Raw genomic sequence first — 144,179 nt, 5'->3', positions numbered from 1 at the left:
CTCTAAATTTGGAAACCTATTTAGAACGACAAAAGTTTTTTTTTTGAAATCTCAAAGCAGAACTGGATTCTTAACTAATATTTGATTCCGCAACTTCTTCATCTCTAGAGACTCGAAGATCCACATCCAATAGTGACAACCTGAGGGTTTTCTAAATTCAACACTATCAGCATCCCCATCTTTACAAATTGATTCTGTTGCCTTATGTTTTAGAAATATTATTAGGTTTTCTTTTGGTTTATTATGTTTTTATGCATTTTAAATTAATAGAATATAATTCCTTGTGAATTAACATACTTATAAACTATTGGGCATTCAATCTGATAAGATGAACTTATTGAGCATTGAATCTGATAATAAGAACATGCATAATTTTGAATATGTTAAATCTGATTAAGTCAAATGATTAAGGGTGCATGTTAGATATGTTCTTTATGTATTTTTTTATTAAAGTTGGTTTTAAGGTTCCGTGATCAAAATCTAAAAAATTACTGTTTCCATTTACTATTAATCCTATTTCCTCTTAGATTTTATTTTATTAAATATAACCTTTTTTATCTCTTTTAATTTTTTTTTGGATCCTAATCATTTTTTTGATCTTCTGTGCATGTAAAACTGACTCTGGGATGTCAAAATGCTCAACAAATCGAAGGACCACCATGGAAAATTTCCAAAGCTGATTGGCTCAGTGCAGACTCGATTCGGCTCTGCGTTAAGCCGATCGGCTGTACACCTTCCAGTCCTAATTTCTCCAATCTTTTATGTTTGTTTGAGATGTTTACATACTGTACTTAGTTTTAGGTGTTTTCTTTTGAATTTTCTTAGTTGTAGGTGGGTTAAAATAACTAGATTTACTTTCTGCACTTTATTTTTTTGTTTTATTTCGATGCATGCCAAATATATGATTGTAAGATTGTCTAATTAAAACTGGACATATAGACAGTAGACTTTAAATTTTGATCTGACATGAAAATTGTAGTCCATTAGGTAAATTAATGGTAATTGGGCTTAAACTCTAAAATCAATATAAACCTAGTGGGTTTTGCCATGTTTTAGTTAGGTTAATTAGGTCATATCAGATTTAAGATCACCTAATTGGGCCTCATTATAAAAAATAATCAATTTAGGTTTAAAGGACTGTAATTCAAAGTGTAATTTATAAACTGGGCTAGACTAGGAAGCTATGTACATAATTAACTAGTAAATTATATTAATAATTTTGAATATATGGGCTGGGATCAATAAAATTGGCTAGACTTAGATGGACCTCACATGCTGTAGTACTTGACGTGTAGAAATATAACTATTATATTTATAGGGAATAGCCCGTTAAGAATAAAATTAAAGACAAAGATACACAACTAAGGAAGTTGGCATCTAGATCCATCTCTAGATTTATGGTGTAAGCTTCCTTATAGAATCGAGAAACGTCACTCATTAGTAAAAGTGTCTCGGTGAATTACCTAGGTGGCGACTCTCATCTCCGTACTAGTCTTTGTAATTAGTTAGTATGTTCCTTATTAGGTTGAAAAGTCTTGCAGTGCCATGTTAAAGACACTTGGGTGCATGCATGAAACCGCCATCCATACATTTTAAATATTATTTTAAATTTTTTAATTATTTTTTATATTCAAGAGAGAGTGACTCTCACTCTCTTATTTTTTTTAAATAGAATTAATTTGAGCTAAATATATAAAGATTGGAGCTAAAAAATCTATAAATTTTAAAAGAATTAAATTGAGCCCGTGTGACAAGATTAGTTACTAAATTGAACTTTATTCCTAAATTTAAAAGAGGTTGATGGAGATGAGGTGGGGGAGCTGCAGTTACTATACAAAAATCAAAATGTTAAAAGAAAAATATTTTTTGAATTTCGATTTATTTAGTTAATATAAAAGTACAGTTTGTTGAACACGCACATAACATAGTAAGATTTGGATTTAAATGAACTGAAAATGACAAGTTTAAAAGTACATTTATTGAAAAAGTTATAATTCGACCTATCTTATTAGTGATACAAGTTAAGGGGCTAAAATGACTCTTTGTTGGTTTTGCATTACTGATAGATTTTATTACTGTTATTCTAAAAAATACCGATTAGAAAATAAATTTACTTGTTTAGTATTTAAATAAGATTTAATGCTGAGTAAAAGATTAGTTTATTATTTTTTATTAAAATAATTATCTAAAGTGTTATTACAATTAAAATGATTTAAAAAGAAAATGTTATAAAAGTGAAAATTTTTAGTCACTTTTCTTATAAATAATTGATAATTTTCTATAGTAATTTAATTTTCAATAATTAATATTATTAACTATATAAGATTAATTTTAAATCTAATTTAAAATTATTAATGTGGTAAATATTAATAAAAATAATTCATTAAATATAATATTTTATTATATAATTTAAGATATGAGTTACTTATATATTTAATTCCGGTATGACTTTAAACTATAAGCAAATTGATCACCGAAAAACTATTCTTTTGGTACTATTCCTTATTGACTTTCATTTGGAATATTATTAGCATCAATTATGTATTAACGGCTAAGCTACTATTTTTGTTTATATTTTGAAAGCATATGCGACCATATGATCCAAAAAATGCCATCTACTCTTTTAAATCCCAAATTTCTTTTCAATTACACTTGGCAATGAAGAGTAAGTGCAGTTAAAGATTTCATATCAGCCAGACGGCCATTGCTTGTCCCTAAATTTGGATAGAAAATATCTCGCTCCTTTATAAAATGTTAAGATAATCTTTCATTTTAGATAATCAGCATCTACTAAATAATGTTTTTTATAATTAAACTAGAATATCACATAGATAAAATGCATTAAAAAAGTATTTAATTATTAAATTATTCCAATAAATTACATTCACGTAGCTTTGGAGATTTAAAATTTAAATAATTGATAGCTGAAAAAGAATTAGTGTATCATATGTTCATCATTTCCATCCCATACAAATGTAAATTGTATATTAAAACTATAAGTGGCCATTCTATTTTTTGTTAGAATTTTCTTTCTTCCAATATATGGAATTTATTTCTTCAAAAGTTATAGTTGCACATACATGTTTACCATATGTTGACTTAAAGCATCAATTGATCTTTATTTTAATCTTTAACACTAAAATTGAGTATTACTAATTGCTTCTTTTGAGTGTATTTGGCTTAGTGCTATGGGAGTTCAAGGATTGAATAAAAAGGCGTTGAAATATTTTATAGTAATCAAAAGAGAGTGAACTGGTTGTTTACAAAAATTAATTTTAATTAAAAAAATTTACTTTGAAAAATTTGGATATTAAAACCAATATTAGCGGAAGCAATTAATCAAAACAATTGAAAAACTCTCAATATAGAATGCAAGAATAAATTACAGTATATATAGCAAGCATAAATATAACAAATATAAAAGTGTAGGAAAGAGAGATTCAAACACAAGATTAATAGTGGTTTGGCCAACTCTTTGCCTACATTCACTCTGAAGTTTCACTTGAGATTTCCACTATCAATGATCTTTTTATTGGTGCAAGATCAAACCCAAGTATTTTCAAGCTCACAGTCAAACTTCTTACAAGTGTTTTGATGACTAACACTTAAACCCAAATGTTTTTCTATAGCTAATACTCAAATTTTCAAACCCAAGTATTTTACTATAGCTAACACTCAATCCGAGTGTTTTTCAATAGCTAACACTCAAACCTTCAAACCCAAGTGTTTTATGACTCACACTCAAACCCAAGTATTTTTCGATGACTAACACTCAAACCTTCAAACTCGAGTATTTTATGGATCACACTCAAACTCTTACAATAGGATGATTTAGAGAAAAATAACTCAATAGTAAAAGGTAGAGTAAACTTACAACCCACACACAAAAGTGTTTCAATCTTACAAATGAGGAACATGAGGATTTGATAATGAATTCTATACTCAAAGATGTATGAATGTGTTTCTCACTTGTATTTGATCTTTGAAGAGCTTAACAACATTCAATTTCATGTTTCAAGTGAGTATTTATAATGTCTTTCCTCTATATAACCGTTACAAAAGTTAGTTAGGTTAAATCTTCTCTAACAGCTATAAAATCATCATTGAATGCATTGTCAGTGTGAATTTTGCATTCAAGAAATTCTTATTACGGTCGTACCAAATATGACCGTTGGAGAGTCGCAGTTGTGATCTAGGTCGTGATCTCTACTAGACTGTTTTTACTATTTCCATGGTCGTGATTTTCATATCGTGAGCACGATTAATTAAAAATTCAATATCATGAGCTCTATAACTCCAAATAATGAACCATTTTTTTTGAAACTTTCATGAGTCTATTACAACTTCTTAGTTTTGACCAACGTAAAAAACAATCGTCTTTATACTCCAACAAATTAAAACATTTTATTTCTCATCTTAGCATGAAACTTCAGACATGCTTCAATATTTTAGTTGTTGTGTCTTCCATATACCTCGGATTAATGTAAAATATTTTTTATATAAAACTAGACTTCCATAGCTATAAATTTTAAGCAATGTTAAAAATCCTCTTATAGCAATAGTACCACTAATTCAAATTGACCTCTTAAGCTGTAATCTAATCTAATAGCTTGAGCATAATTCACTCAAATTTAAAACTTATTTTTCTAGCTCTAAAAATTATTTCAATTTTTGTTCCTGAAACTAAAATGATATTGTTATCCATCCATGTATGGTTTTCCCTTATAAACTCTTCCAAGTTGTACAGTTTATTTTTCAAACTTCAGCTAGCTGATTTTATTCTATAGAGATCATGCTTGTTCACTTGAGTTTCTTTACTCCACATGCTCTTTGCACTGCCCTTATATATTTTATCACTCTTCCTATCTTTATTACATTATAATTTTATCTTGATGTTTATATTGACTCAAGTCTTCAAGTTTTTAACTCTTGAATCAATATTCATGCTTATGTCTTCATCTTCATCTTGCATACTCCAAACATTGACATATATTTGCTTCATTGCATCAATGGCAATTAAAGAATAGCTAATAACAACAACAATACTAAACAAGATTGTTAGTAATAATAATATTTTGCATCATCAAAAGCACATATGAAATCTTAAGGTCAACAGCCCTTAAGCTTTTCAAGATAGGTTTCTAAGAACCTTAAAAGTGCGAGGACACCCCAAAAGAGCGAGTGCACTTTTCATCTAGTCCAGTTGATCATCCACGTGTAAAGGATACATGGAAGCCTCATAATCTCATCAAGACACCTGGAAATCAAAGAGGCTTTTCTTTAAAAAGCACGAGGGCACTTTTGAAGTGTAAGGGAAGATCAACTTTTAAAAGAGAGTTACGTGATTGTGCTTCTAAGCACGGACAAGACAAGCATAATAGAGGTTCCAGAGCATGAGGGCAGCGTTCACATTTAATGCCAAGTCAGTGATCATTGAGCCACCATCTCATAAAGTTATGCCACGTGTCCAAAGCTATTGGAGATCTAACGACTAGAATCATAAAGCGCGAGAATGCTTTTTAGGCAGAAAGACACTTTTTGCCAAGTCATCTTATTTGCAATTAATGAGCTAAAGGCTATTAGTAACGACTAAAAAGGAGTTGGTATTGTATAAATACTTCTAATAAATTCATAGAACAAAGAGGATGTGAATTTTTTTAATGCCCAAACTCTTACAAATTTATTTCTCAACTTTCTACATTTAATTTCTTCTTTGTAAAGTGTATTGAGTTGAACTCCTTCATTCAACTAAACTTGTAAAGGGTTATTGTATTAAAGGATAAGATTAAAACACAAGGAATTAGTTATTGAGTTTCTATTAAAACTCAAGGGTTAAGGGACTTAGTGTGAGATTAAATCACTGAGGGAAAGGTTTAGTGTTAGCCTATTAAAACAACAAGTTATTGGGTGATCTTGCTAAAACCCAAGGGTCGTAATCAAAGTATTAATTATAGTAAAACACTTAAGTGTGGTCTTGAAGAGTGGACGTAGGGAGGATTATTCCCGCACCACTATAAATCTCTTGTGTCGATCTCTTTATCCCTTATACTCTAATTCTTATCTTATTATTATGTTCTAATTTAGTGCTTGATAACTTCATCTTATTTCATCGATTTGAAGTCATCAATTCAACCTGCCTTCTTGGTTCTAAGGGACAACAAGTGGTATCCAAGCTTTGTCACTCATTCTTAACCTTAATTATGAGTATAAAGATCAAATGGCAACCAATGAAGGAACTCAACACCTCAAACCATACTTTGAGGGATCTGATTATGCTTTTTAAAAATTCCAATATGGAAATATATTTCGATTCATATGGTATTGAGGTTTGAGATTATGTTGTTAAGGAATGAAAGCCTCCCACTAAAATGGGTAGAAGCTCACAAGAAAAAACATCATAAGAACAAGCAAGCGATGGCTATACTTGTGAGTTGTCTATCTAGAGAAGAATGTGAGAGAGTACAACATTGTACAATGGCACATTAAAAATTTGGCTACCTTGGAGAACTACCATGAAGGTACTAAGTAAGTTAAGTCAATGAAGATGTAAATGTATATCACCGAATATGAGATGTTCAAGATGAAGCCAACCAATTCATCACTAACAAAGCAAATAAGCTTCTCACCATCATCAACATTTGAGAAAACTTGGCAAGCATTATGAGCTTATAGATATCAACAACAAGATTCTTTAGAGAGGCTAATGTACTAGAGAGGCTAATATTGAAGAAGCTAATGAAGACATTAAAAATATTCCAATGGATGTTCTTATAGGTAAACTTCTCACCCATGAAATGTCTCTAGTTAAAGAGATTTTGATAAGGATGGAGGAAAAAGAAGGCTCTGGTACTCAAAGCCAACACAAGAGCTCAAGAGGGAAATGTTATCCTAAGTGATTATAATGACGAAGAGGGAGCTCAAAATGAAGAAGATGATGTGGTCTTGATCACCAAGCATGTAAAGAGGATTCTAAAGGCAAAGAAAAGAAGAAGCAACAAGTATTTCACCAACAAGAAACCTTCTTCTAAGTTTAGGCCAAGCAAGGACAAGAAGATGATGCTACTTGCTATAAACGTAATACGCAAGGACATATTAAACTAGATTGTCCTAAATATTTAAAGAGGAAGAAAGAAGATAAAGAGAAGAAAAAAGGCTTGAAGGCTACTTGTAGTGATGTATTCTCAACCTCCAAATGAAGAGTGATAGAGATAAGGAGGCCAATCTTTGCTTTATATGGCCAATCTTGAGGACTCGCATGAGGTATATTCCACTTCCTACTATTGTCATTCAACTTCATCTTGTTCTTCTAGTCATTCATTTAGTGATGGTCTATTGGATGATGAGGATGATCTTTTGTAAGAAATGCTTTCAAAATTGAATTTTATAAAAGCAAATGATCCAACCTTGAAAATGAACTTTAACTTTTGAATAGGGAAGTTATTTCTCTTAAAATGACCTAAGAAAATCATTAGAAGATGTCTAAGAAGAGAAATTTATTAAAGAGAATAACTCTTTAAAAAATGAAGGAACTTAGGAACTCAATCTTCAAGTTTCATAAAGAAAAATAATTTCTAGATACACTAGTTGCATCCCAAAGACCACCTCGAGTGAGACATGGACTTGGGTTCAATAGAGAATCCTCATCCACATCTTTAATTAGTAACATAACCACATTTGTGAAGGCCATTCAACATCCAAAGGATGAAAAAACTGTAAAATGAGCTACAAAGGTCAAAGCTCACACTAGATCCCTCACTCCAAAATAAAAGGGAAGGCATCACAAGTTTCTAAGGCTAAGCCAAAAGGAACCAAGCATGCAAACATGCATAGGCAAAAGAATGTTAAAGAATCTTGCTCTTATATGTGAGAAAATATGGAAAAAGTGATAATGTATAAACCTCAAGCAAAAGTGGTAAAAAAGATTAACTCTCCTCCTTTTCTTAATCCCTTTGCCACTATTGCATGAAGGTTGGCCACATAAATGTCAAATGCAAGATTAGGATGATGCATTTCTTTATAAATGACATTTTCAAGGCTAACCTCCAAGGACAAAATCTTATTTGGGTACCTAAAACCAAGTGATTTGACTTTCTTTTGTAGGTGTGTCTTAAATCCATAAGCATGAATCTTTGGCATGTTGATAGTGGATGTTCAAGGCACATGACAAAAGATAAAAGCCTTTTTATGAATGTCAAGAAATATGATAGAGGCAAAATCACATTTGGTAATGAAGCCAAGGGTAAGGTAATTAGCATTGGTTCTATTAGTAAGGATGAATGTGCTTCCATTGATGATATTTTCCTAGTTGATGGTTCAAAGCATAATTTGTTCACTATAAGTCAATTATGTGATAAAGGTAATAAAGTCATTTTTAACTCTAATAGATGCTATGTTAATACCCTAGTGGATGACAAAATAGTGTTCAAAGGAGAAAGAAGTGGTAATACCTACTCGATTTACCTACACAAAGTTGCTAATCAATCTTTCAAGTGTTTTGTCTCTATTAGTGATGAATCTTGGCTATGGCATAGAAGGCTTGGACATGCAAGCATGGAACTTCTTCAAAAATTAGCTAAAGAGGAGCTAGTAAGTGGGCTTCCTAAAGTGAAGTTCATTAAGACCTTGTGAGCCATATCAAATGGAAAAACAAGTTATCATCATCAAATCTAAGAACATTAGTACTTCTAGACCATTCCAACTACTACATATGGACTTGTTTAGACCTACTATAATAGCTACTTTGGGTGGAAAATCATTTGCATTTATTATTATTGATGACTACTCTATATTTACTTAGGTTAATTTCTTAGCTCATAAGAATGATACTTTTGATGTTTTAAAGAATTTTGCAAAAAGTGTTCAAAATGAAAAAGGCTATTTAATTTTCTCTATTACAAGTGATCATGGAAAAAAGTTTGAAAACAATCTTTTCGAATCACTTTATGATGAAATTGGTATTTCTCATCTCCAACGACACAATAACAAAATCAAGTTATAGAGAGAAAAATAGAGCACTAGTAAAAATGGCTATAACAATACTCTATAAGTATAAGCTTTCTTCTTACTTTTTGGTAGAAGTTGTTAACTCTAGTTGTTATGTTGCTAATCGCATTTTCAAAAGACCTTTTTTGAACAAAACATCTTATGAGCTTTGGAATTGAAGAAAGCTTAAGGTTTCATATTATATAGTATTTGGACGCAAATGCTACATTTGAACACCAAGGAAAATCTTAAGAAATTTGACTTCAAACCAACATATGCATTTTCTTAGGCTATTTCACATCAAATAAAGCTTATAGAGTCTCAACAAGCATACCTTAGTAGTTGATGAGTCTATGAATATTGTATTTAATAAATCAAGCAAGTTGATATTAGGAAAGGTGTTTATGTGAATGATCTTATAGGTGCATTTGTGTCAACACCCATTTTTCGAATCCATATATCGAGAGAATTATGAAAAATCCTATGATGAAAGTTACTGCATTTCTCGAGTCTCGGGAGATTGAGGATAGGCAAATCCAGGTTAGGGTTGCGAATAATTAGGCTTAAAATTACTTTTTAAGAATCAATTTGGATTCATTTGTTAAAAAAAATTAACTTTGAGGGATGAAATGACAGTTTTTACAAGTTTAGGGACCAAAGTATAAATTTGTTAATCATTTTGCTCATTAGAGCCAATCGGTTCTGCATATATCTGAATTAGCTCTACATAGAGCCAATTAGCTTAGTATAGAGCCAAATCGGATCTATAGTGCCAATTGGCTAATATTTAAAATCTGATGTCGTTTTGAGCGTATTTTGACTTTAAAATGCCAATAATTATTAAAGAGAAGGTTCTATAAGGTGTGTAATGATAATTGATAAATTTAATTGATATTTTGTTTAATTTATTCGATATTAATAACTGATAAATTTTTTTCTTCTTTTGAATTAAAAATTGATGAGTTTGTCTATTCCTTTAAGATTTTCTAAAAACTATATAAGTATCATTATAACCTAATTCTAGGGTTAACAATTCTTATTAACTTTTAGCAAATATCACTTATTAGTAAAAACACTAAAAAACCCTACGTTCTCAAATAGAGTATTTTTCGTAACTTTAGTCAGAGCTTATTAAGAAAGAACTAAGATTAGGAAAGATTTTTATTAAATGACAAAAGCTTTTCCAAATCCCAAACAACGGTGGATTCTCATATGCTCTTTAATTCAACAACCTCATCGTCTTTAGAGACTCGCATATCAGCAATCTACGGTGACAACTTGAGGGTTCCCCCACATCTAGCATCATCAACCAATCTTTCCCTTACTGGTTATTTTATGTTAATTTTATGATTTTAAAAATATGTTTAGGCTGATCTTTAAATGATTCACATAATTATATTAGGACTTCTCTTGAATTAGCATGTTTATGATTTTAGTGGATTTTAAATATGATAATATAATTTTATTGGATTCACATAAAATATTTTGTGTTTGCTAACCCTTTATTTTTCTTGTCTTTGTGCATATCACATGCACCATGCATCTCATACATTGCATGCATCATACTAATACCTTATTTAATAGCCATTTAGACTCTCCTTTGGGTTAGAAGATACAAGACGGTGAAAGGTTGGAGAGAATACCCATCTCACCAAGAATCCGCTAGAGCTTCTCGAAAGATAAAGGCATCAAGCTTCTACAACCGAGATCGAAGCTACATTTGAAATGGCCAAGAAAGAGCTAATGAGCAGGGTGTTATGATCCTCAAGAATGATGTTATAGATGATTTGAGAGGTGTGATCTAGAAGGAGCTCTAACAACTATTAGCGGGAATGGCTGCGAATCAAGCCCTGCCTATTGCCCTAGTTGCACCGGTAGCTCTTGCGGTAGCTAATCCTCCTATTGCTATCGACTTGATTGTAATAATTATTGAAATCACAACCGTTCCTAATGCTAATGCTGAAGACCCTCCTAGAAGAGGAGTGCCTCGAAACTTCTAGGATTTTGATGAATTTATATTAGACTAGACAAAAGGGGGACAACCTTACCACTAATGAAGTTGTGAGTGGCTTAAGTGTTAAGCTTGACAAGATAGATGCAAGGCATGCTAGAAATCAAAGGGTTGAACCTGACCTATGATTTGGAAGAGCTCATTTTGACGGGTAAAGACAAGCTACCTACGAAATCCAGGATGCCTAAAATGAACAAGTTTAATGGGATTAGTGATCCGAAAGTTCATCAAAAGCAATATATCACCATCATAGGAACTACCTAGCTAAGTAGGACCCAATTTGTCAAGCTATTTGTATTATCCCTAGAAGGACATGCTATATACTAGTATCATGGACTAGAAAAATTCGCCAAAGCTGAATGGCATGATTTATATAACTCTTTTATTAAGTAATAAGATTACAACACTCATTTAAAAGTGTCAATCAGGGATCTTGAGTGCACCAAGTAGAAGCCAAATGAATCCTTATCTGATTTCTTGACTAATTGAAAAAATAAGGCTGGATTGATGAAGAATAAGCCCTAAAAAATGACCAAGTACGTATAGTGGTCTGAAATGTTCTTCTAGGATGGGTCGCAAGGCTCTAAATGATGAACTTGAAGACTTTCATGGACTTATGATGATGGGCTTCAAGTCGAAGAAATAGAGAATGACAAAAGAAAGACTGTGTGAACTAGCGGAAGACCAAATTACCAGGATGGGGGGAGCAGAACCCTAGATGTGAATGCTGTCTAACAACTGAGGAAGTTCTCCAACTTCAGGCAACCTCTCTCAAAGATCTTTGAGAGGTAGTTACAAAATGGCATATGCTCCACCTAACCACCCTCAAGAACCCACTTAACCCTAATGCACTCGGTTATGAACCCAATACCTACTACAAATTCTACTAAGCACCAGGTCACCACACACATAATTGCATCCAACTCAAGCATGAAATTCAAGACCCCATTGACGCCAAAAAATTGACCCACCCAGACCAACCCAGCACTAGAGGAAACCTTTAACAAACTACAACAATACACCACCCCTGAACCAAGTGTCCATGATCACTCCTGACTTTAGTGAAGAGGAGGTTATGAAATCTTTTCAAGACATATCCCAACCCAAGCCAAAGCTAGAGCTTGAGCCAAAAAGCCCATAAAGAACCTTCATCGAACTAGGGGCACCATTGTTTGTGGTCTTCCAAGATCTAAAAAGGAGCAGAATATTCAAGCCTCAATCTCCAAAAAATGGTCCCAACCCCTATAATGACCTGTATTATGAGTATCACCAGGTTTTTGGGCATGTGACTGATCAATACTTAATAGACTGCGGGGAATGGCGAGTGGAGAAACTTTCTTAGTATGAATGTGAAAACTTACTAAGGCAGCCCTCAGGCAAGTTTGATTACAAAGTCCATTACTTCAGGCCTCCTTCAACTGACAATTAAATTAAGGATATTATGCTTAGTGGTTGGGGATCAAATGATGATGATCAAGCAACTAGGTGATTCTTGCCTTCTAGAGGTATGGAAAGAGGGTGAGAAGAAGTCAGCTATGGCTGTAGACATCTAGTACAACTTTGGGGATGAGTATGAGGTTCAAGTAGGACAAGACATCAAATCCGACAAAGAAGTTGAGCCAATGGGTAAAGGTGAATAAACTAGGGTACAAGAGCTGAAGTAATCGAAAAAGTGCCCGAAGAAGGGGACAAAGGGTTGTTAGAGCAGCTGAGAAAAGATAAGAAGATGGCCAACATATAGGAGTTGCTGATGCACTAATTAGATCACAGGAAAGGTCTAATTCAGGCCTTGTCTAGCATCATCATAAGTACAATAGCTACCCATGACGAAATGATTAAAACATAACTAATAAAACCATCGGCATGATCACTTCCTTGGATGAAGAATTACCACTAAAGGGAAGAGACCACAATAAGGCTCTCTACATTGCAGCAGAGTTAAAAAGAGAAGAGAACCTCATGTGTGATGGTGGATGACGGGTCAGCCATCAGTGTGAGTCCTTCTGGCATACTCCCTAAGCTAGAGATGACTGCGAAAGACCTAAAACCATCAGACGTGGTTATAAGAGCTTATGACGAGACAAATGAACGTCTGCCTCTATTTTGCTTTTTCTTTCTATTTCTTCTCGCTCTTTTTCAGTCAAATCAGGAAACTTTTCTGAATCATCTGATTTTTCTTCCTCATTATCGGATTTCTCATCAGTGCTAAACGTATGACTTTTGGTTCCCTCAACTGATTCCTCTTGGGTATTTAATGATTGCTTATCAGTCTCCTCTTTAACCTTTTTAAGCATTTAATTTTCCTTCCAAGTCCTGCTACTCTAGCCTGCCTAAAAAGTCCCCGTTCAAGTCAATTTAATTCTTCATCTCTCTTTTATTCAGATGTCTCAACCTTTTCTTCAGATTTCTTCTTTTCATCAATATACCCTTTTTTCTCTGGCTCCTTATTATCTTTTACTATTATTATCATATATGGTTTTCCTCTTTCTTACCTCATATGTTCCTCCAAAATTTTTCTGTTGTGTTTCAATCAACTCAACCTCATCATTTTCGTTGTCCTTACTTTTGTTAATGGTAAAAGATTTCCAAAGACATCACTTGATCTTAATTATGTTCCACCTTTAAGAGGAACACCAAAATGCTTAAACAATAGAGTAAAATACATGCTATATGGCATTCCACTAGTAAAGTTTAGATTTCATGCATCCAATAGCAAATGCGGAAGGTTTGAATTTTGTTTCTAGCTATGCGCCACATGATCTTTACATTTACTTTAGTGAAATAATTTAAGCTACCCATTCTTGGAATAAAATATTGAGCTAAATGAACTTGTGCAACATTCTACCATGAAGACCATAGTTAATAAAAAATTCCTTACCATGGGTTGGTTGATTGGCCTTCAGTTCTTGAATAAATCTCTTCTTGATATTTTTTTCGCTGGTGTGTGCAAAGATTTTTGCTCCTTCCACTGGTAAACCTAGAACATTCCCTAATAGAGTTGGAGTGATTTCCTTTGGCTTTCCATTTATGCTCACCATACTAGTTCATTTGTCACTTTTGTGATTGATTTGTAGAACTTTAATGTAAGCTAATCATAGAATATCTCCTCAGTCTGAATAAATGAAACCCAGCCTCGAAACTTAGACCATTCCTTAAACTTTTTAGCTTTATCATTAAAAATCTTCTAATAAAAAATCCTAGGTTACACCATTTTATACTTGTTTGTACATATGGAGATCTCAAGAACTTAATATTTCTTTTCTGTTTTGATTTGTCTCGTTGAGGTAGTGGAGGTGCTGGAGTTTTTTGCTTTTCTAGCCATGTGTTTGAGATGAGTGAAGAAGAAGGGGAATGGATTTTCTTACTTTAGTATCAAGTAAGTTCGAAGGATTTACTGTTATGTGAAAGATAGTGAAGTAGGGATTTTGAAATATAAGGCTTGAAAGAGAGAGAAATCAAGATAAATGAAAAGATGAGGATCTTCTTTTCCTTTTTGAAATGGAGATGGAGATAGAAGTCTCAAATACCCAACAGTTACTCCTTTTTCAAATTCAAACCTTGATAACCGTGCCTCTTTTATCATGCACTCCCTTTCCTTTTCTCTGTCTTCCCTAGTCCTTATCAAGTCTTTTTCTTCGCTTTTTTACTGAACCATCAAATCATACTCCCTTTCCTTTTCTTCATGCTTTATAACTGAAAAATCTTTTCTTTATTTGTAAAACAGATTTTCAAACTTTATTTTAAGCAAAAAAAAAACTAAATTTTAATTTCGTTAAAATAATTTATCAATGGCACATCAAAATAAATGCACAACAAGGATAATGTGAGGGGTATTCACATTAATATGATAATTAAAAATAAAGCAATTGTGCATCTAAAAGTATATGACACATGGCCCAATTAAATTATCGTTAGAGCAAATTAAATATAACTTAGCTAAATTGAGTGCTTATACCAATTGATCTTCTAATTTTGCGAAATTGATCTTCACCAAGAGGCTTAGATAAGATGTCTAACAGTTGCTCATTTGATGGGACAAATTCTAGTTGGATATCTCCTTTTTGAACATGGCCTCTGATGAAATGATGTCCAACTTTAATGTGTTTGGTTCTTGAATGTGGTATATGATTTTTTCAGAGGTTGATAGCACTGTTGTTGTCACATAGAATTGGTATTTATTTATAAATCAGTCCATAATATCTTAATTGATGCCTCATCCATAAGATTTGTGCAACATAGCTACTAAGATATATTCCACCTATATTGTGGATAGAGCAATAAACTTTTGTTTCTTACTGAACAAAGAAATCAGGCAGTGTCTTAGGAATTGACAGGTGCATGATATGCTCTTTCTATTAACTCTACTACATATATAGTCAATATCACTATATCTAACAAGATCAAAGAATTCGTATTTGAGATACTATAGACCTAGATTAATGCTTCCAATCATGTATCTGAATATTCTCTTCATATCAGTTAGATGTGATTCCTTAGGGTCTGTTTGGAACCTTGCACACAGACATACACTAAGATGAATGTCTGGTCTACTTACAATTAAGTACAACAAAGATATAATCATTCCTCTGTAAAGCTTCATGTCAAAAGATATCTTGTCCTCATCCATTTCAAGTTTGGTTAAGGGGCTTATAGGTGATCCAATGGACTTGAGTCCTTCTAGCTTGAATTTCTTAATCAGTTCCTTGGTGTATTTCATTTAGCAAATGGAAACGCCTTCATCTGATTGCTTTATTTATAGTCTTAAGAAAAAGTTAAGCTCACCCATGAGCCTCATCTCAAACTCACCCTGCATGTCCTTAGAAAATTACTCACAAAGAAAGTTAATAGTAGAACCAAAGACAATATCATCTATATATATTTGAACAATGAGCAAATCATTTGACTTTAATTCTATAAACAAGGTGGTGTCAATCTTTCCTCTAGAAAAGCCCTTTTTAATAAAAACTTACTTAGTCTTTCATACCAAACCCTTGGAGCTTGTTTTAAGCCACTTAGAGCCTTTGTAAGTCTAAAAACATGATTAGGCATCTCACAGTTTTCAAAACCAGGTGGTTGTTCAAGATAGACTTTTCCATTTAGATATCCATTTAGAAATTTGCTCTTTACGCCCATTTAGTAAAGTTCAAAGCCTTTAAACCAAGCAATAACACATAGAAGTCTAGTAGCTTTAAGTCTAGCTACAAGAACCAAAGTTTCATTAAAAATGATACCTTCTTGGTTGTACCCTTGGGCGAATAACCTCATTTTATTTCTGATAGCATTACCTTGCTTATCTAATTTATTTCTGAATACCACTAAGTTCCAATAATAGATCGCTTCTTGGGTTTAGGTACCAACTTCCAAAGTTGATTTTGTTCAAACTAATCTAGCCCTTCTTGCATAGTAGATTTCCTATTTTTATCAGTTTGAGGTTCTTCGCAGGATTTTGGTTCAATTTGTGAAACGAATACCACATTTTCATATAGGCGTCTGTATTTTGCTCTAGTCATTCTTCTATATGATGGAATGTCTAATATATTGTCATTTTGATTATATCGGTAATACTTCCAATCTCTTAGAAGATCTGATGTCTGTTGTACGAAGATAACTGCAAGAGTTGGATTGAATGTCTCAGTTTCATCATTAGATATCTCCTCATCACTGCAGACATCATCTTCTTCTCCTTCTTCTTTTTTCTTCTTCTTCTTCTTTTGCTTTTTCTACTTGGACATTTGCTTCTCTTTCACCATCTTTTCTTTCTTCCTCATCTGAGTTTGTATCGTTATAGTTTCTTTCAATAACATGGTTAGACTCATAAAAAATAACATGCATGGATTCTTCAACAATTAGAGTACGTTTGTTAAATACTCTACATGCTTTGCTTGATATTGAATACCCAAGAAATGTTTCCTTATCTGATTTTGAGTCAAACTTTCTGAGGTAATCCTTTACATTATATAGTATGAAACATTTGCAATAAAATGCATAAGAATATGACAAATTTGGCTTCTTTCATTTCCATAGCTCATAAGGTGTATTATTCATAATAGGTTTGATTAGGACTGTATTTAGTATGTAGCAAGCTATGTTTGTGGCCTCTGCCTATAATATTTAGGAAGGTTTTTCTCATGCAACATGGTTTTGGCCATTTCATCTAAGGTTCTATTCTTATGTTCTACCATACTATTTTGTTGTGGGGTTATTGGGGCTGAGAAATTATGATATATCCTATGGTCTTTGTAATATGTATTAAACATTTCATTCTCAAACTCCCCCTCATGATCAGTTATAATGGATGTGATGGAATAACCTTTTTTCATTCTGATTTTTTTTGTAGAAATGTATAAATACATAGTAGGTATATACTTTTGATGCAATGAACAGAACCCGTGTGAACTGTGAGTAGTCATCTACTATCACAAATGTATATTTACTGCCATTTTGATTTTGAGGAGTTATGGCTCCAAACAAATCACAATGCAACACTTCCAAAGGTCTATATGTGGAGAAAATGGATTTTGACTTAGAGGCAGACTTTGTTTGATTCCTCTTTTGACATGCATCATATAAATGATCTATTTTATATTTCAGCTTGGGTAGACCTCTAACAAGATCTTTTTAACTTAGTTTTGATATCAAATGCATGTTGACATACCCTGGACACCTATGCCATAACCAACTACTACCCTCAACAGTGATTAGGCATTTGTCTTTGACACTAAAGAATTCAGATTGAAAACATATATGTTACCCATGCGAGGACCAATGAATAAGGTCTGATTATCAATGTTTGACTGCACCTCACAGTGAGACGTTTCAAATATGGCTCGTTTGTTCTTATCACATACCTGACTAACACTCAGTAAATTATACTTCAGCCTTCTACAAGTGAAACACTTTAATTTAAGGATTTGATTTAATAACTCCTTTTCCTATGATCCTCCTTTTGCTTTTATCTCCATATTTCACATACTACTACTAGTTTTATCTAGCTTTAAGAACTTGGATGAGTCCTCTATCATAAGTCTCGAGCAGCCGTTGTCAATGTACCAGTCATCTAATTTTTTCATACTGCTCAGACATACCTGTATATAACTATTCAGATTTAGATCTCCAATCTATGTTGGGTCTTGATTTGTTAGCAGGTTTTTGCTTTTTACCAGTGCCCAAAATAGAAACTTCCTAAAGCATGTTATAAATAGATTCCCATTACAATGACAGTGAGTACAATGCTCTTAGATATCTATCTTACTGGCAGAGATGGTCTTAGTAGGCTTAGATGAAGAAGCAGTAGATACATGTGAAGATCTTTTTACTCATTTTGATTTGTAACCTTTACTAAGCCATTTTTTTCTTTTCATAATTTATGGAACTTAAGGAAGGATACTTGATTTCCTTTTCTTTGATCAATCGATCAAGATCATATTTCTATCTCTTCATGACTTTTATGAAACTTTCTCTTTCACCTATTAACTTAGTCATGAGAGAAGTATCTAAGCTCAACATTTCCTGTAACTTGTCATCCTCATTAGTTGTTTGTTCAAGGAACATGATAGATCATTGCTTAGTTTCTCAAGTTTCACTAGTAGAAATTCATTCTTCACGACATCAACATGCAACAAATTATTTAGTTCAAGAGTGATGGAATTCTGAACATGTAATTTTATGAATTTTGTCAGTAGAGCATTGTACTTCCTCTTAAGTTTCTATATTCTTTGAACAATTCATTGAATACATTTTTAGAACTATCTAAATCAGAATTAGATACCTTATTGTCTCATAAAGATTGGTCATTTGCATCTACCATGAGACATAAGTTGGCTTTCTCTTCTTTATCAAACGTCTCATCATCGTTTGATAGATCATCACTTGTCACTCCATGTCACCAAGATTTTCTTTTATTTGTCCTTCTTTGGTTTTTCTTTTCTTGAGTTTAGGATAGTTAGGTATGTGACCACGCTTGTTGCATTCATAACAAATGACATCAAAAGTCTCCTTCTTTCTAGTGTCCGGCTTGGCAAGGTTATATTTTTGAAAAACTCTTATGTTCCTTAGACTTCCTTTTTTCAAGAACCTCTTAATTCTTCTAGTGAAATTGCCATCTCCTCAATTGAGGAGTCTATATTAGTGTTCTTTCAGCTTGTTGCTAGTGTTATTCCTTTCTTGTTTCTCTCTTCTTTGGATGTCTCATCATCTTGCTTATTCAATAGCATTTCATAAGTCATTAAGGATCCAATGAGTTCACCATAGGTATAGACATCTAAATTCTTAGACCCTATTAATACAATCACTTCAGAATCCCAGGATTTAGACAAAGATCTTAAAAGCTTTTTCACTTGTTCTTGTTCTAAGATATTTTTCCTAAGAGAATTCAATTGATTTACTATAGTTGTAAATCTCATATTCATTTCTGCAATACTTTCAGTTGCAGTCATTTGGAACATTTCATAATCTCTTCTTAGAAGGTTGATTTTTTATTCCTTCACTTGGTTTGTTCTTTCATAAGTTACTTCTGACTTATCCCATATTTATTTAGTTGTTTTACAGCCAGACACCCAATTGCACTTAGTGGGTGTTAGAGCACCATGTAGGATTATAGCTTTTTCATTACAAGCTATTTATTACCAGTCAATTTCTGTATATTCTAATTCCTCTTTGGAAACCTATTTTGTATCAACTCTTTTGACTAGAATTTTGGTCTATATCTGATATTGGTCCAGGTGACTGTATCAGTAGCCTGAATGAAATCATTATATATTTCAATAGGAGTAACGTGTCCTATTGAATAAAGGAGGCCTTGTAACAAATTGCCCTTCAGTAGTAGTGCATTAGTTTGAGATGTACTAGCCATCTTGGATCTTTACTCAAGGATGTTAAGCCTTATATTACAGAGACCTACTCTACTACCAAATGAAAATGCGGAATACACGTCCAAGAGGTGGGTGAAGTGGACTTCTCAAATAAATTTTGGCTTAGGTGCCTTACTTGTTAATTAACTATTTATGAGATAGATTTGCAGGAGTTCTATTATGATCTTGAAGCTCACTGCACAAATATCTAACTGAGCTTGGAGAGCTCACTATTAGATACCTATAGCAATAAGCCAATTATTTCAACTGATACCTCAATTGCAGTAACTTGTAAACTGTTATAGATTATATGAGTGAGAGGACATAAGGTGAATGTTGTCTAATGCTTCTTTTGGAAAATAGTTAGATGTTTAAGTAAACGGTCTTTGTATTTAAGATGTAATAGACAACTAATTGAGCATGTTCAAAAATAGATATCTTATGAATTGTAAGTTAATAAAGATCAACACAAGGATTTATCCTAGTTCACTACTAAGACCTACATCCAGTCCTTAAGGATTTCACCTTAAGATTATCTCCACTCTTTAACTTTATTAACGGCTAGAGATCAAGCCTTACAAGGTTCTAAAGCTAAGACACCTTATACAGTCTAAGATATAGGTTTCTATCAACCTCTCACTTGCTTTCTTAGGTGCAAATGGATCTCTCGCAGACTTTTAGAAGGGAGGTTGTGTCACCCTACAAACCACAAGCTTTATCACAAGCTGCTTGAAAATCTTACAAGAGGTTTTCTCCTTTGAAAGCAATAAATATAACTAAACAGAATTTCTATATGGATTAGATATAATTTTAGTGCAAGAAAAACTAATTTTGGAAGATCATAGATGCAAACACTCAAGAAAAGAAGATGAAGATAATGAGTAATAATGCTTTTCCATTCTTATGATATTTTTAGAAGTAAATGCTATCATTCCTTATTGGTTTGGTAGGTGAAAGCTTTTTTTATAGAGCAAAGGAAAAACTAATTGTTAGAGACATTTTATGAAGGGAGTAGATATATACATAAAGAAACCTTTTCAAAATTTGCTTTAAAGAACTTTACAGCTGCTGATTTAGACACCTGACACGCTCTATAGCTTTCTGTCAACAATTGGCAGAAAGCTATCAAAAAAGCATGTCACTATGGCAGACAACTAAAGTTGGCGGTGTGGGGTTGCCTCTACTTTACGCAATCTAAACTAGCCGTTTGGACACATATAAGAAATATGTGAGTGTGTGGAAAATGATTTGTTAGACTAGATAAAAGATAAATACCTTAAAGATATCAAAAAGATGTCTGATCCAAAATAGATATCTCAAAAATGTGACCAGAAGATCATTGTCAATAAGGCGTGACCACGCCATACAATTTATGAGCTGCTGGAACCTGCAAAAAGAGCTTCTAATTTTTCAAGATAGATTCATAGTGGACCCATTTTTAGTTAATTTCCTCTATTTTTGGAAGTATTGGATAAAAAGAACTTTCTCTCATGAATTTAGGATTTTAATTAGGGTTAGATTAGTCTTTATCTTATCCTTCCTTATAGGGATAAGATTAGCCTCATATTAGGAGTCTTTTAGGGTTTGATTTTTATTCCTTATCTCTTAGTCCTTTTTAGGGTTAGAATCATTTCAAAACCCTATAAATAGAGCTATGTATTTCGGCCAAAAGGGCATTAGATCAATATATCATTTTGAATGAAGTTTATTTCCCTTGAGTTGTTAACTCTTGAATTTCTTGAGATTAAATTAACTTATTTAGTTTAGTTTCACATCTACATGTTTGATCAATCAATTAACTTTTTATTAGTTTCTTGGGTTGTTTGAACATTCTTCATCTATTTATAACTAAAGGGCTTAGTAGTTCTATTGATAAGTTTGTTAGTTCCATAATCAATTACAAACTTTCAAGTTAGATCTTAGCATGACAATTCGAACTTATTGGTAAGAGTGCTTCCTCTTAAATAGGGAGAATATTTATCAGTTTGAGTTTCTCAGCATTGCTTATCTTGGTGTTTGAACTATTCGGTTCGAGTTCGTATCATTTGGTATCAGAGCCAAACTTGTAAGTTTGGTTTACTTTCTTTTCAATTAAGGGTCTATCTTCTATTTCATCTCAATTTCTGTTCGCATCATTATAAAAAAAAGTATACTATTTTCATTGCTGCCCGTATACCAAAGCAGATTTCCAAAAAAAAAAAGGAAAGGAACGGAAGACTAACCCTAATCGTTTGTGTTGGGTGGTTCTTGAATAATTGATTCTTGATTGATTCATTCCACAATTCTTTTTAATTGATTGGAGCTAGTCTTCATTCTTGAAATTTTGATTTGGGTAATTTTTTTGTTTTCTCTTAAATAGCTTTTCCTTTGGGTTAATTGAGTCTTGTTCGATTAGTTGTAAGCTTGTTTTGTTCACACGCTTATAATTCATTTTATTGATTCACGAGTGTTCTATTGAACTTCAGAATTAATAAAGGTTAAGAGGTTGTGAAAAAGTTGTTTTTGTGATTACTAGAACAATTTGATTTAATTTCTATAAGGAATTTAATTCTTTGTGAGTGAAACACGTAAGGGAGTGATCTTTTTTTGTTTTGCCTTTAACTATAAGAAGCCTCTAAAGTATAACACTTGATCACGTCTTTTCTTTTTTTATTTTATTTTCTAGTCTTTTGGGTTAACCATGTCATCCGGACAGCCATTGACTTTAGAAAATTTAGCTTCTATATTGAGAGATATAGTAGAACATATGCAAAGACAATTTCAAAAATAAGATGACAAATTAACTAGGTTATTGAATGATATGCCTAAAACGTCTAAGGGGATGGTTTTGATAATGACCTAGAAAGTGAGTCTAAAGGGTCTAGACATAGTCTCCAACACAAAATTGACACCAATTTGGGTAGTATTAAGATCAAAATACCATCTTTTCATGGTAAGAGTGACCTTGAAGCTTATTTGGAGTGGAAAAAGAAGGTCGAAAGGGTTTTTGAATGTCATAACTATAGTGAGTCTAAGAAGGTTAAACTTGCAATAGTTGAATTTTGTGATTATGCTGCCATTTGGTGGGATCAATTGGTGAGTGGTCATAGGCGTTATGGGGAACCTGAAGTTAGTTCATGGGATGAGGTTAAACAAATTATGCGTAAAAGGTTTATGCCATCGCACTACCAAAGGGATTTGTACAACAAGTTACAAAATATAGTACAAGGTAGTAAGAGTGTTGAGAAGTATTGGCAATCTATGGAGATAGCTATGATTAGAGCCAATATATAAAAGGATATGGAAGCCACAATGGCAAGATTTCTGCATGGTTTGAATCGTGATATTGCTAACATAATTAAATTGCAGTATTATGTAAAGATGGAGGACATGTTGCACATGGCCGTAAAGGTGGAAAAGTAATTGAAAACTAAGAGCAAAAGTGCTGCTCCTAGCTCAAGATGGAGTAACACATACAAAAGGAGCAACCAGCCCCTAACAAGGGTCGTGAGGCATCAAAGGACATCAAGGCAGCCCCTAAATTTGATGTTAACACTAAGCCAACGATGCAAGTTGACCTCAAATTAAAGAAAGTGCAATGCTTCAAGTGTTTGGGGTATGTCATATATCTTCCCAATGTCCAAACAAGCGAACCATGGCAATTCGAGGTGGTGAAGTGGTCTTTGAGAGTGATGAAGAATCTGAACCTGGTGAGGAGGATTACCTAGACATGCCTGAGTTGGAGGACTATGATGATGTGTAATTGGGTGAGGTTAGTAACGTACTTGTAACCTTTAGAGCTTTTAATTTACAACCAGTTGATGATAATGCTCAAAGGGAAAACATGTTCCATACTACATGTAAAGTACAAAACCATGATGCTAATTGTAGTTTAATCATTGATGGGGGTAGTTGAACTAATGGAGCAAGTGCGATGATGGTTGATAAACTTAAGCTTCCAACTATTAAGCACCCTAAGCCATGCACCTTACAATGGCTCAATGATCAAAGTGGAATTAGAGTTACTAAGCAAGTACATGTTATATTTAGTATAAAGAAGTATCATGATGAGGTACTATGTGATGTTGTTCCTATGCATGCATGTCATATGTTGCTAGGTAGACTATGGTTATATGACAGGTCTGTAATTCATAATGGTCGAACCAATGCTTATTCTCTTGTAATGGATGGAAAACCATATGTTTTGGTACCATTAAGTCCTAAAGAAGTTTGTGAATTACAAAAAGTTATAAAGAACCGAATGGAAGCATATGAGAAAGAAAAAAGAAAACAAGCAAAAGGGGAGTTGTGTGGAAAATAATGAGGGGCGAGAGCGAAGAGTGGTAAAAGGAGAGTTTAGTGAAGGTTTGTGCAAGAATGTGAGCAAAAGAATGAGTAAGGCGCAAGAAAAAAGGGAGGCAAGTGAGAAAAAAGTGAGTTTCTTAGTGAGAGAGCGAGATATGAGAAAGGCTTTGAGTGAAAATAGGCAAGTTCTTATACTTATGTACAAGGAAACTTTATTTAACACTAATAATCTTAACTCTTCTCTTCCTAGTGTGTTTGTAAGTGTTTTGCAAGAGTTTGATGATGTGTTTCCTGAGGAGTTACCTAGTAGGTTACCACCACTAAGGGGAATAGAGCACCAAATTGACTTCGTGTCTGGGTCATCCATTCCAAATAGACCAGCCTATATAGTCAATTCCGAGGAGACCAAAGAGTTGCAATGCTAAGTTGAGGAATTACTAAGTAAAGGTTATGTTAGGGAAAGTCTTAGCCCATGTGTTGTTCCTGTTTTGTTAGTCCCTAAGAAAGATGGGTCTTGGCATATGTGTGTTGATTGTTGAGCAATTAACAAGATTACCATTAAATATCATCATACTATTCCTAGATTAGATGATATATTAGATGAATTGCATGGTAGTGTTATCTTTACTAAAATTGATTTGAGAAGTGGCTATCACCAAATTAGAATAAATATAGGTGATGAGTGGAAAACAACATTCAAAACTAAATTTGGTTTGTATGAGTGGTTGGTCATGCCTTTTGGCTTAACTAATGCACCAAGTACTTTTATGAGACTAATGAACCATGTTTTACGTGCGTATATTGGAAAATTTATGGTAGTATACTTTGATGATATTCTGATTTATAGTAAGAGCTTGAATGAGCATGTTGAACATGTTCGAATGGTGTTGATGGTTTTGCGTGAGAATTCTTCATATGCTAACCTTGCTAAGTGTGATTTTTGCACAAACAAACTTGTGTTTCTTGGTTTTGTTGTTAGTGCAAATGGAATTCAGGTTGATGAAGACAAGGTGAAAGCAATTAAGGAGTGGCCAACACCAAAGAATGTTAGTGACGTGAGGAGCTTTCATGGGCTTGCAAGCTTCTATAGGAGGTTTGTCAAGGACTTCAGTACCTTTACCGCACCACTCAACAAGCTTGCAAAGAAGAACGTAAAGTTTCATTGAGGAGAATAACAAGAAAAAGCATTTAATATGCTAAAGGACAAACTTACTTCATCTCCCATTCTTTCACTTCTGGATTTTTTCAAAACTTTTGAAATTGATTGTGATGCTTTTGGTGTAGGTATTGGAGCTGTTTTAATGCAAGATGGGAAGCCAATAGCCTATTTTAGTGAAAAGTTGAATGGAGTTAGCTTAAAGTATCCAACTTATGACAAGGAATTGTATGCTCTTGTGCGTGCACTCAATGTTTGGCAGCATTATTTGCTACCTAAGAAGTTTGTGATTCACACAGATCATGAAGCATTGAAGCACTTGAAGGGACAGAACAAGTTGAATAAACGTCATGCTAAGTGGAGTGAATTTATTGAAGCGTTTCCCTATGTCATTAAGTATAAGCAAGGTAAAGAAAATGTAGTTACCGATGCACTATCTAGAAGGTATGCTTTACTTGCTTCTTTAGAAACAAAATTGCTTGGTTTTGAGTATATCAAAGACTTTTATGTTGATGACCATGATTTTGGTTCTATTTTTCATGCTTGTGAACATGGTGCTATTGATAAATTTAATAGACATGATGGATTTCTATTCAAAGAAAAACGTCTATGCATTCCTATGTGTTCTATGCGTGAATTGTTTGTGAGAGAATCACATGAAGGTGGCTTGATGGGACACTTTGGTGTTCAAAAGACTTTAGATGTTTTGCATGATCATTTCTATTGGCCTAAGATGAAATCTTATGTGAATAGATTATGTGCTAACTGTATTGTATGCAAGCAAGCAAAGTCTAAATCACAACCTAATGGGTTCTGCATGCCTTTGCCCATACCTAATTCTCCTTGGATTGACATATCTATGGATCTTGTGCTTGGATTACCGAGGTCTAAGCATAGGCATGATAGTATTTTTGTTGTGGTGGATAGGTTTTCAAAGATGTCACAATTTATTGCATGTAGGAAAACAGATGATGCACAACATGTTGCTAAATTGTTCTTTAGAGAAATTGTACGTTTACATGGTATGCCTAGAACTATTGTTAGTGATAGGGACACCAAGTTTTTGAGCTATTTTTGGAAGACCTTATGGGGTAAATGGGAACTAAATTGCTTTTTTCTACTACATGTCATCCCCAAACCGATGGTCAAACCGAGGTAGTGAATAGAACTTTGTCACAATTACTTAGGACCATGGTTAAACGAAACTTGAGAATATGGGAAGATTGTTTGCCGCATGTTGAATTCGCATATAATCGTAGTATGCATTCTTCTACTCAATTTTGCCCATTTGAGATTGTCTATGGCTTTATTCCTTTAAGTCCTTTAGATTTGATGATGCAACCAAGGATGAATCTAAGTCAACTAGCATGGATCCACTAGCCTATAGAGGACCAATGGCACGAGCAAGGAGTAAGAAGTTCAAGCAAGTCTTAAATTCTTACTTGGAGCATGTTTTGAAGATGGTTAATGATGGTGCTTTTGATGATGATAACAATGCCTTGAAGATAGTGACAGTAATTGCTATTAATGAAAATTGAGGTAGAAGCTCATCTTCAATAAGGCATGACCACGCCTTACAACCTGTGAGCTACGTAAAATGGGGGCAGAAGATCATTGTCAATAAGGCGTGACCACGCCTTACAATTTATGAGATGCTGGAACCTGCAAAAAGAGCTTTGAATTTTTCAAGATAAATTCGTAGTGGACTTATTTTTAGTTAATTTTCTCTATTTTTAGAAGTATTGGATAAAGAGAACTTTCTTCCATGAATTTAGGATTTTAATTAGGGTTAGATTACTCTTTATCTTATCCTTCCTTATAGGGATAAGATTAGCCTCATATTATGAGTCTTTTAAGGTTTGATTTTTATTCCTTATCTTTTAGTCCTTTTAGGGTTAAAATCATTTCAAAACCCTATAAATAGAGCTATTTATTTCGGCCAAAAGGGCATTAGATCAATATATCATTTTGAATGAAGTTTATTTCCTTTGAGTTGTTAACTCTTGAATTTCTTGAGATTAAATTAACTTGTTTAGTTTAGTTTCACATTTACATGTTTGATCAATCAATTAAGTTTTTATTAGTTTCTTGGGTTGTTTGAACATTCTTCATCTATTTATAACTAAAGGGCTTAGTAGTTCTATTGCTAAATTTGTTAGTTCCATAATCAATTACAAACTTTCAAGTTAGATCTTAGGGCGACAATTCGAACTTATTGGTAAGGGTGCTTCCTCTTAAATAGGGAGAGCATTTATCAGTTTGAGTTTCTCACCATTGCTTATCTTGGTGTTTGAACATATCTGGTTCGAGTTCGTATTCCCTGGAGGGGATGCACATCAGTATACTGAGGCCACCTGTTGCAGCGAATAATTTTGAAATTAAGCTAAATGTCATTCAGATAGTGCAGTAGAGTGTATAGTTTGGGGGCTTGCCTAGTGAAGATCCTAACGCCCACATCGTGAACTTCTTAGAGATTTGTGATACCTTCAAGATAAATGGAACTATCGATGATGCCATTCGGCTTAGGCTATTTCCATTTTCCTTGAGGGATAAAGAAAAAGAGATGGCTACAGTCCCTACCAGCCAACACCATCACCACCTAGAGTTCTGTGGTTGAGAAATTTCTTTATAAGTACTCTCCTCCTACTAAGACAGCAAACATGCATAATAATATTTCTTCTTTTTTCCAGTTTGATGATGAGAGCATGTATGATGTGTGGGGAGGTACAAGGACTCGCTAAGATGTTGCCCATACCATAGTTTGCCATTATGGATACAGGTGCAGACTTTTTACAATGGCTTGAACTCAGCTACGAGGCAGATGATAGATGCAGCTGCAGGTGGGGCCATTAATAGTAAGATGCCAGAGCAGGCCCAGTTAATTGAGGAGATGGCTATGAACACATATCAGTGGCAGTCTTCTAGGAGTAGGCCAGGACAACAATGGGTGGTGAACTAGGTAGATTCTATATCAGCCTTGGCAGCTCAGGTGGAGCTTTTGGCCAAGAAGATCAACCAGCTCCAGATGCCAGTCCAAGCAGCACAGCTTGGCTGTGAGTTTTATGGTGGCCCGCACTACAATGCAAATTATAATACGGGAGGTGTGTTTGCTTCTTCTTCATCTTCTTCTGTTGACCATGAACAAGTTGATTATATGGGAAATGCGCCCAAGCAGCAGAATAACCCGTACAAGAACACATACAAGCCAGGGTGGTGAAACCATTCCAACTTTGGGTGGTGAAATAATAACATCAAGGGTCCACTAGGATTTCAGCGGTTGCACCAGTAGCAGCCCCAACAGCAGACTGTTCTCCCTCAACTCCTTCAAAATTAGAAGGAGAAGCCCAATTTAGAGGAGTTGATGATGAAGTTTGTGTCCACTTCAAAGAACAAGTTTCAGCAGACGGACACAGCTTTTAGAAATCAGCAGGCCTCCATACAGAATTTGGAGAATCAAATAGGCCAGATTTCTAAGATGCTGGCTGAGAGGCAGCCAAGGACTCTACTTGGCAATATATAGTCCAACCCGAGAGAGCATGTGAACGCAATTACGTTGCGATTAGGTAAGTATAATCCTGGTTCTTCTCCTATTTCTAATAATGATATTAATGCGTAGGTAGATTCAAGCAGGAAAGTTGAAGCTACCAAGGCGAAGGAACCAGAGAAGGAAAAGGCAAAGGAGATTCCACTGAGGGAATACCAGCCCAAAAATTTTTGTACCCTGATAGGTTGAAGCAGGCGCAAGTCGACAACAGTTTGGTAAATTTCTAGATATATTTAAACAACTGCACATAAACTTACCTTTTGTTGAACCTATTTCGCAGATGCCTAGGTATGCGAAATTCTTAAAGAAGATTCTTAGCAACAAAAGGAAGTTTGAGGACTTGGCATGCGTAACACTAAATGAGGAATGTTCAATAATTTTTCAAATAAGTTTCCAGAAAAGAGACATTATCGAGGGAGTTTTACTATTCCTTGTGTTATCGGTAACTTAACTATTAATGATGCTTTAGCTGATTTAGGAGCTAGCATTAATGTAATGTCGTACAGCCTGTTTGCAAAGTTGGGGCTAGGAGAGACTAAACCCACTAGGATGAGCATACAGTTAGCTGATAGGTCTATTAAGTATCCTAGGGGTATTGTAAAGAATGTGCTTGTAAAAGTAAATAAATTTATATTTCCTATTGATTTTGTGATCTTAGACATGGACGGTGAGAGTAGTGTACCTTTGATTCTAGGTAGACCTTTTGGCAATTATAGATGTTTATGATGGAAAGCTAAAATTTAGGGTACGAGATGAGACTTCACTTTTGACTTGAATAATTCTATGAGACAGTCTTTAGATCATAATGTGTGTATGCTATTAATGTACTTGATGATGCTATTGAGACACAGTTGCAGGAAATATTAGTTGAAGACCCTTTACAAGTTACTTTGCCAATGGGAGATGAGCATGAGCTGTCAAATGAGGAAGTGTTAGCGTAACTTGAGTTTCTGTTAGCAAATGAGCCAAGCAACAATACTGATAAGTTTTCTATGATTGACAGGGTAGGTGTGTAGAAGTTGATGCTATCACTTGAGCAGCCACCAGTCCTTGAGTTGAAAGAGCTCCCACAACATCTCGACTATGCATATCTATATGAGGATAACAGGTTGCCTGTCATTCTAGCTGCTGACTTGACATCCGAGCTAAGGGAGATGACATTGCCTTCTTTAAGGCACTACCAAAAAGTGTTTGCTTGGAGGATTACTGACATTCCAAGGATTAGCCGCACTTATTGCTCATCTAAGATTCTTATGGACAACATCAATAACCTGGCGATTGGACCGCAGCACAAGTTAAACCCGCACATGCAAGGAGTGGTCAACGAGTCCAACTAAATGACTCGAGGGAAAAAGAAGCGCTTTTGGGAGGCACCCTAAATTTTATTTTATGTTTTTCACACTTTGATCTTTGGTGTTGGAACATTTTCTTAGTTTTAGTTTTCATTTTTCATTTAATTTTCATTTTCATTTTCTGTTATTTCTGTATTTTCCAATTTCAGCTCTTGTAAAGGATGCACCGATTTTCACTCCACTAGCCTCGGTGGATGATCAGGGTAGTCTTCCCTAGATCTTCTTTCATTTTCTACTTTTCTTTATTTTATTTTTCATACATGTTATGTACTTGGATATTATTGATTTTGCTTTCTTTATTTGTACTTCCCATTCGGGGTACCCACTTCATTTTACACTGAGGACAGTGTGTTCCTCAAGTGTGTGGTGGGTAAACCATATGTTCCTTTCTTTTTGTTGCGATTTTCTTTTAACTGTATCTGAAATTGCTATCGCTAATTATATATATTGTTAGGATGTTAGGATACTATGTCTTTATGCACTTAAGTATGCTATTTTTGAGCTGATTGACAATTTGATTTATAGAATTTCAGTTACTTTTCTTTATTGTTCATTGTCCTTGGAAAACAATTAATGGTGTTTAATACATCAACTCTGCCGGGTTAAACCGGTGTTACTTAATTGTTTCTCGAGTCGTCAAATTTTAACTTAGAAGGTTTATTGTATCATATATATGTGTTTCTTAAGTGATAATTCAATTAATGATATTGAGAACCAATTGCAACTGATGTCACACTTTAAATGTGAGATTTTAAGCCAGTTGATCATTCATTATACATATGTTTTTTATATTTATTGTTTGAGTGTGCATTGTACTTGGCTTTGCTTCTAGAACTTGCTCTGTAATGCTTTATTGAGGTTACATGAATTTGTGAATACCATGAGATGATTTGGGCAACTTAGAATTCACCACACTTGGCCAAAAGCCTACCCCTTTGTGTTTTCATTAGTTAGCCATGGTTGAGCCTTTACCCTTTTCTTCATTTTACACCATTTCACACTTTACAACTTAGCCTCTTCATTTTATTTTTCCTTTATCTTCAAGCTGTAATTTTTATGATTTGCTCTCTTATTTGGGATTAAAATGCCATTTGCTATGTTGGTGAATTCACTAAATTATTTTGATATTTTAGATGCTCCCTTCAATCCAAACTATATTTTTGCTCTTTACTTTATTCAATTGTATGCAGCAGTTCTCTTATAAGCTGCTAGTCTAGTTTTTCGAAAAAAAACAAACAAACAACAAATCTTTATTTCTTATTCTCTTTATTGGATTAATAGTATTTTCAAGCATTATTCTACAAATTGAGGATTAGTGAATATGTTTTGTATTTTTTGGCATTTAATCCTTTGGGAATACATTATTGTTTATTGCAAGAATTTCCAGCATTTTCACACTTCTTTCCTAAATCTTCATACCTTTACCTTAGCCCCATTACAACCCTCGTAAAGACCCTTTGATTTTGATATTCATTTATTCACAGTAGCATAGATAGGATTTATGAGCAAGCTTATGGTAAGTGGGTTTTGTTCATTTACGTTGAGGGATTTATTTCTCACCTTATTCACACTTTGAGTGACTTGAGTGATCCTTGTGAGGCATTGGTTCTTGATGTCTGTTATTGAGTTGTTGTTTAAATTATTCATGCACTGATATTATTTCCACTCTCTGCTAATAATTTACAACTTGACTTACAATTAGGTCTCTTTTTAAGATGTGTTGAATGCTATTTGTTGTGGCCTAGGGGCATGAACTTTGAGGACTTGCTGACTGTGATTTTATGAGGTTGAGTTATTAATTGCTTGAGGACAAGCAAAAGCTTAAGTGTCGGGTGATTTGATATGCACAGTTTTGCACATATTTGCTAGCAAATTATTGCGCATTTTCTTAGCATTTATTGTATTTTTATTCCAAGATCACCCTTGTTTTGTGTCCTTTTGTGTTCTAAGAGATTTTATAGGTCCATCATCAGTGCTTTAGCAATTTTAAATCAATTTCGGGCGAAAATGGACAGAATGGAAGCTTTTGACCTTGGGTTGACGTTTAGGAAGTCAACACTGCTCGTGCTGAAAATCCAGGCCATGCAGCTTAAGCACTTTGAAGCAGCACATTTTCCGAGGGTACCACGCCCCAGAGCACGGCCCGTGTTGGCTAATACAAGCAAGAACATGACTCGTGTTGACTAACACAGGCAAGAACACAGCCATGCTCGATTCAGTTCATTTCTGTGTTGGAACACGCCCGTATTTGTGCAATGTATAAAAGGAATGAGCCAAAAAAAGAGAAAGGTAGTTCTGGATCGGCAATTTTGACTCTTTATATTCCTTTGTAATTTTGCTAAACGTGTTTCAAGCATTTCAGGGCAGTTTCCAAGAGACTGATTTCACCTTGGAACATCAGATTTGTGATACTGGATTTTGGATTGAAGATTGAGGGGGAGTTTTGGAGCAAATCAAGAAGCAATTTTAGAGACCAACTGCAATGTAGATCAAGGCTTTTTGTTGTTCATCCAATTCTAGGAAAATGGTGTATATGTTTCAATTTCTTTATTCTTTCATTGTAATTGAATTTTTATTTGCTTTAGACATGAACATGTATAGCTAGATTGGTTGAACCCATTGGGGTTCTTTGCTATGTTGTCTTCATATTAAATTGTTGAGATTGGTTGAGTTCCCTTTCTTATCTTCTTTTTTGCAATTAATAATATAAATCCAGTTCTCATTACATTGATTGTATTGATTATTATTCATAAAACTCTTTTAGTAGTTGAAATTCTAATTGAGTTTGGAAATTTAATTGCAAAAACGGGTTGATTTTCACTTCTAGGTAAAGTTAATTAATTTGCCGGATTAAGAATTAACAAAGCTTAATGGAGGTGGATTAAAGCTTAAGGCTAACTTAATAATCAATCATTAGGAAGAGATTCCAACTTTAGGTTTTTAAGTTTAGGAATTCGGTTATCTTGAGAGGGAAACCGAATTCAATTTAGAATCCATCCACGGGTAACATAATCGGACTCAACAATCCGTTATTTTTTGTTTGATAGCCAACTCGTCTAGGTCCTCTTTGAGTTTGCTTTCTTGTCTTGATTATTCTCTTTGCTCATTCATTCTCGCATTACACTTAGAATTTAGTTTTTAGTAAATCTAGAACCCTCCGTTATTAATTTTAGGCTAGATAACAAGGACCAAAGTAGTAATTCTAGGATTTTGCTTTCCTGAGGGATACGATATTTTTAATACTTCCCGTTGTGCTAGGCTGCATCAAAAGGTTCACTGCCTTAGTTGTAGTTGCATAAGTACTGCCTATCAGTTTGAATCTATAACCAACTACAAAAAGATATAGAATAAAATGATTAGAAAATATATTCAATTCCTAAAACTAAAATGAAAGATCAAACTTGCATTAAAAAGAGAAATAAAAGAAGAAAAAGAGTAAAAAGAGCACCTTGTTAAGATGTTGGAGAAAAAGAATCAGCCAAGTTCTTGGTTTTTGCTTCAAATGAATAACATAAACTGACAAATTAATACCTTTTCTAAAAGAAGATGATGAACAAAGACAAGAAAGCAAACCCAAAGAGAACCTTAACTAGTTGGCAATCAAACAAAAGATAAAGGATTGGTGAGTCTAATTATGGTACCCGTGGACGAATTTCTTAGCAAGAATTCGGTTTCTCTCGAGATAACCGAATTCTAAACCTAATAACCTAAAGTTGGAATCTCTTCCTAGCAGTTGTGTCACGACCCACCTGTGGGCCGTAATGACACAAACTAGGAATGGGTAGGCTTAAGGCCACCGAAACCCGTAGTAAGCCCCGACACTCATTTGATTTAAACAAATCTCATCTCAAATTAATATTATTAAAACCACAAATTATCTTAATAGCTACATTCTACATAAATACTTGATTACGCGGTAAAAACTAGCGAGACTCAAACTCGAAAATTTACAATCGATACATCTACTATTACTCATGGAGAATCTAAGATTTACCAATTTACATACCAAATCAAATACATCACCCGAATGATGAAGGAGTCGGATTCTTGAATAAGAGTCAGCGGGAGAACTAACGATCACGAATCCGAAAAAAACATAAATGGGTATGGGTCTAGAGTGAGTTAAAATCAAATAATCTAGGGACTATTGCTTCTTCCTGGAAAACATAGATTATTCAAATCGGTATATCAAACCATACTATAATCATACCCTACTATTTCCTTCACATAAAATATTAATCATTCGAATCAAAATATCAACCATGCACGTAAATACAATCCATATTATAATCATACCACAATAAATTAATAAATGAATAAATAAAAATATATTTTTACTTTTACGGGACGAGTGGCTCGGTAGAACCCTAAACCCCAAAATCTAGTAGCCATTCGGCTCTCTTAATCCAATAAGACTGCCCAGAGCAATGCTCGACTGGGACCTTACCTCCAGTCTGGTCACTTAAATATCCAAATAAGAAATCTAGTAGCCATTCGGCTCTCTTAATCCAATAAGATCGGCGCCCCGAGAGCAATGCTCGACTAGGACCTTACCTCGGCGGAATTTACACAAATTAGCCCAGAGCCATGCTCGACCAGGGCAAACCCATGAAAATCTTATTACATGTCCATGATCATTACCGGTCGCGCCTTGATCACGATGTAACCCGTCGGCGGCATGTTCTACAAGCCACGTTTTCCAAGACACAATCATCACATATAATAAATATCATTATTTGATGAACTCAACCAACACATATCGGAAATAAAGATTAAAGATTTAAGGTAAAACAACGTGCAATTTGTGAGGGAAAAATAATAACGTTTATCTTATTATAACATACTAATAATAATATTTATATTATTTCAAATATTAATAATCAAGTGAAATCATTTATTTTGCAATACTAATAATCATATTAAGCACAAATTCTAAATAGCATATTAAAATCGGACTAGCAGTAGCAGTGCCAAAGATTAAATGACTTTAACTCGCGGGTTTGGCGACCTCACAGCTCGCTCGGTGCCTCGGTAGGAGGGAGCGAACAAATGATGATCATCTAATCACGGAAAATAATTTATCAATACCGAGACAATCGATCATTAATCCTAGGTCTAGACTCTAGGGTGACTGTCCTAAGAATCTCGACTCGGAAAATTCTACCGAAAATCCGTGAACCTCCCCTAAAACACGAACACTACCCCGTAAAAGCAGGTCAGGGCCTGCCGGAGAACACTTCAAATACTTAACGATTCAAACAATAGGAGTCGGGTCCCCAGAACTTCACTATTTTAGACTCATACGCGGCTAAAATCGACTATGGCGGGCCAGCGGACAAATATTTTTGACTCACAAAATCATCAAATACTCAATATAATCCAATAGACCTGATTAAACCAAGAATTTCTAAAATTAACGGGCCAAAGAAAATTCGCGAGACCTCGGTCGCTCGGTCGACTCGGCTCCGTACCGGTCCGTCGGCCCATCACACCATCGGACTCCTGGCAATGACGTGTGATCCCTTCCGATTTTTGATCGACACCCGATCTCGGCCGTCGATTTGCAAGCGGGCACGATCGCCTGGCCGGTGCCATCGCGAAGCTTGAGGCGAGGAGAGTCGGGATACGTCCTCCGATTGTCCATCCTCTGCGGAGCTCGCCGGAAAAAGCCTAAAAAGCGGCTGCCACTCTAAGTTTCACTTTCGGATCTTGCGACTCCGGCCACCCAGTGCTCCCATCCTTGCGAAGAGAGTCCTCGCCGAGAGAGCCGATCGCCACTGACTCGGCCTGCCAACAAGGCAGAGCTGCCGCTTTGAAACCCCGGCTGTCACTCTTGGCCGCCTTGGGCTAGCTGCTGCATTGCATTTCATTCTCTATGCAGCGCCACGCTTGACTCAAATCGGCCATGCTCGGCCCCAAGCCAGTTGCCATAAACGCTGCGTCCTTCCTCTCTCTTCCGTGCGCCTCTCTCTCTCTCTCCTCCTTTCTTCTTCCCCGATTTCTTTCCTTTCAATATCGACATTAGGCCCCCAAACTTTTCCTTATTGCAATTTGGTCCCTCAACTTTCTTAATTACTTACAATTTCATCCTGCAGAATTCCAATTTAACCCCCAAACTTCTTTTTAGCCTTTCAATTAAGCCCCTAACTATTTAATTTGGGCCAAATCCGAATTATTGAAAATATATAATTACAAAAATACCCCTGGCCGACATATTTATTTACGAAAATACCAAACTCACAAATTTCCATTAAAACCCCATAAAAATAAAATTATACTTTTAATCCTTATTCCAAAATAATCCTCCAATTAAATCCTACACACAATTAAATTAAATAATCAATTTCCAACTCAAAATTTAATACTACTAATCAATTATAATACCAATGTTCTCAAAATTCTTTTATAAAAACATCCCTTACAATTTCTATCATAATTTTCCAATATATAATTTTATTTATATAAATACGCATTTAGGAAAATTTGAATAACCAAAATATAATCATTTCTCAAATAATTTACTTGTATAATTTCTTAAAATATCAAATTAATTGCGTATAGAAAATAACTCATTTATTTGATTAATATTAAATTTTTCATTAAATCATTTCAAATTAAACCCAATAATAATGAAGCTAAAATTAACTTAAATAAAAACTCATTATTAAATATATAAAAATTCCGGGTGTTACAGGTTGATTTTTAAATTAGCATTAAGCTTTAATTCGCCTCTATTAAACTTTGTTAATTCTTAATCCGGCTAGTTAATTATCCTTATCTCTAAGCGATTATTAACCAGTTCTTGCTATTCAAAATTTCAATTGCCAAATGGACTTCTCAATCACACAAAGCAATCTAAACATACAATTCACAACCTCTCATGAATAATGCATTATCTTATTAATACTAAAAGCAAGAAGAATACAAAACTAGCCCAAACAATCCAACAATATAATACTAAGCCAACATAGTAAAGAAATCCCAATGGATTTAATCAATCTAGCTAATCATGTTCATTATCAAAATCCACAAGAATACAATTACAACAAAGAGTAAAGGTAGAGAAAACCCGATTACACCCTTGGACGAGAGTAAACAGCCCCAATTCCTCTTGCTCGAATTGAATCGATTCTTGTTCCTCTTGCTCGATTTGAAAACCAATTGATGAACCTCGCCCAATCTTCAATCTTTGAAGGGAATCTGATTAAAACCTTGATCCAAGTCTCCTTTTCTCTTGGTTCCAGCTCAGAAAACCCTTAGAGAGAGAAATATTAGGGTTTAGGATGTTCTCCCCCTCTCTCTTCTTTCTTTCCTCTCTTCGTTCTTTTAATTAATTCCCCCTCTTGCCGCAAACACGGTCGTGTTGATTCCCATGTTCCCAACACGAGCTAGTGTTTATGCCCGTGTTACTCTCTGTGGCCGTGCTCCCTAAAAACTTCTTCTTCTTTGATGTTTCATGCACTCAACACAGCCGTGTTGGTGCCCGTGTTAGGAACACGGCTAGTGTTGAAATCAACACAGCCATATTCAGCTTCCTCATGCTCGTACTTAGCTTGTTTCTGCAGCTTTGACGTCCAATTATGCTCCAATTCTTCCTTTTATCATTCTTTGACTTCTTTTGAACCTAATGCACACAAACAGATGCATAGGGTGAGTGTTGGGACCAATTCACATCCAAATGTCCATAAAATCAATCTTAAAAACCCCATTTAGATGTGTGTATTTTACGCACATCAAATAACCCCACACTTAGCTCATTGCTTGTCCTCAAGCAATCAAAACTAAAATAAGGAAAATAAACCACTAAGGAACAACACTTAAACTGATAGACAAGCTAGAGAGCTCCTGCACATATCCTTAACAAGTGTAAGTCAAACAAAAAGAAACGAAGCAATCAATTCAAGTATCACAACCAAGATGCCAATAATTCGCTGAATACTGTCTCAACAAAATTATTCTGAACCAACTCCTCACCAGATTTACTCTAAATCACTCAAAGTGTTTAAAGGATAGTGTTTAATCGCTCAATGCATCAACTACTGCCTTACTTACTATATGCTTGCTCTTAAATCCTACGCCTACCACTTATGGAGAGTCAACAACCATGTCAAGAGGTCTTTATAAGGGTTGTAATGGGGATTAGGTAGGGGTAGGTAAATTTGGTAAGAGTTGAACCTATGGTGTTCTGCAATGAAATACATGACGTGCACACAAGCCACAATGATTACAAGGGGTAAGCAATGGATAGTAGTCCAAGGTGAGAAATAGGAATCAAGTCAAAATGTTTAGCTCACTTTCTTTCTTTTCATCACCTTTCCCTCTTATTCTTCTATTTTTTTATTTTTTTTTTATTTTTTCATAAGGGAAGAACATTCACATAATAGAGTGAATTTCTTTTGGATTGAAGAAAGCTGTTATAAGATTCCACACTATTCCCAAATAAAAATTCCCAATAAAAACAACTCATATGCAAAATCATAACCCAAAGCAGAATAAAACTAAGTGGTAATGGAATATGATAAAAAGAATGGTAAAAGAAGGGGTTATCTATAGAATCAATAAACAAATGAAGGCTATTTGGCTAGAATGAAAAACCTAAGTGCCTCTATCATACCAAAGTGTTAAACTCTCCTTATGGCCCTCACAAGCATTACCGAGCAAGTTCTAAAAGTAAAGGCGATGGTGGCACTCTCAACAAGAAATAAATACAAGCATATAAAGTGTATGCTTACAATTTAGGCTCAATTTCTCATAAGTGTGCTTTTGAGTAGGTTCCAAACAAAAATCATCAAAATAGAATTAAATAAACCAAAGCAACTTAGTGCAAAACTCAAACTAATTATCTTACATCGTTCCGCAAAACTCAACACTATCGATTTTACCCGATCCCATGGACATAAACAGGATTTCAAAAGCAAGTCAACAGTAAGAGCATCGAAACAAAGTGAAAAATTTTCAAATTTTTACAAAAAATTCATAGAAAATAAACAAATAACTGAGATGGGATAAATGAAATGCGATATATACACTAGAAAAGGATCTAAATTTCATATACAAAACAATAAAAACAAGATAACAAGTGTATATAAATATCACCACCCCACACTTGAAGGACACACTGTCCTCAGTGTACAAAATACAAGAAATGAAAAAGGAAAAAGAACTAATACTACCCTGACTATAGCTCCGGAGTGAAAGGAGGTGCATCGTGAGGTATATCGGTATTTGGTACAGTGCATGGTGGAGGAGTGGGCTGCTCTCGAGAATCGGAGTAGTGTCACATGCAGAAGCTGGTGGATCAGCAGGAGCAGTGTCAATAGGAGGCTCGTCAGGCTGCTGTGTTGAAGGGTGCTCAGTCGGAGAGGGAGGGCCAGCTGGATCATCCACTAGAGAGATGTCAAACTGGCTCTGCTTTGGAACCCGGCTCTATGGATAGGCAGGTGCAAAGTCTGTAGCAAAACTATCATCAAACATGTCATTGGCCATAGAGGCCTCTAACCTACCTCCCTGCTCAATCAGGGCCTGAAACATAGCCCTCTGCCTCTCAATATGAGCCATCATCTGGCTCTGGAACTCAGCCTGACGCTGTAAAAGGTCCTACTGAAAAGCCTCTTGTCGAATGAAATGCTGCTGCTGCTCCTCTGCCAACCTCTGCACTGTAAGCCATAGCTCTCTCAGCTCAATTAGAGAGACTCCTAAAACAGCTGATGAAGAACTAGAAGGAGCTGAAGTATATGGTCTGAAGGAAGACTCTGGAATATCAGAAGAAAGTGGGACATCCTGTGTACCATGGGCTCGTGGGGCAGGTCGCTCTCTCTGAGTGCTACCAAGAGAGCATTCCTCAGTCTATACTCTGGTCCTAGCGGACCCTGCCTATGAGTCACCATCCCCATACTAATCAACTCGGGAAGTCCCAAAGTCTCCATCACCCCCAGCTTTGTCAAATGTGGTATCGCCTCCTCCAAAACTCCTAAGCTCCTAGCCAGTCGAGTAATGTAAGTCCCAAAACAGAAAAATACCTTCTTTGAGTTGTTGCAGAAGGCACTGATCTGTCTGGCCAACAAATATCCCATGTCAGCCAATTTGGTCTTGATGCATCTTTGTAAAGTATAAATAAGTCCTGGTTGGGTAACTACACCACGGTATATCCTGCCGATGATGGTCCTGTGACAATGCATGCAAGTACCGCGATCCTCGGGCAAGTTAGGCGCCTTGGGTGGGCAGCCTTTGTGCCCTCGGTGTCATTAGAAATCTCGGCCCATCTGTGGATATGACACACCGGTGTGTGTATATATGTAAACCTCCCAAATTTGCATCCTCGTCGGACCACAAGCCCAAGTGTACCCTGTTGCACACTCATCGTGAAAGTCCTGTTGTACTAGTCTAAAACTGATCGCATTCGGTTGTTGGAAGTCCTGCAATCGGCTCCATGAAAGAAAGTACGGCAAACTCCACGGTCAACTCCCTATATGTTGGTTCAACTATCTCAAAGAAATCGCCGAAATTGGGCGTCTCGAGATATCGGTCTCCGGTCTTGGCCGGTCTATCCTATGCCCCTTTCCCGAATCTTTGTGCCTCATTAATTGATATCTCTGCTCAAAGGTGGGCTCGCCTTGGAAAAGTAGGAATCGATGGTACTGTGGTGGTCTAATTTGGCCTGAACTAGTCGGCGCAGCGCCTGACGATCGAGAGGAAGAGGAACCATCGGTCCGCCTCCTCTTGTAAACTCCTGATCCTTGTCTGGTGGACATGGTTACCTGAAAAAGAAATTTTTAGTACTAAGGATCAACGAAATTTTGGCAGTATAACGGCATAAAATGGACAAACCGAACGATTTAACTTGATAAAATTAAACTGCTCAATGTCCTGCAAAGAAAATTCAATCCACAACACTGCCAACCAATGCTAACCAATTAAATTTTCAATTCATCCACATGGAGTTTAACTTCGCCATAAACCATCACAAGGCAAACCAACATGCTAATATAAAACAGATACAACAGAGTCAACTATATATGACAGAGCCTATTGTTTAGCTGCCAACAGTAATAATAAAGAGGAAAATAAAGAATTAATCAAAATCATGAATAATGGTAGAAAAGAAAAATGAAAAATATGAGCAAGTTAGGTATATAAACTAAATTAAAGAAAAAAAAAAGAAAATTAAGCACAAACATGAATGTAAATGCATGCACCAAATAATAAAATAAGGAAATAAACTAAAAAAAAATTGAAACACAAATTCGAACACAAAGAAAACATAAATTTGAACTAATATCAAAATAAAAAAAATATGGAAAATGAAGTTGGAGGGTACTTACTTGACAAACACAATATCCAAAGCCTTCAAGATGAGAAATAAGAAGTGAGAGAGTAAAAGAGGAGAGAATTGCTAAAACTAAAGGGAGAGCAAAATTTTTGGCCATTTCGAAATGAAGTGGTATATATAGGCAGTGTACAAAACACGCCCGTGTTCACCAACAGGGGCCGTGTTCAGGAACACGGTCTGGATATCTGGCCGTGTTAAGCAAATTTAAACATTCTGACTTACCAACTTCTGAGAACATGTCCGTGTTTCTGGAACACGGGGACGTGTTGGGGACACGGTCGGGCATAAATGCCCGTGTGGCCTACTATGAACGTGTTCATCTTAATTTGATTTTCTTCAATTAGAACATGGTCCGTGTTAATGAACACGGTCTTGAACACGTCCGTGTTGATCTCCAGAAAATGCAAAACTTGCGATTCTCAGCACTTTCTCACTCTTTCTCACGTGTACAACCAATAAGTCCTCAACTCATACACTCAACATAAATAAAACTTACCAAAAACAAACTGTAAAATCTAATCAAACTAAGTTCACAATAAAGGGTAAATTATAAAAATTAAAAAATAGAATTTGGGGTGCCTACCAAAAGCGCTTCTTTTTTATGTGATGAGTCTTCTTAGTTGGACTCATGGTGAAAAGCAAACAGTGGGGATTGATGACCATCCATCCTTCTTCCAAGCAAATGTCTTCAAGTATTCGCTTAGAGGGATAATCATCAATTTCCTCTTCCCGACTATCAAGCAAGCTGCCATTATGATGGGCAAAACTCGCTCCTTGTATAATTGCATGTAGTCATGATGCTCTAGGGGCTCTTTCAATTTGAAAGCTAGGGTTTCACCAATTGGAAGGATCGATGGTTAGGCAATTTCTTCAGGAACGTCGATGGTTTTCTCTAGTCCTTGGCTTGGTTCACTTGCTAGAAGAAACTCGAGCTCCTCCAAGACTTCTTCATTGGATAACTCGTGCTCATTTTCCATCATCGAAGGGACTTGTGGAAAATCCACCAAAAATTCCTCTAACTGCAACTCAAAGATCATCAATCAGACGCTCCTCGTTGGTAGTCTTTCAGAGGGATCATGTTTGCCTCTTCCTTTTTTGGTTCTATCTCCATGTTCAAAGAGTCGTCCTGCACAAAAGCATCATCGTCAAACATAATAGATAACCCAGAAAAATTCTCACCTGAACGCAAAGTGACGGCGCTCAAGTGTTCCTCGGATTCAGTAGCGTTTGATGGAGTTCCCAATTGCTCTTCAGCTAGTAACTTAAAGATTAAGCCTACTTGATGCTCTATGTTCTTAATCGAGGCTTGTTGATCTTCAAGTATCCTCTCTGTTTGTTAGAATCTATCCTCAAGACTTGCAATAAACCTCATCATCAGCTCCTCTGACACTAACTCTTCACCTTGAGTTGATGGTGCAAGATTAGGCTGCTGAAATTCTGGTGGTTCTTGGCCATCTAAGATCCATCTAAAGGGTGAATGAATGCTTAACTCTTGATTGTAGGTGCTTCCATACGAGTCATTTGGCCAACTTTCCGTATAATTGACCTGTTCATAGTTATAAGAACAATGAGCAACATCACTATATAATGGACAATCATTACTCAAATGTAAACCACAACAAAATTCACAAAAAACTTGAGATGAAAGGATAGGAGTGGAGAGTTGATCGGTAGCCCTACAAAATGATTCCACTCGAGCTTCTAAAGATGCACGGGTATCCCAATTTTTAGCACTCTTTTGGTTCCTGATCCCATTTTCCAACATGTCATACAAAGAGTTTAGCATTGAACCTCCTTATCATCCACTATCTGAATCATAAACTTAACTAAATAAATATGTACAAACAAAATAGAACTAAATATAAATAAAAAAAGATGCTAAATTAACAAATAGCAAATTTCACTCTAGTTTTCAAACATTCTCCGGCAACGGCGCCAATAACTTGATGTGTGCTACTTGTGTTAGCTACAATCTAAGACAGTGTACCTATCGATGCAGTCTAGCACTAATGGCGAGTATCAAGGTCGCATTCCTCGGGAAAGTGAAAGCCTAGAGTTACTCCTTTGTTCTTTGTTATATTAACCTAAAATGAATGATGAATAATTTTTAAACTAAATAATAGCTACAAGCTAAGTTCTAAGGGAGATGCAGGAGTAATTGATAACTAAAATAACCAAGACAAGAAAGCAAACCCAAAGGGAACCTAAACTAGTTGGCAATCAAACAAAAGATAAAGGATTAGTGAGTCTAATTATGGTAACCGTGGATGAATTCTTAACCAAATTCGGTTTCTCTCTCGAGATAACCGAATTCCTAAACCTAATAACCTAAAGTTGGAATCTCATCCTAACGACTGATTCTTAAATTAGCATTAAGCTTTAATCCGCCTCTATTAAGCTTTGTTAATTCTTAATCTGGCTAGTTAATTATCCTTATCTCTAAGCGATTATTAACCAGTTCTTGCTATTCAAAATTCCATTTGCCAAATGGACTTCTCAATCACACAAAGCAATCTAAACACACAATTCACAACGTCTCATGAATAATGCATTAACTTATTAATACTGAAAGCAAGAAGAATACAAAACTAACCCAAACAATCCAACAATATAATACTAAGCCAACATAGTAAAGAAATTCCAATGGATTTAATCAATCTAGCTAATCATGTTCATTATCAAAATCCACAAGAATACAATTACAACAAAGAGTAAAGGTAGAGAAAACCCGATTACACCCTTGGATGAGAGTAAACAGCCCCAATTCCTCTTGCTCGAATTGAATCGATTCTTGTTCCTCTTGCTCGATTTGAAAACCAATCAACGAACATCACCCAATCTTCAATCTTTGAAGGGAATCCGATTGAAACCTTGATCCAAGTCTCCTTTTCCCTTGGTTCCAGCTCAGAAAACCCTTAGAGAGAGAAATATTAGGGTTTGGGATGTTCTCCCCCTCTTTCTTCTTTCTTTCCTCTAATCGTTCTTTTAATTAATTCCCCCTGTCGCCGTAAACACGGCCGTGTTGATGCCCGTGTTCCCAACACGGACTGGTGTTTATGCCCGTGTTACTCTTTATGGTCGTGCTCTCTAAAAACTTCTTTTTCTTTGATGTTTTATGCACTCAACACGGCCGTGTTGGTGCCCGTGGTGGGAACACGGCCAGTGTTGAAATCAACACAGCCATGTTCAGCTTCCTCATGCTCGTACTTAGCTTGTTTCGGTAGCTTTGACATCCAATTATGCTCCAATTCTTCCCTTTATCATTCTTTGACTTCTTTTGAACCTAATGCACACAAAAAGACGCATAGGGTGAGTGTTGGGACCAATTCATATCCAAATGTCCATAAAATCAATCTTAAAAACCCCATTTAGATGTGTGTATTTTATGCACATCAAATGGTATAAATGTAATATTCTTGAATCATTAAAGATATTTTTGTACTTCAAAAATAAAAAAATAAAAAAACTTTTATCCATATCTTATGAAATGGAGGTTTGAAAAGAAAAGGCTATATAAATATGCTTTTTCAAAATCTCGATTTTGATAATAATCAAACATAAAAAGTTGAGTTTGGAATGAGACCTACTTTTTTACCTTAAGAGTTCAATGCCAAATTGACACTCGATTTTAAATTTTCTATTCTAATTTTCCCATTAATTGGTTAAAGTTCTTAGAATGTCCGTTTTGGATGGAAGTTTATGAATTGGCTTCTAATGAAATAAATGAATCCAATGCTCTAAGTAATTTGTTAGGAAAGTTCTTGGTTATGGATAGTCCCTGATCGCTAATTTTTTGAACGTGCAAATGCACAAGACAACTATAGTATAGGATTATGAATAAAGGTTGATCCCATGAGGATAATATCTAATAATTGCCTAAGAAGAGTGTAAAAACAATTTGTATGGTTTATAAGTGAAATTATCAAAGACTCAAGAAAACAAATAAATAGATTAATTATCAAATCTTTCGTAGTGCTTGCTTGGGCAAAAGATTTGGCAGCTCCTGGCGTGGAGGGGGGAGGATCGAGGTTTGATAATCCTAGGTCAACTAGGCAATAATTGCGGACTTTGTCGATCTTTATTACCAGTTCGCCAAGCACCGTAGGGCATAAATAAAGATTAAAGATGAAATCTCAATTCGACAGAGTGGGATACCAGATATCTGGATTCATCTAATGGGATTGATCATGGATATCAAGTTTTAGAGTTCATTCTTGAACACAATTATTACCAAAATATGTCAATTCTCTTTAAGCAAATAACATGTATCAAATCAAGAAAGTACTAATTTCCAAAGATAATTAATCAACTAAACTCATTAAGCAATAATTATTGCATCATAATAAAAAGATATATTTCTTTACCTAATTTATTATATCTATCCATCTAGATCTATATATGTATTCCTTCTTTCAGTTTATCATATAAATTCTAAGATAAAAATACTATGGTAGCCAATAAAATTATCACATTCATAAAAAAGAATAGATCAAGAATTGAGAGAACTCTATATTGGATCCATAATCAAACCAAAAGATTACTGTGGGCAGCAGGTTCAGATATGTATCCAAGTGTAGTAGTAACCACGACACTGCAAGGTTTGGCAACCCAATCGATAACACGCTAACAAGTCATAGAGACTAGTCGGAGAAGGGAGTTGCACCTATTAATCACCAGAATACTTTTTTTACTTGTGGAATAACTAGATTTCTTAAGAAAATATCGCCACATCCAGAAATAGGTCCGGAAAATAACTTTCCTAATTGTATATTTCTATCTTTAATTTTATTTGTTAATGATTTATTCTCTATAAATGCAGCATATTATTTTCTACAAATAGACAATACAGCATGGCGAAAGTTTGCCTAGTTCTAGCCTAGTTTTATTGAGTCCAACCCAACCTTACCATTCATTAATCTAATGGACTACTATATTTTGTGCACTTGGCCCACTTAGTCTAGTCTAATTTTTATTAGTTTTAGCCTAAGTTATCATCCTTTAACCTAATTATACAACTTTTTGCATGTAAGAGACTTGTTTTAGCACCTAGTCTAGACTTAAGCATGGCAAAATGCACTCAAGTCTAATCCAATTTTATTAATTTGACCCAATTTACTATATTTTTAACCTAATGGACTATCATCTTTTATGCTAAAGTCTTATTTGAAGCCTATTGTCTATATGAGTTTATTTTAATTAGAAATCATATTAACAATCAAATATTTGTCCACTAATTTTAAAAATTAGAAAATAAATGAAAAGAAAAGCAAAAGAAAGCAAAAAAAATTAAAAAGCTACATCCCTCCTCCAACTACTGACTGAAATTAAATAAAAATTGATTACATAGGCAAAAATTGGCAAAAACGGACAAAGTGGGGTGAAATTGGACAGTCCAAGGTGTATAACTGATCGATTGTAGGGCATAGCCAATCAGCTATTTGCACAACCAGTTGCTTGTCGAGGTTAGCCGTTTAGCTCTATGGCTCCTCAGGCGACAATTTGACCAGTTCTCAGTGTTTTCTTAGTTTTTTGGTAGTCTCGGGCTTAAAAATGCTTTAAAATGTAATATGCATAAAAGATCATTAAAATTAATTAACAAATGACTAAAACCAAATGAAATAAGGCTAGAAATAACTAGAACAAAAGTCCCAAACTCTAGCATATGAAATCAATATAAGCGAAATCAAATCATCTTTCAAGCTCAGATCTACTAATATTCACATGCATGACAAAAAGAGGGAAATCTAATAGAACCTCAACACATTAATTATTTAAAAGACAGATCAAACAAATAAACAGGTCTAATAGTTAATAAACTAAATAAGGAAACTTTAACATATTCAAATGACAGTTCAATATTCGAAATAGATAAAAAAATTCATAAAGAATCATATCTATTCATGGCAAAAACCCTATTTGTTAATTAAACACCTTAAATATACAGATCTAATTAATCCTCCTAAAATTAACATTCTAACCTAATCATGATTCAAAAGAGAAAACCTAATCAAACATATCTATCAAATTAAAACCTATGTAATTTTAATCATGGCAAAGAACAACATATCTGACCTAATCATGTGAGATTCAAAAGAATACCCTAGGCATGTGAAAACTATTAAATCTAAATATAATATATTATATCAGATCTAATCATGTCAAATAACAAAAAAGCAGTAATCATAGAAAACAAAAAAAGTAAATGTGATGAGACGGTTGTGATAGAGAAACCTTCTAGTTTTCACTGTATTGTGCAGTCTCACGACTCTCAGGAAGTGGATGAGAGGTCGGTTTAAAGACGGGTAGGGATTAGTGTCTTCTAGAGTGTTTGGATGTTTTAGAAGACTCTGTATGTTCTAATGTGTATTTGCCAAACCTTACTAAAAATTGTAAACCCCTTAACCTAGGGTTTTCTTTTCTATTTATAAACAAGAGAAAAAACGCTAGGAGCCTAGTATGGGTGGTAGTTTCGGACGTGCACCTAAGTGTCTTTAATGACCATGGAGCTGTAAGGCTTTTCAATCTAAATGAGAACACGTTGACTAGTCAGAAAGACTAACGCGAAAAAAGGGAGTGGCCACATGGGTAATCACCATGACACTTCTTCTAAATTTGTGGCATAACTAGAATCCTTAAGGAAGCATCACCACATCTAGAGATAGATCTAGAAACCAACTTTCTTAATTTTGTATTCCCATTTCTTAATTTTATTAGTTAATAGTTTATTCCCTATAAATGCAATATAATATTTTTTACACATAAAGAATGCAGCATGGAATAGGTCCGCCTAATTCTAGCCTTTTTATTAAGCCTGGCCCAATCCCTTCTTGTTATTTAATCTAGTTAACTACTCAATTACATGCAAAAGGCCCAGTTAGTCTATCCAATTTTATTTATTAAGCCCAAACTTAGTAGTCTCTAATCTTAAATGGGCTACTTCTTACATGTCAAAAGCTTCTTTTAATCTCCTAAGTCTAAATGGACTAGTTTATTCATTAGACATGGCAAAGCCCACCTAGATCTAGTTAGGTTTATAATTAGGCCTAATTTACAATCTTCTTAACCTAATGGGCTACAGGCTTCATGCCAAAGTCCAATTGTAAACCTAAGTCTACGTGAGTTATTTTCTAATTAACAATCATCCATAAAGCATATGTTTGTCATTACTTTATAGATTACAAATATACAAAACTAGAAAATAAAAAAAGCAAGAAAATAACGAGATTACACCTCAAAACTAAAAACTAAGTAAAAACTAGCTAAAATGGATGAAGGAGGTGAAAATTGTCAAAACTACTCAAAACGGCCAAGCAAAGGATGAACAATCGATCAGTTGTAGGGCAGAGTCGATCTACGCTACAGATTCGATCCTCTTCGAGGTTTTTACCAAGAATTGGGCTAGAAACATCCAAACATCGGTTCAAACATGTGAAAACAAGCAAAAATCAATTAGTATGGAATCAAAGTTGATAAAGTGGGCAATCATATTGTAAAATAAGGGATTCAAGTGAAAATATAAGAAAACCAACATTCTAGGCAAAAAGTTACTTTAACTTAAGGAAAAGCAAGTAAAAACATGAAATCCAAGAATCATCACGCCAAGATTGATTAATATCCATAAATAATAAAAAAATAAAGAGAATTTAATAAGCGCTAACAATTCTGGATATTTAATAAAGATTGGTAGATTCATTAAATAAAAGAAAATTCCTAAAAGAACATGCTTAATTAAGAACATCATATTCAATTTTTCTAATCCTAAATATAACAAATCATTTAATTTATCAACCTAGCATGTAACTCTAAACATATTCTATTCAAGACCCTAAGCATTAGATCTATGTCTAGGCAATCAAAATCAAAGGAGTGCATCGTAAACGTGCCATTAAACATAAAAAGAAAAAGAGATAGAGATGATGAGATGATTTAGTTTCCTACCCTCATGTTGTCACCATATTGTGTAGATCCTTGAGTCTCATGAGTAAAAAGGGAGGTTGATCCAAAAACTGGGTAGGAATCTAGAGTGTTTAAAAGGGTTAGTGTTTGATTTTGAAATCTTAGTACATTCACTAAAATTTACTAATCAGTCTCTTACTGAAAATTGCTAACCCTCTGGCCTAGGGTTTTCCTCTCTCTTTATAGAGAAGGAGTGGAAAACCTTAGAGGTTAGGATAAACACCCCTTTAATTATTGATAATTCCTTAAGAATTAAAGATAATTAAAGAGTTTTATCAAAATCATTTTCCAATCGATAAATATAGGCTTTTTAAAATAAATTGGATAGTTATTGATAAATATCCATTTAATTATAAAAACAATCAAAAGGCTAGATAATTATCAATAAAATTCTTCTAGAAAGTTGATTTGATAATTATGGGCGTTTAAATCCAAAAAGACACCAGAAATACATAAAACTCGAGTTTTGAGCCAATTGACACTGTTTAGAGTCGACCGACTATGTGTAGAGTCGATCGGCTGTACGCAGAGTCGACCGACTATGTGCAGACCCGATCGGCTGTACGCAGAGTCGATAGGTAGTCTTGCAAAAAATTTTAATTTAGCCCCGAACTTGGCCATTTCACTATTTCTTACTTGGAACTGACTATTCTAGTCAATTTAGTCCAATTTTGATCTTCTTGACTCGGAAGGAATAATGATTTTCATCATCAGGCTTTTTATAATTTCCTCGACATCTAGATCTAGAAAATCGGTACTTACACTAAAATCAAGACCAGATTAGTTATCATAAATTATTAGATCTATTTTCTTAATTGACAAATAAAAGCCTTTTTTTTTAAATCAAATAATATCCAATAAATCAAATATAATAATCAATAAGTAAAATTTTTTAAATTCATATAATATCAAGTAAATCCTTTTAAAAAAATCAAATTTGATAACTACGAGTGTTTAAATTTGAAAATAAATGATAATTACCCATAAACACATAATGGACATCCGACCAGTTGAGTGCATAGCTGACTAGCTATGTGCACAGCTGATCAGCTGTAGGACTAGTAGGAGTGAAAAATTTCTGATTGTGACCCTTTTTTAACTATTCAATTTTGACTCAATTTTAACTACTTCAATCTATTTTGACCTAATTTTTACTTTTTTTTCTCAATTTTTAGAGAATCTTCGCAAAATAATCTTTCTGGTTCAATCAACGCGCAACTCTAATCGAGACTGTAGCTTTTCTAATCTCTGTGAGATTCAGGAGGAATACTGATTTTCATCATTGGGTTTTCCATAATTCAAAATCTAGTGCTTACAGTTTGCCTCTTGTTTGTCGAGATTTATAAACATGTTCATGGTTAAGTAGATCAAGACAAAGCATAATTATCAAGGATATAGTAGTTATTGAAAGCTTTATTCCATAAGTTTTTGATATCTTGAAGACCTCCCTTCAAAATAAGTGTATGCAGAGACTTTCTCCTAGCTTTATGGTTTTTTCTAAAATGGATCTAGTGTAGAGTTCTCTATTTAGCTTGTTGTTGATGTAGGGATTTTACCCCTTTCTTTAAAATTCTAAATGATGGGCACCTACGTTGCTAATTGTTTGAAATTTTCTAACTATTTACCGCTTCGGGAAGCAAGAATTGTAATTTCCACTTTGTGGATATAATTTGGTAAATTTCCCACTTTACGGTGTCAAACTGGTGATTTTTCCACTTCCAAGATGGAGAATGATAATTTTCTCACTTCAGGTGTGATTTGATATTTTTGCCTTTTCAAGGACTTTAAACTGTTAATTTGCTAGTCAAGGACTACATGGTAATTTAGTGGTCAGGGACCAAAGTGGTACTTTACCTCTTTTAAGACATATATCAATATTCATTCCTCTTTCTTTCTCATTCTATCCTTCCTCTTTTCTTCTTCCTACTTTCTTTTCTTGATTTCTTTTTCATTGCTTGACCAAATTCCACCAAATCAGTTTCTAAATTGCCAGCTTTACGTGCAGATCATCTGGTCACAATCCATGTGGTTTAATTTGGGATTTTTCTCCACCAACGACATGCTAGAACTACTTGGAACTTAGTGAAAGGAAAGGAAATCCCTCTTTTGGCCAAATTGAGCACACATCGAGCCTTTTCTATTGTCGATGAGGTATTTTCTTCATTATTCTTTATTACCTGACATTTTTACACTAGGGTATATAATAATTAGCAATAAATTGCATGGATTTTAACCAAAATTGGTTGCCTTAGGATAAATAGTCAATCAACTCTGCACAAGGCAGATGAACTCTACACATGCCAAAAAGCTCTAAAAATTCAAGAATTCTTAACATATTATGGGTGCTTGGCTAATTTCATGAGCCTTTAGCCCATTAGCGGTAGCGACTGTGTACTATGTCGAAGGTTTTCTCATCCGTACTAGGCTCGATTTGAAAGTGAACCATCTAAGGAAGAGGTCTCAATACATCACAATAACTGTAGTGGCTGCAAATTATCAGAGAAGACTTGAATTGGCCATCCGGGTAAAATAACTGGGACAAATAAAGAAGGGCGAAGAATGGCGGCTCGGATTCCTCGTGGAGAGCCTAACTTTTGCCCTCCTTGAATCAAAGATTTTGGATCAGAAAGTTAGGTACGTGCTGGGAAGGGGTTAAGCACCCCAATACGCCTTGACACATAGTCTGGCCTCTATTAGACTCTAAGGCTTTTAGTTTCTGTAATCGTATTAACCTAGCTTGGTTACTACTCTTTTTATTACTATGACATTTATAATTTTGTTTAGACATGCAAAGGTGAAAAGGGAAGAACTAGTCTAGCATACATCTACATAATTAGAAAAGGCACATTGCTGCCACTAATACTAGGAAGGTACATTAGTACCTTAAATTTTATCTGACATGTCAAGATGACCAAATAAGAGCCGATTTTGTTAAGCATGTGGATGCTGGATTCTTTTTATCTTTGGTTAAATAAATGAATGAGAAATGAAAGGCGGGTAGTAAGTTGATTTATTTTAATAGTCTTGCGAGGTGATCAATTAACCTAAGTTCAGTTTACCTTTAGCATGTGAAGTGAAATCTAAATATATTAATATTAAATTAAATTCAACCCAAAGAAAGGGAAAGAAGGAAATAAAGGGGTACCAACAAGATAGATAATTATAAAGGGAGAATAGCTAATATCCTAATTAATACTAGTCATGCACACAAGCATATAAACACATAGGCATACTATTAATCCTAAATTAGAACTAAACTTAGGGAACCTTCATTAGGGAGGGTTAAGCCAACTCCAAAGGAGCTGAACCTGTACTATGAAGATAAGAAGTTAGTTTAAACGCTCATAAACACGTGGTGAAACACACTTAACATACAAAATTGCATTTCAAGCCCAAAAAATGTCAAGATAGCTACTTCAACACTTAAAGGGATAAAGTTCAAACATATAAATCAAATCCTAAACATTTATTAACTAAAAATAATGTAAAAGAACTCATTTGGTCCTAAACATGTTCTTAATCATATGAACAAAACATTAAAACACGATTGAGCCAAATAAGCCATTAAAACACACATTGACCTAAAAATGAACCTAAAGCATGCTTCATAACTACAAATCCACTTTAAATCATGTTAAACACAAGTTAAACACATTGGAAAAATATTATCTTATCCTATAAATGACACTCAAAGCTATAAACACCAAAAAATACACTAAAAATGGAAGTTTAAGGGCTTCTATAAGCTTACCCTACATGGGGTAAGCTTAACTGACATGGGCTAAGCGAAAGCCCACATGGGGTAAGCTTGCAAAAGCCTTCAAACTTCCATTTTTAGCCTCTTTTTCAATAGAAACCCCCCCCCCCCTAAAAAAAACAAAAGAAAACTCAATAAAGGCGATGTATATGATGAAAATGGTGATTAGAATGTGCAAAAGCAAGTTAAACTCCGTAAATTAGGCCCTCGGGGTATTACATTTGAAGATTTTCAAAATAGGAAGAGACTTTAAGTATATGAAGGGACTTCTAGACTTTTAAACATCCAAATAGACTCCTCAGTGCTCCTAGACCTTGTCAAGATCTACGCAACATAAGTTTTTAGCACAAAAGAGGGCTTCTCTTGTTTTAGTGGAAGTTAAGGTAGTTTTAAGAATGGGTATAAAGGTGGCTCTTTTAAATTATTTAAGAAAGAAGGTGGAGGAATTCTGGTCTTCTAAATGATTCTTAGTTGCTAAAAAAGAATCGATAAAAGGCTAAATGAAGGTTTTAATGAAAGTGTGTGATAATTTTTGTCTTGGCTAAGAAAGGGGATGTGCATAAAAGGGTGAAGAGGTTCTCAAGTGGGTTTCTTTCAGGGAATTCTTTTTCTTTTTTTGGAGGAAGGAGGTGGGTGGAGGATGTTAAAGGTGTAGAAATTAGGTTTTCTATTTTTGGCTTTTATGTGAGAGAGTGCGACTATGGTTTTAGGAAGGGTTAATGATGTATTTATATGTAAGAGTGAGTGTCTTTAGGGTTTTAGGGGGGAGGCTTTTAATTGGTTAAAGGAATAGAGGGTCAAGGATGCATTTTTTAGAATTAGAGAGTGTTCTTGGATGATGGCATGCTTCCCTTTGTGGATACTATCACCAAAATGCATAAACTTTAAGGAAGATTGCATTTTGGAAGCTAAGCCCATGTGGATTTATCACCTAAGCCATATAGGCTTAGCTAAACCTACCTGGACTTAGCTTAAGCCCACGTGGACTTGGCCTTACCCTACCTAGGTTCAAGCTAGTCCACTAGGGTTTTTAGCTGGGTGAGGTTTCCAGGTTCCGGTTCTGTGTTTTTGAAGATTTCTAAGAGTTTCTTAGGGGTTCTTTCTGTTTCAACAATCCATTCTAAAGGGTTCTAGTGTGTTTAGGTGCTTTTCGGAGCTTTCTTCCCTTCACTACTCGAATTTCACTCTACTAAACTTGTCCTACTTTCGTCATTGGGCTTATATAACGGAGGAGAAAAAACTAGGTAATAACACATGCACACCTAAGTTTTGCTTCTAATGTGTGTCTTTATATATAGAACCTTTTTTCTATGATATGTTCAGACGGATTTGGTATCTATTCTCCTTGCTAGTAACTTCTACAGAGCTTAGGAGTGGTTCAACGAGCTTTCAAGACCTATTTGTGCTCGTATTGTAGACACCAAGTTCTACCAGTTTGTGGCCACTTTGCCTTCTATTGTTGGGAGGACTGATATGCTATTTACGTAGCTATAATCCTAGGCAGTGAACCTATCCATGCAGACTAGCATTAACGGTGAGTATCAAGGTCGTATTCTCAGAAAAGGGTGATCCTAGACCTACTGTAGCTTTTTATGTTATTAACCTAAACAACTCAATGAAGTGTTATGCTATGATTGAATATGAGCAAATAATTAATTAAATGTTTAATAATCTGAAAGGATAATGGAGCAACACAGGAAGAAAGCAAACCCAAAGGGGACCTAATTACGATGGAATTACTAAAGGTGATTATCTTGATTACCAAATTGATTACTCGTGCCTGAATCCTAAAATGAACTCCGATCCTCTCTCGAGCTCACCGAATTCCTAACTCTGGGAACTAAATGTTGGAATCTCTTCCTAACAATGAATCTCAGCACAGCATGAAGCTTAGATTCAAGTCTATTAAGAGTTGTTAATCCTTAATCTGGCTAGCCGATTAACCTTATCTCTAAGTGTTATTAACCAGTCCTTGCTTAATCAAGTTCCGACTATTTAACGAATTTCTCAATACCAATTAAACAATCTAAGCAACATTTTACTCAACGTCTCAAATAAGGAAAAGCAAATTGAAAGCATGTACACCCTTCTCTTTCAAGTTGGATGAGAAACCTTAATTTTCCAATTCATATATCAAACCCTAATTTGCCTCTTGAATGCTCCCAAATCTTGTCTTGATCTTCAAATCGATATTGAAACAAGTGTAATCCTTCCTTCAATTGATGAAATTGATCTCCCAAAGTCGACAATTGAGGTTTAGAAACAAATGAATTGAGTGTGTATATTGAAAATCAAGTCAGAAAATTGAACCCTCATTCACTAAATCGATTTTGCCTATATAGTCCCTTGACGCGAAGTCGGGCCGTCTTGAACACGCACATTCAGTTGTGTTGACCTCTTCCAGGTCGTGCCCAAGCCGATGCTGAGCCACAACGGGATGTGGCGGAGGCCGTGGTGGCTACGAAAACCATGCCAAAATGGTACTTCTGGGGGTAGCTTCTTGACAATTCAGCACGACCAGAGTCTAGGCCGTGCTCAACCCTCGGAATGCTAGTCCTTACTCAATTTAATGGATTCTGGTCCGTAATTACATGTATTTCCCTTGATTGCTGACAATGTCCTTCGATAACGACCTGAAACGTGAAAGGAACCAAAAGACAGGTGATTCTAGCATAAAACGAGATAATTATGCACAAGAATGTAAACAATTGGGCATGTAAATATGTGTAATATGATGCCTATCAAGGACAGACCATAATTCTTTCTACGCACTTATAAAGAGGTGGGTGGATATCACCTACACTTTCCATACTCCCGTTGGAGAGCTGACTTTGTCTTTATTTTTATGTACTGCTACAAATATCGGGTTCTCTGGTAACCCGGTTCCTTTTGCTGATGCTATTCATGATCAACACTCTATTGTCCATGACCAGTACATCATAGATCTTCTTAGATTCTTGTCTACTTGTAAGAATACTCGGTGTCTGGCCTACCAGTGCATACCCCTTCATTACAAAGGCTTAACACCTCGATCAGCTAGGGAGGTGGACCAGATGGCTTTAGTCTTCCTCATCTACTTGTTTAAGACTATCTTATTCTGTGATTCTGGTAATTCACTGAACTTGCATTATTTAGCGCCTATGAGAGACTTAGATCGGGTCTCTTCCTATAACTAGGGGTTTGCTGCTCTAACTTACTTGTATCAATAGTAGGAGCAAGAGACTTTGCAGTTTCTGGCATGCGATTCACATATGTTCTACCACTTGTTGTATTTCTTTTGCACTTCTATTATTACTTCTTGTATTGGCTAATTAAGTGCAGGTTTGCGCTTTTGAGCTTGGATTATTGATAGTGTTAGACCTATTTGTACATCCTCGACTTTCCCTCTTTTGAGCCATTAGCCTCAAGCCGGAGTGTCTCGTCAGAGTAGGCCTAGATCCATGTACACTACATGTGGATCAACACCCTGACCTAGGATCAAGTAAAAGAAATTTCATTAGTTTATTTGTAAATAATCAAGGTATTGATAGTTGCTTGGTTTTCTATTTCCAGATCCACTCGGATTGGCTCAGGGATAGGAGGAGTTGGGACCCCTATATGTTGTTTGCAGCTGACATTAACCACAAGAGGATTCTTCTTCCAAGGTTGGCTTACCGAATGTGGTATCTTGGTGAGCATATATGCGATTGGGAGAAGAGGCCTACTCTTCGACAATGGACCTCTCTGATGAGGAGTTGGAGGAGTGCCTTGAGGGCTATGATGACCCAGAGGACCTTAACATTAGGTCGAGGAGGAGTGAGTACCCGATCTTTATGTCCCAGCTTCTAAGCCCCGTGCCTCTAAACAAAGACACCATTGCTCAAGTATTTCATTGTTACCCTCTACTGTTTTATTGCTTCTGTGTGATGTTCTAAGCATTTGTCTTTTCCTTTATTCAATTTAGCAGGTCTGGCAAATCTAGAATATTCAAGTCAGAGGATGTACGACCTTCTCATTGTCTTAAAGCCACTCGTGCATTTGCCTCTTCTACGGTTTCTATGCCGAATGTTCCTCCTCCGATGATGCCTGATATGATGCCTGATATGATTCCAGAAAGCATTCCTTTCCTCCATGATCCAACCGTATCCTATTGGAGCATTCCCTTTCTTTTCTTTTTTTACCGTTTATTCCTCTAACTTCATTTTTGGGTCCATCACCGAATTGAATAGTGAAATGGAGTTAGGTCAAGATATCAATACCTATTTGACAATTAACTTGAGAAGAAATAAATCAAATAGTAATATGTTCATTTTCTTCTTTTAAAGAAAACTATGGAACACGGATTCATAAATTACATGATAAAATTGAAAACAACTAGACATAATGGAATGAAATTCAATAAAATGAGAGTTAATGCATGCACAACGCTACTACTACTTACTCCCACTGCTATTACTATTGCACTAGTAATCTTATTCGCGGTTCGTATCCTCATTTGCTTAACAAGAAGGTGGTAAAAAAATGATAATCATAATAATTATAAAAGGACAAAAAGAGGAGTGGCAATGGAGCTGAGCAGGACGAGTTTTGAGATTTTCATAAATTTCGTAAAATATAAAGGTAGAGCAGGGACGAAATCTCATTTTTCTATTTTTTTTATAATTCTATTAATGTATAAAATCTAAAGACTTTTATGTATTTAACAATATTTTATATTTTTTGATAATTTTTTATATATTATTATTTTTTTAAAAGTAAATATTATTTTATATAATTTATAAAAATTGAAATTGAATTGAGAAAGAAATACTACCATATCATCTATAACACAACTAATTAATTATTACATGTGATATTATATATTAGATAAAATGTTTATATTAAATTTTATTTGTAAAAAGTTAAACGAGTTATAAATTATATAATAAATATTAATTATATTTTTATAATCATTATAAATATTTTTATTATAGAAATAAAAATCTATATATAAAATGATAAAAATTTAAATTTAAAATCTCTTACTTTTAAAAATCACTCTTAACACCTTAGTTAATAATTTAATGTAATATAAATAATTACTAGTTATCTATAATTCAATTAATAGAAATATTATTTAATAAATAACTAATATAAAAATAATTTTATTTATAAACAACAGAATAAATTAAATTTATTTAAAATAGATTTCTTCAATCGAGATTAAGTAGATAGACTCAAACCCACTCGTGCTCTGGTGCTATGGTTGAGGCTGAGGATGAATTCTTTTGTGGGAGCGGATCGGGTTTACCATATCTAGTTAAAGGGAGAGGAGGGTGGCCAAATCTTTCTTTATTTTTGTTTTCCTAAATAAGAAAGTAAGGTGATGGGGTTAGTACACAGTCTTTAGCTTTACATGCAGAAGAATACAATAGATGCCGCATTAATAATAAGAGAGAGAGAGAGAGAGAGAGAGAGAGAAATGGGGCAGTATATATTATTGAAGAGTTGCTTTTACTACCAACTATGGTGCGAATGTTGGAAGCATGGAGGCAAAGCAAAAGGCCTAAGATGGCGGCAACCCATTCCTATATCATAAATTCCCACATCAGCCCCACACTTGTCTCTACCATATTATTCACTACCATCCACCAACTAGTGAGAGAAAAACTAAAAAAAGAAAAAGAGAAAAAAAAAAAAAAACAGAAAGATGTGTATTAGATAAGTCTTATACAAGAGATATGGAGCACAATAAGGTGGTCTGCTTTCTTTAAGAAAAGCCCATAACCCTCAAAAAGGAAACCAAAAAAAAAAAAATTCTCTTGTGTGTGTTTGTGGGAATTCAACTTTGATGGAAAAGCCAGTTTCCCAAATACAGAAAGCTGTTTCATTATGACTATAGTTGGCTTTAGCGTTTTAGACAAGGCAAGCTAAAGATTTTTAGGAGCAGTAATATATACTATACTCATCATCATCATCAGTTATTCTCCTGTTCTTCTTTTCTTCTTTTTTTTTTTTCTTCTTTTACCACTTTTATGATGCTTGATCATGGGAATCACCACTGTCCATTTCTATCAAGTGTTGGTGATGGTCCCACAATGAGGAGCAGAATCAAGTGCAACCCTAGTGGTGATACATACTACTACAGTGTTGCTGCTGGTGGAAGTGGAACTGCTGCTGCTGCTACTTATTATGGTGCTGCTGTTGATAGTGTAAGTGCTGCAAGAACACTGCAGCCTTTTGACACTTCTCCCACAGAAGCTGTCATCACGGCTACTGTCTTCAAATCCCCAGGTAGAAAATCTTTCTTTTTTCTTGTCTTCTCTTTTCTTTTCTTTTCTCAAGTCAATAATTTGTCAAAAATTGGTCTCTCAGAGAGCGAGAGAGAGAAAAAAAAAAAAAAAAAAAGAAAGAAAAGGTTAAATGAGATTGACTGACTGACTGGATTACTGTGTAGATATGAAAATGGCTGCAACAGCAGCACCATCTTTGGAGTTTCCTTTTACAATTGCACAGTGGAAAGAACTTGAAAGACAAGCAATGATATACAAGTACATGATGGCTTCTGTTCCTGTGCCTCCACATCTTCTCTTACCCACTTCAAGAAATCTTCATTCAGACCCAGCTGCTGCTGCTTCACTTTCTTCTTGTAAATTACTTGTTTCTCTTCTCTCTTAAATCTATGTTTGTTAAATTTTGGCGAGATGGGTAGTCAATAGATCACCAAAGTTGCAATCTTTATGCAGTGGGCAGTGGTGGTTTGAATCTGAAGTACACAAATGGGGCAGATCTGGAGCCAGGAAGGTGCAGGAGGACAGATGGAAAGAAATGGAGGTGTTCAAGAGATGCTGCTCCTGATCAGAAATACTGTGAGCGTCACATGCACAGAGGCCGTCCCCGTTCAAGAAAGCCTGTGGAACTCCTTGCCAACACCAACAATAACAAGAAGATCCGTTATAATTATGTTAACAATCATACTAATTCTGCACAATCTCCTGTTGCTTGGGCTGTTGCTAATAAAAATGGTGCTGCTGATTCTCAGTTTCTTGGTTCCATTGCGCAACCATACGTTCAAGCCCCTGTTTTTCTTGATAAGCCCAGTACCAAAGTTGCAGATTTTGATGGGTCTATGGCATTTGCTTCAAATTTCAAGGAATCCAGGTTAGTTTTAAGATTAAGTTGCTGATTATTAGTAATATTCTTTTTGTGTTTTGGTTGGATTTTAGGGGATCTTTTTTTTTTTTCTTTATGTTCTGAAGGAGTTTACAGTGGATGATGAAAGGAGAAGCCGCGTCCATTGCTACAGCTGATCAACAATGGCCAGGGATTGGACTGTCAAGTGACTGTTCCTTCAATCCAGAGTACCAAAGGGAGGCTTTGAATTTGAATTCCTTTGGAGATTTCAGTGCTGGAGAAGATCAACGGAACAATCAAAGCAGAGGTTTTATTGATGCATGGTCTAATGTTGCATCAGATAAACAGAGTGACAACTCCGGGAATACAAATTCTTCTTTTACATCAAGTGGGCTGCTTTCACTAGGCATCAACTCTATAAATGATGAGATGAGTCAGATTCAAATGGGTTTAGGCCTAGTAGAATCAGATCAGAACCATGGTTCCAGTATCAAGCCTCTGGCCTTGGCTCCTGCTGCTTGGCCAGAGGGAGCTACAGTGTCACCAGGTGGTCCTCTAGCAGAAGTGTTGCAACTCAGCTCAGGTAACACAGTAGTTGAAAATGGCGATCCTACTAGTCCTCCAGCCACTGCAGCCTCTTCCCCATCTGGGGTTCTGCAGAGAACACTTGCTTCATTTTCTGATAGCAGTGCTAATAGCAGCCCAACACTTGGCAGTTCTGTGAGGGACAAATCTGAGATTGCCTTGATGTGGTTAAATTGAATCAAAGATAATATTGCAATCTTATGGTGAAAGTATTATAAATTTTATGTATTTTGGCTTTGGTTTGTTGAATTTCAGTGCATAATGTTGATGAAATTTGGCATTATTATATTGTTTGAATTTATTTTATTTTTTTTCATGTTCAAATTTGAGTTGCTTCGTTTTTTCAAATGTAAAAGTATTCATAATTATTTTCCAACATTTGCTGTCTATATTAGTTTCTTCTTTGATGTGTCTTATTTCTATTATGTAATATTAATAAGAGTTCAAATTCAATTAAGTGTTATCTTCTAAGTTCAAATTCAATTTACCTCTATTCAATTTAGCTCTTTCCACATTCCTTTGTAACTTCGCAATCGTGCAGAACCGAATATATTATAAAATTTCTTAAGCTATTTCTTTTGCTAGTTAGATTGAAATTTACTTATTGTTAAGCGTATCGATGCCTTCAAGATTCATATCGATTATGAAAAATGTGTGCGAGTAGGTTATATTGGTTAACACATTTTTATAGAATTGCCATAGTTTTAAGAAAAGGTGTATTCTATCTTTAAGCCATGTATGTATTTATATTATTATAATGAAAAGAAAAAAAAAAGTGTAATCTCGACTATAGATTAAGTAAAATTTTATGTGACTATTTTTTATTATTGAGTCATCTCGATTTGATTGTTTATAGCTAAAAATTAACACTAGAGATGGGTCCAAATAACTTTGAGATGGACTTAGAAAGAGAGAGCTAAAAGATTTTTAGTTTATAAAAAGGAAAAGAGATTATCAGGGTGGATGTCGAATTCTGACAATTCTATTCTGATGTTTAAATTAGACCATAATAAGAAAGTTATCTATAAAGTTAGAGAATGATGAATAAAATATATCTTCTATATATTAGGGTTTTATATATTTTTTAGTGAAATTTTTATATTATTTTTTTAGAATATTAGACTTGGACTTTAAGTAGAGGTCTTACCTTTAACAGAGAGACCTCCTTATTTAAAGGGTTATCCTTAATGAAGACCTCTTGAGGTGGAGGTCATCCTCAAGGGAGATCTGCCATTTGGATCTTTCTTAAGAGAGACCTCTTGAGGTATAAATTCTCTTTGACGGAGACCTGACTTATAGATCATCCTTAAGGGAGACCTCTTGAAGTATAAGTAATCTTTAAAGGAGACTTGACATATAGGTCATCCTTAAGGAAGGCCTCTTGAGGTATAGGTCATCATTGAAGGATATTCAAGTGTCTTTAGCGACTACGGTACTGTAGGACTTTTCAACCTAATTGGGAACACGCTAACTAATCACGGAGACTAGCACGGAGATGAGAGTTGCCACTCGGGTAATTCACCGGAATACTTTTACTAATGAGTGACGTTTCTCAATTCTATAAGAAAGCTTTACGCCACAAATCCATAGATGGAATCAGAAGCCAACTTTCCTATTTGTGTATGTTTGTCTTTAATTTTATTGTTTAACAATATTTTCTATAAATGTAAACAGTTATATTTCTACACATCAAGCACTACAACATTTGAGGTCCTCCTAAGTCTAGCCTATTTTATTTAAGCTCAACACATACTCAAAGTTATTAACCTAACTTACTAGTCAATTATGTACAAGACCCACTTAGTCTAGCTCTTATTTCCAACCATTAAACCTAATGGACTACTTCTTATGAAAGGCCCAAGTTAAATGATCTTAGGTCTAAATATGGCCCAATTGATTCAATTAAAGCATGACAAAGATCCATTAAGTCTATATATATTTTAAAGTCCACTTACCATTAATTGATCTAATGGACTACAGTTTTCATACTAGGTCTAATTTAAGGTCTACTGTCTATATGTCAGTTTTAATTTACACAATTATACAACAGATATTTGGCATGCATTACAGATAAAGCAAAAATAAAGTACATAAAATAAATCTAGCTAAAACTTACTAAAAAATGAAAGAAAAAAAACCTAAAACTACGTTACAGTTCATAAAATCGCTAAAATACATCAGAAACTTAAAAAACAAACTAAAATCATGCACAGCCGATCGACTCAATGCAAAGGCGAATTGGCTATGTATTAAGCCGATCGGTTCTAGGGGACTTCGGGTGATTTTCTAGTGGTTTTTCTCAATTTCTCATGTCCAATTGCCGATTTCACATATATAAAGGATAAAAATTAAATTAGAACGTGTAAAATTAACATAAAAAGTTAAATATAACGATAAAAATCCTAAAAGACATGTAAACCTTAAAATTAAACTAACAGTAATCGAATATGGGATTCTAAGGCAAATCCCAAATTTTAATTATACAAGCTTAAAATTTAATTCATCTACATGGAAATTTAAAATCAATTATATTTACTATTCATTAACTAATTAAATTCAAAACTCAATACAATCATATTATCAAATTTAAAATTCTATGTGTTCTTATTATCAGACTCGAAACCTGATAAGGCTGTCGCGTGCTTATAAAAAATAACCTAACTAGACCTTCTAACTATATAGTCAGGCAAGCAAGGGTCGAATCCCTAGAGGCTGAAGTAGTAAAAACTAGCTAATCTTGACTTTAATTAATGCTAAGTAAGTAACCAAATCAACGATTGAGGATGAATTAATCTATAATGCAAATAATAATAATGAGAATAAATTCAAGGATACAAAGCAATTAGAGTTAAGTATCCCCACTAGCATAATTAATGCAAAGATAAGTTCCTACCCCAAACTAATTAAATAAATTTTCACAAGGAAAGGTAACCCTATAAAATACCATAGATCTCTTCCGAGTATCAATGGCTTCCCTAATATGCAATCAAAACCTACTCCCGTGGAATCATGCAAATTAAAGACATTAAACTCAATACCCTGACTTCCTAACAATCCATCCTACCTACTCCCATGGAGAATTTCATGTCCTTAATTGAAATAATCAAATCCGTCAAAACCCAACTCCCACTATGATAAAGACAATGGAATCATAACAATACTAATTATCCCTAATCTAGTTTTGGAATATGCACAATCAATTAAGCAAGAGCAATTAAATAATTAATTTGGGGAATTGAAGGAATAAATCATACATCAATCATGGCTAGGGTTCACTTAACCCTAGATTAGAAAACTACTCACTCATGATAGTTAAACAAACAAAATAGATTATAAAAGATAACATAATTAATAACAGCTTTAAAAGGAAAAGGAAAATACTTGGATTGATAGATGAATGATAAAGTCTTTAATCAATCTTCAAAGCATAAAGAAAAATAACATAATAGAGAAGGAGAACAAAACTAAGGAGAAAGGGGGCTGCCCTTTTTCTGGTTCTTTACAATCTATTTATATCATAGGGTATCCAGGAGTTTGGCTAGGTTTTTACCCTAAAAATTCGACTATACAGCTGTCCAAAATGCAGTTTTGCAGATCCAGCCACGGGCAGGCCGCGGCGTGGCATTGTAGGTCGCGAGCAGGGGGCGGAGTGGACTGTTTCTTTACTTTTATCATTGGCCTTGAAAGCCAAGTCGTGGAGTGGCCGCAGGATAGCTTCTCTTGCTCGTTTCGCGGTATAAAATCCTCCTAGGCATGAGTATCTCTTTAATATCGTGCTTGACCATGAACGACTCTACAAACATTCTCGCCAACGCCTAGCAACTCGAGCCAATTCCTACAAAAACAAAACAAAACGAACCCGAGGAGAGAAATATCGAAAATAACGAATAGTAGCTCTAAAAGATTAGAAATGCGAAGATAACATGAAGAACAACGTATATATATAGCATATAAAATGCATATATTATTGCGCTATCAAAACCCAATAAAATTAGCATATGTTATATGGCAAGAAATTCTAGTCTAGTCATATGAATCATGTGAAATAAACATCAATAATTAGAAAAAAATTCCTAATCATATTTCTATAAACAAATACAGAAAAACCAATTGAGGAAGGGATGTTGATGATGTAGATATAGGAGAACCCTCAAGTTATCACTGTTGGTTGTTGTTTTGCGAATCTCAGAAGACAAGGAAGCTATTGAATCAAAGATTGGTTAGGAATCCAGTTCTACTTTGGAATTTCAGAAAAGCTTATGTTATTCTTCAATGAGTTTCCTAATTTGGAGCTCTTTCTTAGTGGCTTACTAAAATTCAATTCTCTATACATATCGATGTATCTCTATAGTTTTAAAAAAACTTTGAGGAATGTGGCTAACCCTAGATCTAGGGTGCATCAATGTATTTATAGCAATAGGGTTAGGAAACACTAGGAAAGAGAGATGAGTATTCAATTATTTGAAAAATAAACTATAATGATCCATTACTTTATCAAATAAAAAAAGAGATTAAATCTTTTATATTCAAAAAATTATCATTAAAATATTTAGAAATCTCAATAATTATCATAAATACCTTATAGAAACTTATTTTTACTAATTTTTATCATTTTAGGTCGGAAATATACATAAAACGATATCAGATTTGAAAAACGGTCAATCAGTACTGTGTAGAACTAATCAGCTGTAGAGCCAATCAGCTCTACACAGAGCTGATTCGGCTCTATACTCAGCCAATCAGCTCGGTGTAGAGGCGATTCAGCTGTACACAGAGCCAATTGGCTCCAAGGGCAAAATGTTTTAAAATTTAATGACTTAGTCCCTAAACTTGTAAAAGCTACCATTTCATCTCTAAAACTTTATTTTTTTCCTGTCAATTGGGTTCAAATTGATTCTAGAAAAGTAATTTTAAGTCTAATTATTATTATCCGTCACTCGAATTTTCCCCTTCTCAATCTCTGAGACTCAAGAAAGGCAATAACTTTCATCATCAGGTTTTTCATAATTCTCTCGATATCTACATCCGGAAAATGGGTGCTGACAGTCATCTTTGAGCGAGACCTCATAAGGTATAGATAATTGTTAAAGGAGACCTAATATATAGGTTACTCTTTAAGGGAGACCTCTTGAGATATAGGTCATCCTTAAGAGAGACTTGACTGTCAACACCCATTTTTTGAATTTAGATATCGAGACGGAAAACCCAATGATGAAAGTTATTACTTTTCTCGAGAGGTTGAGGATAGTCAAATCCTAATTAGGGTTGTGAGTAATCGAACCAAAATCATTTTTTGAAATCAGTTTAGACTAAATTAGCATAAAAATTAAGTTTGGAGGATGAAATTGTAGATTTTATAAGTTCATGGACTAAAATATAAAAAAATTCATAACATCTGTTAGCAATTATTAGGTTTAGGATGCATTTAGTAGCATTTATTAGTAGTTGTTAGCATCCGTTAGCAATTATTAGCAGTCGATAGCAATTAAGAACAACACACAGTAACTAAGAACACCATATTTTTGGCAACTTTTAGAGAACGACAGAAAGGCTTTCTAGAGGCAGTATATATTTTCAAAGATCAATCACAAAGGCAAACCCTAAACACTTTGGATCCTTACCTCATATTTGATTCTACCTCCTCCTCATCACCTAAGACTTAAGGATCTAAATGATATGGTGACAACTTGAGGTTTCCCAAAACTAGTATCATTAATATTTTCTTTACTCTTTTCTTATTATTTTTATATTATTAGAAACATGTTAGGGTTGATTTTGTGATTAATTTTAATGATTTACATATTTTATATGTTCTGATGTAGGATTTTAGCAAGCTTTTATTGTTTTTATGACATGCAAGTCAGCTGGATTTTGAATAAGATAACATGCTCTTTGTTGAGTTTTGGATCTGATGATTATATGAGTAAAATAATATGTTAGGATTGTTTTGCTTTAATGATATGCATGTTTTGAATGATTAGATCTAGTTTTAGATTCATATGATTAAGTTTTAGGAAATTGCCATGAAAAGGTGTCTTATCTACTGTAAGTTTATTTTTTGATTATTTTTTACATTTTCTTGCTTTAATTCAATTTTTTTATGCCTTGTTCTATGATTTTACATGTATTAATCGCATTTGATATGTTTTATGCATGTGAATCAAATTTCTAACGATGGAAAACCTTAAACCAAAGCAAAATCGACTGTTACAGAGGTGCAGAGCCGATCAACTGTGCTTTGAGTCGATCGGCTTTATGAGGTCACCAATCAACTGTTCACTTCAAAGTTGTCTTGTTTCACGATTTTTGACTCTAATTGTTGCTTTTGGCTTCTTTAGACTTAGATTTGATTTTTTTAAGTTGTTTAGTTGTAGGATGGATTTAATAACTTAGGTTTACTATTTTCCTTTGTTTTTACTTTATTTTTGCTTTATTATGTGAATGAATGAAAAATATGTGATGTTTGATTTAAAATTAAAATTGAGCACCTAGACTTAGGTTAAAATAACGCTTTGCATATAAACTATAGTCCATTAGGTTAAATATTAGTAGATTAGGCCTAAATTAAAATCAATATAGACTTAGTGGGCTTGTACCATGGATAAAATTAATTAATGGACCCACTTGAAATAAGAACCTTAATTGGGCCTTGGTATATAAATGAATAGTCCACTTAGATTAAAAACTTGGTAATCAAAGTATAACCTGTAATTGGGCTAGACTAGGTGCGCTTCATGCATAATTAAATAGTAAAAATAGGCTAGCATAATAAACGGGGATTGGGTCTAACTAAAATGGGCTAGACTTAAATGGACCCACATATTGTAGTAATTGTTGTGTTTACAATTATTAGCCCATTAAATAATACAATTAAAAATAGGGATACACAAATAAGGAAATTGGCTTCCAGATCTATTTATGGATGTGGCGAAGCTTTCTTATGAAATCTAGAAACGCCACTCTATTAGTAAAAGTGTCTCAGAATTACCCGGGTGGCAACTCCCTTTTTCTATACTAGTCTCTGTGACTAGTTAGTGTGTTCCCTATTATGTTGAAAAGCCATGCAGTGCCATAGTCACTATAGACACTTGGGTGTGCGCCCGAAATTATAGCTCATAGTGGCGACTCCGTTGAGAATAAGAGAAGTTGATTCTAGTGTATCCTAATTTTTAATTTTGTTATTTAGCGAGTTATTCTTGCATCACTAAACCATTTTCACACAATGTGCACTTTGGTCTCTATAGCCCTGATGGCGTCAGTTAGTATCTCTTTGGTTCCACTCGTATCTTAGAGTTATAACACTAGCTAACCATCACTCATAAGTAATAAGTAAGTTTCCTTCATCGCATGGACCCTTGTGCATTGCATGTGCATCATGCATACCATGCATCGCACTAACTCTTTATTTTGAAGCCATATAGATTCTCTTTTGGGTTGGAAAAGATAAGAGAGTGGTAGGCTGGAGAGGATAATAATTTTACCGTAGATCCAATTTATGTTGGAGTACCTCGAAAGACCAAGGCATCACCGTTCTATGACCGAGACCGAAGCTACATCTGAAATGGCTAAGGAGAGCTAATGAGTAGGATATCGAGATCCTCAAGAATGCAACCATTGATGACCTAAGAGGTATGATTCTGGAATAGCTCCAACAAATTTTTACTGGAGTGGCTGCAAATTAAGCCCCACTAGCTGCTTCAATTGCACCCATTGCCTTTATGATAGCTAATCCTCTTGTAGTTGACCCGATTGCTATCACTGTTGAAACTGTTATTGCCACTGCTGCTAATATTAAAGATCTTGCTATGAAGGGAGTGCCTCAAGAATTTTAGAATTTCAATGAGTTTATGCTAGACCAGACTATAAAGGAGACTGCCCTTGCCACTAATGAGGTTGTGAGAGCAAGACTTGAAAAGACGCAAGGCATGCTGGAAATCAAAGGTTTGGACCTGACCTATGATTTTAATGAGTTGGTCCTAATGAGCGAGGACAAGCTGCCTGCCAAATTCAGAATGCCTGAGATGAATAAGTTTAATAGGACTGGTGCTCCAATGGTTCAATTGAGTAAGACACAAGTTGTCAAGCTATTTGCATTATCCTTAGAAGGACCTATTATAAACTGGTACCATGGCTTAGAAGGTCCGTCAAATCTAAATGGCGAGATTTGTGTAATTCTTTTATTAACCAATATCATTACAACACTCATCTTGAAGGAATTTTGAGTCCATTGAGCAAAATTTGAATGAGTCCTCTGATTTCTTAACCAGGTGGAGGAATAAGGCTGGATTGATGAAGAACAAACCTTTTGAAAAGGACCAAGTTCATATGGTGGTCTGAAACATTCTTCTAGCTTGGGTTGAGAGGCTTTAGATGAACCCAAAAGTGTTTATAAACCTATATGATGATGGGCTTCAGGTTAAAGAGATTGCGAATGATAAGAGAAAGAATGTTTAGACTGATAGAAGGACAAACTATCAGGCTGGAAGGAGCCGAACTCTCGATGTGAATGTTGTTGCACAACCGAGGAGGTTCTCCAATTTCAAGTAGCCTTTTTCAAAAATCTTCAAAAGGCTACTGCAAAATGGCCTGCTCCAACCCACTACTTCAAAAACCCACCAAACCTAAATGCACCTCGATACAAGTCAAACATATACTACAAATTCTACTAAGCACTTGGACACTATATTGAGAACTGTATTTGCCTAAAACATGAAATACAAGACCTCATCGATGTTGGAAAGCTAATTGACCTTTACCAACCTAGCACCAAAAGGAACCCCCTGCCTAACACACCACCCCTAAACCAGGTATCCATGATCACCCCTAACTTTAGTGAAAAGGAGGTCATGAATTCCTTCCAAGACATACCCTTACCTGAAACTGAGCTAGAGCTAGAACTAAAGAGCCCATAAAGAGCCTTCACCAAGCTAGGAGCATCATTATCTGTGGTATTCCATCGCCTAGTAAAGAGTAGGAAACTCAAGCCCCCTATCACTGAGAAATGGTCCTAACCCTCAAAATGGTCAATTTATGAGCATCATTAAACTTTTAGGCATATGACAGATCAGTGCAACTGTCTCAAGCATAAAATTCAAGACCTAATAGACTGTGGGGATTAGCGAGTAGAGTGACCTCCTTAGGATGAGTATAAATACCTGATAGGGCAGCCTTCTGGCAAGTTCGACTTCAAGGTCCGTAATTTGAGGCCTCATTTGGCTGATATTTGAATTGAGGACATTATACCGAGTGGTTCGAGATCGGACAATAAGAACAGGTGATTGGTGACTCTTGCCTTATGGAAGTATGGAAGGAGGATGAAAAGAAGTCGGTCATGGCCATTGACATTTGGTATAGTTCTGAGGACGAGTGTGAAGTCTAAGATATTGGTGCCAAAGACATCTAGGCAAACAATGTTTTGATAAAAATACTAAGTTGGTGGCTAAAGGCAATGACAAGGGAGTAAAAGAGTTGAAGCAGGTTGAGAAAGGGCCATATGAAGAGGATAAAGGGCTGTTAGAAGAGCTGAAAAAGAATAAGAAGATGATCGAAATCTGGAAGCTGTTGATGCACTCATAAGAGTATAGAAATGCTCTAATTGAGGCCTGGTCTAGCATCATCATAAGCACAGTAGCTACCCCTGAGGAGATGGTCAAAATGGTAATTGATAAAACTATTGGAATGATTACTTTCTCATATGAAGATTTGCCACTAAAGGGGAGGGACCATAACAAGACTCTCTACATTGCAACTAAAGTGAAAGGGAAAAGGGCTCTTTATATGATGGGTCAGCCATCAATGTTTTTCCTTCTCACATACTTCTTGAACTGGAGATGACTGAGAAAGATCTGAAGCCATCTGACATGGTCATAAGAACCTATGAGGGGACTAAAAGAGATGTGGAAGGGACATTGTCAGCACTAGCAAAAATAGGTCCTGTAGAATCCTAGGTTGAGTTCATTGTCCTAGACATCCCAATAACTTTTGCTTTATTATTGCGTAGGCCATGGTTTCATGCCCTAGGAGGAGTATTGTCCACTGTGCATCAGAAATCAAATTCCTTCATGAAGGAGAGATAATTACTATTAAGACTGAAGGTGGCAAGGTCTTTTTGGCTGTTCAAGAAGCTGCTAAGGAGCTTGATGCCCCGACTGGGTTTTAGGTTGTTGTCATCTATGAGGATTATATCGATCTGAAGGTCGCAAGCACGTTCAAGAAAATAGACTTCATGCTTGGAATAGGTTTGGGAAAGAACTAATAAGGAATTGTAGATTTTTCGAACTTCAAAAAATGGAAGGCCTAAACATAGCTTGGATACCGTGAGGATGAAGATGACGACAAACCAAAGGGTAAGACTCCAAAAGACATTTTTGTTAAAGAGTACAACCCAGGGAGCCCGAGCCTATTACTATAGTTGGGACTGAGGTGCTGGGGTTCAAAATCTTTAAGACTTTAATCATCAACAGGATAGTTGAGTTGAGCATTAAGGATGTTTGAAAAAAAGTCACAGCTAAGGTCGAAAAGCTGAAGCTGTAGGAATTCATCCACCTACTAGAGAATCTAAGTTTGCAAGGTTTAGCTGCTCTAGTAAAGGAGAATATGATTGATGTATTCTATGAAGAAACTGATGTAATAACGCCCGATCTTTATGAGAATGATGTCTTTTTTGCTTCTAAGATCAATTAAATGTACTCTAATTTTGCTTACTTGTGTGATGTCTTTCCTAATGGCAGTGAGCATTTTAATGATCATGACATGTGCATGTTTGACATTAATTCCATTCAAATTGATTCATTTAATTTAGGCACAAATGAGAATCCAAGGCACATTTTAATTGCTCATGATATAACTCTTGAGGAGTGGAGAGAATCTAAAAGAATAATAGAAAATGAAAATTGGCATTTTCTTTGTCATACAACGACATACTAGGATTAAACAGCAAGATAGTATATTCCGACCTATCAGCACATCAAGCATATCACGTAGAAAATGAGAAGGCTGAGGCTAGAATGGAAAAGAAGATTTGAGAAGAAGTTTCTAAGCAAGTAAAAGCTAATTTCCTCGATGTGGTCGACTATCCCGAATGGTTGGCAAATATTGTCCTAGTCCTGAAGAAGGATGGAAAAGTTAAGATGTGAGTAGACTATCAAGACCTGAATAAGGCATATGCCCTAAGAAGAGTTATTTTTCCCTTCCTCATATAGATGTGATAGTTGATAGTGCAGCCTCAAGCACAATGCATTCCTTTATAGATGGGTTCTTCGGATACAACTAGATCATGATAGCAGTTTTAGACAAGGTGAGGGAGGTGGTAGTTTCTCAATAGTCTTAATCTTGGCTCTATCCACCTTAATTCCTTTACTAGAGATTTGGTGCCCTAGCATAATGCCTTCATGTACCATAAAATGGTATTTCTCCCAATTCAACATCAAGTTGGTCTTCTCATATCGCCAATACCTTCTCCAAATGCTCTAAATATTCTTTAAAAAAATTTCCATGGACAAAGAATTCATCCATGAAAACTTTTATAATATCTTCAACCAAGTCATTGAAGATAGCCATCATGCACCTCTGAAATATGGCTAGTGCATTACACAATCTGAACTACATTCTTCTATACACAAAGGTCTCGTAGGGGCATATGAATTTGGTCTTTTTCTAATCCTCAAGGGCTATTGGAACATGAAAATATCCTCATAAACCATCCTAAAAATAGTAGTATTCATGCCCTGACAAGCTCTCTAGCATTTGATCAATGAATGGTAAAAGAAAATGATCTTTTCTCATGGCATTATTCAGCTTCCTATAGTCGATGCACACTCTCCATCCTGTTACAGTTCTTATTGGGATTAGCTCATTATTTTCATTTACCATAACTGTCATGCCTCCCTTCTTTTGCGCTACTTGTACTGAGCTTACCCAAGAATTGTCTGAAATGGGATAGACAATCCCGGCATCAAAAAGTTTAATCACCTATTTCTTCACTACTTCTTTCATGTTAGGTTTGAGACGCCTTTGAGGTTGTACCCCCGTTTTGAGCTCTTTTTCCATGAGAATCTTATGTGTGTAAAAAGAAGAGTTGATTCGCTTTATATCTACAATCTTCCAAGCTATTGCCCTCTGCCTCCTTCTCAAAACTTTCAATAACTTAGCCTTCTGATCATGCAGTAATCCAGAACTAATTATTACTGGTAGCGTGCACTCTAAGTGTTTCAAAAGTTGCTTCAGTTCTAAAGAGGGAGGATCTTCAATGGAAGGCTTCATCCTTTCCTCTTTGGGCATCTCTATAGGCTCGAAAGACTGCTTTCTCATTAGCCTTGCTGCCTCAAGGTAGGCTAGTTGCTCTAGAGCTCTTGGAATCTCACATTTCTCCTGTTCAATCCAAAGGATCTTCAGCAATAATAGCTGAAATATAATTCACAGTCTCATGTTTAACTCTATCATTACTAATATTCATGTCATCGAGTACAAGCAGATGTTTCATGGTGTTAGGGATCTGAAATGTCACTTGCTCTTCCCCTACCCTAAGAATGAGCTTACCATCATGAACATCAATGATGGCCCTAGTTGTAGCAAGAAAGAGTCTTCCTAAAATAAGGGAGACATTAACATATTCATCCATATCCATAACTATGAAACCCATAGGAAAAATAAACTCATGAACCTTAACCAACAAGTCCTCAATGATACCCCTAGGGTATACAACAGATTTATCAGCCAATTGAATGCTCATGAGTGTTGGTTTAAGTTCTCCCAGCCCTAATTTCTTGAACAAATTATATGACATAACACTAATGCTAGCCCCCAAATCGGCAAGCGCATTATTAACATTTAGATTACCAATAAAGCAAGGAATAGTAAAACTTCTAGTGTGCTGCTTATGGAACTACAACTAAGGCAGTGAACCTATCGATGTAGCCTAGCACAACGGCAAGTATTAAAATATTGTATCCCTCAGAAAAGTGAAGTCCTAGAGTTACTACTTCGTCCTTTGTTATCTAGCCTAAAATTAATAACAGACGTTTTCTAGATTTACTAATGACTAAAAGCTAAGTTCTAAATGGAATACGAGAATGAATGAATAAACAGAATAATTAAGACAAGAAAGCAAACCCAAAGGGAACCTAGACTAGTTGGCAATCAAAGAAAAGATAATAGATTATTGAGTCCGATTATGCTACCCGTGGATGGATTCTTAACTGAATTCGGTTTCCCTCTCGAGACAACCGAATTCCTAAATCTAAGAACCTAAAGTTGGAATCTCTTCCTAACGATTGATTATTAAGTTAGCCTTAAGCTTTAATTTGGCTCTATTAAGTTTTGTTAATTCTTAATCTGGAAAATTAATTAACCTTATCTCTAATTGAAAATTGACCTAATCTTGCAATTAAATTTCCAAACTCAATCAGAATTTGTCAATTGTTAAAAGAATTCTATGAGCAGTAATCAACACATTTAATGTAAATAAAACTGAATTTAATTATTAATAGCAAAAAGAATACATAAAGGAACTCAAACAATCCTAACAATTCAGTATTAAGCCAACATAGTAAGTTACCCGAACGGGTTCAACCACTCTAGCTACACATGTTCATGTCTAAAGAAAATAGGAATCAATTACAGTGAAAGAACGAAGAAATCGGAACATATACACCCTTTTCCTAGAATTAGATGGATAGCTCAAAGCCTTAATCCACACTACAGTTAATCTCCAAAATTGATTCTTCATTCGCTCCAAAGCTCATCCTCAATATTCAGTCCAAAACCCAAATCATGAATCTGATGTTCCAAGGTGGAATCTGTTTCCTAGAAGCCCCTTGAAATGCCTGACAACACATCTAGGAAAATTACAACGGAATATCAAAAGTTAAAATCGTCGATCTGGAACTCCCTTTTTCTCTTTTTGGCTCGTTCCTTTTGTTCATTATGCAAATACGAGCGCGTTCCAGTTCATGTCCCCCAACACGGGCCGGGTTGGACTCCAATTGACAGAATGAACTGAATCGACCATAGCCGTGTTCTTGCTCGTGTTTACCCCATATGGGCTGTGCTCCAGGGTGTGGTACCCTCGAAAAATGTACTGCTACAAAGTGTTTAAGCTACACGGCTTGGAATTTCTGCACAGGATCCAACACGGCTGTGTTGACTTTCTAAGAGTCAACCCAAAATTAACGCCTCTGATTACGTTCGTTTTCACTCAAAATTGATCTAGAATTGCTCAAACACTAATGATGGACCTATAAAATCTCCTGGAATACAAAAGGACATAAAACACAGGTGATATTAGAATAAAAACACAATAATTGCTAAGAAAATACACAATAATATGCAAGCAAACATGTGTAAAATTATGCACATCAAATTACCCCACACTTAAGCTTTTGCTTGTCCTCAAGCAATTAACAATTCAACTCATAAAAATGCAGTCAACAAATCCTCAAAGTTCATGCCCCTATATCACAATAAATAGCATTCAACACATCTCAAAAGAAACTCAATCGTAAGTCAAGTTACAAATTATTAACAAAGGATGGAGATAATATCAATTTATGAATAACTTAATCAACAAGACGATAACAAATGTCAAAAAACCAATTCCTCACAGGGATCACTCAAGTCACTCAAAGTGTATATAAGGTGAGAAGTAAATCCCTCAAAGAAAATGCACAAAACCCGCTTACTATAAGCATGCTCATAAATCCTATCTCCACTACTGTGAACAAATGAATACCAAAATCAAAGGGTCTTTACTAGGGTCGTAATGGGGCTAAGGTAAAGGTATGGAGATTTGGGAAAGAGGTGTGAAAATGCTAGAAATTCTTGCAATAAATAAAAATGTATGCTCAAAGGAATAAATGCCCAAAACTTCAAAACCATATTCATTAAAATCCTCAATTTGTAGAATAATGCTCGAAAATGCTCTAAATCCAATATAAAAAAATTTGTTGTTTTATTTTTTTTAAGAAAACTGAACTAGCAGCTTATAAAAGTTCTATATACAACTGAATAAAGTTAAAAAAAGCAAAAATACAGTTTGGATTGAAAGGAGCATCTCAAATATCAAAAGGACTTGGTAAACATAGCAAATAGCATTTTAATTCCAAATAAGAGTGAGCAAATCATAGAAATTTCAGCATAGATTTAAAAGAAAGATAAAATGAAAAGGCTAAGATGTAAAGTGTGGAATGGTGTAAAATGAAGAAAAGGATAAAAGCTCAATCATGGCTAGCTAATGGAAACACAGATGGTAGGCTTTTGGTCAAGTGTGGTGAATCCTAAGTTGCCTAAATCATCTCATGGTATTCAAAATTCATATAACCTCAACAAGCATTACAAAGCAAGTTCTAGAAGCAAAATCAAGTACAATGCACACTCAAATAAGAAATATAAAGAGCATATGTATAATGAATGCTCAACTAGCTCAAAATCTCACATTTGAAGTGTGGCATTAGTTGCAATTGGTTCTGAACATCATTAATTGAATCACCATTTAAGAAACACATGCATATGACATAATCGGCCTTCTAAGTTAAAATTCAACGACTCAAGAAATACTTAAGTAACACCGGTTTAACCCGGCAAAGTTGATGTATTAACCACCATTAATTATTTTCCAAGGACAATGACCAACAAAGAAAAGTAATTGACATTCTATAAATCTAATTGTCAATCAGCTAAAATAGCATACTTAAGTGCATAAAGACATAGTATCCTAACATTCTAACAATATACATAATCAATTATAGCAATTTCAGATACAGCTAAAAGAAAGTTACAACAAAGAGAAAGGAACATACGGTTTACCCACCCCACACTTGAAGAACACACTGACCTTAGTGTAAAATGAAGTGGATACCCCGCATGGGAAGTACAAATAAGAAAAGCAAAATCAATAAAATCTAAGTAAATAACATGTTGGCATAATAAAGTAAAGAAAAGTAGAAAATGAAATAAAATATAACGAAGACTGCCTTGATCATTTGTCGCAGCTGGTGGAGTGAAGATCGGCGCGTCCTCAGCAAGGGCTGTGCTAATAGGCGGCGGGGGATCCTGAGTGGAAGGTGAGGCTGGTGGGGGCACCAGTGCATCCTAGGTAGGAGCTGTGCTTGTAGACAGTGGAGGGTCTTGAGTGGCAGTTAGAACTGGTGGCGGCTGGGTCACATCTAGAAAGCAATCGCTGAGGTCCAGCTTAATATCATCCAGGTCATCAAAGAATCGTTGCATTCTATCATTAATGCCATAATTAGTTATCATTTGAGTTGAGCTACCATCTGATCTGACTGTGTAACTTGCCTCTTGAGGCCCTTTAAGAGCTGCTGCAATAGGTCATTAAAGCCCTAGAGCTGTGCTCTGGTCTCCTCCCAAACTGCCTGAACTTAGTGAAGTGCTCCTCCTGAAGGTCTCAAAGCCTGTCTAGGTGATCCGCAAGGACACCTATCTGAGCACTAGAGGTGTTGGCATTGTATGAAGATGAAGCACCAGGAGAGGGGGCGAAAGCACGTGCCGGGTCAGGTATATCTTGAGGTCGTAGCTCTGATACGTCCACAGCTAGGTCCCGTGGTGCTCTAGCCTAGGCCTCCCTAACCTTCCGCAGGATCCGCCTGACTAATCTGTACTCAACACCGAGGGGCCCCTGAGAAGCTGTCACCATTCGTATGTTAACCATCTGGCAGACTCCTACTGGTAACATATCTTTATTTGTGTCAGGTCACTCAAAGAACTCTATAGTGAGCTCCCGATAGGTAGGGTCGATGATGTCAAAGAATCGAGCATATGGTAGGGTCTCAAAGAGCTCTCTGACCTTTGGGACTAGTCCGACCCTCTCTAGCGCGGTGAAGTCAATACACCATCCAGTCCTGACTTGCTTCCATCGAAGGGCTTGGAAGCACTGCTCGTGGTCTAAGGACAGAAATGTAAGCAGTTGATGTTTCATGGGGGCTGGTAGTGCCAAGGGTCTCTGAGGTCTGGCTAGCTGTGCTGGTGGTGCTGGAGCCTGCTGCTATAAAGAAGAAGCGTCTGCATCTGTGCGATGTCTCTTGTAGTGTGCTTGTCATGGAGGCTGCTGTCTGGTGCGTTCTGACGTTGTACCTAAAAAGATATTAGTCATTAACAGATGCACAGAAAATAAAGCATGCATAGTAGATAAATAATTCAAGCAGCATAGAAATTAAGCCGAAATTTTGACAGAATAATGACTGAACAAGCAAAATTACATAATAAGAATTAAATAACTAAACTATACCTTAATCAATATAGAAATTAAGACTAAAAGAAATTAAAAAATAAACTAAAAATAAAATAAAGAAGACAAAATAATAAAATAAAATAAATAAGACAAAATAATAAAATAAAATAAATAAGATAAAATAATAAAATAAAATAATAAAACAAAATAATAAAATAAAATAAAATTCAAAGAACATCAAGCAAAATAACATCAAATAGATAAGCAGAGAAAATAAAGAAAGGAGAAAAATAATAATAATAAAACTAATTAAATAAAAAAATAACAACTAACTATTAATAATGAAAAAAATTAGGAAATAAAAAAGAAACTTACTTGGTTAATGGCAAAAACGCGAGAAAATTGCACAAAATTGAAAATTTGTAGAGAATACTAGAGAAAATAGAAGAATCAGAAAGATTTTTGCTCTAAAACGATCGTGATACGCTAAAAGCCGATGTCCTTCTCCCCTTTTTATAGTCGCCGCACCCGACACGCGCGTGTTCTTCCCTGTGTGCACGACACGAGCCATGTCCAAGCCGTGCCCCCAATAAGACCGCATTCTCAAACGCCTTAAAATCAACACGATTTTGACACAGGCCGTATTGATGGACACAAGTCGTATTATCAACCGTGTGACTCTCAAGAACCATGTAGTTTCTAACTTTTATACTCAACACGCCCTAGGCAATAGGACACGGGCCGTGTAGAGTAGCATAGGCCTTGTGACTCTCGGGAACTGTGTAACTTCATTTTTCACATCTAACACGCCGTGGGAAGCTGGGAACGGGCCATATGGAGCAGCACAGACCGTGTTGAAGCCTAGAAATGTGCTTTTACTCCGTTTTTTGCACTAAAACATGTATAGCTTAATAATTTGCACAACCAAGGAAATTTTCACCCAAAACAACATAAAAATGTAGGGAGTTAAGTTCCAAACCAACTGAAATGTGAAAAACGAGGTAAGCATAAAGGATAATTTAAATTCTCAAAAGGAAATACATAAATGTAAAGAATAAGCTTGGAATGCCCCCCGAGAGCACTTCTTTTGACCAAGTCGTATAGCTGGACTTATGCAGAAAGTCAATCTCACTGGAATGACACCATATTGACCCGCTCCTCGATCTCAAGCGAGTCCTCATGATAATGCTTCAAACGATGCCCATTCACCTTAAAACTACCCCTATCGCGGTGATGCAACTCAAATGTGCTATATGGGAACACTTGCTGAATCACGAATGGCCCTGACTAGCGACTCCTGAGCTTCCTTAGGAACAAACAGAGACGTGAATTGTAGAGCAACACTCAGTCCCCAACTTGAACTCCTTTGAGGCCCTCAATCGCTTATCGTGACACTTCTTAGTCCGCTCCTTATAGATGACGGAGTTGTCATATGCTTGCTGATGCCACTCATCCAACTCATTGAGCTGCCACTATCTCTGTTTACCTGCAGAATCCATATCAAAATTACAAGTTCTTGAGGCCCAAAGGGCTCTATGCTCTAACTCAACAGGTAAATGGCAGGCTTTTCCATACACAAGCCTATAGGGTGTAAAACTTGTAAAGGTACGATAGGTTGTCCTGGATGCCCAAAGTGCATTATCTAACTTATTTGCCTAATCCTTCCTACTCACCCCCATGGTTTTCTCTAAAATGTATTTCAAGCCCGCATTGGTAACCTCTACTTGCCCACTAGTCTACGGGTGATAGGGTGTAGAAAACTTATAGGTCACTCCATATCGCTGAAGTACTCTCTCTAGTTGAGTATTAAAAAAATAAGTCCCTTTATCACTAATTACTGCCCTAGGTATGCCAAACTTAGCAAACAATCGCTTGACAAACTTAGTAACAACTCTAGCATCATCAATTTGGAAAGCTTGTGCTTTTGGCCACTTAGAGAAATACTCAACAGCAACAAGGATATACTTATTTCCAAAAGAAGAAGGAAAGGACCCCATGAAGTCAATGCCCCAAATATCAAAAATCTCAACCGTTTAAATGCTTGTTTGGGGCATCTCATCACGAGCAGAAATGTTACCTGACCTCTGGCATGCATCACAAACCTACACGAATGCTCTAGCATCGCAAAAAATGATCGGCCAATAGAATCCAGCCTCTAGAACCTTCCTAGCAGTGTGGTTAGCTGCTTGATGACCTCCCGTTGGTCCGTCATGGCAATGCCTCAAAATCTGGAGGATCTCCTTCCCGTACACGGATAGCCAAATCACTTGGTCTACACAAACTCGAAACAAAAAATGATCTTTCCAAATGTAGTACTTCAAATCAGCAAAGAATTTCTTCTTTTATTGAAATGTCATACCCTTTGGTAGGACCTTTGCAAACAAGTAATTTGCAAAATTAGAAAACCAAAGGATGTCCAAAGATACCTGAATGGAGCACAAGTACTCATCTAGAAAACTGTCATCAATAGCCCTCTCATCAAGTGCGTCTAGACTCGGGTTCTCCAATCTTGAAAGGTGATCTGCGGCCAAGTTCTTTGCACCCTTCTTATCCTTGATCTCAATGTCGAATTCCTGCAAAAGCAAAATTCGACGAATGAGTCTCGACTTAGCATCATGCTTTCCAAACAAGTACCTTAATACTGAGTGATCCGTGTAGACCACAGTCTTGGATAACACCAAGTATGAGTGGAACTTGTCAAACGCGTATACCACAGCAAGCAACTCCTTCTCAGTAGTGGTATAGTGCTCTTGGGCATCTGTCAATGTATTGCTAGCATCATAAATAGGTTGGAACTTATTATCAATCCTCTGTCCTAAAACAGCTCCAACTGCAAAATCACTAGCATCACATATTAGCTCAAAAGGCAGGCCCCCATTTAGATGAAACCGTAATAAGGGCTGTAGTTAGTTTCTCTTTAAGTAACCCAAAGGCCTGCAAACAGTCATCAGAAAATATAAATGGAACATCTTTTGCAAGCAATTGAGTCAAAGGTCTAGCAAGCTTAGAAAAGTTTTTAATGAACTTTCTATAAAAACCTGCATGACCAAGGAAACTCCTAACAGCCTTAACCGAGCTAGGGGGTGGCAACTTAGCAATAGTCTCTACTTTAGCTCTATCTACCTCCATCTCTACATGTGAAATCTTATGCGCTAGCACAATACACTCTTACCATAAAATAGCATTTTTTCCAATTCAGCACAAGGTTAGCTTCTACACAGCATGCAAGCATATGCTCTAAATTAAGAAAATAATGGGAGAAGGAGTTATCAAATACCGAGAAATCATCCATGAACACTTCCATGGATTCTTCAATCGTGTCATGGAAGATTGCCATCATACACCTCTTGAAAGTAGTAGGTGCATTGCACAAACCGAATGGCATCCTCCTATAACTCAACGTACCATAGGGGCAAGTGAAAGTGGTTTTCTCTTGGTCCTCAAGTGCAATGGGAATTTGAAAATAACCCGAAAAACTGTCAAGAAAGCAATAAAACATAGCCCTGATAAACGTTCTAATATCTAGTCAATAAAAGGAATGGAAAAATGGTCCTTCCGAGTTGCATCAATAAGCCTCTTATAATCAATGCAAACTCGAAAATTAGTTACCGTCCTAGTCGGTATTAGCTCATCCTTCTTATTCTTGACCACTGTCATACCTCCCTTCTTGGACACAACCTGCACAAGACTAATCCAAGAGCTGTCAGAAATAGGGTAAATCAAACCTGTATCCAGAAGTTTAATTACCTCCTTTTTTACTACTTCCTTCATGTTTGGGTTCAACCGTCGTTGTGGCTATACTACTGACCTATAACTATCCTCCATCAGGATCTTATGCAAACAATAGTTAGGGTTCATTCCAGGAATGTCTGCAATCTTGTATATCAAGGCCTCAGGTTATTTCTTGAGAGAGGCCAAAGTCATCTCCCTATCCAAAGGAGTCAAATCAGCTGCAATGATCATCGGCAGCTTCTCTGCCTCATCCAGATAGGCATAGGTCAAGTGCTTAAGCAACTCCTTCAACTATAGGGTTGGTGGCTCCTCAAGTGAAGGTCTCAATTTCTACACCCCTGACTTATCAATATCAACAAAATAGTCAGCAGACTTGCTAGGCTTACTAGCCAGCAAACAAGCAAGTTGTTCCAACACATCCTCGTTGGACAACTCCTCCTCATCCTCAGCCTGTAATGCCACTTGCAAATCTTCAAGTAATATCTCTTGCAATTTAGACCCCACAATATCATCCAAAACATCCACATAATATACAATATTATCATGGTCAAGTGAATTTCTCATAGAAGTGTTAAGGTCAAAGGTAATACTCTCATCACCTACTCTAAGTTGTAACTTCTCATCATATACATCTATAGCAGCCCTAGATGTTGCAAAGAATGGTCTACCTAAGATAAAGGTAAACTACTCTCAACCTCCATATCCATAACAACAAACAACAGGAAATATAAACTTATTTACCTTAACAAGTACATCCTCAACTATCCCCCTAGGAAATTTCACAGTCCTATCCGCTAACTGTATGCTCATCCTAGTAGGTTTTGGCTTACTTGAACCTAATTTTTCAAACAAACTGCTAAGCATTAAATTGATGCTAGCTCCTAAATCAGCTAAAGCATCATTAATATGCAAATCACCAATAATACAAGGAATAGTAAAACTCCCTTGATCACGCCTCTTTACTAGCAGCTTGTTTTGAAGAATGGTTGAGCACTCCTCATTTAGTGTCACTAGTCCCAAGTCCTCCAGCTTCCTTTTATTGCTTAGAATCTTCTTTAAGAATCTCGCATACCTGAGCATCTGCGATATAGCCTCAACAAAAGGTAGGTTAATCCTCAGCTGCTTAAATAAATCCAAAAACTTACCAAATTACTGATCAACCTTTTCCTGCTTCAACCTAGCAGGATATAGGATTAGTGGCTGGTATTCTCTCAGGACTCTTCTTCTTATCCTCAGCTCACGCAGGCTCTATCACTTTAGGCTTTGGCTCCTTCCTAGCTAGCTCATCCTGCACAACAATATCATCGTCAGCCATAGGTAAAGAGCTAGCTAACTGCTTACCGGATCTCAAGGTGACAGCCTTGTCATGCTCCCTCGGGTTTGACTCTGCGGTGCTGGAGAGCATCCCTGCCTATCTCTCAGCCAGCATCTTAGAAATCTGGCCTATCTGATTCTCCAAATTCTGTATGAAGGCCTGCTGATTTCTAAGAGTTGTGTCTGTTTGCTGAAATTTATTCTCTAAAGTGGACATAAACCTCATCATCAAATCCTCTAAATTGGGCTTCTTCTCATGGTTCTGGGTAGTTGAGAGAGAACAATCTGCTATTGGGGTTACTGCTGGTGCAACCGCTGAAATCCTGGTAGACCCTAGGTATTATTATTTCACCATTTGAAGTTGGGATGGTTTCTCCACCTTGGGTTATATGTTTTTGATGTATAGGTTATTCTGCTTCCTGGGCGCATTTCCCATATAATAAACCTGTTGAAGGTCAGCAGAAGAAGAAGATGAAGAAGAAGCAAACATACCTCCCGCATTACAGTTTGCACCGTAGTGCGGACCACCACAAAACTTCATGACCAATTTGTCTTTGCTTGGGTAGCATCTGAAATTTGGTTAATCTTCTTGGCTAAAAGCTCCACCTGAGCTGCCAAGGCTGATGTAGAATCTACCTGGTTCACCACTTCTTGCGGTCCTAGCCTACTCCTAGAAGACTGCCACTAATATGTGTTCATGGCCATCTCCTCAATTAAATTTTGGGCCTGCTCTAGCATCTTACTGTTGTGGCCCCACCAGCAACTGCATCTACTATCTGCCTCGTGGCTGAGTTCAAGCCACTGTAAAAAGTCTACACCTACATCTATAATGGCAAACCGTGGTGTGGGCAACATCTTAGCAAGTCCTTGTACCTCTCCCATGCATCATACATGCTCTCATTATCAAACTGCACAAAGAAGAAATGTCATTACGCATCTTAGCAGGAGGAAAGTACTTATAAAGAAATTTCTCAGCCAAAGAACTCTAAGTGGTGATAGTGTTAGCTGGTATGGACTATAGCCATCTCTTTGCTCTATCCCTCAAGGAAAATAAGAACAACCTAAGCCTAATGACATCATCGATAGTCCTATTTATCTTGAAGGTATCATAAATCTCCAATAAATTCACAATGTGGGCATTAGGACCTTCACTAGGCAAGCCCCTAAACTGTACACTCTGCTGCACCATCTGAATGACAATTGGCTTAACTTTAAAGTTATTTGCTGCAATAGCTAGCCTCACTATACTAGTGTGCGTCCCCTTTAGGGAAGGTCTAGCAAACTCATAATTATCCTATTTGCTTCAGCGACATTGTTGTTGCTGTCTCCCATGTCTACTGGTGTATGGACAGGAATCTCAATCTGCTCCTCCTCCTCCATGTCTAATCGCTTCCTTAGCTACTTGAGGGATCGCTCTGGTTTGGGCAAAGGGTCTACTGGTGCAGGATTAGAACTCCTGGTCATAAACTACCTAAATTGAACAAGTTAGTAACAACCCAAAAAAATAATTAAATAAAAAGCAATAACAAAAATAGAATGACTAAAGTAACAAATAGCAAATTTCACTCTAGTTTTCAAACAAGTCCCTGGCAACGGTGCCAAAAACCTGGTGCACTGCATATGCAACTATAACTAAGGCAGTGAACCTATCGATGTAGCCTAGCACAACTATAAATATTAAAATATCGTATCCCTTGGGAAAGTGAAATTCTAGAGTTACTGCTTCGCCCTTTGTTATCTACCTGATAACGCAATAATATATGCATTTTATATGTTATATATATACGTTGTTCTTCATGTTATCTTTGTATATTTAATCTTTTAGAGCTATTATTCATTGTTTTCAATATTTCTCTCCTCGGGTTCGTTTTGTTTTGTTTTTGTAGGAATTGGCTCGAGTTGCTAGGCGTTGGTGAGGATATTTGTAGTGTCGTTCATGGTCAAGCATGATGTCAAAGAGATACTCATGCCTAGAAGGATCTTATATCACGAAACAAGCAAGGGAAGCTATCCCTCGGCCACTCCGCGACTTGGCTTTCAAGGCCAATGATAAAGCAAAGAAACAGTCCACTCCGCCCCCTGCTCGCGGCCTACAATGCCACGCCGCGGCCTGACTGTGGCTAGATCTGCAAAACTGCATTTTGGACACCTGTCTAGTCAAATTTTTAGGGTGAAAACCTAGCCAAACTCTTGGATATCCTATGGTATAAATAGATTGTGAAAATAACCTGAAAAAAGGAGCCCCCTTCCTTCTTTTTCCTTAGTTTGTTTTCCTTTTCTAATTTATGTTACTTTTCTTTATGCTTTGAAGATTTATCAAAAACCTCATCATTCATTTATCAATCCAAGTATTTTCCTTTTCCTTTTTAAGTTGTTATTATGTTTTATTTTATAATCTATTTTGTTTATTTAACTATCATGAGTGAGTAGTTCTCTAATCTAGGGTTAAGTGAACCCTAGCCATGATTGATGTATGATTTGTCACTTTAATTCCTTAAATTAATTATTTAATTCCTCTTGCTTAATTGATTGTGCATATTCCAATACTAGATTAGGGATAATTAGTATTGTTATGATTCCATTATCTTTATCACAACGGGAGTTGGGTTTTGACGGATTTGAATATTTCAATTAAGGACATGAAATTCTCCACGAGAGTAGGTAGAATGGATTGTTAGGAAGTCAGGGTATTGAGTTTAATGTCTTTAATTTGCATGATTCCACGGGAGTAGGTTTTGATTGCATATTAGGGAAGCCATTGATACTCGGGAGAGATCTATGGTATTTTATAGGTTTACCTTTCCTTACGAACATTTATTTAATTAGTTTGGGGTAGGAACTTATCTTTGCGTTAATTATGCTAGTGGGGATACTTAATTCTAGGTGCTTTTTATCCTTGAATTTATTCTCATTACTACTATTTGCGCTAATTAGACTTAGATTAATTCATCCTCAATCATTGATTTGGTTACTTACTTAGCATTAATTAAAGTCAAGATTAGCTAGTTTTTACTACTTCAGTCTCTAGGGATTCGACCCTTGCTTGCCTGACTACATAGTTAGGAGGTCTAGTTAGGTTATTTTTTATAGGCATGAGACAGCCTTGTCACTAGCCTAAAATTAATAACGAATGTTTTCTAGATTTACTAATGACTAAAAGCTAAGTTCTAAATGGGATGCGAGAATGAATGAGTAAATAGAACAATTAAGACAAAAAAGTAAACCCAAAGGGAACCTAGACTAATTGGCAATCAAACAAAAGATAATAGATTATTGAGTCTGATTATGCTACCCGTAGACGGATTCTTAACTGAATTCGATTTCCCTCTCGAGACAACCGAATTCCTAAACCTAAGAACCTAAAGTTGGAATCTCTTCCTAATGATTGATTATTAAATTAGCCTTAAGCTTTAATCTGCCTCTATTAAGCTTTGTTAATTCTTAATCCGGTAAATTAATTAACCTTATCTCGAAGTGAAAATCGACATGATCTTGCAATTAAATTTCCAAACTCAATTAGAATTTCTCAATTGCTAAAAAAAAATCTGTGAGCAGTAATCAACACATTCAATGTAAAGAAAATTGAATGTAATTATTAATTGTAAAAAGAATATAGAAAGGAACTCAAACAATCCTAACAATTCAGTACTAAGCCAACATAGTAAGGAAAACCAATGGGTTCAACCACTCTAGCTACACATGTTCATGTCTAAAGCAAATAGGAATTCAATTACGGTGAAAGAACAAAGAAATCGGAACATATACACCCTTTTCCTAGAGTTGGATGAATAGCTCAAAGCCTTAATCCACACTGTAGTTAATCTCCAAAATTGCTTCTTGATTCACTCCAAAGCTCCTCCTCAATCTTCAGTCCAAAACCCATATCATGAATCTGATGTTCCAAGGTAGAATCTGTTTCCTAGAAGCCCCTTGAAATGCCTGACAACACGTCTAGGAAAATTACAACGGAAGATCAAAAGTTAAAATCGTCGATCTGGAACTCCCTTTTTCTTTTTTTGGCTTGTTCCTTTTATTCATTGCACAAATTCGGGCGTGTTCCAGCCCTTGTCCCCCGACATAGGCTATGTCTAGGCCGTGTTAGACTCCAATTGGCAGAATGAACTGAATCAACCATGGCCATGTCCTTGCCCATGTTTAGCCAACACGGGCCGTGTTCTACCCCATTTTAGCCAACACGGTATGTGCTCAAGGGCGTGGTACCCTCGGAAAATGTGTAGCTTCAAAGTGCTTAAGCTACACGGCCTGAAATTTCTGCACGGGCTCTAACATGGGCCGTGTTGACTTCTTAAAAGTCAACCCAAAATCAAACGCCTCTGATTATGTCTGTTTTTTGCCCGGAATTAATCTAGAATTGCTCAAACACTGATGACGGACCTATAAAATCTCTTGGAATACAAAAGGACACAAAACACGGGTGATCTTAGAATAAAAACACAATAATTGCTAAGAAAATACACAATAATATGCAAGCAAACATGTGTAAAACTATGCACATCAACTTCCTAGGTCTTTTAGCTTCTTTGGTAGTCTTCTTTGAGTGATTGCTAAACTCTTTTCCGACAGTTGCACCATCAATACTTCCTCAAGCTTCCTTTTATTAGAGAGGAGTTCCTTTAAGAATTTAGTATACTTGGGCATCTACAATAGAGCTTTCACAAAAGGTATGTTAATATGCAATTACTTAAAAAGTTCAAGAAACTTACTAAATTGTGCATCCAGATTATCATTTTGAAGTCAGGCTAGAAAGGGTATTCTAGGTTGATATTCCTTCATAAAAGGGGTAGCCTTGGGTGTTACTTCTAATTTATCCTCGACTTCAGCCTGTGTATCCTTTTTATCATCATTAACCTTCTCAGTTGTAGTAGATTCTTCATATACTTCATTCAGCTTAGTCTTTAGCTCTTTACTACTGTGCAATGTGATAACCTTAAGCTGCTCCTTAGGGTTAGCTTTTGTGTTGCTTGGCAAAATTTCTTAAGGTCTTTCACTCAAAAGCTTTGCAATCTGCCCCACTTAATTTTTCAAATTCTGAACCGAAGCTTGCTAGTTTCTAAGAGCAATCTCAGTAGTCTGGAACCTTGTTTCGGATGCAGATATAAACTTCTCCATCATCTCCTCTAGATTACTCCTTCTAGGAGGAGCCTACTACTAGTTTTGCTACTGAAAACCTGGGGGTGGAGGTCTTTGTTGATTCTGATTCCCTCAAGAGAAATTTGAATGATTTCTCCACCTCGGGTTATAGGTATTACTGTAAGGATTATTTTGTTACCTAGGAGCATTTTCCACATAATCAACTTGCTCTGGCTTAGCGAAGGTATTTCCATTTTGGCAATCTTGACTTTGATGACCACCCCCACACCAATCACGAGTCATAACTTGTGCTTGTATTCCAAATGAAGACATAGTCAAAGCATCCATCTTTCTACTCATGGCCTCTAGTTGTGCATTTACAGCTATTATAGGATCTATTGCATAGATTCCACTCCCTTTGACTCAAACTTGCTCTCTTGGATTCTGCCACTAGTAGTTCATGACTGCCATATCCTTAATAAGAACCATAGCTTGCTCAAGAGTCTTATTGTTTAGTGATGCACCTGCTGCAGCATTAATAGATTGTTTACTTATGTAATTTAGTCCATTAAAGAATGTCTGAATTTTCAGCCATAAAGGTAAACCATGATGTGGATAGCTCCTCAGTAAATCCTTGAAACATTCCCAGCAATCATACAGAGTCTCATTCTCTTGCTGAAGAAACCCTGCTAACTTGGTCGTCTTAGAAGGTGGAAAGTATCTCTCCAAGAGTTTCTCAGCCAGCTGATTTCAAGTCATAAATGTCCCAGCTGGGAATGATTTCAACCACTTCTTTGGCTTATCCTTAATGAGAATGGGAATAGCCTCAACCAAATAGCATCATTTGATACCCCATTGATCTTGAAGGTATCATAAATCTCTAGAAAATCATCCAAAAATGGGTGTTTGGATCCGCGTTGGGCAAACCATCAAACATGTAATTGTTTTGCACCATCTGAATAATGTTGGGCTTGCTCTCGAAGTTGTTTGCCACAACATTCAGCCTAACAATACTCGATGTAGCCCCATTAAGAGTTCTAGGGATTTTGAGTTGATGAATCATTTGGTCTTGTTTTTCTGGTAGGCATACAAAATTAAAGGAAAAATTTCAAATTTAAAATAAACATGCAACATACAAAAACATAAGAAACAAAACTCAACAATTAATCAATAAAATATTGGCACAATTCCCCAGCAACGACGATAAAAACTTGATATGTCTAAATTAGTACTCGTAAGTGTACAAACCGATTGATAGTACGGGAAAGTCCACCATGAGGTCGATCTCACAAGAAATTATAGAGCATATATTATAAAGACCAACTATCACAAAATACTAAAGGTAAATCTAAATGCTCGCCAATGTTTTGAGAATGGTCTATTGCCTTAATTTGTCTATTGCTAACTTTCACCTATCATGATGTTTATAGGTGATAAGGGGTTGCAACTTTATGAGTTACTCCATATTTCTTTAGTAAGGCACTAAATGTCTTGTTGCAAAAATATGTTCTCCCGTCACTAGTGATTGCTCTAGGCATTCCAAACCTACTAAAAATATTATTCTTTATGAATTTGCATACTGTCTTCGCATCATTATTTCGAGTAGCTATTGCTTCTATCCATTTAGACAAATAATCCACAGTAATAAGTATATATTCCTAGCCATGAAAAGGTGGAAATGGTCTCATAAAATCAATGCCCCACACATCAAATAGTTCAACCACAAGATTAAATGTTTGAGGCATTTCAGTTGGTTTGCTAATATTTCCACTTCTTTGGCACCAATGGCATTTAGCACAAAAGACATGTAACATCTTTAAATAACAAAGGCCAGAAGAAACCTGATTGCAAAATCCTGTAAGATGTTTTCTTACCACTAAAATGACCTCCACAATGCATTTCATGGCAAAAGGCCAAAATGCTTTGTTGCTCATCTTTAAGAACACATCATGTAATCATTTGATCAGAATAATGTTTAAACAAATATGGGTCATCCCAATAATAATGCCTATACACAGATAGAAATCATTTCTTTTCTTGCCATGTTAAGTTAGTTCTCGCAATATCACATGCCAAATAGTTTACAATGTTAGCATACTTTGACTCATGATTTACCATAAATAATTGTTCATTAGGGAAAGTCTCATTAATTACTTTTTTAGAACCAAGGTTATCAAAATCGAAAATCAACCTCAAAAGATGATCTGCTACTACATTTTCACTTCCTTTTTTTATCTTTTATCTTGATATAAGATATTTGCAATAAAAGCATCCACCTAATTTAGTCGTGGTTTAGCATTAGGCTTAGTTAAAAATATCTCAAAGCTGCATGATCTGAATGAACAATGACTATAAATCCTACCCAGTAAGATCTGAATTTGTCTAGTGAAAATACAACAGCTAGAAATTCTTTTTCAATTGTCGAATAGTTTATTTGGGCATCATCAAGAGTTTTGCTAGCATAATATATTACGTGTAAAGCTTTATCAACTCTTTGGCCTAGGACTGCTCCTATAGCATAATCAGATGCATCACACATTATTTCAAAGGGAAGAGACCAATCAAGTGCCATAATAATAAGTGTATTAGTCAATCTTTCTTTCAAGATGTTAAAAGTAGAAACGCATGCATCATTAAAGACAAAGTTAACATCTTTAGTCAGCAATTCAGTTAAAGGACGAGCAAGTTTAGAAAAGTCTTTAATAAAATGCCTATAAAATCCTGCATGGCCAAGAAAACTTCTAATACCCTTTACTGAAGTAGGAGAGGGCAGTTTGACAATTAAATCAATTTTTGCCTTGTCAACTTTAATACCTTTACTAGAAACAACATGTCCTAGCATAATACCTTGTTTAACCATGAAATGACTCTTTTCCCAGCTCAATGTTAAGTAACACTCAATGCATCTCTCGAGAACACGAGTCAGATTGCTTAGACATATATCAAATGAGGAGCCAAAAACTGGAAAATCATCCATAAATACCTCGATGTAGTCTTCTAACATGTTAGAGAAATATATAAAGCATACATCTTTGGAATGTTGCTAGAGCGTTGCAAAGCCAAAAGGCATCCCCTTAAACGCAAAAGTTCCAAAGGAATATGTAAAAGTTATATTTTATTGATCTTCAAGTGCAATAGGTACCTGATAATATCCTGAAGTCCATCAAGAAAACAATAAAATTCATGTCATGCTAAACGCTCTAATATTTGATCAATAAATAGAAGAGGAAAATGATCCTTCTTTGTTGCAGCGTTTAACTTTCTATAATCAATATACATTCTCCACCCTGTTGTCATTCTTGTAGGAAGTAATTCCCTTGTTTCATTCTTAAGAACTGTTGTGCCTGACTTTTTAGGCACTACATGAACATGACTTACCCAATTACTATCAACTATAGGGTATATAATACCCTTATCCAATAAATTCTTAACTTCTTTTTTTACAAATTCTTTCATGTTAAGCCGTTGTTGTGTATCTCTAACCGCTTTAGAATTGTCTTCTAAAATAATTTTATGCATACACATTGTTGCACTAATCCCCTTAATGTTAGAAATTCCCCACCCAATAGCTTTTCTAAGCATTTTCAATTCTCTAATAGTTGCCTCTTTCTCTGAAGGAGAAAGATCAGAGGCTATGATCACTAGATACGTATTCCTTTCTCCTAAGAAGACATATTTGAGTGTGTTAAGCAACTCCTTAAGCTCAACTTTAGGTGGTTCATTAATAATTTGTGATTTGATTCCAATGGATGAATGTAAAGGTTCAATGGTGCTTTCATCAAGTAACACTGGAATAGCTTCATCTAACTTATCATGTAAGTTTAAGACTTCTTCATCTAAATTTTCTTCGTGCTTTTCCAATGTTAATGTAATTTCTAACTTATCATCCTTATCCTGTAAATATGTTTCATAAACAAAATAATCCATGTAATCAATATATAATCATTCATTAATTGAAGTGCTAGGAGATATAGTTAGAGAATCAAACACTTTAAATTCTACAGTCTCTCTCAAGACTGTCATAGTCAGCTTCTCATTGTGCACGTTAATAACTATCTTGGTAGTTACCATGAAAGGTCTACCAAGGAGTACTGTTTGCTCTTTATCCCTTGCTAATGTACTTTCCATGTCAAGAACAACAAAGTCAGCAAGGATTATCAGTTTTCCTACCTGAATTAACAAATCTTCCACTATGCCTCTTGGATACTTAATCGACCTATCAGCTAGTTGCAGAGACATGGTAGTTGGCTTCAATTCTCCTAAACCAAGTTTTGCATATGTTAAATATGACATCAAATTGATGCTTGCTCCCAAATCCAACATGGCTTTAGCAATCTTTTTATCTCTCATTGTAATATCAACGGTAAAGCTCCCAGGGTCTTTCATCTTAAGAGGTAATTGTTGTTGGAGAACTGTACTTGTAGTTTCAGATACCATAACTTTTTCATTGTTCCCATATCTCCTCTTGTTAGAATTAAGTTCCTTAAAGAATTTAGCATAAGTTGGCATATTTCTAATCATATCCAACAAGGGCAAGTCAATGTTAACTTTAGAAGGCATATTAAAATTTTATGAACATTGCTTATCCTGTTTGCTTTCTTTCAATCTGTTCGGGAACGAAATAGGAGGCTTATAAGGTTCAGCTGCCTTATGAAACTCAGGTCTTGAAAATACCTCTTTGTCTTTCTCTTTCTGCCTAAGATTGGGCTCTGTTCTTCTTTCTTTTTGTAAACCTCCTTCAGTTATTTCTACATCAACTAGTACATCTTCTTTTGATGTACCTGCGTAAGAAGAATCTTTCTCACTTAAATTTTCAACATTATTATCAAATAACTCACCGTCGTTAAGAACAGCGACTGCTTTAGCTTGCTCAGATTGACTTGGCAATTTTTATTTCTTATTTTCTTGTACAGCTTCAGCAATTTGTCTAATTTAAATTTTCAATTGCTTCATTGAAGCTTTTATAGAATCAATTTTCTTCTCATTTCTCTCCATTCTATCACAGGTAGCTATCATAAAAGATTGGAGTGTTTTCTCCAAACTTGATTTTCATTGAGGGGCTTGTCCTTGATTAAGGAATGGAGGGTTTTGATTCCTTGGGTATTGAGGCTCTTGATTCTAATGCTGGGGCTGGTTCTCATCCCTCAGTATTTGTGGTGGGTTATGATTATTATTTCTCTTGAAAAATTTTGGATGATTCCTCCATATTGGATTATAAGTGTTGGAGTATGGATTATTCCTAGGTTGCCTAGGCTGATAAGATTCTATCAAATTAACCTCTTCATAATCATCTCCGGTATAAGTCTCATAAGACTAGCAAACATTAGCACCATGACCATAAACACCACATATACTACATACCTTATACACAACTTTAGTCACTCCTACTCTTTTTGTTCTCACACTCTTTTATTGTGAATTGGCTCCTAATATCTCAAAGATATTATAAATCTCATCAACAGTTTTTCTAACATAGCACTCCCAGCTATATTATCAACCATACATTAATATTATTGTGTTAGACCATCATAGAATGATTGGTTGGTCACAAGAAGTGGGTATCCATGGTGTGGGCATTATAATAAAAGTGATTTAAAGTGATCCCATGCTTCATGAAAGGATTCAGTATCCTTTTGATAAAAGTTAGAAATTTCAATCCTTAATTGTTTGGTCTTTTGATTTGAGTAAAATTTACTCATAAATTTTTGATACGCTTCATCCCAAGTTCTTAAAAAATTAGGAGGCAAGGTCATTAACCAAGCCTTTGCTTTATCTTTTAATGAGTAAGAAAAACAGCTCATCCTTAATTAGTCTTCATTGAGTCCAGATAATGGAAATGTATGAACTATAGCATAGGACTCTCTAATGAATGTTAATACATCCTCACTAGGCATTACCATAGAATGACGAAAGTATATTAAAATGGATGTTATTTAGTTTATAATTCCTAGATGCATCACCTAAAACTATGCATGTAGTATTACTAATTATAGGATGAGCATAGTCCTTCATAGCCATTTGTCTTTGAGCTGCAACTTCTCTTTGGTCATTAGCCATTATCTCAACTTCTTCTTAAAATCTTTATTCTAGCTTTTCTTCAAATTATTCTTCTCTTGGAGATATAAACTCACTCTCTGCCTCTTAGTCTCTTCCTGCCTTTTTAACAGTTGATCTCAAGTTGTAGGGATTTTGAGTTGATGAATCACCTGATCTTGTTTTTCTGGTAGGCATACAAAATTAAAGGAAAAATTTCAAATTTAAAAATTTAAAAACAGAATTTAAAGATAAAATAAAAATAAATAAGCATGCAACATACAAAAACACAAGAAACAAAACTCGACAATTAATCAATATAATATTGACACAATTCTCCAGCAACGGCACCAAAAACTTGATATGTCTAAATTAGTACTCGTAAGTGTACGAATTGAATGATAGTACGGGCAAGTCCACCATGAGGTCGATCTCACAAGAAATTGTAAAGCATATAATATAAAACCAACTATCACACAAAATACTAAAAGTAAATCTAAACACTCTAAGCTAATGTTTTGAGAATAATCTTAAAGTTTATAAAAGAAATTAAATAACTAGAAAATAAATATGCAACTAGAGTGGTTAATGTGAACTATATGATAAAATAGCATTTAGTCTAGCTTATACTTAGTAATCCCTTTATTTCTCTTAAGTCCAAATCTAACAAATGAGATGGTGAGGTGCATTTTCCTTAAGGCACTCAAGCTAATGATGCAACCTAGGTTTCTTATACCAACATAGATTAAAGTAAAGATAATGTTTCTAATACTTTGAACATAAAGACTTTCATAATAAATACTACTACTAAATTGATATGATAGTCAATCAATAATAACAAATGAAACTAATACATATATGAAGGTAAAGAAATCATTCATTAAACTCATAATACATAAGGTTCATACATAAGTAAAAAGCCAAACTAAACACTTATGGAACTTAGTCTGACATACTTAATCCACTGATCATTGTAATTAAATAGAAAGACATAAGATACATAAAATAGAAAATTAAAACTTCCTCAAAATCCAAAGGCCCTTCAAGAAATGAAGAAGATTGATCTCCTCTCTCTACGTCTTTAAAAAGCTTTTTTGATTCCTGAAAGAATAATGCAACAAAACTAACTAAATGTAGAAGATGATGAATTATAAAAATTTCTACCGAGAATAGTAGAAGCCTTTCTCTAGAGAGAATAGTAGTAGAAGAACTCTCTTTGTTTGATTAACCTCTACTCCTTATAAAGATCCTATTTTTAGAGTTCTTCTCTTAGCACATAACTACTATAGTTTTCTGTTACTATCCTAAATAAAATAAACAACTTAAAAATAATTATCCATTATTTACATCATAACTACTTAATTCCCCCTTCTTGGGCCTTAATGAGTTCGGCTAGGCTCGCGCTATTGATAGCCCACTTGTCTTATTTCCAAACTTTTTACGGTCGTATTCCATTTAAAGCCCATTAGTGTGTTAGCTCAAATTCTTCTTTTTGGCTATTATTTCTTGAATTTAGACAAGAAAACTAAAATGAGGTAAAAACACATATTTTCACCATAATATATATATAAATATACCATTAAAGCTCTAAAATACCCTTAAATATCTATATATAATTTAGACCGATTAGAAACTAAAACTAAATATTGCTAAAATGTAAGATTTTATTCTAAATTTAAAAAAGCATAATTATATATGAGTTTGGTAATAATATTTAATTTAAGGTTTTTAATTAAAAATATTATTTAATTATTTTTATTAGATAATTAGAGTAAATTATGTTAAAATTAAATAATTTTACTCTTACTCGATTAAAAAAAATTATTTTTATAAAATTTGACATTTAATATGAAGTTTGACAACCAAATTAAATTTTTTGTATTGATTAAGTAATTTGATTGGAGTGAATTTATCACTTTTACTAAGTTTTTTTTGGATAAATTGACCAAAAAATTAAAATATAAGCTAATTATCCATTGAATTCAAGTTTATGACAAATTGGCACTTTAACCGTTTAAAATTAAAGGCTTCCTACATAGAACTTTAATAGCCTGAAAAGGGAATTTTAGATCTTTATTTTAATAGCATCAGTCAAGTTTTTAAAACATGTAAAATAATATATACTTCAAATATTAAAGTTTAGAAGCTTAATAAAAACAACCTTCGAAAACTCAAACAAGTGAAAAAAGCTTTGCCTTTCTTTTTAAATTCTTTTCTTAATGTTTCTTTTGATAATTATATCTGTATTGGCTGCTAGATTTGTGGAGTCATTTGCACGAAATCTGTTCCACATTATATGTTTAAATGAACAAAGCATTAAAAAATCAATTATTTGATAATAATTGTTGTAATACAATAGAATTGGGAAGCTGAATTTGCACACATGCCATTTGAAAATATAGGCAAAAAGTATAGATGAGTTTCTAAAATTGCCATTAAAGCACAATTAAATTTTAAAATAATTCAATCATATTATTAAAATTTTAAAAAATACAATAATTACATTATTAAAATTAATTTTATTTATTTTACCGTGTAATAATATAAAACTTAAATAACTTAGACGCTAAAAAATTGTCTAATATCTTTTAATTCATGTTTTTTTTTTTTTTTTTTTTTGCATATAGAAATATAATTACTTTTGGTTTTTAATGAGTAAAATCATAAAATTATATTTTCTATTTTATTTTGATAAAGATAAATATCCATCATCATTAGTTAAAATAGAGTTAGTTTCAAAGATATATATGTTCTATTCTTTCAATTTTAGAGTTGAAATTGAGCTATTTAAAAGTTTATAAATTTAACTACACTTCGGCTAAAATTTCAGAAAATTATCCATAGCCTTTGCCAAAATTAACTAAATAAAAAAGAAAAAAAGTAATGAAACAAAAGAAGCAAACTTGTGAAGCCAAAGCAAAGAAGATGCTGGAATATTATGTTAGTATATTCCATAGGCACAGCTGACATGATTTACATATCATAAGATAGGATGGCATATTACTCAACAGTCACCCTTCTTCTACATATTCTTAATACATTTTCCCTTTGTTTCATTTTTCTTTCTGTTTTTTTTTTATTTTTTCAACTTCTGCAAAGCAAAGATTACTTGGAGCCATGTTCATCTCCAGAGCAAGTGCCAGGCATGTCTCTCTATCTCTATCTAACAAGCACACATTTCTGTCATTATAGAATATTAAATTTTCTTGTATAGTAATAAAATATGAATTTAGTAACTTTTTACAGCTTATCTTCTTTTGTGAGCTACTGCTCTTCTTCAAGCAACCCAAATCTGATGCTTGATTCCACATAGAAACTAAAGGGTTGACAGAGATACAGTTTAGGACTTTAATTTTGACGAATGACTTATAGTTGAGTATTATACTTAAAAATATGATAATACTAGCACCTTTAAATTTGCTGACAACTTGAGTTAGTTATTAATGTTTGGTTCTGTCTTGAAATCATTTTTTCTAAGAACTAAGAGGTGTGATATAAATGTACCCATGCATGTAGGGTATGATGAACCAGGTGGTTGACAAAAAAAATCGATCAGAACCGAAATCGGTCAACACTGAACTAAGAAAATACTTAATAATTCGATGGTTTCAGTTTTAGTTTTGAGTCTTAATTTCAAGTTTGGTTTGACATATCGGTTAACACAAAAATTAACTGAGATCAAATCATTTTTAATGGTTAATTAATAAAAATAATCCAATCTTAGATTTCAAAAATGACAGAATTGATAATTATAAAATGGCATAACTGTTCGATTAACCAAATAGTAACTATTTATAGTATAAATCAGCACTTAATATATTGTTGATTTATGATGTAAAAATATTGGTAATTGATTCGGTGTGACATGACACCATTATCACGTATATTTCAAGCTATTAGATTTGTTAGATTTGATTACAATCGTTGGATATAAATTTATTAAAAAAAATAATAGATTATTTTTTTAACGATTATATACAATAAAAGTACAAAATATAATAATATTTATTTTTTATTCCATTGATTATATAAATTTGAAATAAAATTAATAATTTTACTTTTATTGAAACTCCGATATTACACGACACCAAATAGTAATTCAGAAATATTGGTAATTTCGTAGGAGGTTAGTTTTTTAAATGAAGTTTGGATAGTGTGGATGCTTAATTTACCTTGGCTTCTCTATCTACTTTTAACACGTATCTAGATCCAGCAATAAACTAGAATACTTGAACTTTTAACCCTCGGTTTCCCGTTTAGAATCGGGGTAGAAAAAAAACACTTTTCAGTTTTGCTTTTAGAGAAAAATTGGTAAATTTATGCTTGTTCTTCAGGAACATAATAAAATTAGTTTATAAAAAAATTAAATAATTAAATAAAAGAAATTCTAACCCTACTATTGATCGATTACAATAGTCCTATAAAAGACTGGAGGTCAGAGTGTAAACAACGATAATTTTTCGATATGCATACCAAAGAGAAATTTCATATGAAAGTAAAACTTTAATATTTAAATTATTTTTCCTTCTGTAGCTATTTCCCACAAAGTCACCTTGAAATCCTCTTTTATTTCAAGTTGCAAACCATAGAAGAGACAACGAATTGTATGATATTCTCAAAATACATTTGAGTGTCTTTTGTAATTGTATGGTATTTCTAATATACATTTCTCTGCATCTTTCCCCTTCTGATTCTTAAGTCACAAGCCATTCACTGTACTTTTCTCAGCTTTCATGGGAAACACACCAAATTGTTACGTCATGGTTGCTACTGAGAAACCAAAGGACTTCAGAAATGCCTTGATAGTACTTTTAGATCTTTGCCACCTCAATAAATATGCTTTCTGTATAGGCATGTTTTGCCAACCAACTGTTATTCTATAACTCAACAATATTTGCTTATTCTTCACCAAGTTTTAGTGAATGATGTTATCGTAAATACACGCACCATCAAGACGAGAAATCAATAAACCCTGCACAATGTAGAAGAATTAGTAATGTTCTCTTCTTCAGAAACATGCCTTGAACGGATGGAGTGTGTAACCGAGTTCATTACCTGTGAAAAAGGCAGGTTCACTGACAACTAGCTTATGTGAGGGAAGCCCCGACTCTGGCTGGTCTTAGACTCCTTTGAGCCCTTCGTGCATATTCAAATACAAATATAAAGAGACTGAAGATGTATACCAGGCATACATGTAGCTTATCTATTATGCCACATCTTGAACGGACATTGTTTCCACCCTCTGAACTTGTCTTGCAAAGTGATATCCCTGTCTCAAACCAGCCTGACAAAATAACAATGAAAATTATCACAAGATGGAAGTTACAAGTTAACTACAGTTCATTGCAGTAGACAGTTAGAGCCATTCAACATCTTCTTAAGAGAAATAGTTCACTGGCTGAGTTTTTCTTTCATCTGTTCCCTCTTTTATCTTCAGTTCACTTAATAACAGGCATGTATAAACTGCTAGCTAGGAAGGTGGCATCCCTTCTTGGAAGGATGTTAAGGTGTTGCAGCACTAGAATCCATGTGGATTACACAGGATTCTATGATTTATCATTCTTTTCATCCTGACCCTTGCTCTTTTTAAGAAATACGATGAATATAAAATGTAGGAAGAGGAAACTTAAGCATTGACCCTATAGGCAAATAAAATGCTTTATCTTAAGGTTAAGGTGGTTTCTAAGTCCCTCAGTGGGTGCACAAAAGAAAAACCTTGACGCTTACCAGGAGTTTTCTGGGGCAGATTATTCCAATCATGAGGCCTAATTTTTGTTTCAGTTGTCGTGATCAAGTCATGAAGAGCTTGATTGACCTGCAATTTTCCAAGACATGATGAATATGGGTCCATTTCACTGCGATTTCAGAGAGAATAGTCTGAAAATGCAATCTGATCTACTTCTGGGAATTACTACAGCTATGTTTAGTAATAAATATTTCTATATCGCAGATTTTCACCATCGCAAGGATTCAATGGCCTACACTACTCAAAATCTATCATACAAGTACAAAAATACCTCCTCGGTCCTCTCATGACTGACTAAATGGCCACCATGGAGATCTATCATCCTAGCAACAGGCTGCAGTCTCTCTGCAAGCCTCCTTGCATAATATATTTGAGCAATGATATCATTCCTACACATTTGAAGAACCTCAAAATTAATCTTGAGCAGGTATGATTTGTTAAGGGTCCAATAACTGTGTATCATTATAACACACGATCCAAAACATCCAACTCTAGCATAATACATGTGCAAAATGTGACTCAATTCATCATCCTAAAAGAATTTATATATTTCAAGCAAAATCTTGAATATACAAAAAAAATACATGCATTGTCTTAAAATTGCTAATACATCTGAATGAGAAACTATTTTACTTCATAAAATTGAATAGGAAATCTGCCTTTGCTGGTTCTTACATCTCAATCCATGTCTCTGTTAACCCATCTAAATTCTTTTTGATTGATGTCATTTCTTATTAATCATGCACAAGCACCCTAAAAGCTATGAAGCACAAAAAGAGAAAAGGAAAAAAAAGAAAAAGAAGATTGATTTATTAGTATTTTAAACATAGTACATTAAAATCACCTGCATTTGATCCTACAGAACTGTTTAAAATCACGATAATGGCCGCAATTGCACTTATAATAGCATGTAACAGAGAAGGTGTTGCCATGGATTTTAATTTGTTGCCATGGATTTTAATTTATAACTAAACATCTATGGCTATCTCACTGCAATCTTTTTTTTTTCTTGTAGTATTACCAAATTGCAATAATTGTACAAATCTGAAGTTGGCTGTAATTTGATAACTTGAACTACTAATAATAGCACAAATATTAAATATTAGAATCATCTTCATACTTTATATGCACCTTTAATAGACATGCACAAAGGAAAATGACTAAACCAATCTAACTTCTACATGTCACCACTAAAATTTTAAAATAAATGAAAATAATTGAATAATTCTTAAAGTACAGAATATAAGAATATAGAATATAAGTATAAAATAAAACATTTGAATGTGCTATCTAAGCCTAGAGTTAGCTTTTCAGTTAGAATTAAGTCATGTGAGTAGATAAATATTTGAGTATTTTAAGCGTAAAGTATAACAAGGACAAAAATTATGAATTAAATAACTTCAGAATTGCTAATTGGGCGCTAAGAGTCAAACCATTGTGAGTTTTGACAATTCTAGTGCTTTTAACTTTACCAATTTTAGTGAATTAGTTTCGGTATAGCCAGCATGATGAAATTGAAAAAGATTTTTTTTATTACTTATCAGAATATTTTTTTGAAAAAAAAAGTTGATAAACTTTAAAAGAAGAAGAGAGGAGAAAAGAGAAGGGAAGAGAGAAAAAGGAAAAGAGGAGGGAAGGAGGGGAAGTGAGAAAGCTAAACTTTATCTGTTCTAGCAAGGAACAAAAAGTTTTCTATTCAAACCTTTTTGTGTTATATAAAATTGTAAATAATTTGGAAAAATGGCTAAAATTGCCACAATTCAAAAAATTGGATTAAATTATCAAAACTCGCAATTATTATTTTTTTTTTAACTGATAGACCTTTAGAATTTGTAGGTAGTACAAGGTTTAAGGGTCTTTGGGCAATAACTGCAACTGTAGTCAGCCAAACAATCTATTTCTTTGCTTCTCTTAAATAAGAAGGGTAAAGGTAAAAGGCTCCCAATAGATTAATTTACATAATATCTAAATCCATGTCCTATAGCAAATCAACTTCTAGTACTCATCACTAAGCTAAAAGTTAAGCAATGGAAACTGCAAACTAGATTTAATGGAAAAGAATGCATAATCTTAATTTTGTAAGGAATACTCATCACTGATTATGTACATGTGCATGTTTCCACAAATTTTATTTCTTTATGAAATTAATATTAATTGTGCATGTCATTTTAAGTATTTCATTCACTAGCAATAAGGTGAATAAGAGATCTGAAGACGCAGAATACGCAGACGCACAAACATTAGACATGTGATTTGCCAGCATTTGCACATCCTTAGGCATTTGGCCTTCAGGAATCACAGATACCTGCCATGTATGACTGATACAAGAAATCCAGCAGAGCGTATCACTTCAATTTCTGTTCGCGTCATCTTATGTGTCCAACAAGCATTGATTTGACCATCGAAACCATAATTAGACTGCATCCCAGTTGATGATATACCTTTTACATATTCCTGAAAGAAAGGCATTTAACATTCAGCCAGGCTATCCTCTTGCGATTTTATGAAATGCCTAGCTAAACTACAAGTTGCTATGCGGCTCCAGGCATAATTAACCAAGGATTCCATAGACTTGGTACAAGAAAATATATTTTAAAGGACTATAATCCAGAGAGCAAAACTAAAATAATTTGAGTTGACAATGGAATTTCATTGTCATAAGCAAGGAATTAACAAGAACTTAGAAAATGCAGGAATGCAGATCCATGAATGGTGATATCTTTTAAAGATGGTAAGAACAAACTTGAAGCTTTAGTTCGTGACTAGTATGATCTTCTTACTTGATATAAAATGGCTCTTCTTGTCTTACAGCCAACATATTCCTCAAGGTATTCCTGCATATCAGAAAGAAAGTTAAGATAGACTGAGCTCCTGAAATCACATAGTAATAACTGGAAATCAATTTCAGAAAGGCAGATATTAGCATTTCCAGATATCAATATTGGATAATTTTGATGACACAATGGTGCAGAAAATCATGTTACTCCTTTACAGTTCTGTAACAATTAACAGTATAAAATTTCTCACCAGGCATTTAACTCCCCAATCTGTCTCTCACAATAAGGAGATAAGGTACCATTCGAGGCAGTGATACAAAGAACGGCAAATACATGGGAACACACAAATAAATACCAAGAAATTTATCTATATATTAAGCTATGATTAGCAGCTTTTTGTCAATTTTTAGCCATATTTCAAAATCAAGTAGCAAGCAGTTCAAGAACACTTTTTTCACCTTCGTGTAGTGAGTATCCAAGTCTACAGCTGCTCTTTGCTCAGGAGTTTTTGCCTTTAAGAAACGTATTGCAACTGATACAGTTTGGCGGTCAAGCTGCAAGAAACAAAAATAACTTCTTTCTTGAAGATATAGTTTGAGTGCAAAATGGAAATAGATCACGGTTTTTTAGCTATTTCCAAAAGAACACAGAAAAATCTACGCATATAAGCGGTTGGAAGAAACATGATAATTACGTTTTTATCAGTGGATTTAAGATTCCCAAGACTCTGGCACCTATGTATAAGCTTGAATTAAACTGACTAATAAATACAGTTTTCAGGAACAACGCTTTAAGAGATTATGAGCCACAATAAATATTGAACACTATGGATTTAATAAAAGCACATAATTCTTTTACTAAAATCTATGAGAGGAGAGACTTTTGCTGTTTTTATGATTTCAAACCAAAGGTATCAATTATGATAGAGTTTATAAGGCATAACCGGTTGCTTATAACCTATAAGATCAAAGCCTCAATTGCGCTGATATTGTGTTCAAATGAGAGTAAACAGAAGCCAGTATACAAAGAACCTAAGACTCATACTTTATGGCCAAAAGTCTAGCTTTTATATCTGTTTTGGTAAAAGACAACTGGAAACATTTTTCAAGGTTGTCATATTCAGTACATGCATACAGAGAATATCAAACTGAATTGTGATCCAATTAGGTTTGGCTCAGCACCAGATTGGCAAATCCTCGGTGTCATTTTAATGTCAAGATCCAATTGAAACCCAAGTCAATCTTAACCTCTCAACAGAACCTGCCTTATAAAACTCTGGCACTTTTGTGGTCAGCACAAGCAAAACCACAAAAGTAAAGAAAATTTGCCTTAACGTGAACATAGCATACATAAACAAGTGGCAACTAATCCACATTGTGAAGTCAACATGTAAAACTGCTGTGCTTTGATACCTAAGGCATCTGTCAGCCTCCTGGGCCACCTATATTAAACATTACGAATCATATTCTTTGACAATAAGCAGAATGAAGATTCCTGAGTTCGCTTAGTCAAATTCAACCACATAGTTGGTCCTTTTTTACTACAATAGCAGCTTTCAAATAATGTTCTATTAGTTTTATATGTTAACGCTCACAATTTGACATTTGGAAACGCATACCAAGAGTCCACAATTTAGTAGATTTTACTTTGTGTAAACAGCTTGAGCCCGTCTAGGCAGTTTCAAACTCTATAGGTTACTGTCATCACCTAAGATTTTTTAGTAGACTTGGATGCACTACATAAGTAGAACTTCTTGGATTGCAATAGAGGAACAAGAGCACATGAATAGATATCAGTTCTTATCTAAGTCTTTCAAAAGCTTTCTTCCTACCATTATAAACATATTATAACAGGAACTATAGAAAATGCATATGATAAACCCCTTCAAGCTGATATCCAAATAATTTTATCTGCTTTAAGAAAAAAAAAATTGAAAAAGAAAAGGAGGTTGCAAGATTTAGAAAAAGAAAGAGACGCCCATGTTTTGCAATTCAAAGAGAAATAGAACTTATCAACTCTGCAATGAGAAGGATATAATAATACCTTGGGCAAGCATTGGAAACCTCCACCAGTCACATTAAGCAATGCCAAAGATAGAACTCTATCAGGCACCATTGCCGCTAACTTGCAAGCTATCATAGCACCTGATTCAGAAGTAACACATAAAAATCAATTGATGAAAATATTTCAATATTTATAAAGAACAAATTCAATTTTCCCATATGTTATCATAAAAAGTGCCATATAGCACTTATAAGTGTTGTAATACAATACAAGGTAAAAATGAACACGTCTACTAAAATTAGAGACTCACCCATTGAATGGCCAAATACATGGGCTTTTGTCCAGCCCAGATGATCCAGTAAAGCAATTGCATCTTTTGCCATAATTTTTGTTCTGCAACCAATAATCACAACTCCACAAAATCAAATCTTATTGCTTCCTTAATACACTAATGGCCAGTTTGGGATTGCTGTTTTGAACATTAGAAAAGCAGGCTTGGACTTTTTTTAATATCTAATTTAGTAGATTAATTTTCTTAAAATTTTTCTTAAATTATTTTTGTCAAACCTGCTTCTGAAAATAGCTACCAATTTACTTGCTTTGTTTCCAAAAACAGTTTTCGGGAAAAAAATATTTATCTGAAACGCGCTTTTCCCAAGGCAATCCCAGAGGAGGCTTAATAACTTTAAAATCAGCTACCATATGTCAATAATAACAATAAAGCACGAATAATAGGAAATCAAAAAAATTGAAAAATTTAAGATGATAAAACTCACGTATATTGGGATTTTTTGGTGGGAACAGAACTGCGACCCATACCACGATTATCAAATGCACAGACTTGAATGCCACAATCTATGTCATTGTCGCCTGAGTTTCGATCAACGGTCATCAATTCATCATCGTCATTTGGCCTATCGGTACCAGTTAGTCCCTTTATTTGCGGGCCCCACGAATCATGCGTCCCAGCCAATCCTGATTCATTAATTTGATCATCCATTCAAATTCTAAATTCTGAAGAATAAAATAAGATCAGTAAAAAAATAAAAGAAGAAGGAGAAGAGAGGACATACCTATGATAAGGAGGACTTTGGTTGGTCCATAACCGTAAGTTCTGTAGAAAATCTCAACGCCATTGTTGCAAGCTCCGTCTGAATTAGGCTGCTGTGTGGAGACCTTGCAAAACGGCATCGTTTGACGAGAAAACAAAAGATTTTGTTATCAACTGCAGATTTGAGCTTCCACAAAGAATGGGATTGAGAGAGAGAGAGAGAGAGAGAGAGAGAGGAAAAAAAAAAAAGGGTGGGCGTGCGCGTGGCAGATAAGAAGTGGGCAGACGCCACGTAGGGTCAAAAGTCAAAATCACAATGCCATACCATGTCTTCACGTGGGGAATGGAAGAGGCGCTGGCAATGGCAGCTATTCATATCCACGCATTATATTTAGGGAGATGTTATTGGCACTACCTTTTAAACAATGATAAACCCTAAGACCCACTATTATTAGAAGATTAAATGGAAGAAATTTTCCCATTATACCCTTCTAACTAGTACTTCCAGATTCTATTATATCAACAATTTGAATTATTCACTCCACGTTTTTGTTACTTTCTAATTATGTTCTTACCCATTTAGATTTTTTATTAAACTTGAGTTTTTTCTTTTTAATGAATTAATATATCATTCAAAAAATTAACATTTATATATAACTAAATTTATGCAAAGAAAGTCAAAATAAAATATGGTCAAATAATTAAATATAAAATTCCAATAAATACAAATTGCCATAAATATTTTTAAAAAATATTAACATCACATAGAATAATAATAACTAAACGTAATGTTAAAAAATAAAATAATTCAAATCATCTACTTATTTCTTTAAGCAATATTTAAAACCTTTAGTAAGAAAATTTAAAAAATTATTATATATCTTAATAATTCTTAATAGTTACTTTCAAAGGTTAATCAAGATTAAATCCATCAAATACCATAGTTAATATTAGCAAATTTAGAAATGTGTATCCCGGCGAAAGTTGAAATACATTCATTCAATACAATCTCAAAAAGGAAATATGCCATTAATGCGAAAAAAGAATTCTATAATATAAAAATATATATTTTTCATAAATTATAAAAAAATTACAAGCACTATAGTAATTTTTTATTATCTCATAAGCTTTAAGTATACTTACAAATATATTCTATTGAAGAAGGAAGTACAAGAATTAGGAATGGAGTTCAAGTCAATTGCTTCCCCATAGTGTCATCATTATCAATATGATGAACCACATCTTGGACTACTTTTTGATAAGTAGAGCTATTATGACCAACACATTTGCACACACCACACTTTCTGCCCTTTTCCATTATTTCAAACATTGATGAATCACGCCTTGTGGAGCTGCTTCTTATTCTTTTTTTCGATCCTAAAGGGCGACCTTTGTGTTTATGGATTTGAGGTTCAAGAATCAAAGGTAGTGGGTTATCAACAAATTGAGAAATTTATTTTAAGAGTGTCGTCTTTGTTGGTGGTGGGCAATCTTTGACATTTCTCTTGAAACCTTAAGATGAGATTATTGAATTGGTCTTCAACAATTTTATCCACTAGTGGACATCAATGAATAATTTCATATCAATTCACCATTATGGATGAATATCATCCAAGTGTAGGACATCATTTTTTACTTCCATCATCATGTGAGTACATGGGAGATCCATAGGCCTTGAGAATTTATGCTTACATAAAGGTAATAGTGCATCACTCAACAACTTATATTGACCATAAATCTCTTTTAAAGCAAAGTGAAATACATGACTAATAAGTTCTTTAAATAGAGGAATGTGAAATCTATGTGGTGCACGTATCTTTCACTTGAAAGTCTTGACTTAATATTTTCATATTGATTTACAATGGCAAGAGATATTTTGTCTTTAACTTGTTGAAGATCACTGATTGATACTTGTAAGTACATTGTTAATATAGTATGTGCACCTTCAGCTCTTGATATGACTTGATTTCTAAAATGCATATGATTCTTTATCCATGCTGAAATAAATTTCTCTTTCAATGGAGAGTTTATCAAATTCGTCAATGTGGATAAAAATACATCCCAATCAGTTTTTTCTTTAAAATGTGATCTACACCTTGCCAAAGCACTTTTCTCAATATGCCAAACACACAAGTTATTTATTATTTTCAAAAAAAAATAATAATACGTACGGCATTCATTAAGACTGACTATCTATCCGATATGATTGTACAAGGACAATTCTCATCACCTAATATTTTGCTAAACATATCCAATTATGTTTCTCTGTTTGCATGAAAACAAAGCAAGAATAGAATGAAGTATTAAAACTTAAAACTCCTATGATATCAAGCAAAGACATCTTATACTTATTAGTCTTGTAAGTGCAACCCATCACAAAAATATTTCTATAGCTTCTAGTTAGCATAATAGACTTGGGTTGTGCAAAGGACAAGTGTGTTAAATGGCCATCGTGATCATACCTTACTTTATAAGTAAAACCACTTTACCAATTCTTCTGTTAATGCTTGTATCATTGTACGACCCCTAAGCTTTCTTGTAATATCTTAACCTTTGCATTATAAACAGTTTTTAAGATTATATGGAGATTTGAATTGCTCTGATGTAACAAAAAATTATTTGACATGGTGGGATTCTCGCTGTAGTTATTTGTTTAACTTGATTAATCTTAATTTTTTAAGACGATCATAAAATGGATGTCCCGACATATCTTTTAAAGGCTTGTGAGTATGAAATAAATTTTTAATCTCAACTTCTCAAAATCTCTCAACTCATTCAATCTTTTAATTTACCTCATATCTCAAAAGGACAATTAATAAGTCAAGAAGAAGTCTTTCATTTTCTTTGCTCCTCTATAACAATGAGGATATCTATAACACCTCCTTTATCACAACCTACAATGTATATTTTTTGGACCTTTAATAGTCGTTATATAACCTTCATCCAAAGCAGTATCAAGAAGTTTATCTCGGTATTGATATTTCTCTGAAATACCTTATGACAACTAAGAAGGGAGATAAATTGATTGTCTACAAAAATCAATTTCGACTAAAAAATTTTGCTTTGAAAAACTTGAGTAGTAAAACCAATATTAGCGGAAGCAATTAACCAAAGCAGTTAACTAATCCAATATGAGAATGCAAACAATAAAATAAACACAAGTAAAATAAAAAAATCTTAGGAAAGAGAAAATCAAACTGAATTTATAATGGTTCAACGAACTCCTTGCCTACATCCACTCCTCAAGCTTCACTTGAGATTTTCACTATCAATAATCCTTTTATGGGTGTAAGATCAAACCCAAGTGTTTCCAAGCTCACAGTCAAATTTCTTACAAGTGTTTTCTATGGCTAGCTCTCAAAGCCAAGTGTTTTCTATGGCTAATACTCAAACCTAAGTGTTTTCTATAGATAACACTCTAACCCAAGTGTTTTCTCAAGGCTCACACTCTAACCGAGTCTAAGCTTTTCAATCTTAGTTACAAGAGCAATTAATCCTTACACAAGGGCTCAACCTAACCCTTTTGAGCTTTCAATATAGAAATCAATCACTCAATTATCCAATGATTCAAGTACTTTCTTGAATCTTCAATACAAGAAGAATTTAATGAAGAAATAGAGGTTATTGAGATATATAACAAAATAGGAGGCTCAAGTTGACCTAGAACCATTAGAAATGAAGTTTAAATGGTTCTAGGTGAAATAAAGCCGTTATACCCTCAATAAATGCAAATGTAGCCATTATAACAGCTTTTTAAAATAGAGCTTCACAAGTGGGAATAATGCTTCACAGTCGTAAAGCATCAGCGCAAAAAACAGATTTGAAAAACTGGAACCCGTCATGGCCATGAACAATTCTTCACAGTTGGGAAGTCCGCTTTCACAGTTGAAAACTTTTGTTCACGGCTGAAAACTCTAGTTTCATGGCTTGGGAACTTTTGGTCGTGACTCTACTATGATTTCTTAAAGATTCTAGAGAGTTGCCATCATTTACGGACGTGAACTTTTTCTTTACGGCTGGCAATATTTTTTCATGGCTGTGAATGACTACTTTCACGGCTGGTAATTGTCACGACCCGATCTGTGGGCTCGTGACCGACACTAGGGAATGGGTAGGCTTAAGGCACCAAAACCCATAGTAAGCCTAATTAATCGACAATTAAAATATACATACATATATATATACATATACTATTAAAATTACCCAACACTTCATTCATAAATCTACACATAATTAGATTAATACTCCAGCTGGATACTAGCAACATTCCATAACTTGTTATAAACCAAATTCAAACATAATATGCTAGGTACACCACTACAGAGAGTCTATAATTTTAAATAGTTCAAAATGCAAAAATAGAAATTAATTACAATAGGTCTAAAGGAAAAGGAAGTCGGGCTGTCAAGAGAAAGACGACGGAAAATTTAGCTGTCACCTGAAAAATTTAAAATTGAGACTGTGAGCCTTGAGAGTGAGTTAAAATCATATAATCCTATAATAAATACAACCTTCTCAATAAAATATTTATTTAATCAGAATAACATATCATATTATATTAAACATGTGTCATATGCCATGATTTAGAAAAATACAATTTAAACGTTTATGGGACGAGTACCTCACCATAACCCTAACTTCAATACTAGCAGCCTTTCGGCTCTCTTACTCCAATAGGACTGATGCCCATAAAGTAAAGCTCAACTAGGGTCCTTAAATCCAACCTGGTCACTTGATTCCCAATAAAGTCGACACCTAGAGAGTGAAGCTCAACTAGGGACTTTTCCTCCGGCAGTCAAATTTTCACAGCCTAGAGAGTTGTATTTGACTAGGGCAAATCTCAAAAATAATCTTTTACTACATATCTCTGATTAATACCAGTGCGCATGCGGTCTTGGTGCAATCCATTAGGTAGCATGTTCTACTACTGCCTCAATCCAAAATTACAATTATAGTAGACATGAAAGTTATATGTAATAATAATAATAATAAAATAATAAATAAAGATAATAACCAAAGGATATTGAGAATAAGGAAAATAAAATTTATAATAATAATGGTTCTAGTATTTGTGATAATTATTAATCAAATAAAATTAATGATAATAATGCTAATAATAATCATAGTACTTATAAACCCATTAGCATTGCATTTAATTTAAACATGACACAAGTGCACTATATGACTTTAACTCACAGTTCCATCGCACTCTGCAGTCTGCTCCTATGCCTCGGGTGGAGCTAGCTGGATGGACGTATTATCTATTCACGAAAATAACTCAATTAATAAGGTATTCTTTATTTTTTCTAGGCCTATACTCCTAGATTAGACTTCTTAAGAAATTTCGATTCGAAAATTCTACCGAAAATTCAGCAGAACCTTCCCTAAAATATAGACGTTTACACCCCGTATAACGGGTCTAGGACTTTCTAGAAACACTTCAAATATTCTGCAATCATTTAACCGGAGTCAAGCCACCAAAACTGTATTATTTTTCTTGACTCGGCAACACACCACAGATTACAATTAATTACAGATGGTCTGTCATTAATATTTATTTCATAACCAACTCACAAAAATTTTCTGGTATTTAAATTAATCAAACACAACCACATCTACCATAAAATAAAATAATAATTAATCATACTGATTATTTGTAATATTTATATCTAAGTTATAATTAATTAAATCTAATTAAATTAAATTTTTTATAATTGATAATTAATAGCAATGATATTTTCTAAAATTTTAAAATAATTTTTAAGATCCAAACAAAGTTATACCGAGCCGAAAATCCAAAATTTTGCGTGTCCAAAAAACACCAGGATCCAAAAGCCCGGGCGCCCTCTGTGAAGCTTGAGTTGCGGGAAGTCCGAAAATGCAACTGCTTTTACCGAAAACTTGTCGGAAGCCACCGAATCGAGGCCGAAAGGTTTCAGCTCCTGCGAGGTTGCACATTACTGCCGATGGCGAAAAAGCGACTTGGGAGCTCAGATCGGGGGTTTTCGATAGCGAGGATCTTGTTTCTAGCATTAGACAAGCAAAAGGATGGTGGCAGGAGGCTGTTTCGGTGGCGGTAGCTCTCTTCTCCACATTTGATGTCGGTAGTGAGGGAGAGGAAGGAGGAGGCAACACCGGCGAGGGAGGGGAAGAAAATGAGGAAGCTGCCAATAGCTAGAGGAGGTAGTAGGCGACAAAAAAAGAAGGGAGGTGAGGGAGGAGAGGGAGGTGACAAGGGGGAGAAAAGGGAGGAAGAAGAAGAAAAAGGGAGAAAAAGAAAGTTTCCTTCCCTTTTTTTATTATTTTTATTTTATTATTATTACTTTTATTTTATTTTAGGATATTATACTCCACTCCCCTTAAGAAAAAATTCATCCTCGAATTTTGAAAAGAAGAAAGGCTTACCTCAAGATTGAAACAAATAAGGGTAAAGGTTCCTTATCTCCTTCTCGGTTTCCCAAGTACACTTCTTTGACAAATAGTTCCGCCACAACACCTTAACCATCGGTATAACCTTAAAGTGTAGTTGGTGAACTCGAGTATCGACGATCATAACTGGCTACTCCTTGTAAGTCAAGTCTTCGCTTACTTCCATATATTGAGGCTGCAATACATGTAAAGGATTTGAAATGTACTTTCTCAATATGGATATATGAAATACTAGATGTACATATGAGATATTCAGTGGCAAGTCCAACTTGTAGGCTACCTCTCCAATCTTGTCGATAATCTCAAAGGGTTCTACATAATGATGGGCCAATTTACCTTTTTTTGTCAAACTGTATCATATCACGCATAGGGGACACCTTCAAGAATACATACTCCCCAATACTGAACTCCACGTGCTACTACTACGGGTCCACATAACTCTTCTGCCTACTGAAAGTTGTCTTCAGCCACTCGTGGATAATAGAAATCTTCTTTGAAGTGATATGGACCAACTCTAGTCCTGCTAACTTTCATTCGTCAACTTCTTCCTAACACACAAGAGATCTGCATTTCCGACCATATAATGCCTCATAACGGGTCATCTCGATGCTTGCATGGTAGTTGTTATTATACGCGGATTCAATCAATAGTAAGTATCAATCCCATTGAGCACCAAAGTTTATCATACACATCCGAAGCATATCCTCTAAGGTCTAAATTGTCCTCTCCGACTGTCCGTCAGTTTAGGGGTGAAAGGCTGTGCTGAAGTCCAATCTAGTACCAAGATCTTCTTGTAGATTTCTTCAAAACCTCAAAGTGAACTGCAGTCCTCTGTCAAACACTATAGAAATAGGAACGCCATGAAGACTGACAATTCTCTCTAGATACACTCATGCATACTTAGCTGAGATTAAGGAGTCTTCATAAGAAGGAAGTGCGTTGACTTAGTCAATCGGTCCACAATTACCCAAATAGAGCCATAACCATCCGGGGTCTTGGGTAAACCCGAAATAAAATCCATAGTAATCCTTTTCTATTTCCACTCTAGTATGGGAAGCAGTTGCAATAACCCTAATGGCTTCTGATGCTCCAATTTAACCTGCTGACACGTCAGACACTTGGAGACAAACTCTGCCACATCCCTTTTCATTCCATTCCACCAATAATTGCCTTTCAAATCGTGATACATCTTGGTAGAGCCCGGATGCACGCTGTAAGTAGTACATTGAGCCTCTTCTAAAATCTCCTTCTTAAGATTATCCACATCCGGAATACACAACCTAGTGCCCATCCTGAGAGTACCATCATCATCTATAACAAAATCATTAGCTCGACTCTGCTGTACTTCTTCCAAGATTTTCTGTAACTATGGGTCCTGACTCTGAGCTAACTTGATTATGTCAATAAGCTTAGATTTAACCCTGAAATGTGCTAACAATGCTCCTGATTCCAATACCTCTATCTGCAACCCTTGGTCGCACAATTTGTGCAACTCTTTCGTTAAGGGTCTCTTCTCCGCACTAGTATGAGCAAGACTACCTACTGACTTCCTGCTCAAGGCACCTGCCATGACATTCACTTTACCTGGATGGTAGAGAATATTACAATCATAATCTTTCAGAAGTTCCAACTATCTCCTTTACCTCAATTTAAATTCTTTCTGCTGAAAAATATACTTCAAACTTTTATTATCCGTATATATCTTGTACGTCTCCCCGTAGAGATAGTGCCTCCAAATTTTTAGGGAAAAGATTATTGCTGCCATTTCCAAATCATGAGTAGGGTAATTATGTTCATGCCTCTTCAATTGCCTGGATGCATAAGCCACTATCTTACCATGCTGCATCAGAACACAACCCAAACCTACTCTAGAAGCGTCAGAATGCACCGTGAATCCACAATCCCAGAGGGTAAGGTCAACATCGAAGCTGAAGTCGAACAATTTTTCCACTTCTGAAAACTTCTTTCACACGCGTCAGTCCACTGGAACTTGACGTTCTTCTGAGTCAGCTTAGTCAAAGGCGCTGCGATCCTCGAGAAGTCTTGTATGAATCGATGGTAGTAGCCTATCAAACCCAAAAAGCTATGAATCTTTGTCACCATGGTCGGTCTCTGCCAGTCAGTCACCAGCCTCCACTTTCTTATGGTCCACTTGAATACCTTCTCTAGACACAATGTGACCTAGAAAAGCAACGCATTCTAACCAAAATTTACACTTAGAGAACTTAATGTATAACTGATGCTCCCTCAACGTCTGAAGTACCATCCTCAAATGCCATGCATGCTCCTCTTCGCTTCTGGAGTACACCAAGATATCATTAATGAATACAATGACAAAGCGATCCAAGAATGGCTTAAATACCCAATTCATTAGATCCAGGAAAGCTATAGGAGCATTAGTGCGTCCAAACGATATTACCATGAACTCATAATGCCCACAACGCGTCCTAAACACCGTCTTCGGAATGTCTTCCTCATGGATCCTCAACTGGTGTTACCCCGATCATAAATCAATCTTGGAAAAGCATACGGCTCTTGGAAGCTGATAGAATAGATCATCGATGCGAGGAAGCGGATACTTGTTATGAACCATCGATTTATTCTGCTGGTAGTCAATACAAAGGCATAAGGTACCATCCTTCTTGTTCACGAATAGAACATGAGCACCCTACAAAGACGTACTGGGTCTGATAAAACCCTTATCTAGGAGGTCTTGCAACTGCTCCTTTAACTCATTTAACTTGGTTGGTACCATTCGGTAAGGTAGCAAAGAAATAGGTGTCGTAACCAGTACCACATTGATGTAGAAATCTATCTCTCTATAAGGCGATAAACTCACAAACCACTAGACGTCCTCAACTCTACCTTTTTCTGCCGAGGTATTCCTAACCAATGCTAAATATCCTTGACACCTACAGTGAAGCATCCATCTAGCCATAATGGTTGACGCGAGATTCGATGGAGTAGGTACCTACTCGCCTTTAAAATAAAACTCTCAGTCTTCTAGAATTCGAAAAGTTACTTGCTTTTCCCGATAGTCTAACATGGCATAATGCATAGCCAACCAATCCATTCCCAAAACAACATAGAAATCCATTACATCCAACAGAATTAAATTGGCAACAAATCCCGACCCACAATTGACACCGAACACAACAGAAATGCAATATTGGTCTCTAAGGCATCACTTAGCGGCGTAATGACCAACATAGGAACCTGAAGTCTAATCGGTTGGACATCCAACCTTAAAGTAAAACTAGGCGATACAAAGGAATGGGTAGCCTCAAGGTCTGACAAAGCTCTAGCCTTAGAATAGCAAACAGGAATAATTTATGACACCACAACATTAGAGGCTTGTGCATCCTAATGGGTGAGAGTGAACACTCTCGCCTGCCCACGGCTTGACTACTGAGAGCCCGAAACTGACTCTGAACTCTGCCCCTTGATCGGCCTCCCATAGGCCTACCTCTAAAGGCACAGCCCTGATGGCCAACAAGCTGAGATCCATCCTAAGAATATCTAGAAGCTGAAGGAAAAGCTGGTCGGGTCGCACTAGCATACGAACCTTGAGGGAAAGCTGGCTGACTGAAGTAGCCAAGATATGATTTCCAATCTTTTTGAATGTTTTATATATTTACATTATTAGATTAGGGTTTCATAATGAATTGACCTGATCTGTGATATTGGATTTTGAATCTGATAAGATGATTGTCCTGAGTTTTCAATATGATAATATGAATATATTGTGTTTTGAATCTAATAATTAGAATGATTAGGGCAATATGATTTTTTTATTAATGATTATATGATTGTATTAATTTTTTTAGGGTTGCACGTTTAAATCTAGAATCTGCCATGCAATGTGTTTTGACCTTCTACCAGTTTTATTTTTATGTTTATATTATTTCCATGTGTCTTAGTCTATTTAATTTTTTTATGCCTTCATTTTGTTATTTTGCGTTTCTAATCGTTTTTTAATATTCTGTGCATATAAAATTGGTTTTAGGGCGAGAGAATTTTAAAAAAATCAAAGAACCAATCAAAGAAAAGCCCTAGAGCCGATCGGCTCATCGGCTTTGCACCATTATTTGCCCTAATTTTGGCTTTTTATGTATTTCAGTCTATTTTGCACATTATAACTTAGTTTTCGGTGTCTCTTTTTCAATTTTTCAGTTGTAGAAGGGTTGTAATAGCTAGATTTAATTTCATACACTTTAAATTCCAATATTGTATTGATGGATGCCAAATATCTGCTATGGGATTGCCTAATTAAGACTAGATATATATGTAAGCACCCATTTTCTGGATTCAAATATCGAGAGAATTATGGAAAATCCTATGATGAAAGTTACTGCCTTTCTCGAGTTTTGAGACACTAAGGATAGGCAAATCTAAGTTAGGACAGAGAATAATTAAATTAAAATCATTCTTCTAGAATCAAATTGGATCTAATTGTTAGAAAAAATTAACTTTGAGGGGCGAAACAGCCGTTTCAACAAGTACAGGGACTAAATTACCGCCATTTCTCAAACTTTTCAGCCTTTAGAACCAATCGGCTCTACACAAAGCTGATCAGCTTAGCATAGAGCTGAATTCGCACTACACAGTGGCGATTGGCCATTTTTTGCTATTCGACATTGTTTTACACATATTTTTGACATTTAAAGACCCAAAAATATAAAAATAAGTTTCTAGAAGTGATCTGTGATAATTATTGGGATTCTTAAATATTTTTTATGATAATTATTTGAATATAAAAGATTTAATTCCATTTTTATTAAATATTAATCTTATAAAGGGAAATGATAATCAATAGTTTTTATTTTCAAATAATTGAGTATTTATCTATTTCTTTAGGGTCTCCTAACCCTACTACTATAAATAGAACATGACACCTTAGGTTTAGGGTTAGCAACATTCCTCAAGGCATTCTTTAAACTGCACTCTTATTTGATCAACATATAAATAAAGAGTTAGTTTTTAGATCTCAAGCTACTAAGAAAGAACCCTAATTTAGGAAAATCATTTAGAACGATAAAAGTTTTTAGATCTTAAGCAGAACTAGATTCTCAGCCAATCTTTGACTCAACTGCTTCTTCATCTCCTGAGACCTATAGAATAGCAACCTACGGTAACAACCTAAGAGTTCTCCTATATCTACATCATCAACATCCTTTTCTCAACTGGTTTATTTATATTTATTTATGAATCTAGAAACATGATTAGGTTTTTTTTGAATGAATAAACATGATTCACATTATTAGATTAGGATTTCTTTCCATTTAATATGTTGTTGATTTTATTGGGTTTTGAATATGATAATAGGAACATGTAGGGTTTTGAATCTGACATTGTGATTTTATTAGATTTTGAATCGAATTAGTTTAATGATAGAGAAATATAATTAATTTGTATTTATTTGAATTAGATTTCTAAGATTGTATGATTGAAATTGGAATCTGCCTTAAAATACCATATTTGTTACTATCAAGTTAGATTTTTAGGTTTACATATTTTTTAGGTTTTTCTTTATTAAGTTTTATATTTTTATGTTTCTAATTGCATTTTATATATTTTAATCATTTGTTGTCCTCTCTGCATGTAAAAATCAGCTTTTAGAAGTGGAAAACTGAGAAAACTCGTGAAAAGACCTTTCAAGCCTTCCAAAGCCGATCAGCTCAATACAGAGCCAATTCGGCTCTGCATTGAGACAATCGACTCTATGCCTCTGACCAATCGGCTGTGTGCATGTGTTTTCAGTGATTTTATGTATTGTACCTAGTATGTTGGTATTTTTCTTTCGTGTTTTTAGTTGTAGGAGGATTGTAATAGTTAGATTTAATTTCTTGCACTTTATATTTGTCTTATAATGCAAAATAATTGCTTAATTAAAACTGAACATATAGACTTTAGGTTAAAATTGGACCCAACATGAAAATTGTAGTATATTAGGTTAATCATATGGTAATTGGGCTAAACCTAAAATCAATACACACCTAGTGGGCTTTGCCATGCTTTATTTATAATTAATTGGGTCATATTAGATTTAAGATCACATAACTTGGGCCTTTGCGTTAAAAGTAATCCATCTAGGCTTAAAGGCTTGGAATTAAAGCATAACTTGTAAAGAAGGCTAAACTAGGAAAAACCTTGTACACAATTAATTAGTACAATAGGTTAATTAAATATGGGTTGAGTTTAATAAAATAGGCTAGACTCGGTGGACCTTATATATTGTAGTGCTTGATTTGTAGAAATATGATTGTTGCATTTATAAGGAATAACCCGTTAACAATAAAATTAAAGACTAAGATACACATATAAGAAAGTTGACTTCCAAATCCATCTCTGAATGTGGCGAAGCTTCCTTATAGAATCTAGTACGCCACTCAATTAGAAAAGTGTCCTAGAGAATTACCCAAGTGGCGACTCCCATCTCCTTGCTAGTCTTTGTGATTAGTTAGTGATTTTCCTATTAGGTTGAAAAGCCTTGCAGTACCATAGTCGCTAGAGACAGTTGGGTGCGCGCTTAAAACCGCCATGCACAGTGGGGACTCCACTAGGGATAAGAGAAGTTGATTCCAGTATATGTTTGTCTTTAACTTTATTATTTAACGAGTGATTCTTGCATCACTACACCAAAGTCAGTATCCATCCCTTGAGTCTGAAGAGTAGACAGCAGAAGCGTCAAGGTGTCAATCTTACACTATTGGTCTTCAATCTGACGATGTCGGTCGTCCACCTGCACTTGCAGGCTCACGTGGTCCCTTTGATGAAAACTCAAAAGGAGATTAGTTAGTACATTTCACACATGCATACATTTTGCATTTCATGAATTATTTTCTTACCCGCCAGTCCTCACCAAGAATGAAGAATTTCCTCCTTGCAGCACCAACTAGTCGATGTACATGCTCAAACTGATCTCTCTAGACCTGTGCGATTACTTTTATGTGTCACTAATATTTCAGGAAAGAAAAGATTTGGAAAATCAAAAAAGGAATACAACTTATATGCGTTCAAGTACTAGGAGTAAACTCCGGAAGAAGGCATTGCTCCATGGCGAGCCAATACTCTATTGTACCATAGGGGCTAGAGTATGAAACCATCAAGTCCGGAAGGAACAGGACACTCTTCAAAATCACATCTAAAGTGGTCCTAGGAGGTGCCACAGACGTAACACCAATAGAAGAATTAAAGATATAGGAAGGCCTAGAACACCGAGCAAACTACCCCTCTGTCGATAGGACATCACTCTGTAAAAATGCAAAAGCAGGTATGAAAACACGATGCACACACACAAAGACTCTAAATAAGTAACTACACTATTAATTTATCATTATTTTATGTGAAAAAACCTAAAAGAAACTGGTTTTTTGACCCATGCACAGTCGATTTGGACTATGCAGGGCCGATCTACTGTGTGAGTCAGGACACAGTTTTTCATAATATTCTTTGCAACATTATACCTATTTAGGGCAAATAATATGTATATCCAATATATAAGTTGAAGGAAAAACTTTTAATGCAGAAGAATACCCCTCCGACAGCCGAGAACGCCCTGTGAGTGTTCAATTTTGGCAAGAGAGGGATTTCCTCCCCTTTGAAAAGCCCAAGATCATTACGGTGGGAAATCAACAGTGAAAACTCCTAGTTTGGTGCCATTAAGCTATGTCCCAAGAATCTAGAAGACAATGCCACCATTTCAAGAGTGATTTTATAGAATTTGGTTAAGAAATGAGAAAGAAATCAAAGAACGAGTGAAAAGGAATTTGAGAGAAAAGTAAAGAGGAAGTGAATAAATTAAATAATGAATAGATAGAAGGATATTTATATGTCCTAAAGAGGGCAAAATTACCATTTTGGTCCTTGATTCATCAAAATTGCATTTTAGTTCTCGGGTGGGCTAACTATTAATATAACTCCTAGAAGACATCAAATGAGTCAGGTTGCACCAAGAAGCCGAGCTTTTCAACCAAAACACCCAAAAGGAAAAAAATTGCCAAATTGACCTGAAGTGGCAAATATAGTATAATTACGTCTAGAAGTGGAAAATAGCAAAAGGAAGTCTCTACAAAGGTAAAATCAACAGGCATAGTTTCCAAATTACAGGCGAAGTCCTCAAAAATTCAAGTAGGCGAGGCCCTCAAGTCTCAAGCAGGTGAAGTCCTTAAGTTTCAAAAGCAGGCGAAGTTCTTAAAATTCAAGTGGGCGTGGTCCCTACCTCAAGTCAATTTTTCGTCAAGCTGATGGGGAATGGCTTCTACAGCTCATCAAGATATCATTTTTTGTCGTATCCATGATGTTTATGATTTGTCTCAATTTATATAATCGCATGCATGCTTATAAAGTTTGATAAAGCGAGGGCAGCTGTTAGCACCAATTTTTCGGATTTAGATATCGAGAAAATTAAGAAAAACTCTATGATTAAAGTTACTGCTTTTCTCGAGTTTAGAGACTGATTGAGTTAAAAATCACTTTTCTAGAATCAATTTAGATTTAATTGTTAGAAAAAATCAAGTATGAGGGTGAAACTGCAGTTTTCGCAAGTTTAGGGACTAAATTGTAAAATTATTCAAAGCTTCCTCGCTTCTTAGAGCCAATCGGCTCTACACAGTGCCCATTGGCTTATTTCCCCATTTCGACACTATTTTCATGTGTATTTCGACTTAAAATGTTAAAAAATAATAAAAACAAGATTCTAGAAGGTTTATTAATGATAATTATTAGAGTTTTAAAGGATTTTTATTTCTATTTTATTAGATAATAATGACAGATAAATGTCTATTTAAGATTTTAATAAAGACTTTTATGTTGCCCTAGGGTTTTTTGTAACCCTATCTCTATATATACATCATTAACTGCTAGGTCTAGGGTTACCAATTTCTTAGTAATTATTAGCGTCGATTACAACCAACCTACCAATTATTCTTATAAGCTAGAAAGCCCTATGATAAAAGAGCACAAAGAGTTTTTTTTAGAAGTCACTAAGAAAGAACTACACATTAGGAAATTTATTAAGAATGACAGTAGCTTTTATCAAATCTCAAGCAACACTGGATTCTCAACCCATTTTCGATTCAACCACCTCATCGTCTCCTGATACTTGTAGAACAACTATGATGACAACTTAAGGGTTCCTCTACATTCAGCATCATCAACATCATCTTTTCCATTAAACTAGTTCTTATGTTCCTTTATGATTTTAGAAACATAATTAGGTTTTTTATTTATTATTTATTATGGGTCTTAAATTATTAGAATAGAATTTCTTGTGATTTAATATGCTTATAAACTGTCGGACATTAAAGATGGTTATATGAACATGTTGAAAATTGAATATGATAATAAGAACATGTAGGGTTTTGAATCTGTTAATATGTTTACTTTTGGATTTTAAATTTCATTAGTCAAATGATTAGGGTTGCATGTTGGATTTGTAATTTCTTTATGTTTTTCTAATTAAATTGGTTTTAGGGTTCCATGATTAAAACTTTGAAATTTTCCGTTTTCATTTACTGTTAGTCTTTTATTTAAGATTTGTATGATTTGCTTAGGGTTTCCACTTAATTTTATGTTTTTTTGTGCTTTTTATTTGGTTTCATATGTTTTTTAATTGATCTTTTGTCTCTTATGCATGTGGAATTGGCTCCAGGGCGATCAAATCAAGGAAAAATTGTAAAAGAATGCCAATCACAGCCCTAAAACTTATTGGCTGTTCAGTTCCCAGCCCTAATTTTTTGAGTTTTTGATGTATTTTTGAGATATTTATGTACTGTACTTAGTTTTAGTCATTTTTCTTTCAATTTCTTAGTTGTAGGAGGGTTGTAATAGCTAGATTTAATCTCTTATACTGTATTTTGTTATTTTGGATGCATACCAAATACTTGCTATTTGTTTGCCTAATTAAAACTGGACATATAGACATTAGGCCTTAAAACTGGACCTAGCATGGAAATTGTAGTCCATTAGGTTAATGAGATGGTATATTGGGCTCAAATTTAAAATTCATATAGACTTAGTAGACTTTGCCATGTTTTAATTGAACTAATTGGGCCACATTAGATTTAAGATCACTTAATTGGGTCTTATCCTAAAAAGTAGTCTATTTAGGTTTAAAAGGTGGAATTCAAAGCATAATTTGTAATTGGGCTAGGCTTGTATATAATTGACTAGTAAATTAGGTTAATAAACTTTAAGCATGGGCCGAGTTTAATAAAATGGGCTAGTCTCAAGTGGATCTCACACGTTGTAATGCTTAATGTGTACAAATATAACTGTTGCATTTATAGGGAATAGCCCGTTAAATAATAAAATTAAAAATAAATATACATAAATAAGAAAGTCAGCTTTTAGATCCATCCCTGGATTTATGGTGTAAGCTTCCTTATGGAATCGAGAAAAGTCACTCATTAGTAAAAATGTCCTGATGTATTACCTCGGTAGTGACTCCTATCTCCGTTCAAGTCTTTTTGACAAGTTAGCATGTTTCCGATTAGGTTGAAAAGTCTTGCAATCCCACAGTCGCTAAAGACACTTGGGTGTTTACAGCCTACATTAAGCTAATAACGCGAACATAAGACCTAAATCTAATCATGCGAATAATAAAACCTAAATCTAATCATGCCAATACATATGGATTATCATTGAAGAAAAAAAAACCTAGCATGTTCATCTATTCTTATGATTATCAAATTTAAAACCCAAGAACATAAACATGATGAAAGCACATGCAAAATCATAACAAGCCTAAATCTAAGTACATAAAACATGTGAATTATTAAAAACCCTAGCAAGCTACTAATTCACAAAATTAACCTAACATGCAGCTAATCATAGAGAAAATTAGAAAAAAGAAAGAAGATGATAATATGATTATTTTAAAACCCTCGGGTTATCACTATATTGTGCAGATCCTCGAGTCTCAAGAGTAGAGGAGAAGGTTGAATCAAAGATTGGGTAGGAATCCTAGGTGTTTTTGGCTATATGTAGTTTTTGGGAATTTGAGTTTATTGCCTCAAAAAACTAAACTGTCATTCTCTCTATTGACTATAGCCTTGAAAACTCATTGTCATACTCTAGTGATAATTGCCAACCTTTATAGGCTAGGGTTTCTTTTCTATTTAAAGAGAAAGATGGAGGAAACTCTAGAGGCCATGATATATGTTTCCTTAATTGTTGATAATTATCAATAATTATTAATAATTATTTGGATTTATTAAAACTGTTTTGAACGATAAAATTAATAAATATTGAATAAATCATACAAATATTTAAAAAATATAATGATTATTAATAAGACCTTCTAGAAGATGTATTTTAATAATTATTAACGTTTAAAGTCAGAAAATATTAAAAACTTGATTTTTGGGTCGACCGGCATTACGGAAAGCTAATTGGCTGTGTGACAAAGCCGATTGGCTATACGCAGAGCTTATTGGCTTTGTAGGTTGGAAGACTTGCGAAAATTTGCTCCCAAATTTAGCTATTTAACTGATTTTGACCCCAAAAATTAAATTCTCTAGTCAATTTATTCCAATTTGATTTGATAAGTAATTTTTAGCTCAATTTTTTGTAACCCTAGTTGTGACTTGATCATCATCAATTCCTCAACACTTGAGAAAAGTAATAACTTTCATCATTGGATTTTTCGTATTTCCATTGATATCTAGGTCAGAAAAACGGGTGCTAACAAGCACTATGAACTTTTTGACATTAATAACAAATAGGACACCATCGAGTCTAGAAAAAATAGGATACTCCCTGGAATCATATTAGATACTGACGTAGGAGGTGCTTTATACTTAGCACCTATAGATGAGCCCGAGATATGAGAGGGCCTAGAACGACGAGCAAGTCGCCCCTCTGTCGACTCAAGAATTAGAGGTGCACGAGGTAAGAACTACAATAAAACAAAGCAGTTAAATAATTGAGAAAAAGAAAAGAAAAGAAAAATTAATAAAGTAATAGAGAAACTACCTGAGTCATCGTCTCGTCGTCCAAAGGCACGGGCCCTAGCAGCTGAGGAATAAAAGAGGTGTAATCCATCCTCCAAGACCGGATAATAAGATCCTTAGGGTTATCGTACCCCTCTAGGCTCATTGCCAACTCCTCATCAGTGAGATCAGCTGTCTAAAACATGGATAAAGGAGGAGATAAGGGTACTTGGCGTCTGCTAGGCCCAACAAAAAGGACCCTCATATGCTCAAGACTCGCAGTAGAAAGCATATAAGGATCCTAGTGCGGTGCTTTCCAAGCCAATCACTATGAATCTGCAAATTACGAAGGTAAGTAATTGAAATTTGTAAAATGTAAATACGACTAATGAATTCTCTTTTACTTGATCTCAAGACAAAGAGTTGATCCACATACAGGACTTATGCCCACTCTAGAGGGACGCTCCAGCTAGAACCCTAGAGGCTCAAGCGAGGGAAGGCACGGGACTTACTAATAGGCTGAGAGCCTACTAGAAGTCCAATCTCGAAGGCCTAAACTTGTAAATCAAAAGTGAGCAACTTATATGCAAATATAAGAAAGCCGAAATGGATAAGAAACAAACAGAACTTACATTTACAACAGGCCAGAAGCCGAACAACCTCTTGCTCCATCGAATGGTAATTCCATCTAATGGTATAAATAGGCGTGTAGCAGACCCTCAATTAAAGGAGGAAACCCGATCCAACTCTCTCAATGGAGCCAAGAAGTGGAGATTCAGTGAATTCCCCGACTCGCTGAATAGAGTAGTCCCGAAAGGATAGACAAAAAAGGCTCAAGCCATCTGATTAGTTCAAGGTGTGAATCCCCTATAGTGGAGGGGGGATACTATGATAAACCAGGCATTGTGTGTTCTTATGCATCGGCAAGAACCGTAACAGATCAATGATAAACTGTTCCTGAACATCGGACTGCTGATCGTGTATAGCATCGTTGAAAGGTGCAGAAGTACCTGTAAAGTCGATATCTGTGGTGGTGGCAAAAGAAAGTGGAGGTAGAGTTAACTCACCAACCGAGGTATGGAAGGTGTGGGTGGTGCCCATCAACCACTCAAACAACGCATAGACTAAGTTGTGGTTGGTCCTCTCGATGCGAATGAGAGTGTAGTAACAAACCGGTGAAACCCTATGTCGCTGACCCAAGCCTGCTGAGCCCGATAGCTCGTTGAACCACTCATGAGCACCATAAGAATTTCCAGCGAACCAAATCGACACAACATCACTCTGAAAAGTACGAAACATGTATAAAAACATAATATGCACATACCGCGACACAAAATGAGTAAGTGTAATATTTATTTGCAAGTATTTTCCATAAAAAAATGAATTAAAATTAATTTTTAGCCTTTGCATGCTCGATTTGGCTGTGCAAAGCTGATCCTCATTGGCTCAGTAAAGAGCCGATCAGGTATGTGCACAACCAAATCGGCTCTGTGTGCTAGGGTACACGAATTTCTTTAATGTTTTCATAAATTTTCATGTTTTTTGAGCAAATAACATATATATCTAGTGTTTAAATGATAAAAATATTATTTAATGCACGAAACATACCTCGCCGACAACCAAAAAATGCCTGATGCATGTTCAATTTGGCCAAAATGGGGTTTTCCTCTCCTTTGATAAGCCCAAGATCATTCTGGCACAAAATAGGCAATGAAATCTCCCAATCCAATAGGACTAGTGTATGTCCAACGAATCTCAAAGAAGAGCCAGTCATTTCAAGACTGATTTTACGAGATTTGACTGAGAAATGAGAAAGTAATTAAAGAAAGAGTAGGGAAGGGTTTTGAGAGAAAATAAGGAAGAATTGATAGAAGTGGATAAGAAATGGGTATAAGGATATATAAACATATATATATATATATATATATATATATATATATATATATATATATCCCCAAGTGGAAATTTTCAACTTAAAGCCAAAATTTAGCACTCAGAAGTAGGAAATAAATCAAGCAGGCAAAGTCCTCAAAATACAGGTAGGCGTAGTCCTCAAAATTAAAGCACGCGTAGCCCTAAAAAATTATAGCAAGTGTGGTCCTACAATCGAATTAAGCGTAGTCCTTCAATCAATCAGGCATGGTCCTCAACCCAATCAGGTGTGATCCTCTAATCAAGTGGGCATGCCCCTACATCAAATCTAAATTTCTGCATCAGTTTGAACTTATAGAGTGTGGCTTCTACAGCTCATTACCATATGCTTTTATCATATCATTAATATTGTAATTTGTCTCAATTTATTTAACCACATGTGTGCTTATAAATTTCGACAAACCGGGAGTAGCTGTCAGCACCCATTTTTCAGATCCAAATATCGAGGGAATTAAGGAAAACCCGATAATGAAAGCTACTACCTTTCTCGAGTCTCAAGGGGTTGAGGACATGCGAATCTCAATTAGGGTTGAGAATAATTGAACCAAAATTACTTTTCTAGAATTAATTTAGACTCAATTGGTAGAAAAATTAAGTTTGAGAGGCAAAACGGTAGTTTTTACAAGTTCAGTGAATAAAATATAAAAAATTCTAAACTTTTTGCTCTTTAAACCAATCGGTCTGCATAGAACCGAACTGGCTCTATGTACAACCGTATCGGCTCTGTGTAAAATAGAAATAGCTTTGCGTACAACTGAACCGGCTCTCCGTATAACCCTATCGGCTATACATAAATACATAAAACAGCATTGGAACCAAAATATAAGTAAATCAACTCTACACAGAGCCGATTAGCTCAGGGCCAAAATGTACGATAACTCTAAGGATCTTATTATTCGATCTTGGAGGATGGATTACACCTCTTTTATTCCTCAGCTGCTAGGGCCCGTGCCTTTGGATGACGAGACGATGATTCAGGTAGTTTCTCGATTACTTTGTTAATTTTTCTTTTCTTTTCTTTTTCTCAATTATTTAACTGCTTTGTTTTATTGTAGTTCTTACCTTGTGCACCTCTGATTCTTGAGCCGACAGAGGGGCGACTTGCTCGTTGTTCTAGGCCCTCTCATATCTCGGGCTCATCTATAAGTGCTAAGTATAAAGCACCTCCTACATCAGTATCTAATGTGATTCCAGGGAGTATCCCATTTTTTCTGGACTCGACGGTGTCCTATTGGAGTCTAGCTTACTGTGGAGCGGAGCCTTCCTCTAGAGTTTACCCGATTACTTGTACGCATGTAAGTTATACACCTGTAATACTTTGCATTCTTTTCTTTTTTCTGAGATGTAAATAATAAATGTAATCATATAGGTTCAGAGATATCAGGCTGAGCACGTACATTAGTCCGCGAGGAGACAGTTCTTAGTTCTTAGCAAAGACTAGTTGGTAAGAATCGAAAAAACACATTATGAAATGGAAGATGTATGCATGTATGTTATGAAATGTAAAAGCATAAATCCTTTAGTTTTTCTTTTAAAAGGACCATGAAGGCTTGTAGGGGTAGGTAGATAACTGTCGGCGCCATATTAAGGCTCAGTAACACAAGATTGATACTTTGATGTTAATTGTCCACTCTGCAGACTTAGGGGATGGATGCTGAATCAAATGATGGGATGGAGGATTCGGGAGAGATTCATGATGACTTTTGACTTTTTAGCTGCCCTTTTTTGTATTTTCTATTTTTTGTTGTTCTGTATAACTTGACTTCTTGAGATATATAGAATTTCACATCTTGATGTTTAAATCCATGTCCAACATTAGCTTCATCTTTAAATATCATGCATATAGGTCTCCCACATGATCGAGGCTCAAGAAAAGTCCCAAATCCATGAAAAACTTGAAAATCCGCTTGATGACATCACAAAGCCAAACTCTTCTCAAAACCCTAACTGGTGATGAGTGGATTAAGCTTGAAAATATTCAACTTTCTTCCTTTAAAGCCATGCATCATACTAAACTTGATTATAGCTTTCTTTACTCTATTGTCAACTTTTAGTGCCCAAGGGATCATATTTTCCGATTTAATGGGCAAGAGTTATGTCCCATGAATAAAGAGTTTTATGCCATTCTTGGAGGCCCAATGAATTCTACTTTTCTGATTGATTTGCCAAGACTAGATGACCTTTTTCCTGGCAAATTGGTTGAGTTATTCAACATGCCTCCCTACTGAGGTACTTTCCCATTTTGTTGGTAAGTATATTACTCTTATCCCGTTGATCTCTTGTTGTGAGAAGAAAGAAAGAGGTACACCTGCTTGGATTAGGATGCTGAGCTTTTGCCTCTATGCCTAATTTTTATTGAATGTCCCTTAAGGAGGGGAGAAATTAGAATTACTGGCATCATTAATCAAGTGGAACACAAAGCAGATCTAGTTCTAGTTATCTTGGCCGAAACCATCATTAGGTTAGACATGTACCAAACCCATCAATAGTTTAGTGGCAGCCTTGTCCTCTTGCAGTTATACAACCAAACCTCTTTTTCTATTTATTCTTTTTTTCCTAAGCTGACCTTTTGGGTTTTCAACTTGGCAAACTTTATTTTTGTTTAAGTCGCCTTTTTAGGTTTTTAACTTAGCTTTTATTTTCTTTTATTTTTCTTTCTTTGTTCTTTTCTTCTATTTGTAAATTTGGTAGCGCGAAAAGCTTCAAATTTTGACCATCCCAAGGGACATTGACAAGTATGAGTCGGAGCATGTGCAAGTCCAGTCCATTGCTACCCCACGAGATCACAAAGGTTGGATTTCTTAAATGAAAGTCATTCTAAACACATGTATCCAATGGACTTGCCCTTGATGGAGAATCAAGCACGTCACACTCCTAGTGTATGTCGGTTGTGTTCCCTTACTCGACTTATGAGCATCCACCTTCTACACACCTTTGAGACTCTATCGCCAGTATGGCAAAAAGTAGTAGATTCCCCCCTAAATTTGAAGGTTTCTTATCGAGGCAAGACTTCTTGGACAAGATTCAGAGACTCTGGCCTGTCATATTATAGAGCGTAATCTTGACGCTGAAGGCGACCATACCATAAATGACAACTTCAAAGCTTAGGTTCAGCTTCATATTACCACTTCACTTGGATTTGCAAGGTTCAAGGGGACTTAAGAATTAGCTGCTCAATCTAGGAATATAGATGCAAAGAGAAGAAAAAGATGAAATATGCTTCTATTCATATCTCATTTATTTTGTTTAGGACTTTAGCTTAGTCTTTTCTTTCAGTTAGTGCATAAAGTATAAACAAACATATATATATATATATATATATTTGATAAAAGTTCTGAACAATTTATTCATTTAGTAGAGGCCCAAATGGGTACATTTTGATTTCTCATGATATAACTCTGTCATTACTCAGTCCTTTTGGATTTTCCAGCGGATTATTTTCTCTTTTATTTGCCCTGATTTTGCCGGACCAGCCTTTTTAGGTTTCTGATCAGTAGGCTATTTTTCTATTTTATTTTTTATTTTATAGATAGTATTTCTTGAGATGAACTAGGTTAATAGACTCGGAGAACTCATTCCCCTCTAGATTTGAAATCTTAGCGACACCCTTAGACAAGATTTTCTGTACCAAATACAGACCTTCCCAATTGGGCTTGAACTTCCCTCTTCTATGTGTTTTAACACCAACTCACCAGCTCTGATTTCTTCTAGTTTTACTTTCTTATTGAACGCCCTAGCTATCCGCTTCTGGTAAAATTGCATTTGGTGTAGCGCTTTCATCCTCTTTTCATCGATCAAAGCCAACTACTGGTATCTCTACTCGACCAACTGGTGTTTGATCTTGTATTTCACTAGTAGATATACTATTTTGCCCATGAACTGCACACCATTATTCATTACAACGGGATGCGAGACCCTGTACTTGTAGATCAAGTTCCTTTCTATATATCTAACCATATGCCTTGCCCCCACAGTAGTGAATGACTTGGCCTCGACCCATTTAGAGAAGTAGTCGATCACTACGACTATGACCTGTGACCATTTAAATGAGGCTTTATCATTCCAATAATATTGATCCCCAAGTTGCAAAAGGCCATGGATATGTCAAATTTTCAGTCGGGGGTAGATAACTCAGGTCACTATAGAGCTGACACTTATGATATTTTCTTACTAGGGCTATATAATCTTTTCCATTGTTAACCAGTAATAACCTTGACACATAATCTTTCTAGTTAACATTATGTTGTTCATGTGAGGTTAGCGCACCCGTTTGTGCATTTCTTCCATTACCATTTGTGCCTCCGCTTTAGTCACATACATGAGCTGGACTCCCAAACACATCCTTATGTACAATACTCCCCCATGGCTGATGTAATTCCTAGTCTGGATTTGCAATGCATATCTTTCCTTCACAATCGCTTCTTTTGGATATTCCATGTCTTCTATAAATCTCTATAGATTGTAAAACTAAGACTTCTCTTTTGGTCCCATCTGGACTTGTATTATCTGATCTTTATGATAACAAGGTGCATATGATTTTACAACCATAAATGGCTTCATCAGAAGTTGCGAAAGGTTGTCCCACATAGATGAAATTGTAGCCAGTGCAGCTGCCATCTGGGCCTCATCTCGGGGCAAGTGTATGAATGACCATTTGGAAAAGTTACAAACTAAAGTCTTGAGATAACTGACTTATGGTTTTAAGACAGTTGACATATGGTTTTAATCTCTCTACTTTCACTTCCCACTCTTCAAGGGCTTATTAAATTACCAGCATAGAGTCCTTGTAGACCATTAGTTGTTTTGCTCCTGCTACCATAACCGCTTCTAATCCAAACAAACATGTTTCATACTCTGCCATATTATTTGTCATCTTAAAGCCCAATTTATTAGCCATTAGTAGCATCTCTCCCTTAGGCATAATCAGAACTACTCCTCATCATACACCTCTCACATTCACTACTCCATCAAAGCACGTCTTTCATTCTTAAATCTCGAATGCCCCAAAGATTTCATTAGGAAACTCAAGGTCCCAAGGGTTGTCTCCCTCGATTTCATTATGAGCTAAGAACTCCGCTACAGCCCTACCCTTGACTACCTTCTTGGTGACATACTCGATGTCAAACTCTATTAGGAGTACTAACCATCTAGCCCACTTTCTTGGAAGAGACAAAGCTATAAACATATACTTCATTGGGTCTATTTTTTAAATTGTCTGCACCCTATAAGACTGAAAATAATGTCTTAATTTCCTCTTAGCCCATATCATAACCAAGCATGTCTTTTCTATGAGATTATACTTTGACTCATAGGGCAATAACTTCTTACTGAGATAGTAGACCGCATGTTCTACGTCATTATGCCTACACTGCGCTACCATTGCCCCTATGGCGTCCTATTCTAAAGCTAGTACAAAATCAACGGCTTGCCACCCTTTGGCAGCTTCAATATCGGTGGCTTTGTCAAATACTCTTTAATTTTATCGAAGGCTTTCTGACAATGCTTTTCCCACAAAACAAGTTAGTGTTTCCTTAGAAGCTTGAAGATGGGATTACAAACCATTGCGAGCTTGGAGATGAACATGTTGATGTATTACAGAGGTCCTAGAAACCCTCTGACCTCTATCTCTATCTTTGGTGTCGGCATCTCTTGAATGGCTTTGACCTTGTCCGGATCAATCTCAATGCTCCACTGACTCACTATGTGCCTTAACAGCTTCTCTGACGTAACTCTGAACACGCTCTTCTTCAGATTGAGTCTCAGGTTATATCTTTCCACTCATCCTAAGAACCTATCAAGAGCTTGAAAGTGCCCTTTCCTTATTTCAGACTTTACCTATCCAGCTGGAATTACCTTTTTTAAAATCTATTTGGACTCAATTGTCAAGAAGAATAAAGTTCAAGGGTCAAAACGAGGGAATTCACAAATTTAGGGACCTAATTGCATATTTTCCTTAAATTTCTCTTGTGTAGAGCCAATCAGCTATGTATAGAGCCAATTGGCTCTATACAGTGTTGATTGAGGCTTTTTCACTTTGACATCATCTTTCTTGACGATTTTACGTCCAAATATAGATTCTATAAGGTCTTTTAGCAATAATCATATATTTTTAATAATAATTATTTAAATTTAAAAATTAAATTTGGATATTTATCAACTTATTCTTTAAAAATAATAGACCTTATCGTTTTCTTTAGGATTTCCTTTGTAACCCTAGCTCTATAAATAAAAAGAGATCTAAGGTTAGAAGGGGAGGATATTTAGAAGGTACTCATAGAATACACAGAGAGAAAAAGAAAGAGAGATGATAGGCTATTTGTGTAGCTAAAATCTAAGGTAGTGAACCTAACAATGTAGACTAACACAAATGGTGAGTATCAAGGTCGTATTCTCGGAAAAGGGTGATCCTAGAACTACTGCAGCGTCTTATATTATCTATCATTAACAAAATTGATGAAGTTACTATGCTATGATTAAATATAAACAAGCGGTTAACTAAGTGTCAAATAATCTGAAAGGATTTAGTAAAATAATCAAAGGAAAAAGCAAACCTAAAAGGGACCTAAGCTAGTTAGATTTTAGTGAAGATAGAGATTATATTGATTACCAATTGCAATTACCCCTGGACGAATTCTTAACTGAATTCGGTTTCCCTCTCGAGATAATCGAACTCCAAAACCTAATAACCTAAAGTTGGAATCTCTTCCTAACGATCGATTATTAAATTAGCATTAAGCTTTAACCCACCTCTATTAAGCTTTGTTAATTCTTAATCTGGCTAATTAATTACCCTTATCTCTAAGTGATTGTTAACTAGTTCTTGCTATTCAAATTTCCAATTACTAAATGAATTTCTCAATTACATAAAGCAATCTAAATACCACAACTTACAACGTCTTATGAATAATGTGATTTCTCATTAATAATGAAAGCAAGAAGAGACAAGCATTAATAATCAAAATCTCATAAGCATTAGAATCAATCCAACAACATAGGAACCCCAATGGGTTTGACAAATTTATATACTCATACTAATAAGCAACACAAAGTAAAGAACAAATTCAAAAAAGTAAATTGAAGGCATGTACACCCTTCTTCTTCAAGTTAGATGAAAAACCTTAAATTCCTAATTTAGAATGATGAACCCTAATTTACCTCTTGAATGCCCTAAATCTCCTCTTGATCTTTAATTTGATGTTAAAACCAATGTAATCCTTCCTTCAATAGATGAAATGGTATTCTAAGGTCGAGTATTGAAGTTTGGAAAAGATGGCTTATGCTTGTATATGTGAAATCAAGTGAGAAAATCGAACCCTAATTCAATAAATCATATTTGCCTATATAAATCTCTCAACACTGCTGTGGTCAAGCCCGTGTTGATTAGCACGGGCGGAGTCCAGGCCATGCTGGACCTTCGCCTCTCGTAACTTGTGGCTTCTTCTTGGTTGTGCCCTCGCCGGTGCTAAGGCACCACGGCCCGTGGTGGAGGCCGTGGTGGCTTCGAAAATCGTGCCAAAATGGCACTTCTGAAGGTTAAGTGCTGATGGTTCAGCACGGTCAAAGTCTAGGCCGTGCTCAACCTTGGAATGCTAGTCCTTGCTCAACTTTGATGGATTCTGGTCCGTAATTGCATGTATTTCCCTCGGTTACTGATAATGTCCCTCGATAATGGCCTGAAACGTGAAAGGAACCAAAACACAGGTGATTCTAGCATAAAACAAGATAACAATGCACAAAAATGTAAGCAATTGGGCATATAAACATATATAAAATGATGCACATCAAGAGAAAAAGAGAGAAAATCATTGTCATTCTTTATTAGGCAGAAGACTTAAGAAACACTAAGAAAGAAGGCCACTCAAGAAAGAATCCTTTTTTAGAAACTCTTTTTTAATCGACAGAAGATTTTCAACCTCTCTCTAGAACTGGATTCCCTACCAGTCTTTGATTCAACTGCATCCTCATCACCTGAGACTCGCAGAACCATCAACTACGGTGACAACCTGAAAGTTCCTCCAAACATGCATCCATCATCATCCTAAACCGGTTTCTTTGTTCTTTTTTTTTTCTTTGTTGTTTTTTAGAAACATGATTAGGATTATTTTTATTATTTGTGATTAATATGATTATATGAGGCTTCTTGTAAATCTGCATGTTATTAGTTAATTGGATTTTGAAATCTGATAATAAGAACACTAGAGTTTCGAATATGATAATTTTGCTAATTAGGATTTTTGAATCTGATTAGATACATCCATAGGATTAATGATTAGATTTATATTTTTATTATGATTCAGTAATTAAATATGTTTAATAGGATTGTATGATTAATTTACCATTTTTTGGTTTACTGTACTTTTAGTTTCTAGGGTTTTTATTAGTTTTTAGAGTTTTTTATCAATCAATTGATGTCTGTTGTTTTTATTTTATTTTTTAATTTATTTCTTTTATATCTAATTAATTTTACTCTCTATGCATGTGAAATTCGACTCTAAAGATGTGAGATACACTGGTGAATAAAATAAACCCGCTTGGAACCCTAGAGTTGATCGGCTCTATGCTTAGTGTCGATCGGCTATGCAATATTTTGTCCTAAATTTTTGGTTTGAATTGAGTTTGATGTATTTTATGTACTATATTAGATTTTGTTACAATTTTAGTTGTAGGTGAGGTTGCAATAGTTAGGTTTATTTTATGCATCTTATTTTATTTATTTTTATTTACTGTATGATTAAATATGTGTGATCATCAATTTTTTAAATTAGTATAATTTTTTAAAACTACAATCTATCCATTTAATTGAGCAACCATTGGGCTAAAAAGAAAAATTCAATTTGCCCAAAAGAATTAAAATAACAAAAACTAATTAACTAACTGATTAAACTATTTAAAATAAAATATTTTAAAATTAAAATTAAAATAAAACTAACCGATTTAGTAACTAAATTAAATTAAAATTAATTCAATTTCAGTCAGTTTTCATGTTGGTTCAGTTTGATGAGTCATTTTCTCACCCTTAACTATTACTATAAATTGTACTAAGCCTAGCTAAGGCTCAAACTGCAAGTTCATAGTTCAATTAAAAAATAGAGTATGAACCGGCTCGAATCTGAAGCAATTTGATTTACAGTTCTAATCATTATTGACACAATTGTGTTTGCCTATTTTTTTTTTTAAATTAGTAAATAATAGTAAAGGGCATGATGCAACTATTAAGAGTGAGCTGGATTCGGTTAACTAAAACCGAACCAACTAATTCAACTAATCAATTTTTTCAATTAAATTTCAGTCGGTTCAATTTGGTCTGGTTTTTTCTCAACCCAAGTCCTAACTATGTTACTATAGATTGCACCAACAAGAAAGTAAAGTATCGTTCACTTAATTGAAAAATTCAAGCAGTGGGCTTAATTTAAATTTAAATTTAAATTAAAATTTAAAAAGAAAAACACCAAATCTTTGCAGCTATTTATCAGTCACTCCTCTGTATGACTTTCTTCCTTACATTCTCTCACTTCCTCTTCTTCTTCATCTTTCTCATGTCTCATTAGGGTTTTCACATTTCAAGATACAGGAAAGCATTTGTCCTTCTCTTTTTCACTTTTTAACTTTGCCAAGAAATAAAACGGCAAAAGAGAAAAAGAAAGAAAGCCTTTTTTTTTGGACAGTGAATCTTGAACATTTCTACAGACAGACAAGTTATCTTGAAAATCAAAGGAAAATACCTTAACCTAAAGAACCTTAAAATCCTTTGCTTTCAAGGTTTTTGGTCAGAGGAGAAGATGGAGAGATCTAGATCTAAAAGAAACTACTATTATGACCATCAACAGGACTATGACAATGAAATTACCATGAGTAGAACCAAACCCAGATACAACAACAACACCAACAACACCAACAACAATCACTACTTCCCTAATAACAACCGTTATCGTGGCGGCAGCAACAACAGCAACAACAACCGCCCATCAAAGCCCCAACAAGACAACAGTTTGATGGTAACCACAAGTTATCGCATTCTTTGTCACGACATGAAAGCCGGTGGAGTAATCGGCAAGTCAGGAACTATCATCAAGTCAATTAGACAGCACACCGGCGCGTGGATCAACGTCCATGAGCTGATCCCTGGTGATGAAGAGCGAATCATTGAGATTTCTGATACCCGGCGGCGAGACCCCGAGGGACGAATGCCGGCATTTTCCCCGGCGCAGGAGGCGTTGTTCTTAATACATGATAGGATTCTTGAAAGTGATGGGCAGTTTGGGATGAGTTATGCAAATGAAGAAGATGAGTATGGTGGTAGAGGGATTAACAATAGTAACAATAGAGTTGCTACAAGATTGGTAGTGTCAAGAATGCATGTGGGTTGTTTGTTGGGTAAAGGAGGGAAGATAATTGAGCAAATGAGGATTGAGACAAAGACCCAGATTAGGATTTTGCCTAGAGATCATACTTTGCCTCGCTGCGTTTCCATGTCTGAGGAGATTGTTCAGGTTTTCTTGACCCACACCTTGTCACTATTACTATTGGCTATTGCTGCTGTGCTACTACCCAGAGACCTTTACTATAAAAATTATGACTTGAGTGCATCGAATTATACTACCAGTAGACACCTCAAACAATGAACAAATGATGGCTTGAACTCGAATGATTCATGGGATTTATAACTTCATTATTTTGGATACCTGATTTCACCTAACAGTCAGTTGCTTGGAAATTTGAAGTTTAGTGAGACCAATTATTGATTTGACCTGCACATCAGAATGGTGGTGGATGTTGTTTTGTGATGGGAGCTTAATTACTTGATTGAAGAACTATATTTTACTTGCCATGAAGAATTGTTTCTCCATTGACAGTCTCATGTGAACAAAATATATTTCATTGGCTACTCATTTCTGGCTGTTGGTGATTTAATTGTCTATGTACCTCTGCAGGCTACTCTAATACCTATTTTGCTTTATACCTCCCTCATTCTTGCATAAAGAAAATAAGTGAACTTTTAGGATCATCTGTTTGTGCAGTTCTATTTTGATGTGTTTCATGGGGGATGATGATTTGAAGTCTGTTTAGAAATTCATCCAGAGATGTACTGCACACATCTATTAGTGAACATAAGATTGAGCTTGGTTTACATATACATTTCTGTTTTACTTGCAACAATGGAGAGGTTAATGTAGGAGATCAAGCATTGATGTTCTTGCGAATTATTATAAAAGAGAACTTGAATCTTGCATGTCTCTAGTAGTGGTTTACTGTCTCATTGGGATTTACTAATTAATTGCATCAAGTGATGTCCATAAATTACTTTTTTGTGATTAGTTTGGCAATTTAGGATTTCAGAAGTGTAGAACCCATTGAGGTGCCTGCTTGCAATACCTTGTGAAGACTTGATTATTCATTGTGGCGAGTATATTTAAATAGAGAATGATGTTAATTGAAATTAGTGTGTTGAGAGCCTCACATATTTTGTTTCCAACACAGGTTGTAGGTGATGTGAATGCAGTAAAAAATGCAATAGCAATTATTTCATCACGCTTGAGGGAGAGTCAGCATCGTGATCGAAGTCATGGAAATTTTCATGGGAGAATGCACTCACCAGAACGATTCTTTCCTGATGACGATTATGTTCCTCATATGAATAATACAGGACGGCGTTCCTCTATTGATGGCCCTTCATTTGGATCACGAGCATCTGGCCCCAATTATCGAAATAGTAACTATTCCTCACGGCAATATGGGTATAATGTTGAGGCTGGCGCTCCTGTGGCTGACAGTGCCCAGCCCTTTTATGGAGATGACCTTGTGTTTAGAATGCTTTGCCCTGCAGACAAGGTTAACAAAGTTGTTGGAGAGTCTGATGGCATACTAGATTTGCTTCAGAATGATATTGGTGTGGATGTAAAGGTTTCTGATCCTGTATCAGGGTCAGATGAGCAGATGATAATCATTTCATCTGAGGAGGTACCTAGCATTGCTTTATCTCTATAGAGAAATGATATGGTTATTGGCTAATTGCTTCCTGTGCAGCTCTGTTTTTTCTTTATGTGGTATTTGAACTGACTGGTATCATTGTCATAATGTACCTTTTCAACATTTTTGTAACTCCAAATTAAGTCTTGGATTCATATTTGGAATTTGTATATTTTCATTCTGAATTCTTATGTTTCCATGCTCCCTCCCCTGTTTTCCTCTTGGAAGTTGTAACAGATTTCTTTTATTTTCATCCTTATGCAGGGCCCTGATGATGAGCTATTTCCTGCTCAAGAGGCTCTGTTGCATATTCAAACACACATTATTGATCTTGTTCCTGATAGCGACAATATAATAAAAACTAAGTTAATAGTCTCATCTGGTGAAATTGGATGTTTAGAGGGAAGAGATGGATCGTTATCTGAGATGGAGAGATTAACTGGTGCAAAAATACAGATCCTGCCAAGGGAAAAGCTTCCTGCTTGTGTATCGGAAGCTGATGAGCTTGTACAGGTGTGGCACTTGACATTATGAATATTTAATAAATGGCTATACAGCCATGACTCATTAGATGGTTGTAGTTTAATGTCATCTAAAAAAAAATCATTTGCCAGATCCTATTATCAGGAAAAGTTTTTGGTAAACCAAAGTGTCATGTGGTGTATGGCTATGAAGTGATTTCCTTAGAAACGGGTTGTGTAGCTGACCCTCTTTATAGCTTATCAAGTTCTTGAAGTGACTCACAATTGTCATCATCCATGTGTATTTTCTCATGTCTGCAACTGGTGTTTGCCAGTTGCAATGCTTGTGGCGAAAAAAAAAAAGAAGCATCGGAAATCCCTTGAGACTCGACAAGAGATTTGTGTGAGAGAATGTCTTCATATTATTAATGTTTTCAAATGGCTTTGATGCTTTACAGATTGAAGGGGAAATAAAAGCAGCTCGCGTTGCTCTTGTTGAAGTGACATCAAGACTGAGGAGTTATTTGTACAAGGAGTACTTTCAAAAGGATACACCACCTCCTATTTCTGTGCCAAGCACTGGGAATGCATTAGGAATGGAGGCTGCTTCTCCGAATAACATAAACCCACCTCGTGATGGTCACAGTGGTGGTGAACCTCCTGCTGCAAACTATCACACTCCAAAGACTGCAGCACCCATACAACTATCAAAGGTTATCATTCTTTGGTTATGTAGGATTTTCTTTCTACTTCATTTTTCTTTTTCGCGATCATATGTGCAACTTTTGCTGTCTACTGTAGTTCAGCTTTTCCTGTTATTTTAAATATATTGGAACTAAACCACTAGCCAAACTTAACTCTATGATTTTTCAGCCAACGGAACTTTTAAATTAGGACAAAATTAGATGTAAAATTAACATGTTCCTTTTACTTGTCTGATCAAAGAATGAAGCACTGTTGATATGTTGTCTGGGCTTGCTTTGTTTCTCCTCCCATCATTGATTTTCATATTCAAGAAATTAATCACAGTTTTATAGGATGCGAGTTATAGATTCAAATGATTGCATAGGTATATAGAACCACTTGATGGTTAGTCTTCCAAACTGAAACTGCAAAGAAAGGAGGAAAAAGTTATTAGGTTCTGAGTGGAAAGGAAAAGATATAGCAAGCCCTCTTTCCCACATGATCTATCTTCAGGTGGGAGGTCTTAAAAGATCCTCCATATCTTGCTACTTTATGTGAAGTTCAATTTTGTAGGATGCTGGAGGGTCAAGCATTGAAAAAGTGAAGCAGAATGAAAGTGAACGCCGGGAAGATGTGCCTGCTGCAGTAACTAGGTAGCCGATTCAGCTTTATTTTAAGAGTCTGGGCCATATGTTTTTGTTATCATATTTCTGCTATTTCTTCAATTTGTAACATTTATCTTTGTTTCCTGTTAGAATCTCGGTACCACTTGTCACTAGGAGCATTCTTGAAATTGTAATACCAGATCATGCAGTTCCCAAGCTGGTAACGAAATCAAAAAACAAGCTTGCACAAATCAGCGAGGTGAACCTACATCTGCTAGCTCATAATTATTTCTTGACTAACTTATTTTTTTTTTTTTCTCCTAGCAAGTAATTCTTTGATTGTTATATAAATAGTTATCTGGGGCCAATGTAACCCTATTAGAAGATAGACCAGAGGTGACTGAAAAGATTATACAAATATCTGGTACTCCAGAGCAAGTAGAGAGAGCACAGAGCTTGCTTCAGGGCTTTATTTTAAGTAGTAAGTCTCTTTATGTCTTTGCAACTGCATTTAGGCAACCGCCCGCTTGTTGCATTACCAATACAAATTAAACTTTGGTTTTCTTTCTTGATTCAGCACAAGAAGATGGACCTTAAGGATGCAAAGCAGTCAGACTACAAGTCCAGTTGGCTACACAAATGGGGAAGAACCATTCATATATATCCAGAAGCTAATCCTAGATATGTAATCCTAACAAGCAAGGAGCATTTTGTCTCTTAATTTTGGCATTGCATCAATCGGTTTGCATGTCTTTCGCTTGGCTGTTCTAAATATGAAATTTTCGAAACAGAGTTCCAATGTAAATAAAACTTTGGAGAGAGCTCTCCTTTGTTTTTAAGCAATCCTTCAGTTTTCCTGTGTCAATACGAGATTGCTTTTGTTTCTGCTGTTTACTCTGTACTGTTCACTTTTCATTTTGTTAAGCACACTTTCATTTTTCACCTCCTACTGTAAACTTTTGACGCTGATTTGCATGTTTGGCGTGCCAATGGTTTGATACAGGGTATGTAGCATTCGAATGGTCTGAATTTAATTCGGATTTTGCTCGCTCGTTTAAAATGTGCAACGATGTAAACTTAATTTAAATTTTTAATCTTGATACAAATTTCAAGCAAGCTCAGTAGGTAAATTTTTAAAGAGTTTTTTCTATGCTCATTCTTTGAAGAAATTCAATGGGTATTTACTTTTCAAAAAAAAAAAAAAAAAAAAAAAGAAATACGTTTACTTCTTTTTCAAAAAATTTTATAAATTTTACAAATTCGATCTGGATCCCATTTAACCACATCAATAGTAACAAAAATGACTTTTTCCTTTTTTACTCGATGTTCACTTTTCTTCGACTTTTGTGCTCCACGATACTCTTCCTATTCTGCATACTCTATCTCTCTCTCTCTCTCTCTCTCTATATATATATATATATATATATATATGTATATGTATATATTCCTTCTCTCTCTCTTGCTCCCTTGCACACAATTTTACCTCTCTTCCCTGTTGTCCCTTGTTATGGAATCTCACCAGCACCTTTCAATGCTTGTTCGGCGAGCTTTAAAAAAGACTTTCAAGTCCGGCCATAAAATAATTAGGCTTTCATGTATTCAGCCCTAGAAGGATCTAAAATTAAAAAATGTGTCTATATTCAAAAACATTTAAACGAATTTGGACGATCCAGGCAGTACCCAAGTCAATAAATACTGTACTTAATATAATAGTATTAGTAATATTAGATTATCTTAAAATAATAATATTATTATTAAATTTATAATTATCTATTATAATTATTAATAATATATAATAATTAGTATATTAATTGTTTATATTTATAGTAATTATTTATGTAATTATTTATATTAATTTATTATCATAATCCACATTAATTCAAACCCATTAAACAATTAATGGAAAAAATTCCATATTCTCATGGACATCAAATCTCGGAACTGGTCGGTAACAATTCTGGCTTCGTTCCATACCTCTCTTAAGACCATAAACATCGAAGCAAATTTGCAGAATGCCAAATACAGCCATAGAAGCAGTTCTGGAAAGAGAGATTGTTATGAAGATGTTGCCATTGAGTTGGCTCAACAACTTGTATAATACATATATGAAGCCAATCATACCTTTCTTGGTATCTGTTATACCATGATGTTAACTTACAGATTTTCCTTCTTTCTTTTTTCCTTTAGATTTTTTAAGGTGAAAAGAAGATTGGATCTTGTATATGAAGGAGGTGTAGAAAATTTAATTTGTTATTCATCTCTTTTATATTTATTTATTTTTTATCATGTATGTTCTTATCTCTTAAAAATATTTATTTATTTTTAGTTTGTGTTGTAAAAGAAATTTTATAAAGGAGAATCTATATAAATTTTTTGTATTTGAGTAATTCAATAAGAGTGAATATTAACTCAAAATTTCTTCATAATATCAGAGCAGGTTGCATAATTCTTGCATTAGAAAAACATGTATTCTCCTTCATCTGAAACTCTCACTAAATCAAACATTATACTATCATTACAAATTATTCATGTTTCCTCTGAAAATTCTGACTTTAAAGTTGGAATAATCCTTATCACAACCAATTATGATATTTGGTCTCAAATTATGGAGATGTATATCACCGAACGTGAGAAATTGGATTACATTATTGGGGATTCTCCTCAACCTGAATCAACTAAACCCTCTTATTCCAAGTGGTATGCTGAAAACCAGAAATTTAAAAGCTGATTATTCACATTAATGACATTAGAAATTATGAAAAGATATCTTCGTACTGAACATCTCTTGAATCTTGAATGCTCTTGCAAAAGCATTCAGTGATAGATCGGATGAAACGTAAATTTTTGCTTTTAACCGACGAGCATTCATAAGTCAGCAGTTTGGTAGATCTCTTCTGATTATTATAGTGAATTGATTGAAATATTCTAAGAATTTGATCATCGAGATAAAGTAAGAATGAAAGATCCTGATGACGTTACTATGTATAAAGCAGCTGTGGAAAAGTGGAGAATTCACATATTTTCGAACGAACTTGATGCTGAGTTTGAACAAATGTGAGGAGAAATTCTTTATATGGATCTGAGTTTGGACCTTGAACGAACATATGAATATGTTTGTCGAGAAGCAAATTGGAAAAAACATCTTGGGGGAACAAACTTCCTTGGAGTCAATTGCATTACTCGCTAACAAAAATAACTCGTCAACTCGGCAAACTACAACTCAAAGCTTTGATATTGGTAATAAACACACAAATTCAACAAAATAATGTACACATTGTGGTATAATAAAGCATACTCAAAACATATGTTATGACCTGATCGAATATCCTGAATGGTGGGATCCTTCTAAAAACCCGAAACGAAAGTCTAAAACTGCATCAGTATCAACAGTTGTATCCGAGCAAACTTTCTCGTCAGATGTTGCTGCTTTACACATATTTTTGGGACCACTAGGTAAGTCTTTTTGTAATTATGCTATTGTTAGGTCATATACATGAATTATTGATTCTGGATTAATTGATCATTATGTCTTTTACTGAGCTAACACGATCCAAACAATCTATTGTATATATAGCTAATGGTACAGAAGCTAGTGTCATTGGTAAATGGTCATTTTCTCTTGATAACTTAAATTTAGAATCTGTTCTAATTATTCATTCTCTAAATCTCAATTTAATATTTGTATCTCAACTAACCACCTCTTTGAATTGTTTAGTAATTTTTTGGCCTGGTTATTATATTTTTAAGGACATCAAGACAAAGAGGGCGATTTGTTCTAGTACTAGAAAAGGAAAGCTTTATTATCTTGACCTCACACCATCTAGCTTAAGTGCTTTGATTTAGTCGAGTTCAGAGAATAGTAGTTTGGTATCCTTGAGTATAGAAAATACTATATGATTATGCCATAAGCACCTTGGACATGCATCATTTGGATATTTGAAGTATTTGTTTCTCAAGTTGTTTTCAAAAATATCTACTTTGAATTTCAAATGTGAAACTTATGAACTGGCAAAAAGCCATCGTGTCTTTTTTCCAATAAGTTTAAATAAAAGTTAAGTACAATTTATGATTATACACTTTGACATTTAGGGACCTACAAAGATTTCGATCTTAAATGGAGCTTGATGGTTTGTTTCCTTTATTGATGATTATAGTTATATGACATGGATATGCTTGATGAAAAGTAAGCAGGTTGTTTGCTCGTTATTCAAGAAATTTATTTGATAGTGCAAACTTTATATAAAAATTTTAGTTCAAGTAATTCAGACAGACAATGGAGGCAAATTCATTAATTATGAATTCACGCAAGTTCCTCTAACTATATGGTGTAATCGATCAAAA

At 35.0% G+C, this 144,179-nt stretch overlaps 3 protein-coding genes and 4 non-coding genes across 8 annotated transcripts; 5 read left to right on the top strand and 2 right to left on the bottom strand.

Moving 5' to 3' along the window:
- Positions 1-27,942: 27,942 nt before the first annotated feature.
- On the bottom strand, positions 27,943-28,045 carry LOC112535301. Its single transcript, XR_003079460.1, has one exon. It is a non-coding gene; the product is annotated as a small nucleolar RNA R71 (small nucleolar RNA).
- Positions 28,046-58,557: 30,512 nt separating this feature from the next.
- LOC8268175 (growth-regulating factor 7) lies at positions 58,558-61,286 on the top strand. Of its 2 annotated transcripts, XM_048369973.1 has the most exons (5): positions 58,558-59,158; positions 59,258-59,472; positions 59,636-59,827; positions 59,925-60,339; positions 60,438-61,286. In XM_048369973.1, exons 2-5 carry the CDS (start codon positions 59,277-59,279, stop codon positions 61,072-61,074), a joined length of 1,440 nt encoding a protein of 479 aa, XP_048225930.1. In that variant the 5' UTR covers positions 58,558-59,158; positions 59,258-59,276; the 3' UTR covers positions 61,075-61,286. The 2 variants fall into 2 exon arrangements, with proteins under 2 accessions (XP_048225930.1, XP_002521932.2); XM_002521886.4 differs by having other exon boundaries at positions 58,558-59,472.
- A 22,673-nt stretch (positions 61,287-83,959) lies between these two features.
- On the top strand, positions 83,960-84,064 carry LOC112535303. Its single transcript, XR_003079462.1, has one exon. It is a non-coding gene; the product is annotated as a small nucleolar RNA R71 (small nucleolar RNA).
- A 4,753-nt stretch (positions 84,065-88,817) lies between these two features.
- Positions 88,818-88,920, top strand: LOC112535304. The gene has a single exon (XR_003079463.2). It is a non-coding gene; the product is annotated as a small nucleolar RNA R71 (small nucleolar RNA).
- Positions 88,921-93,775: 4,855 nt separating this feature from the next.
- LOC112535302 lies at positions 93,776-93,882 on the top strand. Its single transcript, XR_003079461.1, has one exon. It is a non-coding gene; the product is annotated as a small nucleolar RNA R71 (small nucleolar RNA).
- Positions 93,883-98,732: 4,850 nt separating this feature from the next.
- Positions 98,733-106,223, bottom strand: LOC8268176 (putative aminoacrylate hydrolase RutD). Its single transcript, XM_002521887.4, has 11 exons — positions 105,850-106,223; positions 105,553-105,751; positions 105,087-105,169; positions 104,816-104,916; positions 103,231-103,326; positions 102,776-102,829; positions 102,301-102,449; positions 100,267-100,384; positions 99,977-100,064; positions 99,305-99,533; positions 98,733-99,221 (listed from the first exon to the last, which is right to left on the bottom strand). The coding sequence occupies exons 1-10, from the start codon at positions 105,965-105,967 to the stop codon at positions 99,337-99,339; spliced, it is 1,203 nt and encodes a 400-aa protein (XP_002521933.1). The 5' UTR covers positions 105,968-106,223; the 3' UTR covers positions 98,733-99,221; positions 99,305-99,336.
- Positions 106,224-135,590: 29,367 nt separating this feature from the next.
- On the top strand, positions 135,591-140,732 carry LOC8268177 (RNA-binding KH domain-containing protein RCF3). The gene is made up of 8 exons (XM_048376945.1): positions 135,591-136,611; positions 137,600-138,079; positions 138,353-138,601; positions 139,008-139,262; positions 139,807-139,886; positions 139,989-140,097; positions 140,193-140,319; positions 140,416-140,732. Exons 1-8 carry the CDS (start codon positions 135,901-135,903, stop codon positions 140,433-140,435), a joined length of 2,031 nt encoding a protein of 676 aa, XP_048232902.1. The 5' UTR covers positions 135,591-135,900; the 3' UTR covers positions 140,436-140,732.
- The last annotated feature ends 3,447 nt before the right edge of the window (positions 140,733-144,179 follow it).

This window comes from Ricinus communis, chromosome 1, assembly GCF_019578655.1.
Source record: "Ricinus communis isolate WT05 ecotype wild-type chromosome 1, ASM1957865v1, whole genome shotgun sequence".
In the NCBI taxonomy this organism is placed as follows: domain Eukaryota; kingdom Viridiplantae; phylum Streptophyta; class Magnoliopsida; order Malpighiales; family Euphorbiaceae; genus Ricinus; species Ricinus communis.
Note: the sequence above shows the minus strand (reverse complement) of the source record. Positions and strands in the feature narration are given on the sequence as shown.

Excerpts from the sequence above, each read along its gene's own strand:
- LOC8268176 (XM_002521887.4), bottom strand. The coding sequence starts at position 105,967 with ATGCCGTTTTGCAAGGTCTCCACACAGCAGCCTAATTCAGACGGAGCT. Across the intron at positions 105,752-105,849 it reads CAAAGTCCTCCTTATCATAG|GATTGGCTGGGACGCATGAT; the intron begins GTATGTCCTCTC and ends TTAATGAATCAG. Across the intron at positions 103,327-104,815 it reads GTTTCCAATGCTTGCCCAAG|CTTGACCGCCAAACTGTATC; the intron begins GTATTATTATAT and ends TGTTTCTTGCAG.
- LOC8268175 (XM_002521886.4), top strand. The coding sequence starts at position 59,214 with ATGATGCTTGATCATGGGAATCACCACTGTCCATTTCTATCAAGTGTT. Across the intron at positions 59,473-59,635 it reads TACTGTCTTCAAATCCCCAG|ATATGAAAATGGCTGCAACA; the intron begins GTAGAAAATCTT and ends ATTACTGTGTAG. Across the intron at positions 59,828-59,924 it reads TGCTGCTTCACTTTCTTCTT|TGGGCAGTGGTGGTTTGAAT; the intron begins GTAAATTACTTG and ends ATCTTTATGCAG.
- LOC8268177 (XM_048376945.1), top strand. The coding sequence starts at position 135,901 with ATGGAGAGATCTAGATCTAAAAGAAACTACTATTATGACCATCAACAG. Across the intron at positions 138,602-139,007 it reads AAGCTGATGAGCTTGTACAG|ATTGAAGGGGAAATAAAAGC; the intron begins GTGTGGCACTTG and ends GATGCTTTACAG. Across the intron at positions 140,098-140,192 it reads AGCTTGCACAAATCAGCGAG|TTATCTGGGGCCAATGTAAC; the intron begins GTGAACCTACAT and ends TTATATAAATAG.